Raw genomic sequence first — 144179 nt, 5'->3', positions numbered from 1 at the left:
GACTTGTTATAATGAACACCATTTTTTCACCTCTTCAGGCTCCACTGTTTGAACAGACAGCATCAAACCTCTCAATTGTCATTTGTCTGTTCCATTCTTCTCTGTTGCATGGTGGAAAGGGCTGGTGAGCACAGATGCCCCCAAAAGGCTGCACAGCCACTAATTAGCATATATATTGTTTGTCCTGGTACAAATTTATAGCAAACAGCAATATTTTACACTCCAGTAAAGTTAATAAATGAGGATTTAGGCTATAAAAATTTCATGTTCTTTTGTGCAAAGGTCAATTATAAATAGTTAAGCTTAGATTCATCCAAAAGCTCTGGGCTTCAGCAGGGGAAGAATAGAATGTTTTTTGGTCACCCAGGTTGCAGCTGGACAACACAGTGCCTGAGACACCTCTCTGCAACAGCCCACCCATTTGTGGAGTGATTTTGGCTCTGAGGTGATGGATGTCCCATTTCAGAGGAAGAAAATACTCTGAAGTGTTGGAAGCAGGATCTCCTCAGTAAAGGTCACCCCAAATGGGCAGAGCTGTGAGTTTTGCAAGAGGCTGGAGAACAAAAAGAGGCCAGGCTTGAGCTGGGCTGCTCAGGGGCTTTCAGAGCTGCCTCAGAAAGGGGAGGGATGCTGATGTCTGCACTTGGTCAGGAGACAGCAAGGAAGCCAATGCAGCTGTGGCTGTCATGTTGGCTTTGCTTCATTTACAGCACCTGTTAATTGCACAAGGGCTGTGTGGGGAGCAGCTGGTGAGGTGCCTCCCTCTGTCCTGCTTCTGCATGAGCTGCCTGCCTGTGTTCTCAGCATGTCAGAGCCAGGAGCTCCTTGTCCTTGTGTGTCCAGGCACCCCTCTCATTCTGGCTCTAGTTATGTAACCTCTCAATTTTAAATTAAACTCTGAAACAACTTTCTTTTTATCTCAGACCATAAAGGATGACAAAATAATGGAGAGGGGGAAAACATCTCTTCAGCATAGATGTTTTCAGGACCCTTGTGTTCTTCAGCCAGTTAATTTCTGATCCCTCTGCTCCAAACCTTCATCCTCCATATTGTCCATAAGTGAAGATGTTTACTCTTTACACTTTCAAAATTATTTAAGTCAGAATGGGAAAAGCTGCTGAAATTTAAGATACAGAACTTTTGTCACTTCCTCAAACCCAAGGGAGATCATATTTATTAGGCTGTGCTATATTTGTGACTGGAGAGTGCACTTTCAGAAGATGTTTACACAGAATATTTCAGATATAACTCGCTGGGTTTTTTGATATTTATATAAAGTTTGGTGAAGACTTTGAATACAGCCTGGATCTCATTGTATAAGAGCAAAGGTGCACAAGGAAAAAATGATAAATCTTGTGTCAGCACACACCTTCACAAGTTAGGAGAGGTTCTGCCAACCAGGAGTTCAAGCAAGGAGAGCAGAAATAGGACTGCAAAAGTCCAGAGAAAATTAATATGGTTGTATTCTGCATTAAGAAGAGACTTGGATTAGGGTGATTCACTTACTGAGAAGGGAGCAGCCACAGAAGGGTCTTTTCATGAGACAAAGCCTTCAGTGGTTCCCAGTTCCAAATTATCTAAATTATTTAAAATTTGCCCTGCCCTGATATTACAGAAATCATCTGTTTTCCAAAACAAGGGGTGCCCTGTGATCCACATCATCTCCTGAAGCTCCAGCTGGGCTGCTGTGGGTGGTTGATATACATAGCTTAGTTGTCCTTTCTCTCACCTGGACATATTAACTCCTCAAGAGTTCAAAAACTCATATAGATTCAGAAATTTGGAAGCTCAGGCTACTCTCATCAAAGCTTTCAATATTATTTTCTCTGTGAGTCAGAGGTGGATTCCAAACCCCCTCAGGAATTCACCTTTAATAAACACTTGTGGGGTGAGCTGCTGGAGAGCATCCAGCCAGGCCCCTGTTATTATATTTTCCCTTTGTTCAGTGCCTCTCTCACTCAAATATCTCTGAGCTGTAGGGGGTTGCTTGCGGTGATAGGGATCTTATTGCAATTAATTTCTCATCCAAATTAAAACCAGAGAGTTGTGTTCACCTTGCTGTGCTGGCTGTTCTTCATGGAGCAGAGTAAGGCCAGTGGTCCTTGGCAGTGACAAAGCTGGGAAGTGGAAATTCACTGTGGCACTATTTGAGAAGATAAAGGATCACTGAGTTGTGGCAAAATCAAAGCCCTAATTCCCCACTGAATCCATAATCAAGCCTGGAAGCAACAGGAATGCCTTCAGACCCCAGCCTGGTGAGGAGGTGACACAGCAAGTGCCATCTGCAGCTGCAGAGGGATCCAGCAAAGAAAACCCCAGAGCATGGCACTGCCATGGGCACAACTGTGCAGGAGCTGCAGCCAGGCTGGGCCATGGGATGATCAAATCCCTTTTCTCCTGTCAGAACCATCCTGGGGCACCTGGGGCTGCTGCAGGTGTCCCCCCAGGCTCTGCTGTGCCCCTCTGCAGTGTGCTGCAGGAAAGGCATTAACACACCCAGCTGTCTGCCACTGCCACAGCTCGTTTTTGGCAGGTGCCAGTGGCAGCCTGAGGCAGTTCCCTCACTGGAGCAGGATTTGGCATCTCCAGGGGATGTGGAGGGGAGCCAGGCTGAGGCAGCCCTCATCTGAGTCATGGAGTGACTTGCAGAATTGCTGTGACTCAGTAGCTGAAGGGCTTTGGGTTGCTGTTCCCAGGCTTATCCCCAAATCTTCTGCCACCACCAGCATCAGGAGCACAGCCTCAGCATCTCCAGCAAGGAGCCAGTGGTGGGGCTGCTCTGCATTGCTGCTCAGAAATCTAAATCACAAATGCTTCCCTTTGAAACTCCCACCTGCATGGCAGTGGAGGCATGGGCTCCAGGGTTTGTTTTATGTTTTGCTTTTATTCCCACATTTTCTTTCTTGGCTTCAAAAGGTGCTGCTCACAATGCAGAGGGAGGATCTATTTCTTAGTTTAAGAGGGAAAAATGTAAATGTGGAACAATACTTGACAAAATAAACCTGTAAGGGGGAATCTTCCAGCAGTGTTGCTTTATGTTGCGAGTTATTATGTACACCTCCTGCTCTGATATTATTTTATAATTAAAAATACCACCATGCAGTAATAAAATAATTAAATACAAATATATTATTCCATCTTTGCCTGTCTTAATGATGGACACCTTGGGCAGGGTAACTGCAAGGTAGAGGCAGCTGGTGGCCCTGTTGGCTCTTGTCCCCTGTTCTGCCTGCTCATTTCTCTCTGCTGCAGGGCCATTTCCTTGGCCAAGAGCCATGGGCCTCCCAGCTGAGAGAGAAATTCGAGCACAGGAAGCAATTTATTGTCAAATAAAGACAACCTCTGACATCAGTTTCATTTCTTGTTTTTATTGACCCATTTCACGCGTCTGAAGTCAATTTTCAGAGCCTGTCAGGGGCAGGTGTGCTCTTCTGTCCTGGTTAAGTGGCCTCACTGTGCAGGGCTCCCAGAGAGCACAGGCAGGCAGCATCACCTGGGTCCAGGCTCAAACTCCTGGTGCCAGCTGCTGCTGCCTTGTCCCTGGAGCCCAGGGGGGGACAGGGCAGAGCCAGGCTCAGAAAAGCTGTGAGAGGCAAGCAGGAGGGATGAGGACTGGAACTGGCTTAAGAATAAAGAATGAAAGCAAGAATACAGCTGGAGAATGGGATTTGCCTTGTCAGGCCAGGACAGAGAAAGGTGACACAGAAGAATAGGAGGATAAGATGGTGTTGATATAAAATTGTGCTGCAGGGGATGGTGCTGGGAGAAGAAATATTTATGGAAAGGCAAAAAGAGAGGAGGCAAAAAAAGAAGAAAAAAAATGAAGAATTAGCCTGAGGAAGACACAGAAGTGAGAAAAAGTAAAGCAAAAAGACTTGTACTTCTTCCTGCTGCAGCCTCTGGGTCCAGTTTGTGATTTAACATTTTGGGGCTGTGATTTAGAGGCTTTTCTTTTTCCCCTCCCACTATCCCAGGTTGCTCAAGCTCTGTCCAGTCTGACTTTGGACACTTCCAGGGACCCAGGGGCAGCCACAGCTTCTCTGGGCACCCTGTGCCAGGCATCACCAGCCCCACAGGGAAGAACTTCTCCTTTTAGCAAACTGGGTTCATGGTTACATCCATTCCTGGCCCTGAGAGCTGGAAGCCAGCCAGGGTTGATCAGAAACTCCAACTTTCTCCTGCTTCCTCACTTGAAATCACTACCTGCCACCTCAGGAGCTGCTGAAATATGTTCTCCACACCTCCTCTGAGCTCCCCACCCTCAAAGCCTCCTTGGATTTCTAATTTAACTCCTCCAGGGAGAGTGTGCCTGAAAGGAGGAAGCATAAGCTTGCTAAATGAATCTCTTAATCACTGTCATTTTAGTACTAAAAACCCAGCAAAAACAAGGGTATAATTTCTACAGATAAATGGAAGTCCAGCAGTGAAATTCCCCTTCTGATCACATCCCTCTGGAGAAATCTTTCTTGATGAGCTGATTTTTTTACAAATGTAAAGCACATTTCCTTTGGTATTTTCCACATTCAGCAAGGTGAAAATGCTGGTCAGAAATGGCTTATTTCTGTGCAGAGAGAAGAGCTATGTGTGTCCAAGCTTTGAAACCTTCTTGATTAAACATAACCACAGTGTTCTCAGGGGGAGCTGAGCCTTGCTATCTTGGTGGATCAGGCTTGAACCTGCTAAGACTGAGAGGACTTTTATGCTCCTGATGGTGTTAAAGTTGTCCCATGTTCTCAGCTGGTCAAAATGATGCTGCACCTAATATGAAATATTATAGTTAAATGAATCTAAATGAATGAAATGTGATTTATTCTGCATGGTAAAGGGTCATAACACACTCAGGAGCCATGAGGCATAAGGAGCCCAGCTTTCTCCTCAGCATTTAACCATGTTCAAGGTTGGCTTGGGGTCCTGTGCCCCCCTTGGTGAGTGAACTGCCTGTGGTGAATCTGGGATTTTGGATAAACTGGCATAGATATTGTCTCCTTGCAGCTAATTGTCCTGAGATAAATCTTCTGCCTATAAAAGAAATAAATGATTTGTGTAGGAAAGGATGCAGTGAAATAGCAGAGAGCTCAATAGTGCAGTGAGTTAGCTGCAAATAAAGGAGGAAATGCAGGAACTGAAAGCTGAGCCCCACCTTTCATCCATGTAGTGGGCTCCCCACACCAGGAGAATGTCCTCCCAGATTTGTGCAACAAAAGGAATGCAGAGAAGCCCCACCATCCTCTGCTTCCTCCCCCAGCTGGATTAAAACTGTGCATTCAGAAAGCGAGCTGGGATGGATTCCATGTAATAAATTCAGTTTGAAAGCTGGAAGGTTTGCAGCCAGCAGAGGAGGGAAGCTCTGGGACAGCCTTCAGCAAGAGGAGTGGGTGGCAGGCAGAAGCCTGATGGGTTTTGTGATGAAGCTTGATCAGCTTTTGAGTGGGTTTGAGTGGAACAGTTGCCCAAGATAGCAGGGACTGGATGCTCTGACCTTTGAGGGCTCTTTCCAACATGTGTTCCCTGAAATTCCAATGGAATCGGGGGGTATAACAGACATAATGCAATATTTATTTTTGTTTTGTGGAAGGTGCTTTAGTTTACACCAGCTGAGAATCACCCTAGTGTGGCCAAAGCCAAGGCTGACAACCTTTAATCCTTGACACGTGTGACAACACCTCAGCCCTCTCAGCCCTCACCTGACTTCCTGACAATACCAAGGATGGCTTTATTCTGCAGGGCCTTTTTCTATTGTAGAGATGCTAGCAATGGCCTATCTGGTGCCACATTCAAATAGATATTTCTCCCTTTGTCTGGCAATAAAAGATACCTTGAAAGAGCAAGGATGGTGGGGAGAATGTCAGGTGAGGTCACGAAGCACAGGCATTCCACAAAAGGGAACAAAATAACAGTGAGAAAATACCTCAAAATACTTTCCAGATATAGCAGCCTAATTAATACAGCTATTGTTTGCACAGTGGCTGAACCTCCTTTTCCTGTGCTTGGAAATGACTGCTGGGGAATTAGAAGGATCTTGACTTTGTTTCTCAGCTTCAGCCCTAACAACTTGCTTTGATGGAGAAATGTGTATGAAATCAGGTGGCTGATACTCAGCATGGGAACTCTGGGTTGTGTCAGAACCAACCAGCACAACATGAACATGGGATGCAGAGTACCAACAATGCAATGCCTATTTTATATATATCTATCTATATATATCTGTAGATATATCTCACAGAGGGACAGTGTGCCCCCAGTCAAAGTGCTGGATGGACTACAAGCAGAACAAAAAAGGCAACCTGCAGAACCTTAGAATTCAACCACACTATGGCATGGAAAAAAAATAATTCCACTGAAAAATGTTTGGCAAATAAATGCAAAGAATTATCTCCTTATAGGAGGTTAACTCACCAAAAGGCAAAAAAAGTCGAGTAGATTAGGAAGAATTTACAAAGCAAAATTATCCTGATAAACCTGTGGCTAAAAGTTAATCAGAGCAGTGTCCAGGTTCAGTGTCACTTCCCTCAGGGTGATGCTGAGCACAGACAGTGACTCTGTGGGGATGCATCAGTCTGGACAGAATTCTCCCCCAGCCCAAGCTCAGCAGAGCTCAGCTGGGTCCATGTGTGCCCACCCAGTTCTGCTGGGAGAACACCAGTGGCTTTGTAGAACCTGCTGTTAAGCTTTGTAAGACTTCCAGCTTTGCAGGGCTCTTTTCCCAGTTTCTGTGGTCAGCCAAAATGGCATCTGTTGTGCTGTTGTTCCTCTGGAGGCTGTCAGAGATCTGCTGTGCATGCACTGCTGCTTGAAACAGGCAGTGCTGGACTCATCCTGTGCATTTTGGGATATAAAAAGAAAGATTTAGTTCAATAAGATCATAAAGCAAATTTGTCCAAGCTGCACAGGAATACAAGCCCAGTTGCACATTTTTTGTGGATTAATTTATCCTACAGGCAACAGCTCCAGGGTAAAAACATTCATGGTTCTTCTTGCTACCACATAGCACTGAAGCACCTCTGTATCTGACATGGGATCAGAATTGAGATGTCCCTCCACCTTCCCCTGTGAATCCCAGAATGAGACAATGTTTTGGGTAAGAAGAAACTTTAGAGATCATCTCATTCCCATCTCCTGCCATGGTCAGGGACCCCTCCCACTGTCCCAGGTGCTCCAGCCCCAGTGTCCAGCCTGGCCTTGGGCACTGCCAGGGATCCAGGGGCAGCCACAGCTGCTCTGGGCACCCTGTGCCAGCCCTGACCACCCTGCCAGGGAACAATTCCTTCCTATTATCCAATCTAACTCTCTGAAGGGGCAGGTTAGGACAGGGAATGTGCCAGGTCAGGGCTCTGTGGTCCCTGATTTGGCCCTGGAGGAGGGAATGGTGTCCCTGGACAGATGTTCTGCTCCAGCCAGCACACACAGGAGCACATTTTCTGTGCATCCCTGCTGCTGCTGAGGAAAGACTTGAAACACTGTCTGAAACTGCACTTTTAAGAAACCTCAGCAGCTGCCCAAGGACAGGAGTTCAGTTAATTGCTGTATCAGTGCATTCAAAGCTCCTCACTATCTCCCCATCACCCCAACAGAACACGTATTATCCATTTGTCCTTGGAAGAAGCCGTCCCCCTGCTCAGAGATTACAGCACTCCTGTGCCACATGAACCATGCACAGATCTTCCTCTACTGCTCCCCCAAAGATATCATCCCCCTGCCTTCCCCCAGTCACCACAGAGCTGCTTCTGTTCAATTTACAACGTTGGCACTCATTTGTTTTCCATCAGACAGGCTTCAAGGCACTGCATCCAGTGACCTCTGGCAAAGGGATGGGAATAGCACACACTTTTATCCTGGCACCAGGCAGCAGCAGTGACAAATTGGTTTACTTTTCTGCCTGATGCTGGGGGTTCTGTGTAAGGAAAGGGGGTTTATTAGCCTGGACTTATGCATGTGAAATATGCTGTGTAAACTCTCTTCTCTGGTGTTATTTAAAATATGTGCTTGGCCTTGTCTCTTACTGCCTTGAAATGCAGCAAGTTTTGCCTAAATGGATGGAAGATTCTGGTTGAAAATAAACTTGCTATCATGATTTTTTTTTTTTTTTAATTTAACAGCTAAATATAAATGTTCCGTTGTGTATGGATGTATTCAGTTATGTTAGGGAAAAGAACAGCACATACATCCACACTTTCCAGCACAAAAATATCCAGCCATTTACCAGAGAAAAGAGATTAGGAGGTGTGCACAGCCACAAACATTTCTCCAAGCCTATGGGAACATTTTGGAAAGAAAGTACTGTTCCCACTTCTCTCCTTCTAGAGCGAGCAGAAATAACCCAGCAGATGGGGGGTTCTGGGTGGTTCTTGGCAGCACACAGGGACAGCAGCATTGAGTTTGGTTTCACTGCCAGCACTGCCCTGCCCTCCAGCTCAACCCCTCCATGGGCACATCCACCTTTGGGAGGGTGGCAGAGGAAATAAAGCAGTGGAGATAACTTGTGTGGAATTCATAATACTGACCCTCTGCCTACTGATAAAAGCACTAACAGGTGGCTCCTGTTGTCTTTGTTACGTTCATCATTGATTTAAATATCAAGGAAAGGTTATAACACTCGAGGTCCTTTCCTCAAGAACCTGCACAGCCATTTTCAAGAGGACACGTGTGTATGTGAATATTCATTTCTACCCTGGCTGGGCTTCTTGCTGTGGTTCTGAGGATGATCACAGTGCCCAGCCCACCCTGGAGCACTCTCACAGCACCATTTTCAGTCTTTCCATGTTGCTGCTATGTCCTGACCTCAAAGGGTCAGGCTCACTGCAGCCTCCCCAGAAAAATTCCATTTGTGTTCCCTCCTCCACTCTCTTTTTTTTTCTCGTGGCTGATGTTATCTCCTGTTATCTTAATTACATGCTTTAAGGGTGCCTGCTGCACAGATCATTGATGGAGTTTGATGTTTGTTAATATCACATTGCATTATGAGAATCTGGTACATTAAGAGCTTGGTGTCTTTCCAAATTATTCTGAAGATATAAAAAAACCTTAATAAGCAGCCCACTTTAACTAATACAGACTAATAAGTTGGGAAGGCAGAGAGTGAGTTTGGGAACGTGTTTATTTGAAGGGTTTTAAGAAAATTATTTAAAGAGCCCTTGTACAAGATTTGCTGTTCAAGGTCAAGGTTAGATGTCAGGATTTGGGTTGGTTTGCTGGGGACAGCAGACACCAATTTGTGGTCAGATCAAGTCTATCTTCCCACTTGTATTTAATTTTCCCAAAACAGCAATTTGTCTTTAAATATGAACACTTATCTAAATCAGATACAGATGGTTGTTTTTATCAAATGAATGCTGTTTTATCACTTTAAAAGCTTTTGTTCTTAGTCAAGTGAAGGCAGTGGGCAGCACTCCCTTGTTTTTGAAAGAAGAGCATATGCTTTTTAATTTGAAATGTAGCACTAATAGTATTATCCACAGGGGTATAGGCTGTGCTATTGTGGATTGTGGATAATGCATTTATACTCAAATATCCTTTATTCCCTCCTGAGTGAAAGAATTTAACAGCATATTGTATTATCATGCCATGGAGAATACAGTTTACTCCAAAAGTGATTTTTTTGACAGTATTAACTCTTCTCATAAGTCTGCACTGAAAAAAAAAAAAAAAAAAAAAAAAAAACAAAAAAACAAAAAAACAAACCCTCAACCTATCATGAACAGCAAAAAAACACTGTTGAGGGGAGATCAGGAGACAAGGCAGACAAGAGCCAGAGACAGTTTCAGAACTGTCAGGCACATCCTTCTCCTGCCTTTCCCAGTCCCTGCTCCCTTCCCACCAGGAGCTGGTGCTGGTGCTGCAGCACTGCCACACTGGGGGATGCAGAGAATGGGGAGAAACAGCCTTGGGCTGCACAAACTCAGCCCAGCTGGGACCTTCTGTGGCAAACTCCTTTTCCCTAGGGCTGGAAGACAAATGGTTTAATAACCCAGAATGCTGTGCTCTTTGCTTCTGCAAAGTTGACTCTGCATTCAGCCTCACTCAGGTATCTCCCACAACCTCCTGGGAAAATGCTGAACAAACAGAGATCACGGCTGGGACGCCCAGGGCTGGCCTTGCATTGTTTGCTTTTTATTATAAGGCTTATCTTGCTGTGTCATATGGTTAAAAACTGGAGCCTTGCCTCCAAGATAGCAGTGGGAAGGCAAGAAAAGCTTGTGTGCATTTGTCTTCAGGTCAGTTCTATAAATGAATATACTGATGCAGCCCTGAAAGAAAATGCATGGGAGAAACTATGAGCAAGAGAAAGTCCTAACTTTGTTCCCATCATGTGGTTTTCTGGAAATGAAAAGTTTGGACACTGCTCTCATGCTCTCACCAGAGGACTGGCTGTGCTCCAGTATTTGTGTGAAGTGCTGGACTGGATCCTTCCACTCAGAGACAAGGGAGTGTGACCACAGCCCAGCTGGAGGGACATTTGGAAAACAAAACCAGGTTTTGCACCCTGTTCCCACCTGCCCCAGGATCTTGGGATGTCTAAATTGGGGACATGAAGCCAAACCTGTTAGAGCCATCAACATGGAATGAGGTGACAAAGGATGAGAAGCTCAATGAAATGAAGGCAGGCAATGTCCAAGTGAGGCAGCAAAAGAGAGAAGAGGATTTTGGAGTCAGCTGGACACTGAGTGTGCACCCACTGCTTTGAGGGAGGAAGCACAGGAGGAATTCCTGATGTCTCCCAGGAGGATTTAGACTGAACCTGAGCTGTTTGGCATCAATTGCTCCAAACCTGGTTAGAACAGGACAGGAGGTCCATCCTGCAGCTCCACGTGCAGGGTCACAGAGCAGCAGGGCTCTGCTGTCCATCCCAGTGCGTGTTGTGAAGCACAGAAATAGCTGGGTGTCTTCAGCTAAAGGAGCATTAATTTTACCCAGTTTTAGTCCTGTATAAGTTTAAATCTCCAAGCAAGTCATCCAGCCCTCTTGTACAGGCTGTGAGGAGAAAGGGAGGAATCTCCAGAGCATGAGTCACCTTCTCTAAAGTACAGTGTCTGAAGTGGGTGGGATGAGTCATTCTCCAAAGGTAACAGTCTCTTTCTGGATTAAATGACTAGTTAAACTGAAAGCCTGACTTCGTGGTGGCAGAAGTTAGCCATCTTCAGTGCCACCAGCATTTGTCTCAAGTTATTTTCACAATTAGAGCGAGGTGAGGAGCTTCCTTCTCAGCTGGTGGCACTTCAGTGGGCCGTTTTGTCCTTTCTCCTGGAATCTGAACATCTTTGCCCTTCAAAAATGGTGCTGAAATGGTTTGCTCAAGTTTCATAGAGTCAGAGAAATTAAAGGCTGTTGGAAACAGAAAGTCACTTGACCCATCCCTAATCCACAGACAGAGAACTGCAGTTCAGTTTTGTTATTCTTAATGTTTCCTTTTTCCCAACAGTCAGTAAGAAAATTTCAGTTGTTTTCAATGGGCTTTGATCCAAGCCTGCAGAGAGAGCAATAGAGGAAATTCAGCTGCAGAGGCAAATCAACAGAGGGGAAAGGTAATGGCATGAGAGAGCTAAAAGACGTAATTGTGAGATGAGGGGAGAAAGGGGAACAAAGAGAGGTGCTTTAAAGGCTGAGCAGAGGAGGAGCAGAGAGGCAGAGCTCAGTGGAAAGGAGATGTGGGCACGGAGAGGGGCAAACTCCCACCCTGGAAACACGCCTCTCTCCACCACTGCAGCATCACTTCTGTTTGAAAATGCCTAACTGCTCTTCAGTTTAATCATTGCTGCACTTTTGGGTATAAGATGAATAATTAAGCCTGGGAGTAGAATACAGCAAGTGTTAATAGGGCAGAAGGTACTGCAAAGTCCTTATAAAAAGCTGTGCTTGCAGCACCAAGTGGCTGCTGTTCTCTGTGTCCCCAATCAGGAGTGAGGAGCAGCAAAGTGCTAAATTAAATGAAGTGCATCTCCATCCATTCTGCTGGACTCTTTCCCCCTGTGTTTGCTACTATTTCTTGCTAAATAATACCCTGTCTCTAGCAAAGGCTGAGCAGTGAAATTCTGAATTGTCCTCCCAAATCCAGCCAGGACTGACATCCTGCACATCCCTTCCTCCCATGCCTGCCCCTGAGGGCTCCCACAGGCACAGCCTTCTCCCTTTTGGCAATCAATGTCTAGAGAAACTCCTGATGCCTTAAAGAGATAACTCAGTCTGAAGTGACAGCGTTGTGGAATTCTTCTTTGAGGAGCTTCTTCCTATGAAGAAATCTGACTGTGGTCAAATCTGGTCAGAAGACCAACAGGGAGCAGTAAATGCCACTTTATGGCATGAGAGGCAACAATTAAATGAGGTCTGAGAGACCTCTGGGATGACCCTGCTTGAGCAGGGAGGTTGGGCCAGGTGACTCCACTGTGGTCCCTTCCATTCTCTGGAGAGCTGGGGCCATGCACACAGCAAGAGAAGGCAGAGCCAGGAAAACTGCACCTGGAATAAAGTCCAGCCATTCATCCATTAATCCAAAAGAAGAGATTGTGGTTTGCTGCTCTCACCCCTCTGCAGTGTCTCCCTTTGCCTTAGCACCCTCTCCCTCAGACCAACCCAAGCACAGCTCAAAGCACAGCAGTTCATATTGAATAACCCAAAATTCACTGAATTACCCAGGGACAGTGTGCAGGGAGTGTTGTTCACTCCTCTGGGAGGTCAGACCAGTGATGCAATGCTCCTCTTTCAGGTCTTCATTTTCCACACACACCAAATTAAACAGAGCTGTGTACATTAATCAAATTAGGTGGGGAGGAAGAAAGACAGATTGTTATTTTTAAATCCTTGGGAGATGTTTGGGAATGGGAGGTCATAAAAGTAAAGAGGGAGGTCAATAAATAGAAAGGAGGAAATTATTTTTAACCATTGCAGATAAGGTATTTTTAGAGCCATCACCTGAAAGCTCCCTGAACACAGAGTGATAAGCACAGCTCAAATCAGTGGCTGCAGCCTGGCTCAGACCCACCTTCCCTGGCTCCTTCAAAGTGAGTTTTCAGTGTAATGACTTCTTTATTTCCCCTTTTTCTCCCACCTCCAGTTCTTTCTGCTGTCACTGAGGTACCTCCAAAATCTGGTGCTTATATGGACATTTGAGGAGATACCCAGTTGGTGCTAAGAGGGTATTTTTCCTCCTCTTTGATTGGTTTTTCACATTTTTCTTTTGTTTTTGGCCTCCTCTCCTCTTCACAGGAGTTAGAAGGATGACAAGCTGAACTTCTCCAGGCCAACAAATTGTAAAAGAAACCAGAGGATGACTTTCCTGGGGCAGGAGGACACAGCTTTGGCTGGGACATCCTGGACAGGGTGTCACATGTGGGGCAGGAGCAGTGACTCCACCTGTGCCACCAACCTCCCCTCTGGGGCAGGAGACCAGGCAGAGCTGCCTCAGGGGCCTGGGGGTGTTTGCCAGCCTTGGGAAATGAGGACAGCACTGAATTTTTAATTTTCTTTTTGCAAACTCTGCCACACAGCTTCACCAATTATCCATGTCACACCTTGTCAGCAAGGAGATGGGATCAATACCATCATTCATCACAGTCTGGACAACAGTCCAGGCAAATTTAGATGTAGAGAAAGAGCTTTGGATCAGGATAAACTTAGGACAGGCCTCCCTAAAGCTGCAGACAAAAGACTGGGATGTACTAACTATACTGTGCAGAAAACTCTTTTTTTTTTTTGGCTCTCTACTCTTCTAGAAAGGGCCAGATCTTCAAAATAATTCAGCATAAACCACGCTGTGCCATAATGTGTAAGCTGTGAATGTAAAACAGATCTTTTCAAAGGTAAGGGAAGATGTCCCAGTGTCTTCCTCAACCTGAATTAGCATTTTTCCTGCCAGGATGCCAAGCTTTTAAATGTGTCAATATGTTGACATGTTGCCATAGTTTGGGGAAAACAATCATTTTGGAGCCATCTTCCCATCTGCTGTGTGAATTTGATTGTCTTCCTGCATCCTGCTGGCCACTTCACTGAGAGCCACAGTGCCTCTGCCTCTGGTTTTCCAGAGTGAGGGCAAGGAAAAGGAATTTTCTCTCTTTCAGGGATCAAAATAAAGCATAGAAGATGCCGAAAGATAAATATTTGACTTTGAAACATGAAGAAAAAAAAAAAAAAAAGAAGAGGAAGAGCAGCATCATGGGAATAAATCTCTTGGGGTGTCCTGTAGTCTGGCTGCACATTTGTATTGCAAAGCCAGGAGCTGGGGATGTGGTGTGTAAAGATGTGGGTTTTACAAGAAAATAGAATCAGTTAGGAGACCTCTGGGAAATCACAGAATGTGTGTACACTTTATGGTTTGTATAAAATTAAATGCTTTTTTTTTTCCTTCAAGATATTGATCCCTGTTCTTTTATTATTATTTATTATTACCATTTCTTTATTTTCACTCTCCTTTGATTATCCATGTCCTAGTCTTTCTGGTCTCTTGTTTGAATTTGGCCTCTTTAGGTGAAACAGGCCAATAACTCTCATCTCTTCTCTCTTATGCTCTGAATAATTATAGGTGTCCCAGGAAATCTGGCCTTCAGTAGAAATTTTGTGAAGGTTTTGAAAGATTTTATTAGAAAACACTTGGATCCTGCACAATTATCAGCTCTGAAAGGTGCTTTGCCCACCCCCTCCAGTGGAAGGGCTATTGATCATCTCACAAAGGCAAGGCAGGTACTCACAGAGAGGAGAGTTGAGGTTTGGTTGTCTTTTCAACATCAATGATAAAATTGCATCTAATGTTCACCTCATTCACCTTAACTCCAGTGGTCTGCACTAATTAAGGTGAAGCAAGCAGTGCTGGTTAATAAAGAACACTGTAATTCAGCCTGTGCTGGGCAGTGATTGCAACAAGAAGAAAACCTCAATAACTGATTTAAGAGATGGGCTTTGATTACCAGAAATATCTGGGGCTTTTCTCCTCTGATTGCAGAGCACACATTGCAAAACCCTGCCACCATCAGTGCTCCAATGCCACACTCAAAATGCCATCTCTACCTTCAACTGGGCTCCAACTTGTCATGCTTTAAAACACTGCAGATGATGCTCACAGTGCTGTCTTCTGTTTTGCAGAAACACTGTTCTGCTTGTGTGCCACCATCCTGCTCCCAGGCCCTGTACCCTGAGCCATCACATCCCACACAGTGGCCAGCTCCTCTTGGAGCAGCCACCTTGCTCCCTGCAAGCTGCACCCTGCTGCAGTTTACAGGAAATGTTGCTGCTAGGTCTATTTTGAATACCCATATGTCTGCCAGGTTTGGTTCTCTCTATCCAGGACAGACTGTGCTCCTTCCTTCCCACCACAACCAGCCTTCCCTGAGTCCTCTGTGCTGTGCCAGCAGGGCTGGGACACAACCTCCACTGAGGTGAAAAAACTCACACAAAATCATTTTCTAGAGCAGTGGAAGCCCAAGGGCAAGAGTCAATTTGGGTGAGGTGTGCTGTGTTGCCCTCATGGCTAATTCCCTCTCTGAAAATGTGTGATGGAGAGCAGCAGACTGCTTGATTATCAGGGTGGGAGCTGGCAATATAGAAAGCAACCCCGTGGGATTTTCTCCCCCTGTCCCAGTCTGGAGCAGCACTTTCCAGCTGTGGAGACAGGAGGCAGAGCAATCAAGGATCACTCCTTCCCCCAGAGCCTCTCAGGAGCACTAAGGAAGGTCTACATGTAATCAGCCAGGCCAAGTTTTCACACCCCATTAGCCCAGATGGGATGAACTTCACTTCTCAACTCACTCTCTGCTGACAGAGCTGACCAATTCATTTTTCCCCAGCTGAACAGTTTTCTCTTACAGAAATGCAAATTCAGCAAAATATCACTTTTGTTGACATTTGTAATGGGAAATTATTGAAACACTTCATTTCCAGCTTAGCATTTGGCTGGTTCTGTCTCATCTGGTGTGAAGTAATCAAAACCCAGCAGAGAAGCTCTTGCCTCTTAAATCATTCACCAAAGTTTCCCTTCAAGAAGCCTGTCCTGAAATTCCTGAGATGAAATAAGATGGAAGGTTGCCTTTTACCCAAAACTTTGAGAATGCTGATTTCCATTTAGAACTTTAGAACTTCCCTTCTTGGAATGAAACTATTGCTCCAGAAAGCTGCGTTTCTAGGGAGAAAATGTGTCTTGCAGCAGCTGAATCACAGAAAGGATGGTTTGACTCAAGGCTTTTAAAGAATTAACAGTTGCCACAACAAGACTCCCTCTTATGCAGCCAAGGCAGTGCAGAGAGGAGTTGGTACAGGGAGTCCTGCGTGGTTCAGGCTTTTTATAGTGACAGATTTCTTTGCATAATGTATTTTGGGTGAAGCTTCAGGTTTATTTTGTACTTATCTGATGACAGAAAAGTATATGTTAAGTCTTTTAAAGAAAAAAAAAAAAAAAAAAGGAAAAGAAAGGTTTCTTAATCAGCTTATTACAGCCTTCCATGTCTAATAAAGCACTTAGACAGCAGTAAACCTGGAATCCTACAGGAGGTTGCTGTAAAGTGACAGATTCAGGTCAGAGCTGTTCATGAGCAGCCAGATTGATTTGTGATGCATAACAATGGCAGAAATGGCATTATGGTTTTACAGGAGAGCACAGAAAGTTAGAACATGCCAGGGCCATTAGAACAGCTGGGTATCCTGGTCTGAGATACCTTGCCTCTGGCCAATGCCTGAGATTGCAGATAAATTGGAGCTTTTCCACAACTAGTCACACAGTAGATGTGCTTTTGGCTCCTTAGCTCCCTTCACCCTGGCAACAAAGCCTAAATTTCCCAGTTAACTGTTGTTCCTTTAGGTACAGACTTTTAAAACCACAAACATGGAATGGGTACAACCAGAGATGTCTGCAAGAGACCAATTTTTAGATTTTCTTTCCTTTCCCTCTGTCACTGCTTAACTCTGTGACCGTGGGCAACTCTTTCAACATCTACTTCTGCCCTCTTTCTTGTTTTAAATAAATCCTTTTTAGAGCATGAGTTTGTTCTATCTGTGTCATCTGGTTGGCTTTTATGTTATTTCTTGTTCTGAATTTGTTGGCCTTTATTTTTAATAACTGGATTCTGTAATAAATGTACAAGTAATGCTGACCTGAAGGAAATCCTGCTCACTCTATCAAGATATCAGAGAGGTATAAAGCCACTTTCTGAATAGAATTATACTGAAATGGCAAAAGCAGTGGCTCCTGTCCAACATTTCCAGGGCCAGGAAAAAAACACCCTAAAAAACAGATGAAGGACTGGTCCACCTTTATGGGACTGACCCTTGAAAACCTGCTGGGGACTTCAGATGGAGCCACATGCATCTTCCTCTTAATTATTGCTCTTCTGAGAGACTTTGTGACACCAGATCTCCTTTTTCTTCCATCTCAGTAAAATGCCAGCTCCTCTGGGATCTTGGTGTGTGATGGAGGTCCCTCAGTGCTACATCAGAGATATTAATTCTAATTAAGAAATGATGCAATCAGAGCTCATTTTGACACGTGCTGTGCCCCTGTGATGGTTCATCTGGGGCTGAAAGTCTCTGTGCACCTTCCATCACAGCTGCCCAGGCTCACCTCACCCAAGAGCTGCTGAGATGAACAAAGGAATTCAGGCTGTCCAGTTGGGTTTGTGATCTTGGGACTCGTGGGGTTTTACAACCCTGAGATCTGAGATGCTTCCTGCATGTTTCCAGTTATTGAGAACCCTAAATCCCAGCCAAAATGATATATGGGCATGATCTTAACTCTGAGTGGTTTGAACAGTCCCTTTGGCTCTCATGCATCTGCCACACACATTCAGACCCTCAGTGGTGCACCCCATCATGCTCAGCACCTTGCAGGACTGAGCCCTTCACTAATCCTCCTAAATCCAAGTCTATTGACTTTCAAAGCAACCTGCCAGGGTTCCTTATCTACATTTCCTGAACAAGCTGCTTGCTTAAGCTGAGCCCTTTTGCATTAGTCTTCAACCAGAGTTGATTTTGAGCAATGAACATGATTAGATTTTCATATCAAGAGGGAATGAAAATCTGGAGATAGTTCACAAGTATCCTGGAGTGAAGCAGGAGTGATCTACCTTAATTGAGTAGCTTGTAAAAACACAAAAGGTCAGAATTAGTGTCTAAATCCAACTCAGGCAATATCCAGGTTTTTCTTTCTCACCCTGGATTGAATCTTAATGGAACCTTGAGTCTAAATGTCTTAGGGAGGTCTGAAAGCCAAATCTCAGCCCTTAGATGCCTGACATTTGTAGAATAGGATCCTGTCACCACATGGCAGAATAAGATTCAGTCCTAAACTACAGCACAACCCCACAAAGAGGGAGATGCTGAATGAGGTCAAGGAGCCTGCTCCAGAAAATAGGCTGAAATAAGGATTGATTCACCTCCAGGAAATTTCTGTTACTGGGTTCACTTTAATCCAAAATCAGGTGATGACTGTCTTTCAGGCTGGACCTGAGCATTTGGGATGTCAGGAGTCTGAAACAAAACCCACATTATGGCAGCCCAGCATTGTACATCTTTGTCAAGGTCACTGGCACTGCCTGTGTGAGTGGGGCAGTCAGACACCAGAACTGGCTGTGGGAATAAAGCACACCTGGAATAACCATTCCCACTCTGACATTCTCCTCATCTTCATGCAAAGAAAGACTCCAGGCAGACTCTGCTCACAGTTCTGTGCAGACCTTGCCATGGCAAGCCACTCTGTCCATTTTGGACTTCTTTTTTCCCCCTGTAAAATCAGAGCAATCCTAAACTGACTGTGTCTGTGTAAGTGGTGACCTGGCATTAATTCAGTGTATGCCCAGGAATAAACATAATGAGACTTGGATTGTCACAGAGCCCTCAAAATGTAGATTAACAGATAAATTAATAGATGTCTGTTAATAAGCTGAAAGATCAATAATATACACATACCAAAATTTTACCAAAACCTGCATATAGAAACACAGAAGGTGTAATTGTGTTTCTGTGCTTCTGATGTCACAGACACCTCACTGGAATTCAGCAGCACCATAATCCAGGCATTCCTTCCTCTCTTCCTGGCAGCAGCTTTGAGAACTCCTGACCTTCAGCTCCCCTTGGCACTCCCTGCTTGAGGAGACGTGTGAGCATCTTGGAAAGTCACCCCAGCTGAACTTCTCTTTCCTGTTTAGACAAATCTCTGTTCTAGACAGCATGACTGACAGTATTAAAACACAGGGCTATCTCAGATTCTCAAAAAGTAATAACCCTCCCACATTTGTCAGTCAACAAATCTTGACTTTAATCTATTTTTTATACCTAAAATTTCAGCCAAAATTATTCAGTTGGACATCTTCTACTAGAAGCTCTTGTGTAGTTAAAAATTAAGGTATCTCACAGCAATTTGTCATTGGCTAAAACATTCCTAATAAACAAAATGAATTGGTGTGCTTTTCCCATTTCATTTTGCTTTTTTTTTTTTTGTTTTTTTTTTTTTTTTGTTCAGTTTGATTTATTTGACTTTTTCAGCATTAAAATATTATTTTAAGCTGTGTTTGCATGATATGAGTTATATAAAAATATATAATGGGCTGGCTGTGTTCATCACTGAGCCAAAACTGAAGTGAAGATGTGACAAGAGCCAGGATGGGCTGGAGGAGTGAAAGGAGTCCCCCCTGAGCACTGAGGTCACTATTCCAATTTCTTTTGTGCCTGCCTGTGTCTCTTCAGGGTCACCTCACCAGATCTCACTCCTCCACAGATTCTGCTGCCATGGTGATTTTTTCCAGCTATACCTTTTGTAGTTCTCCTGGGGAGGAATCCATGGCCTGTTTTGGGGTTTTTTTTTTGGTTTTTTTTTTTTTTTTAAGGGCTCTACACAAGGTCAGATTTCCTTCTTGGCTTGTAAGCAAGTGCTGGAGGTGGACAGGAGCCACCTGGAGATTGCACTGCTCAACAGATAAACACTCAGGATGGGGACACAAAGATGGGTAACAGTGCCTGGGGATGTTCCTGGAGATTTCTTTAATATCCAAGGGGCAGAGACTTGGATAATTTGCCTTTCTTTCTTGTTACACTGAAGGAAGGTTTGGTTGAACAATGTATTTCTACAAAGCACCCATCTTCTTCCAGTTAATTCAGGAGGAAGGTCTGAAGTGTCCAACAAGGCTTTTATATAGTATTTTAGTCCTCACTGATTTCTATATTTATTTAATTCACAGATGAATAATAATTCTGGTGGCATTAGAAGAAGATATAGATTAAGGCAAAGAAATTGTGAGGGTGAGATAATTGATATGTGCATTCTTGGACAAGAAATCTATAATTTGACTGACTCCAGCAAGGTTAATCTGTGATTTCAAATTTTCCAAGGTAGAAAGAACATGGAAGTGTCTCCCCCATGACCTTGTCAGCTGTGCCTCCCTTCAGCCTGTCCCCAAACCACACCACAGACCATCCTCCGTGCCTCTGCTCCCAGCCTGGCAGCAGCTCCTCCTTGTGCCATTTCCTCCTCCCAGGGAGGGTAAATTCCCCAAGGGAAGTGCTGGAGGAGGCAGAGCAGGGAGCTGGGGCTGGCACAGCGTGTCTCCTGCAGCACTGGGGCTGAGCAGCCAGCCTGGGGATCTTGCTACAGCCCTGAGCAGGAGGCACCATCTGCCAAACGTCCTCCTGAGCCATGCTTCAGCAAGTGGGTAAAGAGCTAAAATGAACATCCCTTCCATGGCAGCTGAAGTCCATCACAGCTTGCTTACAGGATTCTGGCTCTGAAGGGAGGCTGGGCAAGTGGCCAAGAAGCCTCTCTTGCTCGCCCATGTTTCTCTTTGGGGAAAGGGATTGGTGGCTTAGCATGGCCTGAGATGAGCACTGGAGCTCCCAGGTGCAGCCCACCCAAGGAGGTGCAAACTCCATTAATTGGATTTGCCAGGACCTTGGGGCTGCTCTGACTTGTTTGAGGTCACTGGTACAAACCTTGTCAGCTCAAAAAGCTCACAAGATCTTTGTGTTGTATGCAAGAGCAGCCAGGCTTGCTGGGAAAGGGAAGGGAAGGGAAGGGAAGGGAAGGGAAGGGAAGGGAAGGGAAGGGAAGGGAAGGGAAGGGAAGGGAAGGGAAGGGAAGGGAAGGGAAGGGAAGGGAAGGGAAGGGAAGGGAAGGGAAGGGAAGGGAAGGGAAGGGAAGGGAAGGGAAGGGAAGGGAAGGGAAGGGAAGGGAAGGGAAGGGAAGGGAAGGGAAGGGGGAAATTATCTCCATCCTTTATCTATTTCTCTGCTGTTGCCCCTCCCCTTTCTTGTCCACCTACTTCTCATCCCTTCAAGAGGACATTCCTGCTCCAGAATGTGCTTGTTCTTGGAGCTGTGCAGGGTCACTGGGCCTGGCTGGGGGGTCTCTGGGGCTGTGCCCTTTGCCTCTGAGGAGGCCAAAGCTGCTGAGGTCCAGATTCTTCCTGACAATTCCATGTGATAGCTAATTAATGGCCTTCCCACGTTTCCATGGCAACTTCATGCTGTGCTCTTAGCCCTGATCCAAATGGACGTTCTGCACACTCCTGAAGCCATAGCATCAGCATGTTAATAAGACTTGCTGACGTCTTTTGCTTTCTGCCACACCGGCTGGTGAGTCTAAATTTGAATAATTTAAAAAAGAGCAGATTTCTTAGGAAGCTCCCAATGAATTTCTGTCATGTGACTGGAGGAAAATGCTCTCAGAAGTCTTCTGCATCTGAAGGGAAGCAGGATTCTGCCCTGCCTGCTGGTTTTCCCATGCTTTGGCTTTGGGACATCTGTCATTGGCTTTTCTTTTTTTCTCCTCTGGGTTATTTAGAAGTTCCAGCTTTCATGTAGTCCCTAATTTAATGACAGCAAGGGACAAGGATCTGTCCTGAATTGGTGGGAGCATCTCTCTATTAGCTGAGCAGGACAATCTGATGGATTGCTTCCTACCTCCTTCTGCCAAGGAAGGATTTTGTTCTCCTAGAGTCAGAGAAAGGTTACTCTGACTTGAGAGTATGAACATCCCTTTGATCATTAAACTCTACAACAATACCCACTGATTATGCAGGCTAGTGGGTCAGGTTTTATGGTGAAGGGGTTCTCTGAGTCCCACCTAATCCTGCTCTGTTAATTACCCTCCATTCCAGTCATTCTCTCGTCAAACACATTTTTATGACCATCATTTCCTCAGGAGCCCATTAACCCCACTGTAGCACTGGTGTGGCCTCTCTGGGGGATCTGAACTGCTTTCTCTTGCTGAGACAGGTGCCAGATGGCTCCACATCTCCTACTGCCTGCAGAACAAATTCCCTAAACCCAGCCTGGGGGATGTTTCTGGGTCTGGCTGTCACAGACTGCCCTTACCTGGGGAAGGACTTTTGGGACTGAGCAGTGGAAGCAGAGCACGTGCCCTGTTTAATTTATTTCCTAGCATCAAAAGAAATCAACCACATCTGATTGGCCTTTTTGGGTTGTTTTCCATTTTCTCAATGAGCCCAGAATGGTGGCTGAGTTTCCAAAGAACTTCATCTTCCCTACCTTGAAGGACGTGGGAGTTTATTCTTGACATTTTTGCTGCATTCCTTTGCAAAATTTTGTGTAGCCACATTGGAACGTGGCTCCACTTTGTGGTGTTGATGTTGTTGATGTGCCATCATATCCAGATGAACCATCAGGTACTCCCAAGGTGAATTCCATCTGCTGACAGCATGTCTAAGGTTTATGGAGCTGCCCCCACTGCAGTAAATGCTGGGGGCTGCTCATCCCAATGCATCAATAAAGATACAAGAGGGCAATTGATTTGAGGGCAATTGATTTGATCCCTGCCAGTGCCACAAGCACCAGGCAGGATTTAGGTAATGTGCTGCTAGTTACCCATGAGATCTGAGATTTAATTGCAGCTTCTTTGGCTTCTACTCACTAGACCTGGATTCTTATCTCAAAGGAAAGAATTTATCGAATTAATTTCACTCTGTGCCACTATTCCCAGCCATGAGCAAATGCCATCATTGCATGCAGGCTGCAGCTCAGGCTGCTCAGAAGCAGCAGTCAGTATTTTTAGAGCTATAACCATAGTTCTTTCAAGTGTCAGCTCTTTGGGTCATACATGTAATTTAAACAGTACATTTCTATTCCCTGCTTAGATGGATGTAACTGTCAGGAACATTATTTCTACTGATAATTACAAATTTGACATTCATTTCCCATGAATACTCTCTACTATTTGCTTAAAACTCACCTCCATGCATATGATTGCTGCCAAATGTTCTCTTATCAAAAAGCTGAGGCAGAAATGTCACATCTATAAAGAACACTCTTGGAATGGTGGGGCCTAATATGATTTTCTGCTGCACAAAGCAAAGACCAAGCAAATGAAAAACAAACAGTGGGAAAAATGGGCAGCCTGAAGCCTCTTGTGTGGACTGACCAGGGGAGAGAGCAATCTTGATACAAGGTAGGGAAAAAGCTGCTGCTGAAGGAAATGTCCCTAAAAACATCCTTGCTGTTTAATTCACCCAGCTCTCCTTCTGATATCCATTCTTGGGTAGACAGACTTTTGGGACTAATCCCCCTTTTTGGGGGTTTTACTGATTACCCAAATTGCTTCTCTTATGCTCTCAATTGGTAGCTCAGCAGGAGAGTTCAGTGAATATATATTTTTCTTAAGGTATCTAGTTTCTTCTCAAGAAATTTGGATGAGAATAATCTAAATCATATGAATTAAACCTGAAACCAGCCTTAATTGCCCAGGTCCCTGGTGTCACATAACCAACACCACAATGCATTCAGGCCTTTCCAGAACTTATGTTGCTCTCAGAATCTCAGCCAAAGTCTTCAAATAAAGTCAAAATTCCTAGAAGACTATTTTGAAGTCAATTCAATCAACATGTTAAATCTTGAGCCAAACATGATTCTTGGTTTTTAGATCAGGACTGTGCCCCTTGCTCAGACCTGTTTTCCACAGGTTGCTCCTCTAGCTCTGAAGCCATCAGGATCAGAGATTTATTTTTCCCTTTCTGGAGGGCAGGAATTCCAGTCTCTCACTAGCACTTCTCAATCAACTTCAATTTAAAAAAAGCCAGTGAAATTAAGAGAAACACCTCACTACTCACCTCCCACAGTGTTTAGGCTTCATCACCCAGCTCAGCTGATCCTTCATTCACACACTCCATTCAACATCCTATTTTTTGTTTAAATCCAAACACATGTCCACACACATTCCAAAAAATTTTACCCATCTTTTGGTTATTTTAGTATTTTTTTTTTTTTATACTCAATTCTTTTTAATTTGGCTTTATCCTTGCAAACTCAGGATATGTTTGGTTGTTGTGCTCTTCCCTCCCACCCTTCCCTTTTACTAATTTTGCATATATTTTAATAAAATGTTCTCATATATTTGCTGTATTTTTTTTTTTTTTTTGTGGACAAAGTGTAAGTGAGACAAGGATATTATTCACAGCCACAGAAACATAAGAAAGTAAAAAGGATTTTTCCCTTTTCCAGTGAACAAAAATGACCTATGTACCCTTCAGTGTTTCCAGGTTTCCTTGGAAATGTATTTTCCCTTGCATTGTGCTTTAGTTTTTGTGGTGATGAGGGTCACCCAGTGCTACTGGAAAACCCAGCACCTGAGGCAAAAGGACAAACTCAGCTTTGCCTTTATGATTTTGGCTTTCTCTGCTTTAGGGACTATGTAGAAGGGCCTGAACGATGAGTGAGTGAAGATTTACAGGTGCTGCTCCTCCTCTGGCACTGCTGAAGGCAGCACAAACTGCAGGTCAAGCTAAACAACCCAACACATCCCATTTTCCAGCATCTGCTGAGCCTCTGCCTCTGGTGAAACATCTTCCAAGATGGAAATCCCAAAGGGAGGACACCTGGACCCTGCACCCACCCTCCACCTTTTCAGTGGAGGGATCAGTTTTACTCCCCAAGGGCTGCCATCCCCTCTTGTCCTCCAGCAAAGCTCAGCACAGGCTGCAGGAATAACTCAACATAAATCTGGCATAAATCTCAACAGAAGAAATATCTTTTATCTTTAACCATTTACTCCCAGTATAGGAATAATGGTAGCTCTTTTACATTTACATATAACTCTCGTTTGTTTGTTTGCTTTGAATTTTTTTTTTTTTTTTGTATGTCTCTTTGTCTTGGCACCTGCATAGCAGAAAACTTGACAGTTCAGTACAGAAGTTTGCCCCTCTCTCTGCTCCTCCCTTTATTTCCTCTGCTGCCCCTGAGGACTTGCAAGCAACACCCCCAAGGTCAAGAGAGAGTACGGTGTTACCCTTTTATGACGGATTATAGAAATAACAAACATGCCTGACAGTTTTATACAGCTGCTAGAACGGGTTTAGTTTTCAACAAATGAAGAATTTCCTTTTTTTTTTTTCCTCTTTTGTATATTAATTACATTTTACAAATCTTATTTTTCCCCTTTTATTTCCTTTCCCCCCACTCTTCCTTCTTCCTCTTTTACGTTTTTTTTCCTCTTTCTTTTTTTCTTTTTTTTTTTCCTTATTCCCTTTTTTTTATGTGTGTGTGTGTGTTTGTTTCATTTTTTATTGGTTTTTTTTTTTTTTTTTATACAGCAAAAGGATCAATCACCAAGGTGTCCATTGCTAAGTCCAGGGTTAGCAGAGTTTGGCTGTCATCTGGTCGGACTGTTTGAGGATCTCGGTGTTGTACAGGTCCAGGGCGTGGTTCACTCGGATGATCTCGCTGTTGGTGAGCTTCAGGCGGTGCTTGAGCATACAAGAGAACAGATCCAGCTGCGGCTTCCCCGGGGCCACCGGAGGCGCCAGGCGGTTGATTCGGTCCCGAATATCCAGCAGCAAGAGCATGACGGAGGAGGAGGAGTAGAACTGCCCGCCCTGCGTGTAGGACTGGTTGACCTGCTGCACGGCGCTGCGCAGGAGGTCGGCGTTGAAGCGCAGGCTGTAGCCGTAGACCTGCACGTCCGAGATCTTGATGTAGAACTGGCGCTTGGTGGGGTCGGAAAGGTCCACGGGCCCTTGGCCAGTCTCGTTGCGCAGGAGGGAGGGCAGCCGAGTCCGGCTGCGTAGGTAGATGTGCACGGTCTCAAAAAAGGTTTTCCACCGGTTGCCCAGCAGCAGGGTCCAGTTGTAGCACTGGCTGTTTTGGAGGCGCATTTTCTCCCAGCGCGGGTAGCCGTACTCCCCGAAGGGCATGTTCCAGCCCTCCGAGTGGCTCCCGCTGAACGGGTTGACGTAGACAAAGAACATGGGGTCCAGGCTGCTGTTGCGCATCTGGCAGATGCGCATGGACATCCCGATCACCATGTGGATGAAGTCCATCCGGTTCTTGTTGCTCTTCAAGGTGAGGGACATGCGCTTGCGCCACCGCGGGTCGAAGAAGGTGTCCAGGCGGATCTCGTTGCTGATGAAGGTGGTGTGCACGTACAGGCGGGAGTCCATCTTCTGCAGCAGGTACTTCAGCTCCAGGTCCTGGAAGTCCAAGTCCGTCTCAAAGCTGATGAACTGCTCGCTCCGCTCCGAGTCCACGTTCTGGGGCTCGCAGCGGCCGCGGTAAAGCTTGTAGCCCTTGTTGCACGAGCCGCAGAGGGAGATGTTGGCGAGGCTGCACATGGCACAGCTGTTGTTGCCCCCAATGATGCAGGGGATGGGGCGCTGGCACAGGCTGGTGCCACCGTGGCAAACGCAGCTCCGTTGGCTTTCCAGAAAGGTCCCCCAGAACCCGTTCTCGTTGCAGTACAGCAGGGACTGGACTCGGGTAAGCCACTCCTGTATCGTCCTGCAGGTGGGGAGAAGGAAGAATTAGCACTGTAGGGCCTCACTGGGACTCGGTGTTGGCATCTTGCTGGAGCTACAGTGTTTTCAGAGATATGTCTGAGGCAGAGCTCTCGGAACATCGATGCCCTGCTGTGGCATCTGGGAGCTATTCCAGTCTATTTCTAGACTGAATCTTTAATCTGCTGTTTACTCCTTTGGTGATGAGCAAAAGCCTTCTAAGAAATTGCTACCAGTTAGAAATGCTCATACGAGCTCTCTCTCTTCACTCTGCTCTAGGAGCCAAGACAGGCACTTTGTCCTGTGTCATGCCAAGGATCCCAGTAGTGCCACAGTGACATGGGAATGGAGCTGATCAGGCCATTCCAGAGGCTGTGAGGCTATCAGATATCAAAAGGGCAGCAGAACTCCCAGGCTAGCAGGAAAAAACTGCCCTTTGTTGGCAGTTGTCCCCACTGTCTAAAAACAGACCCATAACAGGACAGGCAAAGCAAGCAGCAACCTCTGCTTATGGTGCAGAGCTCAGAACAGTAGAAAGGAGGGTGGAAGCCAGGATGCACAGAGACAAAGCTGCTAAAACTATTCCTCCTTAAAAAAAGGACAAAAAGACTGCTGCTAATTAACCACCTCCTCTCCCTTAAAATCAGCCCCACTCACCCAGCCCTGGGCCCTACCACTCCCACAGCTGCTGTATCAGCACCTTCAACCCCACATCCTGCAGCCCTGGAAAATGACACCGCAACCCAAATTCAGTTTTGCACAACCCACTTGCCACGTTGCCTTGTTTCCCCCTTTTCCCATTCCCACTGCCCCAGGAAAGCTGGGCACAGCAGCTCCTTTCTCAGCAGCCCTCAGCAGAACCCTCTGTACAGCCGCTGCTCCCTCCCCTCCGCCTCCCCCCGGCTAATGAATACTTCATTGTCTCCTCTGGGCAAAAAGTTCTTGGTAGTGCTGCAGTGAGAGGACTGGCTAATGACAAATTAGGATTCAGCCCCTGTAGAACGAGAGGAGTGATTATGGACAGAGGCTCTCAGAGCTGGATTAGTGAAATTCATGGCACCTGCATCGCCTGACCTCCGAATAATCATTAAGCTGTAGGCTGTATCAAAGAAGGCATTAAATGATACAGCAGCAAAGAACAGCAAGATGATTAGGGGGAGGGAGCCAGTGGAGGGATGAGAGTGTAAAACAGAGGAAAGCACTAGAAGGAAAGAAATTATCAAGGAACCGAAGCAGAAGGTTGGGAAAAAAAGAGAGGAAAATGTGCAGGTAAAAGGAAAAATGAGAGAGAAACACAGTGGGCAGGAGTAATGGGTGGAGAAAGGGAAAAACTGCAACAGCAACAACTGAAAGAGACCAGGCAGGAATGAAAAGCAGCAGAAGAGGAGTAAAAAGAAGGGGGAAACAGGATGAGGAAAAAAGAAAGGTCATTAGAAGAAAAATTGGAGAGTTGGATGTGGGAACAGATAATTTTCACGTTCTTCCTTTGGTACAGGGTCTGTTTCCCCTATTCCCAGGCTAGAGGAGCTCTTCTGCTGGAGGAAAGGACAAGGTTGGCTGGGGAGTTTGGGAGCAAGCAGTGAACTCCATCTGCTGTAGAGGGAGACAGTGACAGCCCTGGTCCCTAAAAATGCACAGGGCTCCTCAATTCCTGGGAGAGTTCTGCCTAGGAGGGGAGGGGACAGCACAGCACAGTGTGACTGCAAAACACAGCCACAAGCTGACAGCAACAAGCATTTCCAAACCAGCCCAGGGGGCTGAGGATGCTTTCTGCTCATAGGTGAATTTCTGCTCACTTTTCAGCAATGCAAATATGTTTTCACCCATGTGAAGCCTTGTGCTTCTTGTTTGGAAAGCCAGTCAAATGCACCTGGATTTGTGCAGTGCTGGATTGATATTTTACACAGGTTTTAGGTGTTGATAATGCCCCTGAGTTCCTGGGCCAAGGACTGCCAGGCTATAGCAGGGGACACAGCATAAATTAAAGTAGGTGACCACATTCTGTCCATTCTGGGTGTTTTCAGTCTTAGGAAAAAATCACTGGATAGTTCTATCCTTTTTTGTACTAGCAAAAAAGTATATATATACAACAGCAGAACAAAATGGGAAAGAAACCTCAGCTGATGTCTTGCAATGGACACCAATAAATTTCCTGTTCCCCAGATGAACTTTGTGGAGGATGGGAGGTTGTCTTTTGTTTTGTGTGTATGTCTTAGCTTTCAGCAGAGACACAAGTAGGACTAAAAAAAAAACAAGAAGAAAATGAAACAGGAGACTACCCACCATCTGCTGATGGCAGCAATAAAGGATGCAATTAAATAAAAATGCAGAATTCAGGGCAGAGCTGGGCATTGACTACAGACATGACAATGGGAAGTGTGAGAAAGTGAGAGAGAAATAAAGTGGTATAGATCACTAAATCACCCTGTTTTTTCTTGCAACTGGGCCATGTTAAGAATATACACAGGATCAGCCAAAGCCCTTCAGCTGACAGGAAACAACTTCTTAAAACACCTCTCTGGTGGCTCAGGCTGATGGCATTGAACCTAAAAGGTGTCAGAGCAGGAGGATGCTGGAAAAATCCCCTGTTTAGCACCTGAAAACAGTACCAGAGCAGCCATTGATTTTCATTAAATACTCCCTAGGGAATGGAATATTTAAATATTTAAATATTTAAAGTATTCCCCAAGGGTGGGAATCCCCAGCCCTGGAGGTTTCCAAGGATCTCCTGGATGTTCACTCACTGCTCTGGTCGGGGTGACAAGATAAGGATCAAGCACAGGTTGGATTCACTGATCTTGGAGGTTTTTCCAACCTCAATGATTCCATGACTCTAAAGTGAAAATAAATATGACATGCAGACCAAGCTCTGAGTGAGAATTACTTTGCAGGGTTTTCTGACTGGTGCTCACTGAATATGTGGCTCCCTGGCAATTCTGGGGACAGGGAGCCAGACAGATTTTTGTCTTTTATTTTCAAGGGAAAAAGGCAGGGACTTAAAAAATTTCCTTTGCAAACTCACCTTTCACTTTCCAACAAGCACTAGCTGCTCTGGGCATACTTTTGGATTTTCTGTATGGAACAGTGAAGTAAAAAATACTGGGTTTTTTTTTCTCAGCAGCTGTGAGATGTATTTTGGCTGCAGGCCAGAACATGTATAACCCCTCTCTCCATTGGATGTTATTTCTATTTTACATCCAGTGCTTTAAAATAAAACTACAGGTGATCATTCGACCTTGAAGTTTTATTAACTGAGGAGTGGTCTCCTTTTTAAACCAACAGACTTGCCTCTGTTTTAAACCTGTAAACTTTCCTGGGTTTTGACAAAAGAAGTACAGATCAAATATCTATATATCAATATCTTTATCTATATTTCTATAGATAACATATACAGATATGGATATATAGATGTATATATGGTATCTAGATATATAGATGATATATAGACATATAGATATATAGGTGTATAGGTATATAGATATATAGATACATAGGTATATAGATATATAGATATATAGATATATAGATATATAGATATATAGATATATAGATATATAGATATATAGATATATAGATATATAGATATATAGATATAGATATTTCTGTCTCCTTAGCCATTGCAAAGGGTCATGGAGAATCAGCCTAATTGCCAGAATCCCTACTCTTCCTTTCTTATCTTCCTTTTGGAAGCACCACCTCTTCCTTTCCCTGAGGACAATCAACAGCAATCTCATTTCTTTTTTTTACATTGCCTTTGAATGTATAATGAAGGCTTGCAATTATGTGTATTAAAGAGAGAGAGGCTTGCTCCTAATAGAACCATGCCATCCTTTCAAAGCCACTGGCATGCTTGATAAGCCTCTGTCATTCTGTACAGCAACAATTAGAAAATGAGAGTATTTCCCAGCTCTGTGAGGAGAAAGATGGGTTGCACCTCTTCCACTACAGAGCTGCTACCACACTGCTCCCCTGCCTAGCTGCAGATACAGAATGACAAACAAGAAAAGAAATGATAATCTGCCTGCTGATGTTGACTTAAACAAATCAAGCACATCAGTCAGTTAAAAAACCCATCTGCCATCATCCATTCCACCCTCCTTCCCCCAGATTTCATTGTAGTATTGGAGGCTCCCTTTCTGCTTGGCTGGGTTTTTAAAATAGATGATAAATGCTGGAGACATTTGTCTGAATGTTTTGGAGCAACCTGGTTGGATGGAGATTTCCTTGCTGCTGCTTCATTTTGTTGTTGTTGTTGTTGTTGCTGTGACACAACTAAAAATTCCACGTTGGACATGTGGCTCCTCCAGCAGCCTGGTCAGAACAGCTCAGGCAGTTGGCAGGGATGGGCCAGGTTTAGGAAGCTCTCCAAAGACTTTATTTCATAATCTCTTACATTTAATAGATATTTCTCCTCATCCCTAGTAAGTCCATCAAATCTTTGTCTAGAAACATGAGATTTCTTGGTAATTAAAGAGGTGTTAAGCCCTGGAAGAGTTTTCTGAGCTGCACAGTGAGGAAATAAAAAGTCAGTGTATTCAGCAGCCAGGATGGGAGCAGTAGACAGCAGTCAATCTGTCAATTTACTCTTGAAACTGAATATTTAGGTAATGAAGGAAGAGGACAAACAGTTTCTCTCTAAATATTAACTTGGCCTCACCCTTCCAAGAGAAGCATGGAAGAAGAGGCACTCAGACTCTTTTTCCCTCAAGATTTTCTGAATTGCTTCAGTCCAGACAATGTAGAAAGACACAACAAGATATGTTTATTAAAATCCAGACATGCAAGTCTCCAAAAATGACTTAAAGCAAACTCAGCTACAGGTTAAGGCTGAAAGGAGCCTGCAGGAGGGATTAATATATATCAATAGTTGCTGTAGCAGTAATGGAAAATCTGCTCTCTCCACCTATAATAACCTTGCCAGGCTTCTGCTCAGTGAGGTTTTACAGGTTCATGCTGCATCTCACAGCAAAAATGTGATGTATTCCAAGTGAAACTAAAGCTTCTCCTTTCACTCTGGAGATACTGAGGAGCACAATCCAAAAATGGACCTTGTGCTCCACATGTCTCCTTTAACAGCAAGTGGAAGCTGAAAACTCAGCTGTGGATCTTGAGAGGAAAACCACAAGAAAGCAGCTTAATCTGCAGAACAGACTAAATGTATTCTTGCAGGACTTAAAGAATAAGTGATGCCCTTCCCCTGGGCAGGCAAAACCACACACAGAAGGGATGTGAGCATAGCCAGGAATGTGACAAAATTCCAGGAATTCAGCAGGAATTCCAACCCGCTCCCAGATTTCCCGTTTCCCCCCAAACACCTGCACCAACACAACCTGCTGGCATTATCCTACATCCCAAGCTGAGCTCCAGCAGCCCCCCACACAGCTCCCCAAGGCTGAGGAAGGATGGAATACCTTTCCCTAGGCAGCTGGTGGTTGGGGTTGTGCCGACACCGGACACTGAGGCCGAAGAGTTTGCGGGCAGTGCGCTGGATCTTCTGGCGCTGGGCTTCCAGCGAGCTCTGCAGCAGCTTGTAGCGGCTCTGCAGGTCCCAGTCGTTCCCCCAGTGCTGGTGGATGCTCCCAATGGTCAGGAAGTGGTTGCTAGGTAGCCTTTTCATGAAGGATTTAAACTCATCTGGAACACACACAAGAAATGCGTGATATGGACGTTACCGAGGGAGTTACGAAACTTTTTGCTAAGAGCAGTGATGGACTGAGCCAGCAGCTCTGCCAGGGGAAGGTGATGAGCATTAACTCACTGGTCTGTCACTCTGCCCCAGGAAGGCACTAATTCCATGGCTGTTGCTGCTCTCATATAGGGGAAAAATCCCTATAGCGAATAAACAACACACTTAAAGTGTACAGGGTGGAGAAAAAAAAAGAGAAATTCCTTGCAACATGAGGTTATAGTCTAAGGGTTATAAACAAAAAGCTGGGAGTTGTAATCATTGTCAGTTAAAGAGTTCTCATTTACATTGTTTTTCAGCTGCTCCTGAAATGCTGCTTGTTGTTGAAAGCAAAGCATTTTGCTGTGTAATTAAAAAAAAAAAGGGGGGGGAACAAAGCTTCAAAAATTCCCCAGAGGAAAGGTTTGGATGCTGTTGAAATGTCCTGCTTTCACATTTTTTAAAAGGTGCATTCTGATTCTTACCTCTCATTTAACTCCATTTGAAGTTAAATGAGTTGCATTTTGTAATGAGGAAAATAAAATAAAATAGTTTGCAGGGCTCGGGTGAGAACAAAAGGTGCCAATTTTAGCCAAAGGGAACAAATCCAATTGATCGAAAAATATATTGCTCAATGTTGCTGTTTGTTGTGTTTGTTGTTTTTTGATCATTTTATTTCCATTTTATTTTGTTTGATAATGAAAAAATCTCCCACTGTTATGAAGGGTTTGTTTGAGAGGCATTTTTTTATCACGATCAGAAATTCTTAATAGAATACTGTTATTCTTAATAGAATACTGTTTGTGCTTCTGATCAGCCTCTCCTTCCTACCTGAGAAGGGTGGTTTGCTCAGACTCTGATTACCAGGCTGGGACATCCTCAGATGGGAAAAAAAACAGATGGTTCCAACTTTCTCAGGGGAAAATAACTCAATTTTTTGATGCTAGAAAACCATATTTGACACAGTGAGACCTTGAGAAATGCAATGAGTGGGACAATGAGAACTCCATAAAATGTAATAACAACGAGAGCAATGTTTTGTGCCAGGAGAGAAAAAAGCCACTTTTCAGCACAGCCTTGGGCACAATCAGCTGAGGAAGGGCCTGGGGGCTGGGGTGGGTCAACATCCTGTTCTCACTGGGAAAAAAATTCATACTGGGCTGAGTCCAGCTGGTTGGGGAAGCACCTTTTCTTGACACTGCTACACCTGGGGCACCCACCTGAAAGAGCCTGGGAGGGCAGAGCTGAGGGACACAGAGAGCTCCAGGGCACAAATTCTGCAAAGTCAGGTGTGGGGAGCTGCATTGGCTTCATTTGGAGAAGAGGAGGCCAAGGGATATTTAATTATAGCAGCAGCTGCTCCAAAGGTACTCACAGATATGAACAAAACTCCTCTTTTGAGAGACACTTGCTATAACAAGGAGCAATACACAGTTTGCAGCTTGAGAAATTAAAATGATTTACTGAAAAACTTTGTCATTTGGAAGTAATGCAGTGCTGGAACATGATCAGAGATGTATAAAAATCTCTCATTTTAGACTCTGCTAGACAAAAACAAGGCTGACCTGACCCAGTGCTGGCTCTGGTCCTGCTTCTAGAGGGAGGCTGGAATAGGACCCTGCCATAAACTTCCCAAACAAGCCAACAAGATGTATAGCCATCTTTCCCTCTATATTATCTGCATTCTTTCTGATCCTTTCCCAATTTTTTCTTTTTTTAATTCCTTCATCCCATTTTCAGAAGGAAAAGGAGAGCTTGTAAAGGCTGAAACCTTTTCAAATAAAAAGAAATAATCCATAGAATTAGTGGAGAAAATCAGACCAGATAATTTACATCCTATAGTGCAAAGTTAAAGATATTGACATAACAGATTTCCAATTATTCATCAACTTGCAGTTCATGCTTAACTGCCTAACAAAGGATATCTGTGCATTAGTCAGTCCCATCCTGACAGGGATGGTAAATGGATGTTCACATCCTACTCATCACATGGTGGAACCCAGCTCCTCAAAAATAACCATCACTGCACTTCCAACATCCGTGGGACATCTGCTTGTCTCCTTTCTCCCCCAAAGATAACCAAGAGGGTTTTTTTTAGTCATCTCTCAGGTTTTCACTTTGTTTTTAATGCTGCTTCCAATGCCCTTCTCCTCCCCAGACCCAACTCTGTGCTTTTCCAGGGCCTCTGAAACCACCATCACGTGTAATTGCTTCTCTTGACCACGCTGATTACTCCGGGTACCTTTCAGCAGTAAAAGCCTTGCATTTGCTTCCCACCCCTTATAAATCAATTTCCTCAAAAGCCTTTTTGTGCAGGAGCCCGGGCTCTTTTCCCTCTGATGATGAATGTGCTACATTTTTCATCGAGACGGGCAAGGCAGGAATTTCGGTGCAGTGTGCACATTTTGCTACTGCAGTGCAACGTTGGGGGAAAAACAAATGAGCAGCAAATCTGGCAAAATAAAAGCTGGATGGGGTTGTTTAGAATTAGGGTGATGAAGAAAAAAAACCAAAAAAAAAAAAAAAAGTATATAGTTTCTTCATTATTTATATTTATTTATAACTCTGCCTGGAAACCTGTGGTATGGATGGGGACATTCCCTGATTCTGGGAATAGCTCATTTTAAACCCTGAGAATTTCCAATTAATTAACAAGCCTGTTTGCATCTGTTGTTATGCATTCCTCTGCACAGCAGACTTTGCTGATGGCTGGAACTACAGCTCCCGAGATGCAGCTTGGTCCCTCTTTCTGCCTTAGGGCAGTCCCAGGCAGTGACTCAGCATCACAAGTGGCACCACAGGGAATTGGCAGGTCAGACATCTCTTTCATGAAATTTTCCTTTTGCCAGTGTTAAAAAGAAAAAAAAATCCCATTTACATCAGAAAGCAATAGTCTTGAATAAGCCAACATATTAACAAATAAAACTCTACCAAATGGCTTAATTAAAAGTTGAGTTTTTTAAATCCACAATCACAGAATTTTTTGACCAGCCATTCTAAAATGCCAAGAATAAGGCAGCGTTATTTTTCTCAATATACCCACAAGCAGTGAAGCACAGGGCTAAAAAACCTCCTGAGCTGATTCAAAGCAGCTTCGGTTCACTGCAGCCTCCTTGACTTTGAAGATACTGTTCCAAATCACAGCAACTCTTGATTCACCCTGCACGATTTTTTCAAATTAACAGAGGATCCAACACAGACCAGAAGCAGAATACAAATGTTTTGGGCTTTCAGTAGCTTCCTGTTCAAAATGGTATTTGCTTTCAGAGCACTCCTGTGCCTTTCAGTCCACTTTATTGGAAAAGCCTTCAGATGTCATCAGAGATTTCTCCTCTGCTGTTCATAATGAAGAAAATCCTCTAGTTATTGGGAATATTTATTAAAACAAAGAAGCAAAACACTAATACTGCAGCCTTTTGTGATAGCAACTTCCATCTCAAAGGATAAGTTCACGCATGATGCATCAAAGTGATGAATCAGATGCAGCAGCTTTAGACATAAAGATAATCACTCCATCTAGCCCTGAAAAGCCTCCAGTCCTGGGTGGAATATGGCAGAAATTGCACTGCAATATGTCACTTTAACATGGCAAATGAAAAACACCTTCCCCCATTCAACTCTCAGGGGGAAGGAGCCTGAATACAATTATCTACCCCAGCCTGTGCCTGGATTGAGTGCAGCAAGGACAGAAGGTGGGACTGGAACTCTCCTCTCCACAGGGCTCCCACCTTCTCAGTGCCTGGGTTAGATCCCTTGGGAAGGGGTTTGATGGGACCAACCTGTGGCTCTGGAGCATCTCATATGAAGATCCTGTGCCAGATCTAACAACTGCTAGCACTTTACCAGGGGCAGAGCTGTGCTGGAAGGCACTGCCAGTAACCCTTGTGAGCTTGTGCAGCACTGAGCTGGCAAAAGCTCCTGAAATCCACATTTCTGGTTTGCCTGGTTTTACCCACCCCACCCCTGAGCCCATAGGAACTCACAGAAAACATCTGACCTTGTTGGCTGGTGACCTGCTCCTGGAACTGCCCAGGGCACACGGGGGAATGTGGTCAGGATGGGAATTAACCTTGGGTCATTAACTCCACCCTGGCTGCTCAGCATGGGTGGGACATGGGGAGCTGTGCAGGGGCACAAACACCAGCAGGGGCCACATGTTGAAGCATGAAGCAAATCCTCAACAGCCCTTCAAGGAAACAGCACAGGCTACTGCATTTCAGCCTTTAAAGGGATCAAGGTGACCTTCAACATGAAGAAAGAGAGAAAACTTATGAAGAACTCTTCTTGAATTGAGCTTGATGGTCCTTTTCTCACAGTGTTCCTTCCTGACATGAGATCTGGGCAGTTGTGACAATAAACATTGAAGAAAATGTGTTGGAAAGTGGCTGCTTAAGACTGAAAGATGAGAGTCAGCACAAGGACAGGCTCCTGATGGAGTTCTGCTTGGTGCCTGTGTGGTTTTAGGACAGGCAGGCCAGTTGCTAAAGGATAGAATTCACTGAAAATGTTCATTCCTACCTCAAGCCCTCAGGAGTGTGTATCCTGTGAGTACAGCACACCTACTAGGGGTAAACTCTGCTGACACCCCAGCCTCACCTGGGGAGACAGTGGAAAAGAGAAATGTTCCCAGCAGCAGGCAGTGCCCTGCAGGACAGAGGAGTCATTTTCCCTTCTCCTCCCTGTCCCAAAGGAGGTGTCATCTGGCCTGTGTGCTCTTCTCCCTCTGAATTGCTCTCACCAAAGGAGAATAAAGCATTCAATGCAAATCTGAAAAGCAATTTCTGCATCATTCATATTGTGGAAGTTTCTCAGTAGAACTATTAAAAGAGAGGTTTGGAGATGGTTTGAGATGAAAAATCAGATTTTTAACCAAACGTATCCCTGTACACATAATTCCATGTGTGGTGTGTGTTCTTTTTTGTGTGTTTAATAGAGGATAAAGGGTAATAGAGGGAAAAATTCCCTCAAGACTAAGATCCTGGGTTTGACTAAGATACTCTATTTTTCAGTCAAATTAGAGCATTATACTGACAGAATAAAAGATTTTTACCTGATAGGACCTGCCACAAATTGAAAAAGTGAGTTTTGCTCAGTTACCTGAATTCTCCAGATCTTTATAGGCTTCTGTCCAGGTCTTGGCCATGTTTGCCAGGGTGTACTCCATGATCTGGATGTCAGTGATGGGGCAGTTGCACTGGGGGAACTCCTCAGAGCACTGGCAGCCACACTGGCTGTCCCGGCAGATGTACTCGCCCTCCCCATTGCACATGATGTAACTCAAGGCAGACTGGACAAACTTCTCTTGTAAATACTGAGGGAAAATGATCTGGAGACCTGGAGAGAGAGCAACAGGGTTATGGGAGGAGAAACAAGTAAATTAAAAAGTCATTTCGGGTATTTGTTACTCTTTTCAAAACCTGATCATTAACAGTTTGGGAAAGTTATGGTGAAGAATTAAAAGCTGTTGTGAATAAGGAAGATACAAATTGCATCCCTCCAGGGCAAGTAGTGATTTAGCTGAGAACAGAGCCCACCTCCTCTGTGGGAAAAGGGTGAGAAGAAACTTCCCCTTCCCCAACACCCTTTCATCCATTCCCAGATCCCAGCAAAGACCTGAAAGCAAAGACTCCCTAATTCCCAGGTGTGGCAGTTTTTGTCTCATGAAACCAAGTGCTAGTTCAGGAGCAATGAGCATGATGCTGCTCTGGCCTGTTTTGAGACACTAAATGGATTTAGTACCACAGAGAAAAGGAAAATACACAGTGAAAGGGAAAATAAGAAGGAACGGAAAACAGAAGAAAGGAAAATAACATGGGAGGGGATTTATAAAAGACCCTTGCAGAGTTAAGTGCCCAGTTCCCACAGAATAAATACAGGAGTTGGGTACCTGAGCCTTTGCAGCTCGCTCCCTGCTAGGAAGGCTACTTGCCAAACCCTATAAAAGTGCAAATGGATTTAGTGCTGATGATTTCAGTGTTGCTTGGCTTACATTAGCAGGGAGATCTATCCCTTGTCCCTTTCTCCATGTCAAGTGTTTGTGCATCCATCCATCTGTGCAGGCATCAGTGTGAGTGCACCCTTGCTCAGGTACTGTGACAACAGTTTAGGTGTTTTCCTGTGCAGTGGAGGTGGTTCCCATCCTGTCCTCCCCCAGACTCCCTGCAGCTCTCCCTGAGGTCCCACAGCTGTTTGCTTCCACCTGGCCATCCTGGCTGTCAGCCCCTGTCAGTGTCTGTGGTGCAGGAGGACAGCAGCCCTGAGCAGGGACCCCAGCTGGACAGGGCCAGGGACTGGGGAGGAGTGAGAGGAGTTTATGGCCTGAGCAGCAGCTCTGGACTCGGCTCTAATGAAGGCAGGCGGGTCAATTACCCATCTGTTTGTGTTTCTGCTGTGCTGAATTAACAGATCCCTGCCTGACAGCTCGCTGGAGGGGAATGGAAATCAGACAATAATTCAGAGGATGAGAGTGTGCAGGAATGGCAAAAAGGGTTGTGACCCCTTTCAGGAGTGCAGGCCCATCTCTGATGGGTTGTGTTCACCTCAGACCAGAGAAAAACAGCAGGTGGTGACCCTGGGACCCCTATTACCCTTTTGCTTTTGGATCCAGAGAAGCACCTCAGCCCTAATGAGGTCCCTCTGGCAGAGCAGGTTTGGGGGCTCAGCAGGCTGTGGAAGGCACAGGAGCCCTGTGTCCTCTCCCTGGTCTGGGGGAGCACTGTGCCTGGTGGCAGCACACTGCCCCTCTGCCTGACCCCACTGGCAGGATGGGCTTCCCCAGCTGGGAGTGTGTTTGTGACACTGGCACACAGAAGGATTTCCAGCCTGGCATTCAGAGCCTGTTTCTGCAGAGATCCTGCTGCCCTTTCTGCATTGCTATTGGGGGCTGGAAGGAACACACAAAGAGCTGACCAGGACAACATCCCTGCAAACACCTCCAAACTGGCCTGCAGAGGATCAGCATTTTGAGCTCCCTTTGGTCTTTTCTGAGATGTGTCTCAACAAGAAGTTCAACAGATTATTGTTTCAGATACTCAACAGAATCTCAACAAGATTTCTTCCTGCTGTCTTCAGGAAGTTCTGATGCTCAGCCTCTTCCAGGGATTGTAACAATAGGACAAGGGGAATGATTTTAAACTGAAAGAAAGTAGGTTTAGATTTGACATTAGGAAGAAATTCTTCCCTGTGAGGGTGGTAAGGCCCCAGAGCAGGGTGCCCAGAGAAGCTGTGGCTGCCCCTGCATCCCTGGCAGTGTCCAAGGCAAGGCTGGATGGGGCTTGGAGCAACCTGGGACAGTGGAAGGTGTCCCTGCTCATGGCAGGGTGTGGAATGGGATGAGCTTTAAGGTCCCTTCCAATCTGAGATTCTATGATTTATCTGAAAGAACCACTACAGAGGGATGGTCCTTTGTCAAACCCTCACACTGATATTAGTGATGATCCCACCTGCCAGGATCCCAAACTCTCCTTCAGGATGGAATGAAAGCTCAGTGTTATTTGAGAACTGATGCACAAAGGGGACTGGAGAGCCTGAAGGCAGCTGTACTCACTGAGCTCTCAAGCTCACATGAGAGCAGAGCTGGACTTCTTGATGTGCAATGACTCTTCATTCATGGTCCAAGTCCCATAATACATTTTCCACTCTGCTTCATGGAGGAGCAACCTGCTCTGGCTCTTTGAATATGATCAAATTTCCTCAGGCTCTTGAGTTCTCCATAATTTCTCTTTGAATTTTAACTTATAATGCATAACAAGCTGTTTGGTCCCACCTACAAATGATTCTGGCTTTGGAGATTTCCTATTTTATTTTTTTCCAGGAGGTAATAGAGGTGAAAAAAGCACCTGAAGTTTCAGAGACTTCCCAATGCAAGGTACATCCACTGTGCATTCCAGCAGATGCAGAAACATGAATACCCTGTAATCTCCAAAACAAAACATGTTTTAGCACTGCAGTGCTTTACATGGATACTTGCTTTTTTGCCCATAAAACTTGTGGTTTCTGAAAAAAAATAAAAATTTCCAGGAAAACATCCTCTTGTAAGAAATGATATCATGTTTAAGGGGCAATCAGACCTCTGTACACTTAGCACCAACTCAACAAAGCACTTATACAAATACTTAACTTCATCAGGAAAGCAGTTTTGCTGGAACCCATCAGCTGCCTGGAGCATTTACAAGAAGCACACACTCATTTACAAGAAGCTGTGTTTGTGACAAGTGAAACCCAAATCCAGCCACTCATGGGAGCACCAGTGTGCACACTCCAAACACAGCCCCTGACTTTCCAACAGGCTGTTGGGATTACAAGTGACTCACATCTCCCAGCCAGGAATTTCCTTGTGGAAGAAATCAGTGTTACTGAAATATAGCTCTGCCTGTTTCCACAGAAGTACTTTTATATATATATACACATAAATATTCACAGATTCCTCTCCATCCTCAGACAAGGGCAGATTGATAACATTTTGTTTTGCTTTAGTCTTGAGCATGTCTGTGATCAGATCTCAGCAAGAGATTTTACAAGCCCTGTGCCAGCAGCAGCACCTCACCCAGTCCTGGCATCTCTTTCATGTGTAGCTCTATCCCATGCCCAAGGAATAAAATATTGTTGGAATTCAGGGGGTTTTGGTTGTCAGTAAAGCATCAATCTTTTGACACCACTGCTGTGGGTGCTTCAGTTGCTACCTGTAAAGCAGGAAAGCTGTAATCTCAAAAAATAGAACAGCCCCACTGAGCAGCCTGTGCTAGCTGGGAAAGCCCTGCTGCCAGACACAACCCTAATAAAATATCCCAAATTCTGCCTTGTTCTCTAAGAAATTTACTTGAGTACTGCAAACATTTTTAAAAATACACACATATATATACACAGATTCAATCTTTCACTGATGTCTACTGGTGAAACAACCTCATGTCAGCAGCCAAGAAGAGGGAAAAGCTGATCTTAAAAACTGGGATTTTGGACCATTTCCATGGGGAGAATCTCTCAATCCAATCCAGGGGCACAAGGAATGGGCTCATCCCCCACAGCAGCCTCAGGAGCTGGTAACAGATGCACAAGGTAATTTTGTTGTTGACTTGAATATCCTAGTTTTGAAGGTAACTTATGGATCAGAGGAGAAATTCTGCCACTTTGTAAAGCATGAAGTTCCTCTTTAAAAATGAAGAGCAGCCCAAATTTGGTATAGGCTTATCTTAGACAACTACAAGCAGAATATGAAATATCTGACAAGGAAACATGTCCTTAATTCACCTAGAAAAACTATTAGAGAGAGATGTTTGGCTTTAGACTGCATATAAAAGGCTTCCTGCATTAAAAGAGGTAAATTTCCCCAGCTCTAAATTAGAGCTATTTGGAACATTTTCCACAGAAGAGTTCTCTGTTGAAAATGCAGTTCCATTGAAGCATTTTGTGAGAGCATGTTGACTCCAAAAGCACTTTTGACTTTCTAAATGTATTTTTTCATACTCCCTCATTTCACTGCACTGAAAAGCTGAAATGTTTTGTGTTGCCATTACTGTTCTGCCCATCTTGGAAAAAGCTTTAATAGTAATTTTAATGTAAATTGTAATGTTATACTATCATATATACTATTTAGGTATATAGTATATATCTCTATGTAGTTATATAGGTATAATATATAAGGGTATTTACACATACATAAAAATATAATATTAAATATTAAATATAATATATTTAATGAAGTATTGTATATAACATGCATTATGTACAGTATTGTAATAAATTACCATATTTTATGTAGCAAATTACCTGATATGCAAAATGTCCTGTTTATTCTTGCACAGTTCAGAACAGCACAGAAAGATTGTACCTCACTGGAACAGTGCTATGCTCCAATATTGACATATACTGTCAATAACAATATTGATACAACAGGATATGCCTCTGAAATTTGAATTTCCTGAAATTTTTCAAAGTGTTGCTTTTTTTTTCAGTCCAATTTTCCAATTTCTACCCAGGACACTTATCCAGGGAACACAAATTCCCCTTTCCCAACAGGTTGCTGTAGAGCTTCTGGCATTCTTGCATCACCACAGGGATCCTGCTCCAGGGAGTGCTGGGAAAAAGGGAGACCTTCTGTGCTAAATATTGTGAATATATATATATCTACACACCTCAGTGCATATCTATATATGCACCCTTGTGCATCCCATAAGGATAGTGGTTTATAAATTAGTCATTCTTTTTTGTCCCAGTAACCACAAGTGCATCACCAGACTCTTTACACCTCCCCACCAAAATCAACCTGCCCAAACCCTACCTGGGTTCATGGAATCATTTAGGTTGGAAAAGACCACTGAGATCATGAGTCCAACCTTCCACTGATCACCTCCTTGTCAATCAGTGCCACATCCCACCCACTGTCTCTCCTGAAAGGCACAGCTCTGAAACCCCCAACTCCCAGGGCTGGGCAGCAGCAAGTTCAGGCAGAGAAATTCTCCCTGTCACGAAGAAGCTGCTCTTTTATTGAGCCAGGAGTGACACAAAGGCAGGAACATGGATTTCTGTCAGCAGCTCATGCTCGGCTGCTAATCAGATCAGAGGAGACTTGGTCACAATCCATTACCTGCTGCAGCCCTGTGACTAATTCCTAATGAGGCCTCTCAGAGCAGAGGAAGGATCCTGGGTAATTACCCCAAGAACCACACTCCAGATTAGGTGGAAAACTCAGGTGGAGCTTTAAAGGTCACTGTGTTCTATTAGGAAGAGCTCCTGCCTTCCTCCCTTCCCTCCTGTCTCCTTTGGCTTGGCTCCAGCCTCTCCTGCACTGGGTTCAGCCATGGAGCTCCATGAAACCCACCTCTGGTGCTCTGTCTGCTCCCACCAGAGATCACAGCTTCACCCCCTCTCTCCTTATTTTTCCCTCTTCCTCCACCTCCTTCCCCCTCCCTTGGTTTATCTCCTCTCATGTAGGATCAGATAACCAATAGAGGTCTATTGATTTACCCACTTGTCTGCCTATAACCCGAGCTGCCTGCTGATTTAGCTGCTTCCTCACTTATCTCATGTGTCATCCTTGGGTTTTCATTACCAGCAGCTATCATCAAAGTGTAAAAAAACCCCTCAAACTGCTTATTGTTAATTAGGTAAGAACCAGAACTCAGTGATTTGGATAATCACTGGCATAGTGAAAACAACCTGCCTATTATTTTTAAAGGCAAATAATAACAACAATAATATTATATCCACAACATTACTTGGTAAATGAAACCCAGTTTCAGTGAAATCAAAGATTAAAACAGCACTTGCCAAATTATACTCAAAGCAGAAGATGTAATGTAGCCCGTTCATCTGAAAAATTAAAATTTGTGCAAGTACAAGGATTCGAGAATTAAACCATCTGGGCAAATGAGCAATTAAATCTCACATTTCCTTATTTTGTCAAAAACTTGGGAATAACCTTCATAAATTACATGCCCAGTGAATTTCCGCCTTCTACTGAAGTTGACTTCTTGCTAACCAGCATGTATTTATTTATTAATTCAGCCATGACCTCTATCTGTTGACTTCTGGACTAGCTCCCCAGCTGGGACTGAAGCCATGGCTTCTAGCATCCAAATAAAACCTCTGTGACTTTTCCCAAAGATTATGGTCATTAGAGAGTCCCGAAAGCTGATCTGCAAACCTCTTACACAAATCAGCAGTTCGGGAGGGATGGAGAGATGTGGGCAGAATTCTCCTTCAATACTGACAGAAAAGGTCACATTTTTTTTTAATGCAGGTGTGTGTATCACACACAGAAGTCCATCAAAATTCAATGGCAGAGGGCACTCAGACATTTCAGTGGGGTCAGTCCTGGCTGTGCTCAGCTGAGCCTCATGTGAAGCCACCAGAAGGTTCAGGGAACTTCCAGCAGAATCACAGCAAAGAGAGGAGGGGGAAAGGCTCAGAAAAAGGGCACCCCTCTCCCATTTCCACCCCCTCCCTGGTTCCTGGGCCCTACCTTGCAGGTGGAGCTTGCTCTCAGTGCTTTGCAGAAGGACAGAACTCACAGAGTCCAGATTGTCGTAGCTGTTACAGCCCAGGGGGCCAGTCCGAGTTTCTGTTACCTACAGAGGATTTAGAAAAGAGAGAATGTTCCCTTTGACTGCAGCCCCAGGCTTTTTAAACCTTTTAATTCAAGGACTCCTTATCACCAGCTGATAAAACCCAAAACATCTTCCCTAGTTGTGAAAAAATGCCCCACCCTGCATAGACACTGCTAAGGTTTGGTGCAGTCTCAAGCTGAAAAATCAGAATGAATTGTGGCTGCTTTCTATAGGGTACCTCAGGTAGTTCTGCACTTGGCAATGGGATCCTGCAGATTGATGTTTCTCACAGAGGATCTCTGTTGGAGAACATCAGAAGCCTGCAGAGGAATTATTCCCTGGCTTCTCTTATTGGAAAGCAAGAAGCAGAGATGGATTGCCAGCCCCCAGCGGTGCCTGGTGCTCCCACAGCAGATGTGAGCACCAGTGCTGTGCTGAGGATGGAGGGAGGCACAGGTGACCTGCAGTGCTGCTGTTTCCAACCACGGAGGAGAGCTGTCCTTCTGGAATTCACCACGGGTGATTATCTGCTGTCACTGTTTCAATATCTCAATACAATTTCCCATCCAGAAGGGAACAGCCTCAGCCATGAGACAGCACAGAACAATAACGAGAGCTGAAACCTTTCAGAAATGGCTAACAATGACGACTCCATCCACATCACCTTCCCTGGAGTGAGCTCAGCAACAATAAAATCCCTGCCCAGTGCAGGATGATTGCTTTCAGAGAAGGAAGCCTTTGCAGAGCCATTTTCCCTATTTTGTATTCTCTGAGCAGCTTCCCTTCCTTCCTGCTGCAGCCCCCAAGCTGTCTCTCATTCGAGATGCCTCAGTAATGCCACACTGAGTTTTTCACCATTTCTTGTATTAAATTCAGCTGAGAGATGTTTTGCCTTACACCTCCTGGAGACAAATCCTCCTGGGTGGCACAGGGCTGTTCATTTCACAGACCTGCCTTTCCCTTCCAACCTCCATCACTGCTCTGGGTCCTCTGCTCCCTCTCTCCCTTCCAGAAATCACTGTCACACTTAGTCAAACTCTCCTATCCTACACAACCACCACACTGAATGCCCACCTCTTTCCAGACATTAGTGGCCCTGGGGAAATCAATTCTTCAACTCAGTAAGAGAACAGCTAACCCTGGGAACGAAACAACTTGTGATTGAAGAAGACATCAGGCTGGCAAAGCCCTGCCCCAAATCCCTAGAGAATCCATGCAATGCAGACAACCTTCTAGCCCTTCCTAAGGCAATGCTGGTACCTTGATTGCTCCGGTAGAGATCTGGATCTCATGGAGTCTCCTCATGGTGCCATCACGATCCACAAAGTAGGAGGAGGCGAGCTGGTGCAAAGCTTCCACGCTCTGGGTGGCGTTGCCCGACTTTCTGTCGAGGCGACTTTTGTCCATGTACATGGTCAAGGCCTCCTCTCCTGCAGCAGAAAGAAAAGGAGATTTCACCTGCCAGGCAGGGCCATCTGAACAGGAGCAAACAGTGTCATCGACTGCACCTAAAGAAAGAAAAGTCTGACACCTAAAGCGCTCTTGGAGGGATCCACCCTTCCTCAGCAGGACCCCAGGGGGACACACAGAAACCTCCTCCTCCACTCAGACAGCAAAGACAAATCCACCAGGCAATTAAAGCAGCTCTGATGAATTGAGTAGACAACATTCTGGACATTTTTGAGGCAGCAGAGCTTTGCCACAACTTCTGGAGAGAATTTAGCCCCTCTGTCCCACTGGAGGAACATTCTCTCTGTAGGCAGTGCCCCTAGAATGATGCACAATGACAGGAGAAAATCCCACTTTATGCAAACCTCTGTCTGACCTGACTTCCAGAAGGAATAGATGATGATTGCAAACAGAACACAGTGTGTGGCTAGATACAGTGGACAAACAAATGTTAGCTGGGCCTCTTCAGCTTCCAGTGGCCTTGCAAAAGGGAGGGGAAAGGGAATGAGTAAAGGGAATTAATCAGAGGAAAAAACAAATAAGAAAGTTAATTTGAACTAAACACCTTGCTGCCTTCTTTCCTGTCCCAGAGCCTCATTAGGGAATAAAAGTAGAGTGAAAATACTGTTCAAGATAAGGGACAAAAGCAGGTGATTTTGAAATGCTAACCACAGACAATCTGGGAGTGAAGCAGTTAAGAACTGATAAACATCAGCAGAGACCTGAATGCAACTAAACATGTCTGAAAATGACATGAAGCTGAGAAGGAATATTTGCCTAATAGCTCAGTTTGTGCTGGGTGAGGCACAAATTAAAATCCATCCTTAACATAAGGCTGGCACTGTCAGAGGTCTCAAAAGGTGGAATGCCATCCTGCATCCTTAGCACGTGAAACTTGGATTTTAATAAATGAAGAGAAGCCACAACAAGAGGAGGAATGTGCCATTTCCACATAACTCTCTTAATGAGAAGAATGGTGCTTGTTCTGATTTGATAGATGAACCACTGATGAATACACTGCCTCTGGCAGTGATAGCATGGCCCAAAAAATATGTACCACTGCTTTCCAGGCCAAAAACTATTTCACTCTTCATCATCTTTGCATAATTTTTTTTAAGAGAACAAGGACTTGCTTTTCTTTAAAATTCTTATGAGCTGAAATAATTTGATTCATCCAAATTAATTTCTTTTATTGCATATTTGAAAAAAATAACCCAAAATCTCAGTAAGCCCTCCCCCTCACTATCCCTGGCAATTTTCCAGCTTTTATCTGAAAGCCAAATGCCTGAAAACAAACCAAAAATATTCTGGCTGAAAATCAAAATATTTTTATTAGATTTTAGTTTTTCAAGCAATAGTTGTGTTGAGTATTCAGCCTTTGGCTTTGAGATGAAAAATGAACTTTTTTGTGGAAAGAATGTACTTTCATCAAAAGAATTGATCAGCTGAAATCTTTTAATTAGCTTTGCAGGACCTAAGTGGAGAAGTTGAGCATGTAAAACTTTGTCTTTAATATTTTGTTAAAAATAACAGACTAGCCTTCCACCAGGATCAAAGCTGTGGTAGCCACAATATCATCATTGTTACCTCTCATAAAAACATTTTCCCTGGAAAATGACACCAGCTTTGATTTCCTTGATCACCATTACCATTTTTATGTGTTGGGCATGTGAGGACACCTTGGCAGGGATCAAGGTTCTGCCACACAAAGTCAATCCATCTTCCAGAGGATTTAAAACCTTGTATCTGATGGGAACACAACAGGTGAATACAACACACAGCCAGCAAGGCACAGGTAATAAAATACCTGTGATTAGTGTGAGGAACTGCACTGAGCACTCCCAACGCATTTTTAAGTTTCATCTCTTTGTGTTTTTCAGGGGGATTTGAAGGAATTTTGTCAGTTTTCATGAGTCAACTCATTTGCCACTGAAGAGGCTGGATCAGTGAGAAAGTGGAATTTGAGCCAGAAGTTCTGGATCTCCTATGTAACAGAAGAATCTAACTGCAAGGAGATGCAGCAGAGAGAAATGAGAAATTATCTTCCACCATCATTTTGTGAGGCTGTGGCAGGAGAGGAAAGATTTGGGATAACTCTCCCTTTAGCTGTGATTCACAGCCATCACCTCTTCATCAATTGCACCAATAATTGGGAAAAAAAACCCAACAAACCTTTTCCTGGAAAAATATTCCCTACACAACACAAACTAGGCACTAAGAAACACAGCAGAGAGGAGAAATCTGTGCTCTGGGGCAGTGGGGATCGGTGGTTTCCCCACAAAAACTGTCATTTTTTCCTCCACAGGAAGAAAACAGGGAAGTCCATGAGTGGTGATGCTTTTTCCTGAAGGACCAGTGCTGTGCCTGGGATTGAGGGGGGCTCAGCAGGGACACAGCTGCTGGAAACCTGGTTTGTGTATTTGTGTGCAGAACTGGAAAAGCACAGCATCCCCATGGAGAGGTCACATGGGAAAGGCAACTCATGGATCAAGAGAGGTTAACAGAATTTTGCTGCATTATTAAGTCTTAATTTCTCCTTTATTAAGTGAATCATATGTTGAAAGTTGTTTTTCCTTGAGGGATTTTCCTGAAAATTGGCTCTCAGCTCAGTGTGCTCCATCCCAGAGCAGGGATGCCCTCAAAGTGACCCTTCAGCAATGCCTTTGTCAGAACCAGGCTGGGGCAGAGCTTTTCCCTGGGCTCTGGGGGGACCTGGCTGCTCTGTTGGCTGAAAGGCACCAGAGCTGTTGCTCCTGTGGCCAGGTGTGATGTGCTCAGGTGCTGCTGCACCTCCCACCCTCCTGGGTTGGTGCAGCAGCTGCTGTTTCAAAGCCAGACAATTTCCTGTGTGCTTGTCACTGTCTGCCACCTCCTCAGACACCAGGCTGAGCTGCAAACAGCCAGAACCCAGGGCAGAGCTGTTTTAGCTCTGCTGAGGAGACACCAGGTCCTGGGAGAGCCACAGTGCCAGGACACAATGCTTTTATGTCCCAGAGCTCTTGTTTAGCCCTCAGACTGTGATTAGAGCGTGTCCTCTGTGCATAATGCATGCCCAGCTCCAGCTACATTTTCCCTGGGACTGCCATTGCCAAGATAAATCCTCTTTTCCTCCCTGCCATTGCTCACCATGCTCGGGGCTGGTGGGGTGTTCAGCCCTCCCCTCCAACACCAGTTCTCATTACAAGTCTCTGCATATTTAAAGTTGTTGTGTTGTAAAATCAGGAGAAGAAACAAGCCCCTGTGAATAATTTACAACCTCACCCAGGCAAAATTAAAAATATATTTTACCATCAAAGGTCTTTCGTATTTTGAATTTTCATGGATGTGAGTGTCAAGAATAAGAGGAATGTCAGTGGGAAAAAAAAAACCAAGTAAACCCGCAAAAAAAAACCCCAAAAAATCTCATTTTACTTGGCTGTCTTGGGCTCTGTAAAACAGTCCTCAAAAGTGAATTCCTCAATAAAAAGCAGTATATCTTTACCCAGACTTCATTAAGGCCTGAAGAAAGCAGTCACTTGTGCTCTTCAATGCTTGGAAATCTCCTTTCTCTCACATTTCTTGCTGGTGGAATGGACTTGTTTGGGTGCCTGGACTGGAAGAGCAGCCCAAGGATCTTTGAAGGACTTCACCACACCAGAGGCCATTTGACTTCAGGGGAGCTGTGCCAATTTACCTACACCTCATTTGTGCATGAATCATATGCACACATCTAATCTCATCCCAGTGTCTGCAGAATGCTCTGGGAACAGACAGATGGCCAGAAATTCCTCAAAGTTCTCTTCAAACAATGGCAATGTGGCAAGGCTGGAGGTGAGGTGCATTAGAAGGAGCAAAAACAACAAATTCTGAAGTAAAATTGAGCCTTTAGCACCACAGAATCCTTCTCACAGATAATTGTTCTTGGAAGAAAAGTATTTAAATGAAAGAAATGTACACCCCAAAAGGGGAAAAGGACCATGAAAATAATGGGAGAGAGAGGGGACAAAAAACCAGGAGTAAATATCAATAGGCGCTGCTGATTTTCACCCCAGTGTTCAACAGCAACCACTCAAAATGTTCTTGCAGCACCACCAGCAGTGCCTGCCCAAGAGTTCATGGCCCTACAGGGCTCTCTCTGATGTCATCCCTGACACATTCTGTGCACACCAGACCTCTCTGCAGCCCTTGCATACACATTTTGAATTTCACTGAACTGCTGTTTCTCCACAAGTCTGCTCCATGTTAATGCATTCAGCCTTCTGGCCATCTCTGCTCACATTCCCTGCCCAACTCCTTGAACTCCCTTTTCCTGGAGCTCTTTAAAATTCCTCCAGTTCCAGCAAGAAAGGATGTTTTTCCCCCTGCATTTGTTTTCATTCTGTAAAACAGAGGGATGAGCAGGTTCTGCTGAGGGCAGTGGTGCAGGGCTGGCAGGACAGTCCCCAGCTCTTTGTCCTGACACACACACAGGGCTCAGAGCAGCACAGGGGCACAGCTCCCACCCCACACTGAACTCACTGCAGAGGCTCTCTGGGGACACAGCTGGGCTTTGGGAGGGGGAGCTGCAGCCTGGCTGTGCCCCCTCTGGGTTCAGAGTCACAGGGTGGTTCAGATGGGGAGGGACCACAGCAGAGTGTTTGGTCCAGCCTCTGCTCTAGCATCACCCCTGAGCAGCTGGCACAGGAGTGCATCCATTAGCTGTGGAATATTTTCTGTGAGGGACACTCCACACCCTCTCTGGGCAATCTCTTCCAGTGCTCCCAATAAATTCTTCCTCACATTCATGTGGAACATCAGTTTCTGCCTGTTCCTCTTCCCTTGTGGCTGCCACCAACAAGATGAGCCTGGTCCATGCTCTAGGCACAACCCTTTAGATAATTGTGGATGGTTCAGACAGCCTTTTAGGTCCCCCTTGGAAACTTATCCCCTTAGATAAGAAATCCTTCCTTAGGAAGACTCATGCTAGAGAAATGTTCACCCCCTGTAGACCCCTGTGTTATCTTTTAGGGTTTTTATTGGTCTTTATCTCTTCTAGGTAATTGATCAATTCTTTACCTAAAACTTTAAAGCAATTGGATAGCTCTCATCTTATAACTCTATTGGTCACTCTTCTATCCATCTCAACACTATAAAACCCCTTTGATATTCTATTTATTTGGATTTGCTGTTGGACCCCCTTTGCAGAAATAGTCACCTACAGAATTTCTGTTCAGTGGTCCTAGATGTCTACTTCTCTTGCTGGCTAAGAGAGAGCTGCAAACAGAATGAAATCACAAAGAGCTGATGGCCAGAGCCCAGGCCTTGCTTGCACTTCAGCACTCTGTAGCTGATTTCTGCCTTGAAGCAGCAGGAGTTCTGTTCTATTCAGAACATTTATCCAGGCTGGCTGTGGCAGCCTGGGGCTGAACCCCAGCCCTGGCAGCTACAGATAATTACACTCATTAATGAGCTCTCCTCTCAGTCATCTCATCTCAAGATTGAGAAGATCTTTCCCCCATGAGAGATTCCCCACTCCCCTCACACTGCAGGAGCTCCACGCCAAACCCCACACACTCCCAGCCCTGCCCAGTGCCCCCACATCCCCCTCCCAGCCCGGGTGCCACCTACCTCCCAGGGTGGCAGAGATGAGGAGGTGGGTGCCGTACTTTTTGATGATGGTGTCGATGAACTGCTGCGTGGTGGGTCTCCTGCCCAGCAGGCGGATGCTCCTCTGGAACTCGGGCATCAGGGGCAGCGGGTTGTGCAGCAGGTCCCTGCGCTCGATGGCCGTGTTCCTCACCTTCCAACGGGCAAACTCCCTGGGCCACAACACACAGCACAGCAGGGTCAGGGAGGGAGCGTGGGCAAGGGGCCAGTCCTCTTGGACACCCCAAGGTGGATAATGCACCAGGGTGGACAGAGGGGAAGGGAGGAGGAGAGGAAAAACGAGACATTGCTGCGCAGTAAGCACACTCTGCAAGGAGTGAGGTGAGGAGGTGCTCTTGGAGTCACCAGAGGTGTCTGTCAGAGAGCTGGACTTCCCTAAAACAAAAGCAGGATGGTCCTTTCACCCTCCCTCACTTTGGGGTCTTGCATTCCCCCATAAAGCAGCAAGTTCTCTGTCAGCAAGATCACAGATCTAGCCCATACCCATCATTGTCACATCCCTGCTGCCCACAAGCCTTCCTAGCACACTTTTGCAAAGCACAGCTGAAGAAAATACATTTTCTCCAAAGATCTTCATCTTTCAGCATCATGAGCGTGGCAAAAGATCATTTTGGGAAATAATTTTTGAGATAAACCATGTAAAAGGACAGATTCAGTTATAAGCAGAGTCCAGGATAAAAGCAGAGGTTTTGTTCATGTTTTAGAGAAAAAAAAGAAAAAAACAAAATCAAAGCAATTCTCAAATCCATGCTTTTAAACTGAGAGCAACTGGGAAAAAAAATAGAGTTAATGTTTGCAAAAGCAGTTCTTTATTGCAGGAATCCATTTTGAAATGACACAGAGGGAAATGCCTAGAGAAAAGCTTGCACACCTGCAATCTAAAAATCAGGCCTCTGAAACATCACCAGCTGAGCACCTGAAAAATGAGAAACCTATTAATGTCTTTCAAAAAATATTGAGCAAAGTCTTCCTTAAAGGAGAGAATGTTATTTATACCCATTCTCCTACAGTGCACCTGCTCTATCCTAAGCTATCTCCCAGACCATCGGCTCACAGGCTTCTCTGTCACTTTTCATTCACCTTTTCCTGTAACTTGGGTTTAGGACAAATATTTTATTTAGATTATGGGTATTGTGGTTTAATCCCAGCTGCCAACTCAGCCCCATGCAGTCACTCACTACTCCTAGAGAGGAAGAGAGTCAGAAGGGTGAAAGTGAGAGAAATCAGGAGTTGAGATAAATAGTTTAACAGATAAAACAAACGATGCTTGGGCAAGCAAAGCAAAAGAAGGAATTAATTCCCCACTTCCCATCACAGTCTGGAGTTCAGCCATCTCCAGGACTCCATCAGAGTGACTGGGGAAGACAAATTTCCTCACACTGCACATCTCCTTTCCTCCTCCTTCCCCAGCTGCACAAGCTGAGCATGATGTGCTGTGGGATATCCCTGGGGTCAGCTGGGGCCAGCTGGGGCCAACTTTGTCCCCCTGCAGTTCCTTGTGCATCCCAACCTCATCTCTGCTGGGGTGGGATGAGAGGCAGAAAAGCCCTGACCTGTGTAAACCTTGCTCAGCAACACCTGTGTTATCAGCACTGTTCCCAGCAAAATCCAAAACTCAGCCCCATACCAGCCTTTATGGGAAAAAAAAAACCAATAAAAACACCTTTATTCCTGAATAAATTTAATATGGTGTTCTCTGGGAATACCTTTGTTCAGCATTACTGTGCCTCAGCAGCAGCAGCTAAAGCAGAGGGAGCCCTCGTGCAAGAGCTGACCAAGAGTAAACTTCTCTGAGAACATTAATGCTGCCAACAAAGAAAGAGCTGAATTCAGCAGAAACAAGTGGAATGAAGATAAGGACCAAGGAGACTCTTCCAAGAGAATGAATTTCAAAAGAAGGCAGACCAGTGACTGGTAAAAAGAGTAAGAAGTTAAGGGACCACTGATCAGAATGAAGGATTTGGGGTTGGATCTGAGGATTGGGTGATTAGATGGCAGAATTAGATCATTCTGAGGCATGAACTGGGACAGGGATCCTCTCTGCAGGCACCCAGTTCAATCTGTAAGCCAGGAAAAACTAATTGGAAATCTTCAGTTATGGAATAATCCATAACACCCAGTCCAAACCAGGAATGACAACACCTGGCCAAGGCAGCACTTCCCATCACAGTGTCCACCCAGCACAACCCCCCTGAGAGACAGACCCTGACCCAGGCAGATTCAGGGGACACAGATGCAAAGCCAGGATCACAAACCAGATTTTTTCTGCCCAGCTTGGCTCTGTACTCTGTCCACTCTGTGGGTGTTAGGTTGTTTGGTTTAATGTAATTATTCAGGTATTTATTTTGATTGTGCCCCTTCACAACACTCCATGCTGCCTGACAGCAGTTACTTTCATCAAAATAGCAAAGTGCCAGCTATTTACCTCAAAATATCTCCTTACACCTGAGCTAATGCCCCCTCTGTAGTTCCTTGCTTTCACAAGCCAAGTGGAAATGCCAAAACAAAACACACCTCTTATTATGTTACAAGAGTCATTAATGTCAAACCTTGCAACATGAAGAACCATCCATCTTTCCTAGAAAAACCTCAGTCAAAAGTCAAAAATACCTCATACAACAGGTTCTTAACATGAGGAGGGACAGAAACAGATCATTGGCTCCCAGGTTGTCTGCAGATAACAAATATACCACCAATGTATTCCTTTTATGGAGCAGAGGGTTTTCTCTGCTGTCCCACAATTGTATAAAAGTTGATTTTAATGATAGATAAAACTTTAAAAGTAAAGACAAATAGCTTCTCTCTGACACTACAGAGAGGTTTCTCTAATCATTTCAGATGAGAGTTTCAATCCCAGACCTTGCTACACAAGGAAATCCCCTTTGAGGAAGGAGCAGTCCCTTCAGCAGTTGCACTGCATGGCAAGAGGCAGAGCTGGATGCTCAAAGACAGGCAAGGTTTTAGAATAAATAGTCATGCCCATGTTCCCATCAGAAAGATCATAACTAGCAAGCATAGGAAGAATGCCATCTGTGCTTCCTCTCCAAAGAGATGATTATTGCTTCCCCTAAAACTCAAGCACACATTCAGATTCCTGCTTCCTGCAGTACCCATAAAGTCAGGAGGGACCAGAGCACTCCAGAGCCAGAATGTTTTCAGAAAGGGCTGAGGGAATGTTTCATGTCTCCAAAAAAGTTTGGTTTTGCTGCTTTGCAATAGATAATTTAGCAGCAAAGACCATAGAGTTGAAATGTGCCATTGGTCAGGTATTGATTTCTGTTCTCCTTCAGAGAAGTTGTGGCTGCTCCTGGATCCCTGGAAATGCCCAAGGCCAGGCTGGACAGGATTTGGAGCACCCTGGGATAGTGGGAGGTGTCCCTGCCTATGGCAGGGAATGGGACAAAATCATCTTTAAAGTCCCTTCTGACTCAAAGCACTGCAGGACTCCATGGTGTGTGAACAGGCAGAGCTTGGGGGTGTCTCCAGTCAGGGTGTGGAGATGGACAGGGCAAACTGGGAAGTGATGAAGGCAGGAGAAGGCAGGAAAGGACAATGACATTTTGATAAACAACGTGCCCAAAGGGAAAGTGGGTTCATTTTGCACATCAGGTCCAACATCACCTTTTGACACCACTGGCAGGAGGCAAAAGCAGGAGTTGAAGGGAAACCACTGTCATACCTTCAGCCTTCCCTGCTGATGGGACAGTCCCAGCCCCACCCATGCAGCACATGAGCCCTGAGCAGAATCCACCTCTAAAGCCTGACAGTGAAGGAGACTTTTCCCACCCAATTTTTATGGATTCCATCCCTCCCTCCCCAGGGTTTCCTGCTCCCAGGGCAGGTGAAAGCCCAGCTCTGCTCTCCCTATGCTTGGATGTGTGGCTTTCCCAGCTGATGAGAAAAGCTGAGCAAATATGTTATGATGAATAATTTATGCAACTAACTTAGATGTTTATCTTCTGCTCATAGAATATCCATGAACCATTGCAATTCCCTCTAAGTTATGCATTATTTGGATTTATTTAGTGACATTTTTCAAGCTTTTTTATAGGTTTTACATAGCATTTGTCTGTTTTATTTCTTTATGTGCTGTTGATTCATTGGGATTGGAATCAAAGGAGGGTGAAGTTTGGAAGGGAACACCTGTGGGGTCATCTACTCCAACATCAGTGGTCAAGCAAATGGTATGGCCTTGTTAAACTTCCTTTTTAATACCCAAAAAATATATTTTAAACTTGGCTCACTGAATTCCAATATTTTACATGGAAAGCAAACCTATAATTCCAGCAATCATCCATGCAACCTACAGAACTCTCCTGCAAGATGCACCTGAGGCCAAGATTATGGTACAGTTTTGGAAAATAGACTTAACATTAATAGATATGGCTACTGAAATAATTTAGGATTATTGAGGTCATAAAAAAAAATTATATTTGCAGGGAACAGCATAGATCCAGCCTTAGGGAATGTTCCAGTCTGAAACTCCTGAAGCCTCTAAAGAAACACCTCCAAGAACAGGTTTTCTATTAGCTTTCAACTCTAGATTTAATTGCATTTTCTGCAGAAGCAGAAAATCAGCCAAAATGAATTCAGGGTGCTGGGTTAGGTAAACAAAACTCTTGTCTGTTTGTCACCACTGAATTCTTTCACCTGAGAATCTTGGGAGGATTTATCAAGGCCTTGGATTCCTGGATAATGGGTGCAAAGGGAACTGGAAGCTTTTCCCCACAAAACCACCCTGGGCTGTCTCTCACTCTTTGCTTCTCTGAGCCACCAGCTGGGACACAGAGGTGAGGCCTCTACAGGCACTGAGGCATTATAAATAGAGAAATACTGCCCTGTGCATCACTTCTTTTCCAGGTGAAGAACTTGCAAAGACTCCACCAGGATGAGGGGACACAGCTGGGATTTGTACAGAGTCTTCTGACCCCAGGGGAAATCCCAAGCAAGGACTTGAACTGCTAGCAGGGAAGCTTGGAATGGATTTGGAAAGATGAAAAACCTCTTAGCAAGGAGGAGGAAGGGCAGGATCCCTGAGGCAGAGTGGGATATGGAGAAACTCTGACCCAAGGTCTGAGTAGTGGGAGAGGCAGTGGCTGGTGCTCTGTCTCAGCAGGGCTGAGAGCCCAGGGGAATTTGGGCTGTGCCAGGAAAATAGAGGAGCTACACAGAAAATAGAGGAGCTTCTTTAAGGGCTGAAAGGGGTAGGAGGTGCTGAAGGAGGAAGGGAGGTGAGAGGGATGAGGGTGCAGTTCTGCCTCAGGGAGGCACAGACACATATTGAAGGCTTTCCTCCCTCTAACAGCAAGGGAACACACACTCTTTATGTGAATACAGCTGAGGATGAGAAAACACTGCCCCTTCAAGCCTGCATTAATGAGCTTCCATCAAGGCCAGCATGTCAGGGGCAGAAGGAGCCACTAGGAATGTCTCAATGCTCATTAGCACTATGACCCCTCCAGGGAAACAGAAAAACAGGGAAAAAAACTACTGAAGAGGGAGGAAAAGTCAAGAGACTGTAATAGGTACATCAGACTCCATTCTGCATCAGAAAGGACAGCAGGATCCTGGCAGGAGCATCTCTACCCAGGGAGGGAAATTTGAGGGAGAGGGGCCAGCAGGACAAATTAAATTCCCCACCTCCAAATGGCCAAAAAAAACCAAAGCATGTAAGGGAAGAAACAAGTTCAGCACAGGCCGGTGCTTGAAACAAAAGAGAAATTAAATGTATTAAATAATGATCAGGACAGACACAGTTTTAAAAAGGAAAAAAAAAAAATAGCAGAGAAAGGAGGAAGGCACCAAACAAAGCCTGAGCAGAAGAGCCCAGCCCCTCCTGGTGGATGTGCATCTCCCTGTGCAGTTCTTGCAGGGCAGCCAGAGCATCCCAGCAAGAGCACACTGCAACAGGAGCAGCCCCAGCCCTCCCTGGAACCTGGGCAAGGACAAGGCACCAGCTCCTTCCTGCTCAGTGGCTCTTTGCTTTTTTAATTAAATTTATCCTGAAAGTCATCAGCTGCTCCCAAAGGTGATGCCCCCCTCTGAAGGCAGCACTGTCTCCAGTGACAGCAGGACACAAACATTATTTCATACCCTCTCCTTGGCATACTGCCCACATAATTCACAGTGATGTCACCAGGGCTCCCTGGTGTCAGAGAGATGTTCCCTGGGATTTTGGTGTCTCTGGCCCCATTTTCCTTCAAGCACTTCACCATGATTAAGACAGAATTTTTGGACATGTCTGTGTGTGCTGCAGACAAACATTAGTGGCTGTCAGAATGAGTGTGAACCAAACCAGACAGATTTTAGGCCTTGTCTGGGTAAGAAACAAGTTCTGTGTTAGCTCTAAATCTTCCAGAATCCTTCCAGATGCTCCTACAAGAGCTGCTGATTTGGGAGTTTTGTTTTGCTTTGCCTTTCCTTTTTTTTTTTTTCAGCCCAATTGTCCCAGCCACTGGCTGCACAAAGTCCTGGTTATCTCCAGTGCTCAGGATGATGGCTCTTCCAGGTTCCTGTGAGCCTTGGATCCTGCAAACAATGCCAAGGGACAAGGCCTGAGCATGACAAGAGCACTATAATGCTTATCTTGTTCTGCCAGATCAGCCTTTATCCCAGCCTGTGTGGGTATCAGTGATTGTGGTGGGGTCAGTGATGTTTCATTTCTAGCCTGTGCCCTCCAAATGCCAGACAGCCCCAGGCTGAGCAGTGCAATATTCCTTCAGCACTTCCCTCTGCAGCTTGGCCTCCTCCCTATCTAGGCCAGCATGAAGAAGTCACTCTTCAAAGCTGAGCTTTTCAAAGGACCTGCAAGAATTAGTTTCCTGTGAGGGTTTGGCACTCGTCCTCCCTAATCTATTTAAAAAACCTCCAGTCTGTAGATTTAAACTAGTTCCAAATTAGACAGAGGCTGAAACTCTGCCATGAAAAAGAGGGGAAAAAAAAGAAAGAAAGAAAAAACAATGTAAAAATTTAATTCCAGAAAAGTATGAAAAAAAATCACTTAAGCTGAAAGTCTAACATTATTTTGCAAAACAACCAGGCAAGCTGACAGAATCATTTATGACAGCTGGCAGGTGAATGAGATAAATAAATTGACTATTGATCTATTGATAAATGCTGTGCTGTGCAGCAGCTTTATTGCTCTAAGGGCATTTACCTGGATAAGACTGAACCAAGGGGAGGACAAGCAGAATTTGAATCATTTAGCAGAGTCCTGTGGCAGAAACTGCACAATGCTGTTGGACATTTCCCCCTCCACCTGGCTCTTTTCCCCTTTCTCTGTCCTTTGGCCATGTGTTGGTGTTGGCTGAGGGGGTCTCACACCTCAAACACTTCCCCTTTTTGTGCAAGCAGCTCAACATGCTCCAGAGTTTTGTTTTTATCTTTCTATTCATTTTCTTAAAAATATTAAATTGTTAAATCTCTAAGGTTGCTTTTTTGGTTTTTTTGGTTTTTTGTTTTTTTTTTTAATTTTTGGTTTTTTGGGTTTTTTTGGAGGGGGAGTGGGAAGGAGAAGATAAAACAGAACAACATGACAATTGCCAGAATCAAAATGAAATAAAATTACTTCAAAGTCAGAGGAATTTCATGTGACCTTGAAAGCCCCTTGGTAAACAAGTTGTTCCAGCATTGAACTAAAATCCAGTCAGACAAACATGATTCCAAGAACTGCATTTGGGTCTCTTAGGGAGCAACATGGAATTGTTGGGTACCCAAAAGATCAATTTGTTTAGGAAAAAAAACTGAAATAAATTCATTATTAGGGACTCAAAAGCAGATTCAGCATAGGTAAAAACAAGTTATAAGATGGGTCATCAAATTTGATCGTTGTTTATTATTAAATTTGATTGTGGTGAGGATGTGGCTGTAATTCTTCACACTGACACCAAACACATGAAAACATGGCAGAGTGTGTTTCTACCTTCACCTGCTTGGGATCACCTCCAGGTCATGGATTTCTCTATCCCCAGTAACACTGAGCAACTTGTGAATTTCCTCAGCACAGCAGCCTTATTCAGTCCTCCCTGGGTCTGTTCCCATCTCCCAGCACAACCAGCTGCTGCAATGCCCTTCCATCTCACCCATCTGACCCAGGGCAAGCAGCTGATGCACATTTATCCCCCAGCTGTGCCCATGATGTTATTTGTGCAGATTTCATCCCGAGATCCCCACCTTGAGCCCTGCAGAGACCCTTCCCCACCCCAGCCTCCACCAGCCTGGCCTTGCAGGTGTGCTGGTGAGGGGCTCCCATGACTGCTGACACTCTGCAGGCTGGGCTGACAGCCCTGCTGGGGCACCACAGTGTCCATGGGGCTGTGGAGTGCTGGAAACAGCACTGACTCCTCTCCAAGAGCTCCCAGGCTGTTCTCACCACTGCAGCTTAACAAACATTATTAATAACATCAAACATTCTGCTCTCCCTGAAAGCTCACCCAGGGCTGACAGGGTTTATTGAGCTGCTGGGGAAGTGCTGCAGCTGCAGGGTGCTGTGCTCCCAGCACTGGGATGGACAGCACTGACACCCAGCCCCTCACTGTGAATTAGCATAAAAATCACAGGACAGGCAGCTGGAACAGTCCTCCCACTAAAACACCTGACACAGCCTGGAGAAACCCATCTGTGACTCAGGCATTCTGAGCTCTCTGGTTACCAATACAGTGACACAGATATTATTTTTCATAGCAGGGTCTCCTGGATTTTTGTTTCTAGAAGTTTGACCCAGAATTCACAACCAAGCTGATCCTGGAATGTCAAGGAGCTGTCAATAAGAAGATTTCAAAGACCAGCACTTTTGAAGCAATGGATGGGAACATCTGAGTCATTCAAGGAATTTTAGGTATTGCTGAGGAAAGATGGGATAGCTGTCATGATTGTCTTCTCCACACTTCTGTCAGTTCCCTTCTTGGACTCTCCTTTGCACACAATCCTAATTCAGGGGTGAAAACAGACATCAACCAGCAACAGGTTGGAAGGGAAGCCAAAACACAGGATGAGACAAATTATAGGAATGTGTGGCACAGACAGAGAAAAAGCCCCAAACTGTGCAGTCTTGTGCTGTAGCAATTGGTTTGGGGAAACAAAAAAAAACTACAAATAACACCAACAAAACAAAGAAAAAAACAAACAAAATAAACCAACCAACCCAACACAACAAACACAACACACAAAAACAACCCAACAAAAAACCTCAAACCCCAAAACAAACAATAAATCCACAAAAAGCCACCCTACAAACTAGACCTTTTCACATTGATGTGTTTATTAGGACTCTAAGATTAGAGGATTACACCCTTTATGAAGTCCCTCCTCTTGTGGCTAATAATACATGAGAATATTTAAATCTTTTGTAACCAAGTTTGCAATGGAAGACAAGCAGGGAGAGTTTCATTTATAGAGTAGATAAATCCCCCAGGGGTGACTGGGTCCTGCTGAGCCTTTGTTACCCCATGGACCCTGTCAGCAGGAGGTGCCTACCCTGCCCCAAAATTCTCCAGGTGGACTCAGAGCCTGCAGTGCTCCCAGGAGCACAATGGCACCAATCAAAGGCTGTAACAAGAGCACAGTTTGGAGCAAATCATTTCATTACACTGCACTTGCTGCATTTCCTGAAGATGGAGGTGTGTGTGGACCACAGGCTTTTTTTCCTAATTTTAGCTGTAGCAAGCTGATAACCTCAGCCTGTGACACCACAGCCCCAAACTTTGCTCTGCACTTATCGTGATTCACAGTTTGCTCAGATGAAAAAACTGAGAAATGTCTCCTTGAACCTTAATTCCTCACATTGCAGGCAAGGGTACCTGGCAGCTTAAGCACAGCATTTGTCAATACTGGGAAAGTAATATCAGAAATTTAGCCTTGATTGCCCTTTTTCTCAAAAAAAAAAAACCAAAAAAAAAAAAACAAACATATTTTCTCTAACACAGCATGCAACCATGTTTCAAAACTTAAACTGTTGTTAGAAAATGGAGCCATCACCCCTCCTCTGGTCAGTTGTGCTCCTCACTTGGCAAAGGCTCAAATCCACTGGTTTAAGAGAAGGGAAAAAGTAATAATAATAATAATAAAAAAGAACAGAAAACAATGTTTAAATACAAAGCTGCTCCTGCCTCCTGTAGCCAGCTGAGCCCTCCAGGCAGTCCTGGCAGAGCCACCTGGGCTCAGCTGCCAGGCTCGTGGGCAGAGCAGGCAGTGATGGGAAACTGTGCCCTGCCCTCAGCCCTGAGTCATCCTCAGCTGATGGAGACACCACTGAGCACTCAAGGAGGAGCTGGGGGTGGCTGGGATGCCACAAGGCCACCAGTTGGCAAAGCCACCTGTCCCCAGCAGGACCCCTCACTGCAGGGCAGCTGGGGTGGGGTTTGCCTGGATGAAGTGAAGTGAGGAGGGTCCAGCCCCTTCCCTGCCATCCTTCAGCTGGAAGGGTGTGTGCTCCAGGCTGCACAAAGAGGATCTGCAGGGAACACAGCTTGCAGGACAGGCAGAATAAGCACTGATTGCTCACAAAGGCACACCCAGGTCCAACAGGCTCAGAATGGCACAGGGGATGGGATAAGGACTCATCCTCCATCACCTCATGTTGCTGTAAGGATAGAAACAACAAAGAATACAGCAACACAACTCCTTCCAGGCAGCAAGAAGGAGTGATTTATTGAAAAAGCCATGGTATTTATATAAGGGAGATTGTGAAAAACAAAGTAGAAAAGAATCATTGGTCAAAGAAGGCAACACTTCTTTAAAAACATGTTTTCTGTAAAATATCACAAGACACTTGTATGGCTTGGTGGTCAACACCAGGTGTCTATCTGTGTTTTATTTCTTCCTTTCCTTGTTTTGTCTCTGAGAAAGATCCCCAGCCTGGGAAAGATCCTGGCTGGAGCTGAGAAAAATCAACAGCCTGGGAAAAAAAAACAGATTAGGTTTCTCCACGAGCCTTCAGCAGTGTCCACAATCTCAGCCATTGCAAAGGGTCTTGCAAGAAGCTTCTGGGAGTATGGCAGAGGTAGGAGAAAGCAAGTGAGCAAAAATTGTGTTAAAATAGTAAAACAAAGCTGCATTTCCCTCCCACTTTGACTCTTGCCACTGAATTTCCATGGTGCTGGGATATTATTCCCTCTGAGCTGGGGTTCCACATCCCTTTGGTTTCCCAGCTGTGCTGTTCCACTCAGGCCACTGGCCCAGGGCTGCTTTTCAAGCAGTGGCACCCAGCAAGCAGGAATATCCACAGTGGCTGTGTGCAGAGGGTGTCCCCTCTCAGTATAGGATTCACATGTGACTGGGTCTGAAATTACCAGCAAATAGCATAAGATAAGAGGTTAAGGGCTAAAAAAATGTAGGCTGCAGAGTATAGCTATAGCAAAATTTGAGTCATACATAATCAGAGACATTTGTGCTTTGCTCAAGATTAAAAAAGAAAAAAAAAGGTCCCCAAAAGCCTATGACATTTCAGGATTACAGTGAAACTGAAGAAATTTTCTCTAGGAAAAAGGTGACCCATTTCCTCAGACTTCATCCCTCTTTAGCAAAAAAACTGAACACAAGCTGTGAGAAAGCCTTGAATATTCCCTGGTTGCTCCAAAATCTCATTTCTACAAAAATCAGTTTTGATGTATTTAATTTTCATTCCTAGTCATGCCATTTCAAACTCAGGCATGTTTTGATGGAGGAAATAAAAAGACTGCAATAAAATAAAAATTCACAAAGTCATGAAGGAAGGCAATCTCTTTGCATGCTGCAAAGTGGCCTGCAATGAAAAGATAACCATGCTTTTTATGCAACACTTCATAAAGAAAAAGCTTTATTTTTGTCCTGTCCTAGCCAGTGAACAGGGACTTGTGAATGCAAATGCTTTTGTTTCCTGGGATCTGTTTGTGAAGCTCTGAGACACTTGGTTATTCAGGCACATGCTTGGCAATTTCCCCATCATGAGTCATGTTTTCTTTAGCTGATATTTGTGACTTTGATATGTGGATCTCAAAGCACCTTTAAACAAATGTGTCACTGTAGATGGAGAAGCTAAAGCAGCAGGAGATGAAAAACTTTTCCAAGGAAGAGATCCAGAATATAGCACAATACAGACATAGAGACAGGACAAAGTATTTCATCAGCAAGGACTCAAGTAGGTGGTGGGGTCATGGCTGAAGTTCTGCCCTGTTTTTCCTGCCCTGGGCTGAGTTTATCTCTACCTCCACAGCTTACTCAGGGTGCTGATGATGAGCAAACACAACCCCACATCAGCTACAGAGAACAGAAGCAATCACTAAATCCTTAAATTTGGTAAAGACCTCCAGGATCATCCAATCCAACACTCAAGCAGCAATGTGGTGGTACCACATTTACAATTAAACCATGTCTTTAAGTGCTATATCTGCACAATTTTGAACCCTTCCAGGGAGGGTAACTCCACCACTTTCCTGGGCAGCCCCTCTAATTCCTGCTGTTCCATAATTCCTAATACCTAAAACATCCCCTGGTGCAACTTAGGCCATTTCCTCACATCCTGTCAGAAATATGGCTATTATGGTGATTTTTAAGGGCTCTTCCAACTCAAACATTCTGGCATTCCATGAAAAACCTCCCCTCATGGATATTTCAGGAGGGGAGGATTGGGCTGAGTTAAATTATCAGCTCCTATTCTAATTCAAGATACACACACACCTGAGTTAGGGATTATGTGCTATTGCACATCTGAGCCTCTGCTCCCAAAGAACAAACTGAACCCCAGAATTTAGAAGCACATGCATATGTATATATTTATCTACTGAGCAAAACAACAATATCTGCAATGCTTTTTATTTGCCTTCTGTGTTTTGAGATTTAAAGACTTGCATTTTCTGGCTTTCCTCCGCAATCCTAAAAGAGGACTTATTCTTATTTTTTAAATGGAAGTTGTGAGTTATACAATTATATGACTCAAGCCTGGAGTGCTTAAAGAAGACAGGAAAAAAGCTAATGTGAATCCCCCAACTCTTACAGATACCAGAGGAACAGAAAATGAAAAGCAATATCTTGGCAGTCTGGTAGAGAGAGGGTCCTGATCTTTTCTGCTACTGACTGGAAACCTCCCAACCCCCAGTGCCTGAGCAAGTGTTGGGAAAAGGGGGACAGGGGAACAACTGCTTCCTTGCCCTGGGCTGGGTCATTATCCTTGGGATACAGCCCTGCACTCTCTGGACTAGGATAAATCCCCAGAGCAGCTGAGTGATGCTCCAGCCAGTGGGATGGGTTCCAGTACTTCCCTCGACACAGAGACATCCAGCTTTCTCCTTTCTCCTTCTTTTTGGTGGAGTTCCTTCCCCTCCTCAGCCTTCCTTTCCATTTTTCCCTCCCCCAGCTCCTGCAGTGTGCAGAGCAGGACAGACATAGGGCCCTACACACCATATTCTTTGGCAGCACATAGAACCTGACATAGCCTTATCCCAACCTGAAAACCTAATGGAGGGCAGGAGGCTCCTCAAACTGTGGGAGGAATGAATAATCCGGCTCTGTGCAAGAGCAGCACCCAGAGGCCTCCACAACAAGTGCATGTTTATCTCACTACGATCTGTCCCTGCCCCAGCCCTGCCTGTCCCTGCTCCTTGCACTGGCACTGCCCCAGCCCAGCTGCTGCCAAATCCCATCTCCACACCCCAGGACAGGGACCCCGTACTGAGGGGTCTTTGTGCAGCTCTGATACTGCTCCTGGTTTAACTTATTCCCTACAGGAGATGCACTGGGGATTCTCACTGCTCTGCCTGCCTCTCCTTACCCCACTTTTCCCTGTCTCTGGACCCCACTCTGCAGGTGGTGCCTGCACTGAAATCCTCAATCTTCCTGGGCACTGGACCGTGCCCAGCGGCGCACTCATCACCAGGGCTGAGTTTCACTGACTGATTGTTTTCTGATTCTGTTTGGCATTTTATCCTGGCTGCATAGAAAACTTATTATAAAATCATATTTGTGTTCCATAGATTATATCTGTGGCTCACTGCAGCGGGAGTGCAGAGCCTGACAGGCAGAGTCAGAGCCCAAGGTGACAGGGACAGAGCTGCAGTGCAGGGGTGATGCTCACAGGGGACAGAACAGGAGCCCCTTGGTCTGCCATGGGTTATCCTGGGGGTGGGAGGGGTGGGATAACTCTTAATGATTAGCTGTTGTCATTCTCCTGGCCAGGTCCATGCCATATGCCACAAATAAATGCTCTAAACACAGAATAGTTTCACGTTAAATGACTGCAACAGTCCCCACTGCTATTAAAAATCTGTTGGTCTTTCTTCTAGACAGTCCCAGCTTAGAGCTGTTGATCATTTGCACCTCTATAGAGTCCAACAGCCTGTGATAGAACCAGAGAAAATTATTCTTTAGGATTTTGGTTGTTCCTTGGGTTCTGGGAGCAGTCAAGACTGGAGAGATGCAGGCTGCAAAGAGAGCACCCCCAGTGTCCCAGAAGTTTAGGATTTCATGGTGTCCTGCAAGTTCAGCCAGAAGACACCCTTAGCACAGAAATGGAGGCTACCATCCCTTCTAGCCCTGGTTTTGTTCTTCCCAGCTCCATTCCCTGCTCACCTCCCAGTCATGCACAGAGGGTGGCTGGTGCCTTTCTACCTTCCTCCCCTCAGCCTCTCTCCTGGGAACAGCCAAACATGCAGACTCACATTCTGCCAACTGCTTGGCAAAAACCTTCCCTAAGCAGGGAAGGTGTCCACAGAGAAAGATCGAGGAGAAAAAGGAAGTTTTACCTCTGGAGAAACAACTAGACATGGTGTAATGGGCTTCATGGAGAGGTGGAAAAATGACCCAGCCTCCTTCTCTCCAAAGCTGTTTCTGCTCTCTAGAATATGCATTCAGGAGGGAGTTCCTCTATTTCCTGAGCACAGGCAGGTCTGCTGGATTTTCCTGCCCACTTCAGCTAAAAACCAGAGGTACCCCCTTGTTCACAAGTTCATCACAAGATGCTGGTGGTGCCAGAGGCTCTATGTCAGTGGAGTTGGCCATCTGGAACAATCCCCATGTATCTCTCCATCTCATTGACTCTTTGTTCCATTTCAGTCTCAGATGAAATTGAATCTTTTATCTCTCCTCCCTTGTCTGTGACTCTTATTTTCCCCCTCATACTGTATCTGCTGCTATTTATGATTTGTTCTCTGTCACTGTCCTATTTAATGCTGCAAAACGGTTGGGATGATGGTTTCTGTGGATGGTGGAAGACAGCAGAGGGATCCTGTCCTTTGCCCATCACAGAACAATGACTGGACATGTCCCAGCACTGTGGGAGATGGGAATCCCACAGCAGCACCCTGAATTCCTTACTGCCCAGTACTGTGAAATGCCACAGTGCCTTGGAGTCACCAAGGGACAGGGTTTTCAGGAATCCAGTGAGCTTGGGGCACCAGCTGGCCCCAGAAGGACTGAGAGCCCTTCCTGAGCCAGCAGCTGGGATGTCACCCTGGCAGCCTGGAATCCCACAGCTCCTCAGGCTCAGGAGGATGGGATGGGCAGGACTCAGAGCAGCAGGACACAAGGAGTGTCTCTGGGAGGCTTCTTCCTACACTGGGGTTTTATCACACGAACGCCACGCTGCAGCTGGCTCTGGGAAGTCTTCTGCCCACACACTAAATAAATTCTGGTGTGGTTCTCTGCTTCTCTATGGAAACTGTACCCTGCATTTCTCTCCATAGGATTTTTCTCATTTCAGGCTCCATAATAAATTAACGAGAAGATGTTTTCTTTACACCAACCATAGGAGAGACACTTTTCTGTACTCGATTAATCTTTAGTGATCTATATTAAATATTTATCTGAAGAAACGAGGCCTGTATTGCAGCAACATTTTCTATTATGAGACTTTATCATATCAAAAGATATTTTCCTGGTGCTGACTCCTTCGTCTGTACCCAGCCAGCATTTCCAATGGAAGGGAACTTTTTTTTTTCCCCTTTCTCTCCCAGTGACCTTTTCCCTCCATAACAAGCTGCTGATATGTTAGAATTTACTGGGTTATAAACATTTTTTATCGAGTAGGAGGGAGCTGGGTGATTTGGCACCAGCTTCCCTAATAAAACCCAGGGGAGAGGCTGTGATGTTTGACTCCAATAAAGGCCTGGAAGGAGCTGCAACCTTCAGGGATGCTGGTCACGAATGCCAAGGGGAGTTGGGGAGTGTCAGTCACGTAGCTTCGCTCTGCTGAGGCACTTCTGGAAGGAGTCCAGCTCACTGGCACAGGAGAGGGAGCTGGGAAGGACCTGGTAAAAGACTGCTCTGTTCTCCCCCAATGTTTCTGAAATTGTGTGATTTATCACATGGAGGAGTGAGCTGGGAGCCCTAAATCCTCTTGTGCCACAGCTGTGAGGTGGGGAGACACTGAACTGTTCAAATAACTCAGGAGGGATGAGGGCTTTGGTGTTGGGGTCAGACACTGGCCCTGCAAGAAGGCAGAGAGCTCAGATGAGTTTGATTCCGAATAAATAGATAGATTTTCCCACCTGAGGTAGACCCAGCATTGGCTAGAGATAATCAGAATTAAGGCTGATCTACTGAGGCAGTTTCAAAAGGAAACCCAGATGCAGTATTCTGCTTTTTTCAGAACAAAATCACAGCAAAAAGAGATGGTCCAAGTTCACCAAGAGCTCCCAACCTTCCACATCTCTGCCCCCAAGGGAATGGAGCATTAAGTGGTCAATAACTAAAACACCATTAGCCTGAATAAATCATCTCAGGACTAGATATACACACATTATAAATGTTTAGTTCTGATGATATATGACTGAGCTGTTATTTTGACAAATAGCTAGTGAATAATATATCTGATGAACTGCATAATATTTTACTAATGATTAATTTATTCATTCCAAACAAACAAACAAAGCCCAGACTTTTCCTCCACTATCCTAAAGAACTCTAATGGCTGCAAAGAGCTTTGAGATCCCTGGATGAGCCATGTTTGTTATTCCTCTTTTTATCATTGTGTATTTGTAGTGATTTATTACCAGGGAGAATAAATTCACAGCTTATGTTATGGATGGCCTCATTTCAGATTGAAGCAGATCCTGTTTAAAAATTCCCGATTTTGTAATGCCCCCTAAAATCTACAGGAATTTGGTACCTGTGTAGTAATTTACCCACACAATGTGCTTAAATACCTTTTTAAAGGCCAAGCTTACCTGAAACATTCTGACTGGAGAAATGTTGTTTGGGATACTGTCCCTAGGGTTAGTTACTATTTACCACAGGATATTTACTACAGGACGGAGGTCTGTGAGATTTAGTTGAGGATTGCCCTGGCTGTTCTTTTCCCTCTCCCTCCCTCTCAATCCCATTCAGAAATACAATTTCTGTGAGTTCTCAGAGAAGATAAAGGACCAAAGAGCAAGAGCTGCTCCTCGGAGCTTTCCTGTGAGGGCGGGCTGATTGATTACGGATCAGAGGCTGCTCCAGCTTCCCTTCCTACATGAAAAATTGAGAGCCCTTAAAAATTGAATAAAATATGCTGTTCTGAGAAGGATTTCCACTGGCACGAGCACAATAGGAGGTAGTGGTGGGCTGCTCAATATTTCTGTGTGCTCTGGCTAATCCTTTACTCGTCAGTCCCTGTGCACTCTCCCCGTGGCACCTGAGGATAACTCATCTGTAATTGGTAAGGAATCCAGTTCTGTGTCTCCAGACAAAGCTGAAATCGCTCACGTTTGGGAGAGCTCCAGCTTCAGCTGTGGCTGGAGCAGCTGCCCAGGAGAGGATTCCTTTGAGCTACTTTCAGGCCTGCAGAGTCTGGCTTTGCTCCATGTTGGAAGAATCTGGAACAGCTTGTAATGTTTTCACTAGACAAAATTTGGTCAAAATAGCTCATTTCTTAGATCTCCTGCTCTCAGTCACTGGTGACCAGAGAGGCTAGGATATCAAAAATATGTTGAACCAAATTCATCAGCCTGAAACACTCTACTGCTATCAAAATAAAGCATTTTGACAAAACCTTACTGTGGAGAAAATGCTTTCCTACCTCACCAAGACAATTTTACTGCACCTAAAACAAAAAGACTTTTCCATTCTGTTGTTTTCCTCCACCCAAGTAGAATTTCATCAGTTCTGCTCCTCTTTCAGTGCACAATCCCTACCATGAGTGAAAATCCTACTTCAGTGTTACAAACACTTGTGAGACCTTGACAGGGAGCTGAGATAGCTCTGTGCCAGCTCACAGACTGCCACTGTGCAGAAAAGCTTTTCCTTTGGATTCTCACTCACAATCGTGCAGGAGATGGTCACCAACAGAGCTGATATGTTCAAGGGGGAGATAAAGCACTGTCTTTGTTAAAGACCTGATCCAAATATCTCAGTTCCCCCGAGTGAAAACAATAAACTTATTTTTTATGACTCTTCTGCATGAGAAAATTAAGTCCAAGTACAGTTGGCAATTATCCTGTAAGCTTATTATATGGTAGCATTCAGTCTCTTGCACACTCTTGCTTCCTCTTTTTTTTTTTTTAATGTGCTGGAAGAGCTGGTAATTTCTGTCCCTTTTTACATAGTCATTTCACAGGGAAGCATTCTCAGATTTCATGTAATCCACTGTAGGCTGTGCAAGATGCTGCAGACACCCCAAGAGCTGTGTGCTCCTCAAGCATCAGTGGTTCTGTGGGGACAGAGTGGTTTCTGAGAGACCAGCAGAGCCCTGCTTGCTGTCACTTCCCCACCCTTTAGTGTGTGTGGCTCCCAAAGAAAATGACCCAGCCTGGGGAAGGCAGTGGTGATCCTTCCTCATCTTATCACACCAGCACCCCTGTTTTTGTGTCTGCAAAGATTCCAGGAGCATTGCTGTGGATGCCACATGCTGGCAGTGCCCAAGGACAGCCTGGATGGGGCTTGGAGCAGCCTGGTCTGGTGGAAAGTGTCCCTGCCCATGGCAAGGGGATGGAAATGGGGATTTTAAAGATCCCTTCCAACCCAAAGCATTATGTGATTCTGTGATGAATAAAGAGTGATGCAGGTACCCATAGAAATATTGGAACTATTCGTTTCAACATTCAAAGGCTTTTTTCTCCTTTCAGATCAATGCAGTTCATCTGAAATCATCAAACAATTAGCAAAACTTCATTTGTGGCATTGCTAACTTAGCCACAAGTGTCTGTTCCCTATGCAATCCTGTGATAGGATGGAACATTCTGGAAGATATTTCTCTCTGGGTTTGCAGTGCTATTGCTCTGTGGCCTGCTCTCCCTGCTTATACATGCTGAGGAGATTTGCTATTATGAATCACACCACAAAACTACCTTCAAACTCAAATTTAATAACCTAAGTATTATGAAGATCAATATTATGACTATCCTCATTCATATGATTAACATTAATATAATTTGGGGAAATATTTATGCTGCAGTAGTGACTGGAGACCTGGATTGAGAGGAGATCCTCAGCAACTCCACAGAAGGAAAGACACTGTTGTCTCCAGATGAGCACTGAAATGCAATACTCCATCTCTGAGTCTCCATGGGCTTGGATATTTTATGTAAGTTACCTAATAAGATAACAAACCAGCCTTACAATCCCTACAGCCACACTGGTGACAGTTTGAATATCATGAGTCAAGCTCAAAAAAAGAATTAAGAGATTGCTTTTAAAATTCATGAGACTTTTAAAATCTGATAAACTTCAGGGGTTTTTTTTCTTCTTTCTTTTTTTTTTTTTTTTTTGCCTTCTGCTTTCTGAGTATGTAGGAGTCGTATTATCAAGTTTTCCTCTGCAATTATGAGGGCCGTAAACTTACTTTAAAAATTGAGTTGAGACATTTACATAATCACAGGACTCTGAAAGTGTGGGCTTTGAAGAGACATTAAATAGTCTTGAGATACAGTTCATCATGTGACTTGGCAACACTCACTGCTGAACAGTACAGCACAGACTCCAAATATCAAATACTCCCAAGGAACAGAGAGGAGTCTTTTATGGGTGGGAGGGGGGAATCTGACACTTTCACAGTCTGCACATGAATGGGGGAGAAGGGGAGGAAAACAGGGGAAGGAAAACAAGGAGAACAAGGAGTGTGGGACTATTCATTCCTCTTTAATCAGAGATGAAGCTAAAAAACTTCTTGTCTTATTCCTATGTTTCCTGCTTGCTCTTAACCATGCAGCACACGCTTTTCCCTGTGTACCAAGCCCTCTGATTAGCCTAACCCTGGCTGTGCACCTGCACTCCCCAGGGACAGCCCCAGACATTTGGAGGGGAGTTAAAAGTAATGTTCTTTCTGGGGTTTTAACTCGAGAGCTGGAAGCTACACTGAAATATTTAATGCTGAACACTCGTTGGGCAGGTTTGCCTTTGCTGAAAAGGAAATAACCAGTATGAGAGAAAAAGGGGAGGGAAAGCAAAGTGAGGTTGGGCAGGGGTGCATGGACAATGAAAACACCTTTCAGGAATGCATGGATAATGAAAACAGTTTTGCAGGGATGCATAGGCAATAAAATGCATTTGCTCTCCTGACAGAACACAGCTTCTTCCACCTGCAGGTTGCCATGGGGTGGAAATGTCCCTCACTGCTCAGTGCATCCTCATCCAACCTGAATGCCCCGAGTGCTCTGTGATGTCCAGATCTCAAATCAGGACTCAAACCCAGCCCATGCTCCAGCAGAGCTGCCAGTCACTGCCAGCCCATGAAACCTGTGTTTGTAGCTTGCAGAGGCACTTTCATTGCAGGAATGACAAGCTCCAAGTGCCAGGATGCTCCAGTGAGTCAGTCCAGAGACTGGTCCCAGCTGTAAGTAACAGGGGAGCTCTTCCAGTGGCTTTTCCATGGCACTCACTCAGGGGAATGAGAGGTTGTTGCATTATCAGGCATTTTGGAGCCTCCAGACCCTGGTGAGAGCATAGCTGTAAAATGGGGCTCTCCCTCAACAAGCCTGGTGTATCCCTGGGAGATGGAGAGTATCCAGAAGCTTTTCCTTAACTGGCCTCTAAAATGCCTGGCTGTTCCCTGCCCTTGCTGAAATTGATGTCAGGAGAAAGCACAGTGTGGGGTACTGGGCCAGCAAGTCTTGATTCAAGGGTACATCAAAGGTGTCCCTCCAATTTGGGCTCAGGAACTCCAGGAGGCAAAACACCTCCAGAGTAGAGAATTCCCATGCTGTTGCATTAAAAAGTGCTGTGCACCACTGGCAGGTTCAGTTAGGCATCTCTCACATCTCCAGACTTTTTCCTGAGCAGGGGCTGTGTCAGTGTGAAACCTGGCCCTGAAAAGCTGCAGGACAGCCCTGAACAACTTGACCCATGGCAGGGTGTCTGGACAAGTTGTCTTTAAGGTCCCTTCCAACCCAAGCCTTTCTAGGCTCCTACAATTCTATTTAATTCTGTCATAGCACAGCTTTTCTGGAATCTCTCTCCCAAAAATCTCTTTCATTGCAAGCAGAAGCACAAGCTGGCTTGACCTGATTGAGAATTTGATGGAATGGTTTCCTCTCCCTGCTGCTCACCCCTCTGCTGGGAGCCATCTGCACATTAAAGCAGATGTTGGTTGCACTCAGGTCATGTTTCCAAGCTTTCTTTTGTAGCCATAAGGACTAGAGACTCTTCCCTCCCTGCCTGCACTCATTTCTTAATTAAAGCTTAAATTCTGATGTCATCACATGACTGTAGGAGCAGATCCCCAGGCAGACATTTAGTGCTCTGTGTTGTCAGGGGAACTTTGATTTAGAAGCATCACAGATCCTTTAGAGGATCCCATCCCTCTGGAAGCCCCAGCCTGGCCTTGCTGCTGCTGCCAGACCTCAAGGCTCCCTCTCAGGCAGGTGCTGGAGCAGGTCAGAGGCTTTCCCACACCACAGAGTGTGGGGATGGGGAGCATCTCTGTCTGCTTGGAACAGTGGCTTCAGAGCCAGGCAGCTGTGGGGATTCTGGCAGGGAGGAGGAGGAGGAGGAGGAGGAGGGGGAGGCAGTGGCTGCCAGCAGCCTGCACTGCAGTGAGTCAACCCAGAGAGCTGGGTGGGTGTAAACACCATCCCTGCCCACCTCCTCTCCTCCCTATCTCCATGTTTTTCACTTGATAGGATGTATTTGACCAGGAAAAAAAATAAATCCATGGAGAAAGAAACCTATTGGCAGCTTCCTGTAAATACTTCATGGTCACCATACCAGTGCTGGAAGGGCTGCAGGTTGAAATGGGTTTGGTCACAAGAGCTCCCAGCCTTGGCCACCAGCAAACAGAGCCCTGGTGCACACCCCTGGCAGCCAAATGCTGCCTCCATCAGCCCCATGCCTTGCAGCAGGGCAGCTCTCACCTGCCCAGGCTGGGCTGTGCCAGGACACCTGGGTGCTGAGTCAGCTCCTTCCCGGGCACACGTGGGCAGTGGCACAAAGGAAGTGCTGGCTCTGCACAGGAATATTTGATATCACACTGCCTGAGAGGAGATCCTGGCACAAAGGGCTGACCCAAACCCTGCTGCAGGCAAAGCTGATCCCAGGGTTTCTTTGTGTCCTTGGGGTCTGTACCTGCCCCAGGCAGCTCAGCCCAGAAAAGCTGCCTGGATGGCTCTGGCTGCCCTGGTGGGGCACATCTTGTTCCATTTATAGACCCTGGTGGGTAGCAATCAGCAAAAAAAAAAAAAGGAAAAAATATACTTTCTGGAACCCAAGGGAAACATTGGAGGGATCCAGAAATAATAATAAAAAAAACCTATAATGTTTTCTCCCAGCACTACTTGTGGCAGAACAAAATTATTCTATCTGTCTAACAGGATGACTTTTTTATTTTAATGTAGCAGCTTCTTAGATGAAATAAGCATCTCCTGGTTTGAAAACAGAATTAATAAGATTATTAAAAAATAATTGTGTAAAACCAGCTAAAAATATATATTTTAAGGAGAGTAAAAGCTTCTCTTTGCCTTGCTAGCCTTTAAAATATGTTCCCAAGCCACTGGACCATAGTGTGAATGTGCAGAGTCATTGCTGTCACAGCATGCTGGGAGCAGCCCTGCTGGGCACAGCCTCCACTTGACATGTGGAGGGGAACATTCCCCCACCAGGCAGGAGGTCTCTGTGGGACAGGATGTGGACATCCTTGTCCAAGCCCAGCAGGATGCAGATCTCTTTGGAAAGGTTCAGTGACTAAAATATCTCTGTGCTGCTTCTGGGATTCTCTGGGAGGAGGATCAAAACATTTCATTATGGATGGAGAAGGGGAATTTTCCTGCTGGAAGATGCAACTCCAGAGATCTGTGCTAGTGCTTGGCCAGTCCAGCTATGAGCTTGCCTGGATTAGCAGGCATGAGGAAATGAAAAAACCTTATAAATACGAGTGCTTAGCAAAGGATTTTGAAACCAAAAATGAAATAGAAATGATAGTAATTTCCCACTGTGCGTCTGAGAGCAACCATGTGAAGGTTTAAAGCATCTTTGTTTAGGTAATGCCAAATGCCACAAATACCAGAGAGCCAGCAGACATCCTGTTCCAAGTATGGCAGGAAAGGTTTAGAGATAAGGTTTATAGATAAGCAAGCCATAAAACATGGTAATATAATGATTCCTATAGGTTGCATGCAAATATTAGGAAATTAGTATTTTGTAGTAGATTGGTTAGTGGAAATTAGAATATTCAACATAGAAGAAGACATTGTATTGTAAATGGGAAATCCCTCTCTTATTCTCTTCACTCTCTATGCTCTATTCTCTCTTATTCTCTCTATTCCTCTCTCTCTTATTCTCTTACTCTCTCTCTCCCTCTCATACTTCTCTCTCTGTCCTGCCCTGAGTTGTGACTGGCAGCCCTTAGCAGGACCCTATACCCACACCCTAACAATAAACTACAAACTTCAAAACCAGAATATGCAAACCTCTGTTTGCAGGAATATCAAGAGAAGGAGAGGTGTGTCCTTCTGTCAAGCCCTGCAGCTGCCAGGGATGCTCCCAAGCCATCAGCATCAATCCAAAGGCAGCCAGAGCAGCTGCTCCTGCAGCCTGAGCAGGGCCAAGCTCTGTGCCTGCTCACACACCCCAGCACAAAGCTCTGCACAGCTCAGCCCCAGCCATTCCCTGCCAGCCCCTTCTCCTGCCTTCATTCTGCTTGTGCAAACCCCTGGAAAGCTGCAGATAGGCAGGGAGTTGCATTATGCAGGGGATGTAACACAGCAGTCCCTGCACTGCATGATGAATGAAGGCTGGGGCTGAAGGAGATGCTGTGTGATGGAATTGTCTGGTTTATGCCCATCACTGAATGGCTCCTGTTTGCCAACTGCTTTTAGGGATGCTGAGACAGGAATGTAAATTGTGGCTTTTGTAAAGTTGCATAAACGTGTAGTAATGTCATTTTTAGATGAGCATTTACATTGAAGACAACACCAGGAGGCTTCGTTGTTTACATGCACTATGGAAATGGATTTCAGGTTTTGGTTTACACACATTTATTTACACAGCATTTTCTGATTACAAACCAATGTACATCACTTGTTTACAGGCATAATATAAACTAGGGAGATTCTGTATTTTTGCCTCTATGGATTTCCACTGCTCATCCCACACAGAGAGAAGAACCTCCTTTCATCTCAGCTCCTTCTGTCCTTCAATTGCCATGCTGTCTCTCCTAAAAAAGCCTTGCCTCTGACTGGAAAACAAAACAAAGTTGATGTCCTCTTTAAACACATAGCATAAAACCCTAATAAGAAAACCTTGTCAGCAGAACTTCAGCATGACTAAAAAAGCCCAAGCAAAGATTAAAAGGCCTAACAGTGCCCATCAATTCATACCTGAGCTAAGCATCACCTTAATGCTGTTTGAGGAGAACGTTCACGGTGCTTTCAGTGCTTTCTTGGATGCTTCAGACATCCAGTCAAGTGGAACAGGACTGCAAACCTGCCAGGGTGTGTGAGAGAGGATCTGAGTGCAGCATGGAGAGCAGTTTGTCACTGTCACAGCACCCAGTCCCAGCAGCCAGCCTGCCTGGGAAGCACCACAGCTGCATTCCTGCTGCTCCTCTTGGCTCTCACTCCTATGCCCAGCCCTGCTGGGGAAATTATTATTGTGTTTTTTTCTTTATCCTAAGATGCTGAACCCAGGGAAAATCAAAGCTGGACCCTAGGGAATTTCAAGATTTCAAAGTCACAGACTGAACAAGGACAGGCAGTCTTTTTTTTTTCTGTCCTTCCCTAACTCAAGGTTATAAAAAGTCCTTGCAAATTCAAACTGAAGAACAAACAGCTAAACACAATACACTCAAAATCAAAATGTTCCTCTTTTCACATTTTGGAAGTGGCACTACTTGAGTTCATGTCTTGAGATGAACTTCAGTGCCTTAAAAATAGCAAAACCCCCCCCACCAAAAAACAAAATAAAAAACTCCCATACTGGATTAATAAAGTAAAAATAAACAGCAAGGCTTCAAACTTTCACTGAGCCTGAAATGAAATGTTTTAATTTTTTCATTTACTGATAAGTTGAACAAACATCCATTTCATATCTACCCTTTTTTAATGTTATTTTTGTTCTGTACAACCAGTGAACCACAAAATCAATTCTTCGTCCTGCTCTAGTGACCAGTGGATTAAATTCAATGCAATAAAGAGACAGCAAAAGCAGTCAATGAGGAATGGAGGGAAGAACAGCCTGAAGAGATGATGGAAGCAGCTCTAATAGATTCTGTCTCTGCTAGAACTTAGCACAACCAAAGCAACTTCACAACCACTTTAAAAGAACTTTAATGCACATTGCTGCTGAAAGAGCAGCATCACCAGTCCCCTTTGTCACCCTCCTGCCTCCATCCACACAACCCTGTCCCTCTGCTGTCCCCTGACCACAGAATGAATGAGACCACAAAGTGATCTAGGTAAAAATTAACAGGTTTTTTTCCTTTTCTTTTCTTTTATTTATCTGTCAGACTGTTTTTCTGCAGGTCAGTTCCTCAGCTCTGGAAATCACAGGTTTGCATGAATTCTGCCTGGAAGTTCCAAATTTCTGCAGGTTGGAGTAAACTCTAGCCTGGAGAAAAGGAGGCTCAGGGAGAACCTTCTTGCTCTCTACAGCTCCCTGACAGGAGTGACAAGTGACAAGAGGAAATTACCTCAAGCTGGTTGGACATCAGGAATATTTTTTTTATGGGAGGGGTGTTCAGGCACTGGAAGGGCTGCCCAGGGAGGTTTGAGTGCCCATCCCTGCAGGTGTCCAAGGAAGGGCTGGAGGTGGCACTCTGCTCTGGGCTGGGACAAGGTGGGCACTGGGCACAGCTGGACTCAATCTTGGAAGTCTTTTCCAGCCAGAACAATTCTGTGATCTGTGTTTCTGATATAAAATCAGCCATAAAACCCTCACAATCACTGACCAGCTTGGCCAAGCCCAGTGCCTGATGTAAGAGTCACATTTTGCTTTTGTTCAGGAATAATAAAAGCTTGTTGCCCTCCCAGCCAGGGCAGGCACTGTGCAAACCCTGCTGCTGTGTGTGCAGGCTGGGCACTGGGCAGTGCTGCCTGTGCTGGAACACATTCTCCAGCCAATAAATTGGTGAATTTACCTTGAAGTCAACAGTTTCACCTATTTATGTCACAGAGAATCTGGCTCATTGTTTTTAATTTGTGGGGCCATAAAACTTTGAAAGTTTTGTGAGACAGTTTTGCGAGACCAATCTTTTTTCCTCCTTTCCTTATTTTTTTTTCCCCTCTAAGGGAAAATTCAAGCAGCAGAGCCACATATGCATTTCTAAGTCAGTTGTAGCCTGTGTTATGTGCACAGCACAGATCCTGGCTTCAGGATCCTTCTCTTCACTGAGGGAGTGACACATTTAGGAGCACGTAGCTCTCAGATTTGTGGGTTTTCTAGAACTAAATAAAAATCTCTAGTGTGGCTGAATGCATTCACCAGTGCAAATCCCTTTATGAGCATAGAGTTTAGTGTCCACTCTGAGTTGGAGAAACAGGGAAATAACAGAAATGTTGGCTAGATGGGACCCTGGGGGTCCCTAATCCAACCTCCCACTTGAAGCAGGACCAGCTCTTGAGCACATCAGCTGAGGCTTTGTCCAGCCAAGCCCTGGAAGCCACCAAGGATGGAGACACCTCTCACCTCTCCACTGACTTGTCCTAGACCTGCACACTTCTCCTGAGAATACATTTTGCAAGGGGAAAAAAAAAAAATCAGCTTTTTTCCCCAGGCAGCATCCCAACCAATTTCTATCCATTTTTTGCTGCCACTTACTTCCAAACATTTCCTGTCTCAGAATCTCCTTTTCTTTTTTATCTTTCTGGGACCTTGTTGTACCAAGTGGATGTGAGCAATTGGCTCTGTCCTGTCACTCTACGGAGGGAGGGATGGGCAGGACTGGCTGCTTTGGTGCCACCTCCCCCACTAAGTTTTCATTCTGCTGGTGTATTTTAAGCAGACCTAACAGAGGTCTCAGAAGGATTCTCTATTTGCAGGTTTCATGAAATTAAGAAGCCTCTAACTGGTCCCACTGCAGGGGAAGTTACAAGGCAAGCAGATCTCCTTTTTATACCCCAGGGTTTCCCTGCTCCCTCACAGAGAGCCAGATTTCCCTGTCCCCACTGTCATCTCAGAAAATGGAATTAAACTCCCACGCATGGAAAACAGGCATTTCTTCTTGCACATGCACATTCCACTTGCAGCCCCGTGTGATCATCCATTTTATATTGCTGTTGTCCCTTATGTCCAAACATCTTGCAGCTTTTAATTAAGTCTGCCCAGCAATGCAGAGCTGGAGAGTGCTGTCATCTCCTCATCTCCCCTTCTCAGGGGTGGGGAGGGAATTGAGGCAAGCAGAGATGAGCTCACCCACAGCCACAACTCGAGCCTGGGGCAAAAATCCAGATCCTGCCTGTGTCACCTCTCTGCCACTCTTCTTGTAGGCTCCACTTTTCAAGGCACTGTGTCCTGTCCCTGCTTTCCACAGAAGAGGCAGTGGCAGCTCTCTGCTCAGCTGGATGAGCCCACCTCACCTTGCCCCTATTTTCCTCCCACCTCTGACACTGAACAACAAAGCCTCTTTTTATTTTCTTTTAGGAAAATATATTTTCTGTAGTTGTTTTTTGTTTGTTTGTTGGTTGGTTGGTTGGTTGGTTGGTTGGTTGGTTGGTTGGTTGGTTGGTTGGTTTGGGGGGTTTGTTTGTTTTTTCTAGAACTTGCATCAACTGAGCAGCATCACCAGGGAAATTCCTCTGTCAGTGTCTCTGCCTGGCAATTTGCATTGACTATTCCAGTGCTCAGCCCACTTTTTGCTTTGCCTTATAGCTAAATAACTTCTGAGAGAAGGGAAAAAAATGAAAAGACAATATGACAACACACTTCAAAGCAGTGGGCTGAAGTTGTTAACTGTTGAGTGGTAACAGGGATGTTTTCTGGTCTGGGCAGGACCCCAGTCCCAAAGCCAAGCTGAGCTTCATCTGTTTTCCAACCTTCCTGCAGTACCTCGTACCCAAGGCTCTCATGACTAGGAATAACAACAAGGATGGTGATAATGAATATTCAGACATCCTACAAACCACTCTCAGCATCTGCCATCCTATCTGCATTAGCACCAGTGTGCAGAGATAATGATCAAAGCAGCATTTTCCTGCCAGAGGCCCCCCTAAACCATCCTTATTAGTATGAATCAATGCTGACTAATGTGCTTCCCTAATGCAATTGTATCCACTCCTACTGTTCATGATTTAATATAAAACATCTCCCCCTTTGCTTGTCTTCCTCCTGCCACGTGCAAGGTGTGAGCCTTGACTGAGGGGACCAGGAAAATCAGTGATCCAAGTTTTACAAGAAAGAGACCTAAAATCCACAGAAATGAAGTGCATGGAAGGAGGGAACAAGACTTTGGAGGTTGTAAAGTGAACTGTGTTTCCATGCTAGGATGCTAGACCTGGATCCAGGCTTCATATGAAAGATATCATCAGCTCTGAGGTTCTACAGCAATCCTTTTTATGCAGAATATAAAATAGCCCTGCTCACTGCAGCAGGCTCTGTGATTGCTGCTGACAAGCTCTGGACTTCAGCAGTGATGGAAGCAGGACTCCTCCTTGATTTTATGTTGCTTCCTTTTTAGCATCACCCACAAAAATGAGAAAATTCTGCATTTTGCCTTATGCTGCTCTTAGCATAACCACCAGTGTCTTTGCCTTGGTGGTTTTTCCAGTGTAAATGACACAGTCCTAATGTGATGTGTCCACGTTCCCACACAGCAGGACACCAGGGAAATCACCACCAAATAGCCAACAGTGTTTCAATCAGTCCTCTGGCCTGATTTCACATCCCCTCCAAACCCTTGGTCACTGTGGCTGGTTTATGATCTGCTGCCACCAGCCTTGGGAGAAGAGCAGGGGTCAGGCCAAACCTCACTCAGCAGAATCACAAGTGCCCCAAAGAACTGCCTGACAGAGCAACAAACTAAAAACCAGCCAACCTAAAAAAATATGGGAGGAAAGGGGCATTGAAGGAGAAGATTGCACAGAAAATTCCCATACTCCATATCAGCTGCTTTTCTAAGGAAAGGATTGATATCCTTAATGCAGGAAATGTACCTCCCTTGGGCTAGTCTAGTGCAAAGAGCAATTGAGAGACATCTTTTGGTAGGAAAGAGGCTTCTGTGTTGGAATTAAACAGTTGACAAAATCCCAACAGCTTTACAGATTCTCGAAGTCAATTTAAGGAGCCCACAAAATGAGATTTTACCCCTGTGGCTTTCAGTAAAAGGGAATGTTCTGGGGGAGTGTGTGCACAGTCTAGCTCTTAACTGTGAGAATTGGCTGTGGCTCCACTAATTCTCCATAGCCAGACTGAGCCTGATATCCCTTCAAAAATTCATGGGCTCAGCTTTTAAGTGACCAGTTCTGCCAACAGGGCCAGATATTCCAGACAAACAGCCCTCCAGCATCCAGCCAGACTCCCACCTGATCATTCCATCTGCTCTGCTGAAGCATGTGAGGCTTTCCCCCTCCTCAGCTGAGCCTGGTGGGAGCAGGTTTGTCCCACACTTGTATTTCCAAAGTGCCCAGCTCCCAGCAGCTCCAGCACCACACACAGGACTGGGGCTTCCCAAGCACTCAGCTCCCTCCTCCAGCTCAGCCTGTGCTGTTTGCCCAGTCCTCTCTAAACTCTCCCCTAACTCCTTCCACTGGATTTTGTCTTATCTCCAGTTTCTTTTGGGAATGGTGACTTCAGCACAGTCATTATCTGCAAGACCCCTCTCAGACACCTCCTGTGCACACAGAATGCTGATGCCTGTTTTCTGCCATGCTGGAAGGAGGGTGTTGTGCTCTCCAACTGCTCCACAAATCTTTCATAAATGGTTTAGCAATATTTAGTATAAACAGAGAAAACAAATCCCTTTCCACTTCCCATACACAAAGCTCATCTTGAACCAAGACTCCAAATTCATATTAGCTACATACAAAGCAAAAGAGAATTTTTTCCTTACCCCCTGACAGATAAAACAACAAATCACAGGCTTCACATGCAAACCAGATTTTGGCTCCTTTATAGAACTGGAGGAGACAAAGCCACAGCACAGGCTGCCTGCTCAGGGTGTGAATCCTGCATCACGAGAGACCTTCCAGGCTCCCCACAAACCTCTGTCAGAGGTGGCACAGGTATGTCTGAGCCTGCCCTGGGGAAGAGGCACAGATTAAATGACCTCTCAAGGTCCTTCCAGACCCGTTTCCCTGTGATGCTCAGAGACAGGATCCCAGCTTGATGGATCTGTGGCCTGAGCCACAGTGACAGCTCGGTGCTATGTCTGAACACATCCATCGTGTGCTCTCTGCCCCTGCAGACTCTGCTGGCATCCCTGGCTGCACAGCTCTTTAGCAAAGGGCAGAGCCCGTGCCAGAGGCAGGAGCAGGGCAGGGATCTGCAGGCTGGGTCACTGTGTGTGTTGGCAGGCAGGGCAGCAGGGGAGCTGGGCACAGCACAGCCAGGCAAAAAGGCTTCTGTGGAAAGGCATTTTCTCTGCTGCTCTGTGCACAGACAGTGAGATCTCACCACTGGAAGCAAGGCAGCACAGGTTTCAGTTTTGGGGCTGTCTTCCCCCTGAGCTGTTTTGGAGAGGACAAGCCAGGGCAATACTTTTAACCTGCCCTTGCTGCTGCAAGGGGAGGGGGTGCTGCACTCCCTGGAGGCTGCAGGACAAGAACAACTCATTTTTCTTCCCCACACAGAGCTGATGCCTCACACACCTCTGCTACTCTGCCTCTGGCTCCGTGCCCACAGGACAGCACTCTGCACAGAGGTGATTCCCTGTGATTCCCTGTGATTCCCTGTGATTCCCTGCTCCCCATCCCCATGTCCATGTCTCCATGTGCACTGTGCCATGGGCTGCTCACCAGCGTTTCCCTGCCCACCACTTTGCATGACTGTGTTTGCAAGTGGCTTTCTGAAGCACAACATGACCATATAATTATGTAAATGCACACATGGCTGGGAGAGTTTTTCAGTCTCTTTGGGTTTCAGCACAAATCTCCTGACACTTGCTGGCTTATTCCCCTTCATTCCAAAGTGCTTGCTGCTTTAATTGTGAGCACCCCAGCTTTTCAGATTAAAATGAAGAGGAAAAAGTGTGGTTCTAGATAGCACAGCTGGCAAGAATAGCTTGAAACAAGCAACCTCTAAGGCTTAAAAACCTAGAAGGCAAAATAAAAGCCAAATTCTGGCTATTCTGTGTAGTTTTTTTAATTCTCTGTAATTTTTTAAACCAAGATCACAGTCCTTGTGGCCAAGTCCAACTTACACATGGAGATAAATCCTCAAAGATGTGTGGTAGGCAGCACACAGCCAAGGCTCCTACACAGCAGTGTGAGAACTGTCACACTGACGTGCATGGTGACATCTTTATGTGATCCTGCAGCTATTGGCAGTTCACACGTACGAGTTTGGTACAGAGGCTTGGGCTGTCCAGAGCTCCATTGATTTGAAAAAGCTGCTTGGGAACCTGCCTGTGAGCTGTCTGTCACCACAAATGAAGAACACCCACCCCCTCAGCTCCTTTTCATCTCGCTCTGCGCTGTGCACATTGCCACTGCAGTGCCTTCATCTCGCTCTCAGAGCACTCCACCCCAGCCTTTGAAGCAATCTGCACTGCCAGCTGAGAGCCACGGGGAGCCAAAGCAGCATTTCCAGGTGGAATGGGGACAATGGTCCATCTGCCATTGCCTCCCAGCCCATGGCAGAGCTGCCAGCACCTGAGCACCCCCGCGAGCCGCAGGACCCCCCGTACCTGTATATTTTATATCGGGTTGTAAATCCTTGACGATGTCTTTCCACAAAGGATAAGTAGCTCCGTGAGTGGTGGAAAGGCCCCCTGTCTGAAATAAGCCAATCAAACTCCTTGGAGACATGTTGGTTGGTAGCAGCTGGGTCCTGGTGGGAGGGCTGTATGAGTATATGGTCCCATATAAACAGGAGGTAGAGGAACTCAACAAGCCTCCAGTTCATGCTTTTCTGTCTGCCTTTTTCCTCTCATTCTTGCTCCATTCTGTGGAGTCCTGTTGGAAGAGAGAGGGGACAGGAGGAAGGAGAGAGAGAAAGAGAAATGGAGGGGAGGAGAAGGAGAAGGGAGAGAAAGAGAAAGATTAAAAATGCTCTGATCCTTTGACAACCTTCTCTCAGGGTGAAAACAGACGTGAAAAATCAAGTTTTAGAAGACTCTTCAGTTTGCCTGTATTACGGCTTAAACTATTTGACAGTGTTTTATTCATGTATTTAAGTGGTGCCTTTAACCTCCTGAGCATATATCACCTTTGAAATAACCAGGTCCTGACCTGAGACATCCTCACCCCAGCTTCTCCATCATTTCCCTCATGAAGTTCTCCACAGTGCTGCAAAGGCAAGTGAAGGCCGGGTGCAGGAGGTGGCTGCACCCTAGGCTACAATTACCCCTTTATTGTCCCTTTAATGCTGTGCCAGAGAAACGTGTCTTCTGCTTTCATGTCTCTCTGATGATCTGTAATCCATACTCTGTGCAACCTGAGCAATCTATAAAGACCCAGCTCTTACTTTCAAGTGCTGCCAAAAAAAGAAATAAAACAAAATAATTACCCAGCTTTGGCGACGAGCACACACGGACACACAGGCACACACACACACTCTGACACACACAGCTATGACACCCTGCCAAACTCTGACAGAGAAAAATGTCCTCACCCTGCTGTCCTCCTGGGGGAGAGTGTGTGGAGCAGGGGATGGGGTCTGTTGCTATTTCAGTTATGGTGGGACCTCGAGGCTCTTCCCAGGATCAAGGCTTGGCAGGGTGACATGCTGAACATGCATATTCAGTGAGGGAGATCCTTCCCAGCACCTGGAGCAGGGCAAGCTCTCCCTGCCATGGTAGGAGAGCAGCAAAGCCAGGCTGGGGACAGCCCTGTGCTGAGCCAGCTCCTCTCCCAGCATGTGACAAGACATCTGATGAGTGGGAAGGGAATGGGGGTTAAGGTGCTTTGCCAAAGGTTACACAGCAAGCCATGGGTACAGCTGGAAGAGAGCCCTGCTCTCCTGACTGCCATTCCAGAGTCTCAGCTCATTCTCCTCCACAGCCAGGCTGCTGGCACTGTCCCTCTCAGGCAAAGCCATGTGCTCCCACGGGGGCAGTGAGGGGCTTTACCCACGATGGTCCCCTCCTCTCCCAGCACAAGGTGCTGCTGCAGCAGCTCAGCCTGCTGGGTTGAGCTCCTCTCTCCTGGGAGCTGCTTGGAAAAGTCTTCACACACAGCTGGTTCCTCCTCCTGCCTTTGGGGTTTTGTGGAGGGTATCTAGCACTGTGGGCTGGCAGTGATCTGATCCTAAGGCTGCTCCCCTGATTCTGGGAGCACAACTCTCCTCAGGACAGGTGCTACCCACCTGTTTCTGTAAAATACAGTGCAGAGAGACTGCAGGTACTTTTTAAAGCAGAGAAATGAGGCTGCTCAGAGCTTTGCCACAGTGAGATGTCACATCAGGCTTCATTGTACATCTCTGGTTTTGAACCTGAGTCCTCTCTAAGCTCTCTAAAAGTTTGTAACTGCCAGAAAGAACATATTTTGCTAAGAGTGTAGAGAGGTGTGCTCGAGTGCATTCACAGCCCTGTGTGAGCCTTGGCAGAGCACAGGGCAGAGCCCATGGGTGCTGGTGCTCAGCACAGCCATCCCCCCTGCCCAGGAGCTGTCCCTGGAGCATGGCAGGGCTGCACCCCTGGCAGGGAGCTGGGAGGCTGCTGTGCAGGTGGGCTGGAGCCCTGCAAGTGCTGGGGAGCTCAGGAGCCCTCTCTGTGTGCCAGGGTGTGTGGGAGCCTGCACGTGTGCTCAGCATGTGTTCCAGGAGCTGCAGCAAGCTCAGCAGCACTCCACAGAACCGAGTTGTGTAAGTCTGGTTAAAGATGACACTCAGCTGTTGCATTGCAGGAAGAAATGGGGGGGAAAAAAATCAAGTATGGGAAAGTTAGCCAATGTTTCATTTGTCTGTTGGTCCCATATAAACTTCTTTCTAATCTGGTAAATCTGGTGGTACCTGCAGCTCCCTGAGGACTGAGGAGGTTGTCCCTTTTCTGGAGACATGTTTTTGACACCAGCCTTCACCACTGACTCCTATTTTCCCCCTAAACAGGGCAGTTCTCAGCAGTTCTCAGCCCCTCACATCACACAAGGACTGGCTCTACTTTACCTTACCCAACAGGGGAGTTTCTAGCCCTGCTCTGGGGGCACCAGAGCACATCCCAAATGAGTCACAGAACATCCCTGCTTCCACTCACTCATGAGCACAAGGTGATTACTGGGGAATGCTCCCAGATACATCCCACCCTCAGCATCTCCAAATTCCAGTACAAAGTGCATTTCTGCTGCTTTTCCACCCAGGCTCCTTCCCTGCTTGGTTGCTCTTGTCCCATCAGGGTGAGCAGCTGCAAACTCAGCATATTCACCATGAGCTGGGTGTGCAGATAGCAATCAGCTGCTCTGTACATGTTGTCCCAGCTTCCTTGGTTCCTGTTCATTAAACTCACCCATAGTTGTTCCCCTCATCTGCCAGCCTGGATCAGTTTTCCCTTAAATATTTCACTGTCTATTGGATTTCTATTGCAGAGAGAGGAAGGGAGCTCTTATGTACCCAAGTGGGGGACAGCCCCCTCCAGTTTCCAGCACAGTGCAAGTGAGAACTGAAATATGAGAAGAGCCAAATAAATGGGCCTCAGAGAACTCCCAGTGTGTTCTCCCATATGTGAATATCTGTTATGGGTTGATATCATACATATCATACATTGGGGAAATATCAGCCTGTGAAAGGCAGGAGCTATCCCTAATTGCCCACACACAACCCTTCATCCTCTCTTCCTTTCCTTTGGGGCAAGCTGGAGTCAGGATGATTTGGGATGTGATGTTCTTATCCAGGAGGTAAGATATGGGGAGGACATGCCTTGAGACCACTGAGGAAATGATCACATCTCCAGCCTGGAAGCTGCCTGGATCAGTTCTGAGAGCAGGGAATGGTGCCTGAGGCAATGGAGGATGGTGGAGCACAACTGGGTCCAGACTACTATCACATCATCAACTTTAATTTTTTAGTAGTATCTTTTTCCCCCCTGTAGCTGCTGTAGAGATGTTGTTTCACATTAAAGATTAATCCACTCCACAGGGCTGGTCCCCATGGAAGCTATAAAGCTCACTAAAGTGGGATTATCTTGTGTCTAAGACAATATTGTGAGGTACATTCAATCTACCTCCTAACAAGCTTGAATATGAAATTAATTTTTCAGGTGTCTTTATGGGGCTCCACTGATGTGAAATATGTTCTGTGGATTTGGCAAAAGGAACCAGGGAAGAAGCAAGGAGGGGATGCCTCCAAGTCTAGAGCCCTTGGTGGGAGACCCAAGGCTAGCTAACAGCTAAATGTGGCACAGAAGCAATCTGTGGACTAAAGGGCAGGCTTGGGGGAGCCAGACTCTGAGTTTTGATCCAAGAATCCAGTGTTTGCTCAACTCTGCCCCAAGCTCCCCCTGTGATGTTGGGCAGTGCCCTTACCTGTGGGGTATTTGCCTCACTTTCCAATTATCAGCTTGGAGTCACAATGGTATTTGTGTGACTGTTTAGGCCATGAACTTGTTGGAGAGGCCAGAATTGGGCTGTAGCACCTCCCAAAACACAAACCTGCTGGCTCCCAAGGTATTCCTGTCCTACAAGCAGTGCATGACAACCATTTCAGCCAGCTTTACAGTGCAGCAGTTCACAAATGCACCTCTAAAGGCCATTCCCAGTGAGCAGCAGAGCAGAGCACTGAGTGAGCTGGGTCCTTCTGGCTCCTGTCAACAAACACAGTCATGCAATCACCACATCTGTGAACAAACATGGTCCGTGGGTGAGCCAGGACATGGCTCCAGCTCACAGCAAACAAGAAGTGGGAGAAGAAAATGTTGGATGTGCTGACTCTGAGTCATGGTACAGTCATTTTCCAGCCCCATCCAGCATGGGGGCTCATCCCCCATGCACATGGAGGTCTCTCTTAAACCCTGGCAGTTTGTTAGGTGGCTTGAGGTGCCCTTTTTCTAATACCAATTCAGCCTGGAACATCAAATGCTCCTTATCTTATGAGTCTTCAGGATTCTTGGAGGAAAAATAGGCAAGTATTTTCTGTAAAGTGCAAGTTGTATTTGAATGTACATTTAATTTCTTTGTGATTGATATCTGTGTGTTAATTATATTCTATTTTCAGCAATACCTTTGCTGTCACAAGGCAGTGCCTTTTATCCAAGGAGTTCAAATTGAATTAGAGACATTAATTAAAGCTCTCAGCACTCTAGTAAGGCAGGCAAGTGCTGTTACTCCCATTGTTTCTTGAAATAAGAAGAAAAGAATAGAGCTGGATGTCTACTTAGCCACTTAAAAGGTAATTTTTATACAGTGGGAGAGCTCAGAGTGATAGATTTTGCACAAAATTACATTGCAGGGTCTGTTTCATCCAAGGGGGGCTGTGCAGCCCCAGATCCCTGCTACAAACAGGATGCAGGTGCTCTGACTCTCCATCACTTGCTGTGAACACTCCTCTGCCTCCTGGGATTTTCTACCTTTCCCCTAACCCCTGTACCTTTCATTTATCCCTTTTATTAGATCCAAATTGATCTCACACACATCCCTTCTGTTTTCCCATGCTCGTTGTTGTGAACTATTTCCATCAGAAATGCAGACTCAGGAAAGAGAAATTACTGAAGACATTATTTGCAGTACAGGAATAAGTCCCCTATCTCTTTAAGCTTCATGCACCAATAATTCTTCCTTGTGTCCCACATTTGGTTCTTGGCAGGTTGAGAGAGGTTTCTGCCTGCTGCCATTTACCAGAGGGAAGAGGCTAACAATTGCTATTTGTATCTGAAACACTTCTGCTCTTCAGCAACTCCACACACAGCTTTAGGATGCTGATAAATTAGTGAGAGACTGAAGTGTCAGGGGAGAGATGAAACAGCTTATGTTAGTTTAGAGCTCAGCCCTGGAAAATGACAAATGTCTGACCTCATTTCAGCAAACACATTAAGTGTACCCTTAATTTTAAGTATGGGATAGGCTACTCTGGATTTTATTCAGTTGTGTCTGCTTCAAGTTTGTGCACTCAGATTCCTGGACAGCTGATTGCTGCCCCACACCTTTAGGATTTAACTTGTGGAGCAGTAATATTTCTGTCCTGTTCTTAACTGAAAAATACCCCATGAAAATATTGGAAAGACAACACCCAGGAGCAGCTCTGCTTGTCCTTTGGAAACCCAGCCCAGCAACACAACCAAGCTGGGGACACCTTTCCTCTGTCAGGGCCAGAGGAATACAGGCAATGTGGATGGAAAGGGAAGCCAATCTGTCAGAGCTGAAGTCATATGAACTGCAGTGGATAAACCTGAGCTCTGGGAAAACAGAATTTGGGCACTTCTGACCTAGATGTCTTTATAGCTCAGACTGCAGACACTGATATCTGACTGAGTCAGGGCTGGAGCTGCAACTCAGCAGTGGCTCTGACTCTCTGGGTGACTGTGGCATACAGCATCATAAAATCTCAAATGGTTGTAAAGCTATTTCTTTAGGGAAGTGGGATTTCAGTGTTTCAGGCAGTCATTGGCTAATTCCACCCCAAATGTCAGTAATTCTGCTCTGATCAGTGTCTAAATTTGCATTATTCTTTAACTACTCCAGTTTTAAATATGCATGAGTGGTCAGACCTGCAGGATATTCATCAGCCAAAATATCTTTTGGGTGAAGAAAGAGAAAGAGAGAAGATGAGAAATACCTCTCCAAAAATACCAACAGATTTAACAAATTCACTTCACTTTGGCCAAATTGCTCATGCTGAAAAAAATAATGATTGGGAGATGTCAGTGTTTGGGTTGTGAGAGCTCCAAGGGGAAAGGTTTCCAAATCTCTATTTGAAACTATTGGAGCTTTTTCTCCTTTTGATTTGTCTTTCCACCCCTTTATGATGGAGTAGTGATAAAAATATCACTTTTGACCAAAATGACTTGTAGGAGAAAATATTTTTTTTTCTTTCAGCTTATCAACACTTTGCTTACAACTTGTCAGAATATTCAGAGAACCAAAACCATCCCACAAACCCTCTTTTATTAATGCAGTTCAACCAGCAGCCTAAAGGGAGCAGTTTTTGTGCAGAGACTCCAATTGCTCCCTGCCTGTAAGGAGGTGAGAATCACAGTGGTAACAGCTCTGTACCTGCTCTCAGCTCATTTGTCCCCACACTTCAGCTAATTATAAACTCCTGGTGTGATGATGAGGAGGATGGGAGGCAGCTTCAAACCAAGCAAGAGTAGCAGGTGACTCCACCATGTCAAAAAATCAGGTGGTGCTGGACAGAGGGAGTCAAACCCCAAAAGTCCTGATAATAAATCTACTGGCCAAGGTGCCAAAGTCCCTGCTCTGAATTCCAGGAGAGAGATCCTTCCCACAATGCTCCATAGGTTGGGAAATTAATTACAAGGAACTTCTGCTTGTGCACGAACACACATGCACAGATTTATGGTGAGGAGTCACAGGGCAATGAGAAACCACTGCTGAGGTTTGTTCAGACTGGATAAGAGGGGCCTCAGGAGAAGTTGTGGTATTCAGGTTCCTCACAAGGGCAGGTGGAAGGGGAGGCACTGATCTCTCTGTGACCAGTGATGGGATCAGAGGGAATGGCTGGAGCTGGGCCAGGGCAGGCTCAGGCTGGAGCTCAGGGAAAGGTTCTTCCCCCAGAGGGTGCTGGCACTGCCCAGGCTCCCCAGGGAATGGGCACAGCCCCAGGGCTCCAGGAGCATTGGACACCACTCCCAGGATGCCCAGGCTGGGATTGTTGGGATGTCTGGGCAGGAGCTGGACTCTGGTCCTTGTGGGTCCCTTCCCACTCACGACATTCCCCAAATCCACCATTCTGAAGCCAATCCTACCAAATCCAAGACTGGAACAAGACACAACCAGCGAGGCAGTCCATGCCCCAAAAAGCTCCAAATCTCTTTAGGAGAGCAAGGACAGCAGATGGCCAGGGACAGATGGGGAAGGCGAGGGAACAGTGAGCTAATCCCGCTCAGCGGGCGCCGAGCAGCGGTGTCAGCACACCAGCAGCACAACTCTTGGCAAGAGTTTGATAGCTATTGTCACAAATGAGAGTTAAAAATAGGGAGACTGGATAATGAGCTCGCTTTTGTCGATGTTTGTGAGGAACTCCTCTCATTTGTGAAGTGGCAGAGATAGAATGGATATAGATGATAATAATAATAATGATAAATTGCACTTTTCTGAGCTGCTTATTAAAAAAAAAAAAATATGGAGGGTGTTGAGCAGTGATTTCTATTAAGCACTGCCCTGAACTTGAAATTATTCCTACTATTATTAAAGTGTTGTCCTAGCTAGTCCACTTCCCCATAATTTCTTTACACAAAAATGCAGTTCTATCTTCTGTCTTCCTCAGTATTTATACACCTCATATCAAAGTCCAGTAATTTTACAAGTGTTAATAGATTTTTATCCTTGCAGTAGCTTTAGGAGAATGGGGAAACACTGCTTTTTTTCCATTCAGCAGGATGAGAATTGAGACACGGGGTAGATTAATGGCTTGTCCCAGATCATTTTATAACTGCTTCAGGAATTCAACCCAAATCTCTTACGTCTCCTTCCTACGCACCTTCATGCTACTATTCCAGAATTAGCTGGGACTTGCCACAGAGCTGCTTAGAATTATTTTGGATTGCTCATTTCATGTCAGGAAAATGCCAATTCATCAGAGGCAAAACACTTTGTAGAAATTTGTTGATTTAAGGGGGGAAAAAAAAGGCGTTTTGATAAAGTCAGCTTTTCTTTGGAACAGAATGTGTTGAGTGTTCCGTTTGGAAGGGATCGGTTCAAGATTGTGTTTTGGTTTTCATTACATGTTGAGTAACATACATTCAAAATCAAAATCAAGTGTTTTCTTAAGCTGTGTTTTGACTGAGCTGAAAGAGATTTTGTAATTTATGCACAAGAGGAAATACCCAAATTCATTTAATACTTTTCTTACGGTTTGGAAAAAGAAACACCTGCAAAGCAGACACAATAAACTGAACAAAAATCATACTATCCCCTGGAATTTTTACTGGAAATTTAGGAAAGAGTAATCTGAATGCCCAGTTTAATGAGGCCTGTGCCAGAGTCCAGAATTCCTGGTTTTTGCTTTCATGACTGCTCCATCCTGGTGCCAGTCTTACCTTTTTAATATATTCCATTGCAAAATTGGGACCTGTAATCTAAGAGGCTGAAGAAAAAAAAAGTGATGCCAAACCCCCTCTGGAGAGGAATAATGTAATATTCAATCCAAGAAAATCAACTCATATCCCACACCTGACAATCTGTACAATATTTCTGTTCTGAAGTTCATTCCTGGGAAGAGACTGTGTCACCTAAGCCCCACATGGAGTGATCCCACTCCACAGGGCTTGGGAAATGCAAACTACCACTGTTTCTTTCAGTAAAAGAGGCTGAGATTATCTATTCCTTGCAAATGGTTTCTCTTCCCATTTGTCTTGTCCCTCTAAAAGGAGCTTAGCCTTTGTCTGGGTCATTGTGCTCCTCCACACCTACAGGAGGAGAAGAAGGGGTTAAAATCCACTAGCCATTCCTGCTCCTGCTGTTTGGGTAATGCCATCCTGGCTGCCAGGATGAAAAGCACCTGGAGCTTCCCCTGGGCACCACATTTCACCACCAAGAGCCAAGAGAAGCAGGGGCAGCTCAAGAGGGGAGAGAAAAGGAACTTTGAGCTGTCAGTTGCCAATTCCCACTTCCTTATCCCACTGAGTGGATCAGGAATTTGCAGTGGCCATAAAACTCTGTGCATTTATTCCTTCTGGTTCCTGCAGCCACTGTCTCAGACCAGGGCACTCTGGAAGCAGTGGGGCCTCTCAGGGATGGCATGGCTCAGGCTCCTGTGGGGGACCAGAGCTGCAGGGAGGGCCAGGGGGAGCCCAGCTGGTCTCTGATGTGAGCCCCATATCCCTGCAACACCCTGGGGATGATTTGGAGGTGAGTTACACTAATCACTGCTTTAGGAACACAGGACACTGCTCTGAGGCTGAGAACACCCAGGGCCAGCCCCTTCTGCAGCCCCCACAGAGAAGTTAGGTGCACTGCACTTCAATTCAGGCTAGAAATGTGACCTAGAATGAGTATTAGCCCCAAATAATAGCATTTCATGGGCAGCTTCTGCAGCAGAAATCAGAAATCAGGAGTGCAGGCTCTGCCATTGCAGGTTCTCCTGGAAAGTCTATTGAAGTCAATGAGCCTTGGGTTGGATCTCATTGCAAAAAGATAATCAAATACCATATTAACTCTTAATTTGGAGCAGCGTATTAAATTAGAAACTCACATTAACCTGGAACTGCATTTATATAATGAGAAGATTTAAAATCTGTGTATCATGAAGGTGGGAGAGCTCCTACCCAAAGCTGCTCTCAGCAGCCCTGAATTCCAGAGCCAATCTACCTGCAGCACTGCATTTCCACCTATTCCCTGAGCCCTAAGCCTGGGATTTCCACTGGGACAGGAGGATGTGTGGAAAATAAAGCCATCTGATCCTTACCAGCATTAATCTGTCAAGCACAGAAGGCTGGTACCAGCTAGACTCCAACCAAAGCCAAGAACTAGAAAATCCCAGAGGATACTGAGGATCTGCTCTGGCATCACAAACACCCTCTCCCATCAGTGCACCAGTTCTGCAACGCAGATATGCTAAAAAAAAAAAATTAAAAACTGGAGGAATTCAGTTCTCTCTGGGATTTGAATTGAGCACCACTCAGGTCTGAGCATCTCAAACATTGCATCCCTTTGTTACCCACGTTTGAGGCCACCTCTAGCTGTGAGCTTTATTTATTTCCTTCTCTGAGACTGTTCTGCTCTGTGCTTAATCCATCTCCTGACCACCTGGAGCGTTTGAGAGTCTTGGCTGTGATACTTGTCTGTTTAGATAGACTGTAAGTAGAGCTGGTCAAAAAATTTTGACAGAACAGTTTTTTGCAGGAAAACGCAGTTCCTTCAAAATTGAAACGTTGCATGGGAACATGTCAGTTTTGACAAACTTTTTTCACGTTTAAAGTGTCAAAACAAATCATTTGGATTTTCTCTCTTCATTTCAGTCATATTGAAATGTTTAATTTTGAGGAAATAAACACATTATTTTTGTATTGTTTCAATTAATTTGTTTTGACATTTTTACATACTGTGTATTGTATTGATATATGTTTAGAATGCCTGATATATTGCATAAATATTTGGTGCTGTTTATTTTATGTATTATCATACAATGCTAAATATTTCCCATAGCATCTTATTGCTTCAGCACCACAGGAAGAGAAGATATCAATGATTTCAAATTATTATTGCTTTTAAATTTTTAAGTCATAAGAGCCTTGTGGGATCATGGTTCTCCTTCACACTGAAGTTTAAAAAAAAAAAAACAACAACCACTTATCAAAAGGCAGGAATTTCCCAAGGAAATTCTCCATTTCCAAGTAGCTCTGTCAGCTCAATGACAGCAAAGTACAGCTCCTCTGCTCTCTGCACACCAGAAAATCAACTTCTCTACTTGTTTAAAAAAACTAATAATAAAAGGAGAAAATGCAGATTTTTCCTAGAGTGGAATTTGTATGCAATGTTTTCATGAGCATCAGGGATTTAAAAGTCTGAATACCATTGACCTCCTGGGACCTCTGTCCTCCAAACCACTTACATACTTTGAAAAGATATATTTCACCTCCTTCTTGGAAGTCTACCTGATTTCTTTTTTCTTTTTTTTTTTTTTTTTAACTTGTTTAAATCACATTTCTGCACACAGCAGAGGGGAATTGCTCCCTGTGAATTTCTGCTGCCATGTCTGGGGAGGTGGTGGGAAAAGTGTGCTGAAAGGAAGGGCAAAGCAAACAGCAAAATGGAGAGAGAACAGCAGCACAGAGCTGAGCCTGCAACGAGGCAACTCCATGGATCCCTCATTTCAGGGAGGAAAACATCCCTGAGCTCCCCTGTGCAGCCACAGGCTCAGTGAGAGATGGTGCTGGGTGGTTGGATCTCAGAGCCCATTTTGAATGTGGAGAGAGGCAGGAGCTCAGAGAGGCTGGAGTGATGGACACAGAGCAGAGCACAGCTGTACAGGACCATTCTCCTTCCCTCTCCTCCCTTTCCAACATGCTGGTCCTTCCTAAGGAAGGCTCAGCACCCTTGGAGAGAGGGATCAGTCCTCAGCACCTCTCCCAGTTAATCTTCTTTTTTCCTCTGCCTTCAGTCAGAGTCAGGATTTGAAGCACGAGAGATGAAGTTTTGTATTTGGACTCAGTTGTTCATTAATTCTTTTCTATAGTAGAGTGAGTGCTACAGCACTTCTAACAAACAAGCTAAAAGTGACAAAATGGAGCTGGATCACACTTGTTACAAGGTATTTTAAGGCCCAACTATCCAATTAAAAACTAACATCTATATTATTTATACTTTTGACCCAATGACCAAACACCCGTGACCCTCAGTACAGCACCCTCTATCCAACCAAAAACTATTACTTAAAAGAAGAAGAAGGAAGAAAAACACAATGCCCCAGAACATCTATGTTGTCCCATACCTACTAATATATTCCAAAACCCCAAATTCCACCATGTGATATTACACACCTCCATTCAAAATACACACCAGTGACTCCAACTCCACCACCCAAATCTGGAAGCCTCTCCAAGCCCTCAAGTCAAAAGCAGTGTTCCCCTGGGGGGTCAGTGCCAGAAAGAACAGAAAGTTTAAAATTCCAAGGCTTCAGGGTTCTAACACCCAGGGAGAGCTGTGTTTGTGCAGTGGGAATAAGAAGAAGCATCCCCAACTTTTGGAGATTTATTTACAGTGGAAAAGGGGCTTTTCTCTCAAGGGACATGCCTGGTGTACCAGGCTCCATGGTTGGAAATCTGAATTTCCCCACGCAGCTGCTGGATGCACCTCTGCATGCAGATCTGCCTGCAAGTGTCCTCGTGCTCCAGCTGGCCTGTCACTATGGATTACAGCTCTTGGCTAGCAGTGAGCACTGCTGGAGTCTGAGACTTCCATTAAAAGCTGGTGTTCCACCTCCCCACCCCACAAATGGCTCTATCCCATCCCAGCTGACATTTTCTGTGTGTACAGCCTCATCTCTGGGGTGGGGAAGGAGCAAAGTGCCTCAATTTGTCTCTGTGTTAGGCAACAATGGAACAAGTCGAAGGCAGGAAAGGAGGTTTGAGGATGATCAATTTTGAAAACTGTGGGTAATTTACTTGAAAGTTGACCTTACCCCTTGTCAGCAGAGCATCTGTAGCATTGGAGCCCCATCCCTCTGACAGCAAGAGTACAACTGAGCATGGAATTACCCCTGGAAGAGTCCTTGAGGGAAATGCTTCACTACTCCACACTGTGGAGTGTCTTTGGAAAGGAGGAATTCTCCTGCAGGCAGATATTGCCCATCATGCCAGACACTGCAATCATCAGCCCTTCATTGCCAGAGGGTCTGAGGGCTGCTGACAGATCCAAAAGAACTGGCATGGACACTTGACCTTTCCTCAGTGCCAGGAGGAAATCACTGACCAGGAAGAACAACACATGTTCAGCCAGGCTCTACAAAGGGAGGCAAGAAGGTCTGGGAGAATTGAGAGCTATTTGTAAAACAAACACTGCAGTTTCAGCACAACCTGTGCAGTTGGCCAGTGCTGCCATCACTCGTGGGCAGGCTGAGGGGTGACTTCCAGTTTGGCAAGTGCCAGGTGCCATCACAGGAGATGATCACAGCTCCTCCTGCTCCAAGGGAGACATTCAGAGTGAATGCCTACAAGGCTTGCACAGGAATGCTGAGAGATTCACACCTCTGTGGGCTGGGGGAAGGACAGGACATGCTGAGTGGGACTTTAAACTTTCCCCTGGCATGGTGTCCTGCCAAAGGGAGAGAGCAGTGCCCTCCACCAGCCTGCACACATTCTGCTGCTAGAACTCCTCACCCTGGAGGGATCCTGCACACCTCTGCAGCTTCCCAAAGTGACTTTGAAAGCAATCCAGAGCAAGCATCACAACTGACTCCCTGAAAGATCCTGTGTGATCAGCTGGCCAAATCCAAATCTGAAAAACACCTCCATGGCTGGTCACGATTAATTAATTCTGCCTTGACATTCCCCAGGGCACCAAGCAGATAGTCAGAGCTGCCAGAGAAAGAGACACTGCTGTGGGAAAGGATAAATAGTCTTTCCTCAACTGCAGACATCGAATTAGATAATAAATAGCTGGCTAGATACATAATTTTGTATGTGTTAAATTAAATGCAGAACAGAAATACAGCTGGCTTATCCCTGTGAAATCAAAGGTGTTGGGAAAGAGTTTCCAAAGAAAGAAGAATGTTTAGTCTGCTGTGCTCATGAAGACATAGCCTGAAGTTATCTATCATGGCTTATGTGACTGTTTACAATGACAGACAGCTATTCTTGGACATTTTATTCCTGGTAAAATATTCTCAGACCAGAGCAGCTCAAGGAAACTTCCCTCTAATTTACACCTCTGTTTTGTCCCTCCTCCTGCAGACTAAGCACCTTTGCTCCCATAGGACCAACACAGCATGTCCCCACCAGCTGTTGTGGGTTTGGCCTGTGCTCCTCAGGGAGCTGCAGCTGCCAGCCCAAAACAAGGGCTCTCCCATGTCCCCCTTAAACACTTCAGTCCCAAAACCCACAGGTCCTGCCCAGATTTTCCCAGTGAGCACACAGCAGGGCTGCAGGGACAAGCAGGGGATGCTGCAGGATGAGGAAGGTGGCAGGAGGTGTGGTGACATCCCGGGCTCAGGGGATGGCAGAGGGCTGTGAAACCCTGGCAGCACAGCCAGCACAGGGAGCAGGGTCCCCCTGTCTCACTGGGTCTGCACATCCACAGCTGATGCTGCTGCAGCCCCACAGGTCCCTGTGCACAAAGCCAGGCACACAAGTCAGTGCAGGATGCTTTGTCTGAGCTCCTGTCTCAGCACAGGTTGCCCTCACACATCTGCCAGGCTGGAACCCTTTGCTTCAGCCCCTGTACCCCTGAGGAGACAAGTCCCACCTTGCAGGTGTGTTTATATTCTCCTCCTGAGACATTCAGTTCAGACTCTGCTCCCCCTGCAATGAGGTTTCTGAGTGTGCAGGGGGTTCTCTGCCTCCCTGCACCTTCCTCCAGAGTCTGAAATCAGTTCAGACCATCCCCTTCCTCCTTCTTTGCAGCTTTCCTTCACCCACCTTGCTCCTCCTTTCTCCATCACAGCAGGCACAGCCAAGACATGTTATTAACACTTGCCACTTCGTTAGCAATCTTCTCCAGGAGGAGCAGAGGAGAAAAGAGGAAAGTGTGTAAAAAATTGGAGAGTCAGGAAAGCTGGATTAAAGGAAGAGTAGCAAAGACTTGAAGGTGTGAATGAGAAAGTGCAGGAGTAGAAGGAGTATGAGAAAAATCTAATGGGTGAGAAAGAGATTTATAATTAATTCCCAGGCTGGTGAGAAAACAGGGAAAGAAGTCAAGACCATACTCATCTCTATATGGCTCTGCTCCTGATTTACTCTGACTTCAGACAGATCTTTTTACTTCCTCCTTTTATCTCCCATCACTCTGGACCCTTTGAGTATCTGTTATTTGAGGTAGGAATTGTCTTTAACTGTGTGCAGCATAAAGGAAACTGCAACCATAGGCACTAAAGGATGTGAGACATTGTTTTTAACACATCCTAAAATTAGGCTCAGGAAAGTGCTTGGGGATTGTCTGTCAATGTTTATTAATTCAGATTGAATTCATTAGATACTTGCTGTCAAAAAGTGGGATGGGAAAAAATTAAAATAATCAAAGTACATGGCTGCATTATTTCATAATGTAGATGCTTCATGATGAGATGTTTATAAAGTGGATCTAGAAGGAAATGCTAAAAAAAAACCAAAATCAACCAAAAGTGAAATAATATGGTTATGAAAAAATATTTATTTATTCATTTATGCAAAATTTAAGTTTTGAAGTGATTTTCTACTCTCTTTTCCTTTTAGTCTCAAATATAAAATCGTTTCATTCTTCCCCCGCCGCACTAATTATATTTAAATATCTAAAAGTAATTTTTTCCCTTCATTTTTCTTCCAGAACTAAACTGATGGAAAAAAAAAAAAAAAAAAAAAGAAAGAAAAGAAAAGAGAAATCATTATTCACCTATTCCTACCAGGAATTCCAATAACTGTCTGTCAGATCTTCATAACAACATGAGGGATCTCAGCAAGGCTGAGTTTCTGTGAGCTCCTTAAGCTGACGACTTTCAGAGTCCTTTGCTGTCTTCTAGTCTAAACCTGCATTCAACAGAGAACTTAAAATGAAATAATTAGATTTACAGCAAAATAGATGAGCAAAGCCCTGCATCAAAAATGAGTGAAAAGTTCCCAGGAAATAATCTGAGAGCGAATTTACTTTTTCCATTAGAAATTGCCATATGCTGCTGGTTTATTTTAAGGCAGTGACACCATCCTTTTCACCCCCTATTTCTCTGAATTCTTCCTTTTCACTTCTCCTGGCTCTCTTTATTTTTATTTTTTTTTAATCACCACAGAACCAAACAGGCACAAAGTCCTTACAGAAAACTGGAACGTGTGATGTCCAAGGGAAAAGGAAAAAAAAAAAAAGAAATAAAAAAGGAAAAAAAATAGGGAAAAAATGAATTAAGGAAAGGGAAAAAAAAAGGAAAAACAAGGGAAAAAAAAAGCAGAGCTGTTTCCATCAGCCATCCCTGACTCAAAGCCCTGAAGAGCACTCAGAATGAGACACAGGGATGGGGACAGTCCCAGGGATCCTGCTCCTCAGGCAGGGTCTGCACTCATTTTTGTGTCTGGTGTCTCCAGAACAGGACCCTGCTCACAGCAGGCTGCTCCTGGAGGTATTTAGGGAAGCAGCACCTGCTCTGCTTCCTGCAGCCACAGAATTCAAAGAAAATTAGGTATGTGTGTAGAAACTGAGCCTCTAAATATCTCTGGAGGTTTCCACATTGCCAAACATCTCACTCCCTGTATTAGTTTGTTCTTGGAGTTCCTCCAGGAGGAAACAAGCTTCCCCTCAGAAGTAACCCAATTCTGGGGATATTTTGCTTTATTAACATCAGTGTTGGGCCATATGAGCAAGCACAAATCCTCCAATGGTTTATTGTCATCTTCCACAGTCCTGCAGCACTGCCCCAGCAGATGCTGCATGCTTGAACACTCTGCATGTGGGGCATGGAAAATGCATCCTGAGTCTCAGAACACAAAAATACTGCTTTATTGAGCTGGGAATCGATCCTCATATCCCTCCAAGTGCCTGGAATTTTAAACTCACACCTACAAATAAAATGCAGAGTGTGTCTCAGGCCTCCTGTTGGTTTCCTTTCCCCCAGTGCAGGTGTCAGTGATGAGTCTGGAGAGCAGAGCAGGGCTGTGCAAGGGCAGCAGGGTGTGCTTGTGCCCACTTTCCACCCAGCACTGCCCCAGCACCTGGGGGAGGTGATGGCCCAGCATCAGGGGAGTGTCCCTGGGATGTGGCACACAAGGGGTTTGGGGGCTGCACCTCACTGGTGTCAAGGTTTTACAGAAGAGCTGCCTCAGAGGAGCAGCAGTGAGGAAAAAAGAAAGTGTAGCCACAGATAAAATGTCTGTCTTCAAACTTAAAGTAATGGGAAGCACTGCAGGAGGATGCACTGTAGGAAGGACCTAACTGCCTCTTTTCCTCTTGTATTTAATGCAAGCAGCTTTATCATTAATTGATATTTACTGCAAATGCTGAAGCTGGAAAAAAAGATTAATATGAAACAGCAGCCTTGATTCAGTGTTCTTAAAGCACAATGTGTGTGTGTGTGTGTGTGTGTGTGTGCACTTGCAAACTGCATTTTATATTTTGTATATGTAAAATACTCATTTCTGTGTGCAAGGGAAGCAAATAGATACAATTAGCATGTTGTTCCCTTATCCATTCCAGTCAAAGGCCAGCTCTGCAGTGATCTTAGGCAATGAGGAGAGAAATTAATTCAGGCCAGATTTCTGAAGAAGGAGCCATTTTACTGGGGTGGAGGGGAGAGAAAGGCAAAGCAGCATTGCTTTTGCCCAGCACTAGAAATGTAAAGAGTCAGCACAGCTGAACACCAGTCTTTGGGGGTTTATATTTCCTGAGGACAGGGACTGCTGAATTCTTTTAAAAACCCAGATTTTCCCTCATGCCAAACTTGGATCCAAGTTCCCTGGGTAGTTCCCAGCTGCTGTGTGAGTGGAGGCTCAGAGCTGCAGCACTGAAGGGACTCAGCTCGTGTGCATGGAAACTTGCATTTAAACAGCTCTTCTGCAAAGCTGCCAGCCTAAGTGACCTGCTCAAGGTCGTATATAACATGTCAGTGACAGCACCATGATTGAACTATCTTGCTACAGCTCTGCTTTATTCACTCAGTGCTGCTGCATCCCAAAACAGCTGCTGCTGCCTTCCTCTCCTTATCTCATCCTCCTTAGAGACACATCTGTCCTGTGCTCTGTAAACCATAATATACCTGTAGTCTTTTATTCACTATCTGTCACTGGGCAGTTTTATTACAGATCTCTGAATTATCCAGCCTAGACTACAATCTACTTATTCCTGTCAGCCATTCTCACTTTCGACCCTCACCTCACCTTTCAGCCCTGCCAGTGTTTTAAGGCTTTCAGGTACTTGAAATGCAGGGACAATTCTGATTCCCGGGGGAAATCCAGCAGAATTTCACCAAGGCCAGCCTGCTGGTCTCCCTCTCTTTTCTAAATGCAGATGGTTGGAAATCAGAGGCTTGCACTGGTCTCTGCAGTTCCATTTGAACCAACCCTTCAAGAATACTAACAACTGCCATTTTAGACCTCTGATCCCCATTCTTGCCATCCATAAAATTTTATTCCCTGCCTTTCTCTGCTCCTTTCATCAGAAATCAATCTTCCAATAATGCAGGTAAATTGCAGTCCTACCTCATAGCTTTTTTTTTTTTTTTTTTTTTTTTTTTTAATGCATCTTGCTGTTGAATTTTGCAGAACACAAACTCCCTCATCCATCCTTCCCAGGCCAGGCCATGAGCACAGCAATCATCACACCTCCCCAGCACCTCACTGGCAGATTTGCACCTGCCACTCACATCCCTCTCTTTGTGCCATCCAGGAAGCAAAGGAATGGTTTGTGGTAATTTGTCTGAGCATTCACACCTGCCCCACCAGCAAACTTTGTGTTCCCAGCAGCCAGCTCCCCCTCCCTCCTTCCAGTCACAACCTGTCAGAACCTTATCCCATCTATTGATGTGTTTTCCTCACAGCTGCCCATCCTTCCCACCTTTCTGAAGGAAGCACAGCTTTATTACCTGACCCTGGGAGTGCAGTTTCTTCTCTGCTCACCTAGAGATGCCCATGGCCACTGCAGAACTGGCCCTCAGCAAGTGGCACCTGAATTTCCCTGTACTCAACAGCCTTGTTTTCTCTGTCTTCAGCAACAGGAGCAGAAAGGCTGATGGGAGAGGAAAGTTTTGGAGAAAGGCACATTCCTCCTCCCTCCCAGCAGAATGGTTTTGGGGATGACCCTGGGCAGGAGGCAGGACTGTGCCCAACACAAGGCAGACAGGGAGAGTCACTCTGGGACCTTCAGGGGGATGGGGCTGTGGGGAAAATACAGGGAGAGGACACAGCTCCATAGCTGATCTCTGCTCACCATCACTCCTACCAAGCTGCTTTGGTTAAGTCTCAGGATTTCATGCACCCACTTATCCCCGTGACAGCCTACCCACATCAGCTTGGGCAGATTTTTTAAGGTGACATCTTATAAACACCTTGGAGGATGATTTTCCAAATGTTCCCTATATCCCATGGTGGTATTCAAGGTCCTGTTTTCTATAATGTTCTGCTACCTTGCCACCAACTACTTTCAAAATCTGTCAAGGCAAAATTGCAAACTGAAATGCTTCTACTGACAGGATTTGAATGGCTCTCTGAGCCTTGTGCTGCATTTCCTCTGGCGCTGCACAGAGGTGACAGCATCCCCTGTTTCTTTTCCTCCTCCTCAGCAGGCCCCTGGGGACAGGGAGCTTGTATCCTTGCAGAACCTGGTGCTGGGAGGCTCCAGGCTGATCCCAGCTCTGCACCATCCCACAGATGCTGTGCTGATAGAGGAAACTGAGCTGAGCAGCTCAGGGTCACTGCTGCCGCCCATAACCACCCGTTTCATGTCCTCCTTCAATATCTACTCTAATCACTGAAATCACTTGTGTGGGAGTTGACACAGAAGAAGAGATTGCTGGATTGATATTCTGTCTGGCATTGATGAAAACCTTTTTATAATGCCTTAATCCAGCACCCACAGAAGCAATTTGCTAATCTCTTGCTGACTTAGCTTCCAGCAGGATCGACCATAGGCAGTCACATTACCTGGTCAACCATATTATATTCTTTTTATGCAGAGAGAGAATGTCCTTCCTGACCCCAGAAGATGGTCATCCTTAGCTTTGAAGCCTGAGACCTGATTACCATTGTCCCAGATCGCAGGGCTGCAAATGCTATTAATTGCTACAAAGTTATGTAGCCTTTTACACTTCAAATCCATCCCGACTTTCATCTCAGCGACATCCTGCAGCAGGGAATTGTGTGCCTTCACTATACACTGAAGAAAGGCCTATTTCCTTTTAATTTGCTTTAAAAGTTGTGCCCTTTAATTTTGATGTGCCCCCCTTGTTCTTCTATCATCAAAGTGTTAAAATACTTCTGATCACATTTCATTTTAACCTTCATATACCTTTGTGCTGAAACCCGAATGTCCCTCCTCATTCCCAGCTTTCCCAGACTAGATGAACTATTATTTCCAGGCTTCCCTTATTTAACTTGTTAATATTTGTAAAGCAATTTAAAATGTATTAATATGGTTCAATTATAACATCACTTCTATTTTCCATCCTTCCTTTTAATGTCTCAAGTGTCCATCTAATTTGCCATCAATCTCCATTGATTCTCCCTCTGATGATATGTTAGTCTTTATAATATCCTGGGGAATATTTCTTCTGCCTTCCTGACCAGCATTTTGGAACAAAGAAGCTGAACACTGATGGACCATAAACATGATTCACTCTGCACTCAGTTTGTGTATGGATTTGCTGTTGCTTAGGCTTTGGTCTTGGCAATCAGTTTCATTATGTCCATGGGACTGTAATTAAAAATTTGTCTGTGTGATTCCAATTGCAGGATCAGACTCTTTGTGGTTCTGATTGCTCTGGGTTGGTGACAATTGAGCCCAGGTGTGAAAAAAAGTCTGTGTTTGGTAAACTTTGAGCAATATCTGAGCACTCAGTGACATATCCTGCAGCAGCAGGGCCTTGGAGACAAGAGGAGTGATTTTGAGATCTATCCAGTCACAAAGAAGGGAGAGAATTGAGATATGGTTATTGACCCCTTCTCTTTCCCACAGAAAGCTGGGAGACACCCAAAGAAAATATGTGGTACTAGACCTAAACCCCACCCCCCCAAAAAAATACTTCCATAGATGACTTGAAAATTACTCCATTACTGCAGAATGTTATGAAAACACAAAGCAGGAAAGGAATCAGTGGAGAAATGGTCACTCAGGATATTCCATCTGACAGTCCTCAGACAGCCACTGACTCTGCTGAAAGGTTGTCCCAGGAGTGACAGCCCTCACCCGTGTCTTTCTAATCCCTTTAGTGTCCTACTGTTGTTAGAACACATCTCAGTTTTTTCCAGTCTTAACAAGGCCCAATCCAGCTTCATCAGCAAAATATATCCCTCCTTCATCCCTCATCCTCCAGCAAATTCCCTGAGCAACACTTCCAGCTCCAATCAGTCTTTTCACCTTACCTCTTTCCCCTCAAGAAGCAAATAAAAGGATTGATGCACATGTATCTCTAATTGCACAGAAAGGGTTTTATATAAATATTTCTAGAACTCAAATTTCCGCTCTTTGATTACTTTAGGTAAATATTGTGGGAAAATCCTAATTGGTCTCTTTTCCCTGGTAGACCAGATTTATCTATTCACTGGCCTATAACTCAGTCCATCATTTTCAAATACTTTACTCTTCTCTTTTAGGAGAGTGGAAATGGCAGATAAACACATTATCAGCATTCTCCAGCATAAAACAGCAAAGCCTGGAGTTGTTTTGCAGAAGCAACTCTGAATTTGGACGACATGACAAGAAGCAATTCTAGAAATAGCTGCTCGTCTTAAGGCTACGTTATAGGGATCCTTGTTGCTGCTTTCTTCTCTCTGTTCACAATTTTAGCACAAACACTGTGCTCTTTGTTAGCTCTTCCCTTTGACTCTCTCTGTATTTCTTAGGCATTCTTCATTCTCAGCTTGCACCTCCTAAGCTCTCCCTCAAAACACACCTTTGATTTTGACTGCAAACCTCACTCAGCACACAGCAGTGTGGGAAATGGCTGGAACAACATTGCTGTTGCAGGCAGGGAGGTGGCCTGAGCCAGGAGGGACCCAGAGCCACATATGTAGCCCAGCATATGTCTGAGGGCTCAGCTCACCCGCTCACCATCCGCACCTGCCTGCAGAGCAGCCAGGCTGCTCCAGCCCTGCCTCCTGCTTCTGCTCCACTCATCCCACAGGTCCAGCTAAGGGCTCACACCTGCTCAGCCTGGTCCTCCAGCCTCCTCCCTGGGGTCACAGCTTCTTTCTGTTCATTCTTCTGGTTAGTTCTAGTTGCTGTGTCATTTTCCACAAACTCCTTTTATTTATTTTTCTGGTCCTGCAGCCTCACTTGCAATGTGCTGCCTGCACGAGGTGATGGTTTTAAAGCTCTCCCTCCCTGTCTTCCACCCTGCTTAGCAAGTCAGCATCCACAGCTGCAAGGATAAATTACCACAGAGGTCTCCAGTGTTAGCAATGTGTCTGACAGCCACACACACAGCTAGGGCAGGGTAAAGAAATGGCTAAATGGGATCAGTTGTGCAGACTCAGGACTTCTGGCCAAAACTGCATCCAAAACCATGATGGACACAGCGGAGTCCAGAGCACAGGCCAGGTTCTAAATCACACTCTAAATCAAAGCCTAAGAAAGAGATCCTCACTCACCACAGAGCCAGTTAACAGCCCTGGATTCGACAGGCTGTGATGATTTACAGCAAGAGGCTGTGAGCTTTTCACAGGAACTCGCTGTACAACATATTCCAGCTGTAACATGCAAAGATAGAAAAGTCCAGGCTGAAGACCTGTTGTAAGGCTTCAGGATGGATCTTCTCTAAATGCCAGGGTAAAGGACTTCCTATCAGGATAGCAATGAGACAGGTCTCAGGCATGAAGATTATAGGATCCAGAGCTACTCTACTGGAAATTGGGAGTGTGGAGGATGGATAGGAGTGAGAGCTCCCTCTATTCCTATATTCGCTTTTGATGTCCAACCAAAAGTCCTGGAGCAAATCTTTGGGGTTTTGTTGGTTTTCTGGAGCTTCTCTTATGTGTGAGAACCTCTCATAGCTCAGTGTGCAATCTTGGAGCTCTGAACTGACTTTGCTCATGACTCTCTGGGAGGGAAGATGTCTCTGTGATGGAAATACTCCACAGAATGGTGCCCACTGCTGACACACACACACACACAGAATTGTTCTAGGGCTGCAAAGCTGTACTGGTGCTTCTGGCTCTGCCCAGCATTTCCATCAGTGAACAGCAGCATGTGCCTGGCAAAGGCAATTCACTCCATCCTCCTCTGCAGGTGACCCTCTCTAGATTATTCACTCCTCTATGACTTACGGTAACTCCTATCGCCACTGGAAGAGGTGATCCATCAGCAGTGCAGCTGGTTGTTTTTCTGGAACAGGAGCCAGGAATCACATGTGTGAGAGTTCAAGCATTGGGGAATGCTATGTCAACACCCAGAAATCTGCCACCACCACTGGTGCCACTCAGCCAGCACTGCAGAGGACACAGCAGCAGCTCTGTGCAGAGCTCAGCTCTGCCAGCTGCACCGTGCAGGCAACAGTAAAATGGATGTAGAACACATGACTTCAGAAGAACAAATAGCAAAAATAAATAAACATCTTTCTCCTGTGAAGCTGCTTGCAGGTCCTGACTCAAGGCTGCAGGAAAACAGCTCCCTGAGCAGGGGGCTGTAAATGTTGTGTTAAACTCCCCAGCCTAGGCTCAGGGGAATCCTGGGCCTGACTCCTGTTTTCCTTCCAAAATGACATGTTCATATGCCCAGTTTATGCCACCTCCACTTGGGATGTGATCCAGCATTCCTGAAATAAACTTAAGTCCTTCCATAGCCTTCAGCCGAGTCTAAATCAGCTGCTCCTCTGATTTCTGCTCTTTGTCCCATTCCTCTCTCCCACTAGTCAGGACTTTTCCTTCCCTGGCACTGGATAGCTTAGCTCATCAAGCCAGCAACAGCTGTCCTGTGCCTACTCCAAACCCTGGGAATGTCACCTCATTTGTGTGGTCCCTCTTTGCCCATCCTCTCTCCAGACAGAAGTACCTTGTTTATCCACTTTGCTTCCCCACTTTGCTTCCCCAGGTCTCTCTCCTTGATAACATTTCAGCGACGAGCCCACTGCAGCCCTGCCCAGATGTGCTCCAGGCCCAGCACATCAGCTGGACGTGGCCATGCAGAGGCACAGCAAGCAGGGAAAAACCTTCCTTGGCATCCAAGAGCACTCTGGAGTATTACATATTCCTGGGAGGAAATGTTTGCCCCGACTCAGCTCAGCACCATTCCCCAACTTGGCATCCTGCTCTGGCTGCCATCTTCCAGGGAAGAGGGAGAATCACAGGACCAGACCCCAGTCCATGGATCTGTTTAGAGGCCAGATCTGTGTGTGTGTGGTGTGTGGATATTTTCCCTTTCTGAAAAGCTGCTCAGTGTGGCCTGGAAGGAAATGGGCCAAGGTCCTTACGGTTGTTAAAAATCTCATGATACTTTTGCAAGCAGGATGGTGTAAATCAAACAACTGGGCACAAGCTCCCTCGGTCTGGGTAATTTATATTCTGCCTCACTAAGTTCATCTCTGCACTTCCAATGCATGAAGTGATTTTTCACTTCCCCTGTAGTATTTGCTGGCACGGAAAAGCTGCTGGGCTCTGTCCCAGAAGTAGCTGCATTTCATCACGGGGTGAACGATCCCTGCACGCCCCGGGCCGGCTCCCGCAGGCTCTGCTTGCCCCGCGGCTCCGGAGCGGGAGGAGGCGGCCGGCACCGGTCCAGCCGCACCTGGGCTCCGGGAGCAGAGCCCGCCGGCAGCGAGCGCACAGCCCGGCCCCTCCGCCTGATCCCGGCTGGGGACGGGGCGGGATGAGGGCAGGGATGAGGGCAGGGATGAGGGCAGGAGATGAGGGAAGAGATGCCAGCAGGGGATGAGGGGAGGGATGAGGGCAGGGATGGGGCAGAGATTGAGGGAAGAAATGCGGGCAGGGGATGAGGGAATAGATGAAGACAGGGATGCGGGCAGGGATAAGGGCAGGGGATGCTGGTGGGGAATACGGGCAGGGATGGTGCGGGCAGGGATGATACAGGCAGGGATGGTGCGGGCAGGGATGGTGAGGGCAGGGATGGTGCGGGCAGGGATGGTGCGGGCAGGGATGGTGCGGGCAGGGATGATACGGGCAGGGATGGTGCGGGCAAGGATGATACGGGCAGGAATGGTGCGGGCAGGGATAGTTCGGGCAGGGATGATACGGACAGGGATGGTGCGGGCAGGGATGGTGCGGGCAGGGATAGTTCGGGCAGGGATGATACGGGCAGGGATGGTGCGGGCAGGGATGGTGCGGGCAGGGATGGTGCGGGCAGGGATGATACGGGCAGGGATGATACAGACAGGGATGATACGGGCAGGGATAGTTCGGGCAGGGATGATACGGGCAGGGATGGTGCGGGCAGGGTTGCGGGCGAGCCCCGCTCCGCTCCGCGCCCGGAGCTGCGTGGAGCCACAGCGCCCCCTCCTGGGGCCCGGCGGCACCGCCCGCCCGCTACGCTGGCGCTGCGGAGCTGAGCGGGGCTTAACGGGGCTGAGCGGGGCTTAACAGGGCTGAGCGGGGCTGAGCAGGGCTGAGCAGGGCTACGCGGGGCCGAGCGGGACTGCCCGGGGCTGCGCGGGGCTTAACGGGGCTGAGAGGGCTTAACGGAGCTGCGCGGGACTGAGCGGGGCTCAGTGGGGTTAAGCAGGGCTTAAATGGGGCTGAGCGGGACTGAGCGGGACTGAGCAGGCCTGAGTAGGGCACGGACTGTGTTTCCTTCCTGGGTTGTCCCTCCCTGATTTCTCACCTCCGAACCCCGTGTCTCGTGGTGCTCGGGGAGTTCTTCACCCTCATTTATGGTATTCAGCTATTTTTCCTGCCTCCCCCCAAACCCAAATAATTTTTTTTCCTGCTTTTTCAATATCTCTGCATCAGCTGTAAATACCAAGTCCTGGATAAAGTCTGGAAATCCACATCCATTCCTGGAGGTGGGCAGGGAAGTGGGTGCAGATCTCTGGTTCTGGAGTCAGTTCCTGCCGTGCTTTCCAGAGCAATGCACCTGGAGAAGGTGGTGGGGCTCCTGCCTGAGCAAGGATGAGAGAATTTGGCTTTGAACTATTTCTGTCACACAGACAACAATGACTATTGTCTGCTGGCAGACCCATTCCCACGTAGTGTTTAGCATCCACCTTACACACACTTCCAATGTAGTAAACAGTGGTGGTTAGGAGGGAACGGAGACACATTCGGTGCCTTTTCTTTCGGGACACATTTTACCTAAAACCAGCCAATTCACCATATGTTTCTCCCCTCCAAAGTTTTAACACAGACTTTAGTCAGCCTTGTTATATTCCTGCTCTTGGGGCTTGTCTCCTCACTAGGCCCGATGCAGAGGGGAAGAGAAGGAAGGTCGGAGGGGGATGTTAAACACCTCTAGCACCAGTGACATCATCTCCCCTGTGCCCACTGTCATTTCTGATCAAAGGGGCATGCAAAGGGAGTATCTGCTCCCTGAGGATGAGAGGGTTTTTCTCTGAACCAGGGTAAGACTGAAGTGGAACCTTGCATTGTGTGTTTTAGCCATAGATGTGTGTGTGATTCTGCTCACACTAACTCACACACATTAAAATGCTATGGAACTCCAGCAGAGCTCTCCCCATACTCTCAGACTCCAGCTCCTGATCAGAGAAGGCATGATGAGTATGGAATTGCCACCGCTCCCCCAGCCATTTCCCTGCTTCCCTGTCTGCTGCTCGTCTGCCTTTCCAGTACTGAAATCATACCCGAGCCCTGGGAATCTGCAAAGAGCCATAAAAGAAACCTAGACACACCAAATGCAGAGGGTTTTCTGCTGAGTTGCAGAGGGTTTTGGAGTCAGACAAACCCCAAATCAATGCCTGGAGCCAACTGCCAGAGAGAAAGCTACACTGGAGGCACAAACCACCTACGGCGAGCCCCGCTAGGAAGACAGCACGCGTGTGCTCATGTGAACTTCTGAAGGTTTGATTTACATAATAAGAATATCAATGCAGCTATTTCTGCACGCTCCAGTGTGTGTGGAGCCCACCTGTGTGGCTGGGTGTGCAGGAGCTGTGGGGCTGCAGAGCTCAGAGAGGTGTTTGCATGCACAGCAGAGCAAGCCCGAGCTGCTGTGTGCGAGCCTGGGGTGGGCTGTGAGTTCCACGGCGTGTGCTGCCTGTGCTTGGTGTGTGCATGCTCCAGGGAGACCACGGTGGCTTGTCTGGGGTGTGTGGGAGGGAGAGAGTCCAGGGCTGGCTGGCTGCTACTCACAAGCAGAGCTGATCGATATTTTTCCTTTATAAGGAATCTTTTTTTTCAAAACCTTTCATGTTTCTTACACCAAAGCCACATCTCATCTTTACTCGCTCCCACCTCCTCTCACTGTCTCCCAAATACTTCTCTACAACTCCTGGGAAAGCAGATTTATTGCCATTAACAAATTTTTATTATGCAGTCAGATGAGCAGCCAGAGTAAAGCATGAAGGACCCTTCTTGTCCTGTCTAGTGCAGATGTCAATCACACGGCTAAATTCAAACACCAGTTCTGCCAGCATTTCATCTGCTGCTGGGCTCCCTCCATGAAGCTGAGACTGCATCCAAGAAGTGACACCTCCTTCCCTTCCCCACTCTCAGGTTCCAGCACGGGGGAACTCTCCAAAGCCAAAACACACACCTATAACCCCCCTCCTCTCTCCAGATGGTCTCTGGGGCTTTAGACCCAGGCTGTGCTGGACCTCGGGGATGATGCAATGGCACGGAGATGCCCTCCGTCCCGCCATTCCCCAAGGACTGGGAAAAGGCAAAGTTATGCTCCACATCAGCCTGGCAAGCAGCACCGAATGGGGAAATGAATGCGGGGAAAACCCATCTCCAGCACCGTGGGGTGCAGCTCCCCGCCATCCCTGCCCTCCCCCGGCTCTGCCGCGGTCTCCCATCCCCGCTGCAAGTAGAGGCAATCAGCCCAGTGTGGGATTCGAGGCGACAGACTTTCCTTCTCCTCCGCGATTTGCTTGTCACTTGCGAAAGCGGAGCGGTGGATTAAGTGGAGATGACACCATCTCCTTGGGGACGGTCCCCCCCTGCTCCGGGATGCACCGGCACTCCGGAATACTGATGGATCCTGGCTGCCTGCCCCCCCACCGCCAGCCCCGCCGAGCCGGCGCTGAACCCCAATTGCCGAGCATCCTCCGGGGGGGCTGCCCCAGCTGAAAGCAGCGCTCCCCGCCTTCCCAGTGCGCGAATCTCGGCCCCTCGCCCGGCACCACGTACACAGAAGGGGCAAGGGAGCTGCGGGACTTGGCCATCCATCCATCCATCCACCCGGCGCTGGCCAGGGCGGGGGTGCAGGCGGGCAGGGGGGGCGGAGGGGCCGCGTTACACAACCGCGGCAGGACGGGGAGCCGGCCCCGGGCAGGGCAGCGCCGCAGAGCAGCGCAGCGCTCGCCTTACCTGATGCTAATGTCCCTCTGTGGCGGAGATCGGCTCGCCCGTGCGTTTTATTCGGCTCGGTAGGAACTTGTGGGAGAGCTTCTCTGTCCAGCTCGCATACTGGGTGCGGGGCTGATACTGCAGGCGTGAAAATCCTGGGGCTCTAGCAGTCCTTTTCATGCTCAGACAGAAAATCCCCTTCCTTGATCCAGATCGCGGGCATTAAGGGCAGAGGCAAGGAAAAAAAAAATCCGCTTCTCCCCTTCTTCCTTTTCCTTTTTCTTGCTTGTTTTTCCCCCTTCCTGTGTCCCCCCCCCCTCTCTTCTGCTGCTCAGTTCGTGGCCATCGGGGGAAAGAGCAGAGGCAGCAGGGAGAATGGAGAGGGGGTTAGAAATAAAAATGAAAAGAGCTCCAGGAGGGAAGCGAGAGGCTGGGCTTGCCACCGGGGGAGGGGCTTGGAGCGGGCTGGAGAGGATGAATGGGGAAGAGGAAAGCAGGGCGGAGCCCCAGCTCGGCTGTTTTATTCTAAGAAGTGTTTTGTACATAATTAGAGAAGGGGCGGGGCCGGGAGCAGAAAGGAGGGACTAAAGCTCCGGGCAGACGGAGCCTGGGTCGTGGGAAGGGAGGGTGAGAGCGGGAAGGGCCGCGGGATGGACTGCGGGAGGGGCCGAAACTTGTCTGCAGAGGGGGATCCGAGGGGATTTGGGGAGGAGGCGGCAGCGGGGCCGGTTGCCATTCCAGGAAGACCCCATCTATTTAATTTTCTTTTTTTTTTCCTTTTTTTTTTTTTTTTTTATTTCCCTACACCCCCACGCCTTCAGTTTTCTCCACCCGGACGGCTCCCGGCTGGCTGGGCCGCGGCGATGGGAGTGAAGGATGCTCCCCGCCGGATCCCAGCGCTGGGGAGCCCGCAGCGCCCTGGGGAGAGAGGCCGGGCCGAGAGCGGATCAGCACCGCGGACAGCGCCGGGCGGAGAGCGGAGCCGGGCTGGGCCGGGCTGGGCTGGGCTGGGCTGGGCTGGGCTGGGAATGGGCTGGGCTGAACCCGGCTGGGAATGGGCTGGGCTGGGCCGGGCTGGGCTGGGCTGGGCTGGGCTGGGCTGGGCTGGGAATGGGCTGGGCTGAACCGGGCTGGGCTGGGATGGGATGGGAATGGGCTGGGAATGGGCTGGGCTGAGCTGAGCTGAGCTGGGCTGGGCTGGGCTGGGCTGGGCTGGGAATGGGCTGGGCTGGGCCGGGCTGGGCTGGGCTGGGCCGGGCTGGGAATGGGCTGGGCTGGGAATGGGCTGGGCTGGGCTGGGAATGGGCTGGGCTGGGCTGGGCTGGGCTGGGCTGAGCTGGGCTGGGCTGGGCTGGGATGGGATGGGCTGGGCTGGGCTGGGCTGGGCTGAACCGGGCTGAGCTGAACCGGGCTGAGCTGAGCCGGGCTGGGCTGGGCTGGGCTGGGAATGGGCTGGGCTGAACCCGGCTGGGAATGGGCTGGGCTGGGCCGGGCTGGGCTGGGCTGGGCTGGGCTGGGCTGGGAATGGGCTGGGCTGAACCGGGCTGGGCTGGGATGGGATGGGATGGGAATGGGCTGGGAATGGGCTGGGCTGAGCTGAGCTGAGCTGGGCTGGGCTGGGCTGGGCTGGGCTGGGCTGGGCTGGGAATGGGCTGGGCTGGGCCGGGCTGGGCTGGGCTGGGCCGGGCTGGGAATGGGCTGGGCTGGGAATGGGCTGGGCTGGGCTGGGAATGGGCTGGGCTGGGCTGGGCTGGGCTGGGCTGGGCTGGGCTGGGCTGGGCTGAGCTGGGCTGGGCTGGGCTGGGATGGGATGGGCTGGGCTGGGCTGGGCTGGGCTGAACCGGGCTGAGCTGAACCGGGCTGAGCTGAGCCGGGCTGGGCTGAACCGGGCTGGGCTGAACCGGGCTGGGCTGGGCTGGGCTGGGCTGGGCTGGGCTGGGCTGAGCTGGGCTGGGCTGAGCTGGGCTGGGCTGAGCTGGGCTGGGCTGAACCGGGCTGGGCTGGGCTGGGCTGGGCTGAACCGGGCTGAACCGGGCTGAGCCAGGCTGAGCTGAACCTGGATGAGCTGAGCTGAACTGGGCCGAGCTGAGCCGGGCCAGGCTGAGCTGAGATGAGCTGAGCAGAACCGAGCTGAGCTTACTTTGGAACAGCCAGCTGCACTCCCAGACTGGCTGTGTCCCTGGTGAAAGTCCAGCTGCTGAGATGAGGAATGGAGATGGGGCTGATTCAAGGGCATGATCCACCCAGATAAACCCCAGCAGATCAGCAAAGGCAGCCCAGTGTAGGGGCAGAGCTTAACAAAATGCTATGATGTGGGTTTTCAGAAACCTCTAGGTTTCCAGACACTATCCCTGAGCAATGGCTGGGCTGGGCTGGGCTGACAGAGGGGAAAAAATCAGCCACCTCATGCAGGTTATGTGTGGCAAGGAGTGCAATAGCAGACAACCTTTTTCCTGCAAGGACAAGCCCTTCTCTGGCCTGGAAAGACACTCTGTCATTCTCTCACACCCATCCCATGTGGCTAGAGAACATTATCTTAAGCTAAATCTTCAGCAAATCTTTCATAAGCAGAATTAGAAGCTGTTTGGTTAAACTCCAAGCTGCTCCAACAGGGCTGAAGCTTAGCTTAGCTTATGTCAGTTACAGGGTGCCCAAATCTCCCGAGTTTTGCCTTTTCCCAAGTGACTGTCCAACCACAAGACACATTTCTTGGTGAGCCACCTTGGATTCAGTCACACTGGCTCAAATAAAAGACTGAAATTATTCTCATAGATACCCCTGGTGCAAGGCCACAGAGGAAACTCTACAGCAGGGAAAACTCAGGAATCAGGTCTTACACAAAACATATAAACAAGGTCAAAGCCCTTGTTTAAACAAATAAATGGCACTTGGGGTTATCATCAGTATGTTCTTTTGTTGATGCTCTGGCATTTACCAGAAATAGAAGGGGAACCCTTGTGTCCTACATGAGGCTGTGTGAAATTAAAGCAAAGGCTCTGTGGACCTGCAGTGCAGCCTGATGGGATCTGCCAACTCAACCAATGCAGCAGTTCTGGGTGTCCTTCCTCACTACACCTAAGAAGGCTTCTGTGATTTGGTCTGGCAGAATTTGGCACCACTCAGAATGGTATTTCTTATTCCTGTGAAGAAGGAGAGAGAGGAAACAAGTGACAAGATACTCTTCAGGCACCCAAAGGTCTGACAGTCCCAGGGAACATTTCATCACCCCAGGGCTGGAGCTGAGGTTGGAGCTCAGGGAAAGGTTCTGTCCAGGCTCCCCAGGGAATGGACACAGCCCCAAGGCTGCCAGAGCTCCAGGAGTGCTGGACAACACTCACAAGGACAGGCTGGGATTGTTGGGGTGCCTGTGCAGGGCCAGGAGCTGCACTGGATCATCCTGGTGGGTCCCTTCCAACCCTGGGTATTTCATGGTTCTGTAAATCTGTCCTAAAGCCTCTCAACAAAGTAACACCTCCATCCAGAAAGTCAAAATCAACCAACTCCTGGGGCAGGTGTCCTGCCTGGAAATAAGATTTTCTATCAATATAGTAAAAAATATAATTAGAGGAAAACATAAAACAATGCAAAAAGAGTAGTTTTGCTTACAATTTCCCTATCCAGAATGTTTTCCCTGTCTCCCCCCCAAATCCCACACACTGTTGCTTCCTCGTTTCCCAGAGCTGTGCCTGTCTCTGTATCAAAAGCAGATTATTTGGTGCATTGAGTATTCAACATGTTCTCTTACAGTATTGTTGTGTTCAATGAGCTTTGCTCATCTGAATGGACACTCACTGCATAGTCCACTGGTTTAATTTGCTGCTTTGGAAACCTAAGCAGGTTGCAGCATATTTAGCTATGTGTCTGTTCTTATGTGTCAAAGATAAGGCTTCTGGATGCCATTTTTAAAAACAAAATTATTTCACTTCAGCAGTTTTCTCTTTTCAGTGGTCTCTTCTTTTTAGTCTTGAGTATTTCAACTCACCTTCTCCCTACAATGAACAAAGCCTCTATCTTCACCCCAAATCAGCAAAGCTCCATTGAACAAGAATTTCTATTTCTTCTTCCACTAAGGATTTTTTTGGAGCTTTCAACAATTTTAGCATCCAATCCTCACTTTTTTTACCCTTCTTTCCCCAGATATTTTAAAAGCGATGTTTGGACTTATTCAAACTATTATATTGTTCCCATGATGAAAATAGAAACTAGTCTATCAGGGGAGGATAGGAAGGAGAACAGAAATTCAGAACACATAGGGTGAAAAGAGAGAGTCTCCAATTTGCATGCGTTGGGCAAACAAAAAATTATGGCAATGATGAGGATGGGGAAAGAGTAATTTGGACTCTTTATTAGAAGTTTACAAAGAAAGCACATGGAACTGAGAGACTTAGAAAGCAGAGAAGTGTCCATGTTGGTCACTTAACAGCTGCCACAGTGATGGACAAAGAGGTTCCCATGGTGTGTTCCAGGTGTGCTGTGGGTGTGAGTTAACCCCAGTGCTCAGCTCAACACAGCACAGTCCTCCTCACTGCCATCCAGCCCTCACTGCAGGGCCCTGGGGAAGGAGGAAAGGGCAAATAAAAGCAAGAAAATTTAGTGGTCAGGAGAAAAAAAAATCAAAACTGAAGAGTAGAAGATGACTAAAAGAAAGCAAAAGAAGTGAGACAAAAACAACCACTCACCACTACCACAGGTTGACCAAAACCCAGCTAGACCTTAAAAAAAGATGACTAATCTAACTAAAATCCCCTTTCCCCCCTTTCCATTGCTGAGCAAGATGTTCACTATTGAAATCATCAGTGTTGCCAACAAATGCTTTGGTCACAGATATAAGGGAAATTCACTCTGCCCCAAAACAGACCAGCACAAAGTGCCATGACTATCTCTTGCAGAAGGAGCTGTATGTGCCAGCTGCACACAGTGAATTCTTCATCTCTGTTTGTGATTCTACAGCAAAACTCACTCCAGAGTCCCATGAGCTGGTGAAGATATTCAGACTCCACTCTGTGTTCTTCTCATGCTACTGGCAAACTTTTCTTTCCCACATATCCTGTTGTGTTGTCCTCCTTGAGGATGCACAATGTATTCTTGTCAAGGTTTCACAGACTTCATTGTTTATTACAGGCTAAAAATGGATTAAACTTGCTTTGTGAGCATGGTATTGATATTCTGGTGCTCTCCCATTCTCTTGTGAAATATATTTCCTCTTTCTCCTCTGCAAATAATATCACAGCAAGCAGTGATCTTACTCAGACTGTGCTTTGTGCTGGTTGCAGAGATATCCCATAACCAGATTCACCTGCTGCTGATATCCCTGAACACCTGGGTGAGTGTCTCAGTGTTCCCCAGGCAGGATGGGTGACACTAAGGGCTCTGTCACCAAACAACTACCAGGCTGTTCCAATGGATGGTGGCAAGAAGGTTGTGAATGGGCTCAAGGGTCAGGCCAAGAGGCAAAAAGCAAGTAGAGCCTGTTTCCACCAACCCCAAATGCAGAATTAAAGGTTCAAGGTGAGTCTTCAGCAGTGGGGAAAGGCAGCCAAGACAAAATGCTGGCAGGTCCCAAGAGAGGAGGAAGAAGCAGTTGAGAAATCTTTGTTGTTTTCTTTCTTTTCCTAGTAGAAGTTTTTAGTTCCCCTGCATTAAACAGAATAATCATCCTCGGTGCAGTTCCTAGATACCTTAAAAATTCTGAACTCACTTATCTTTCCAAATAGGTAATTCCCCATCTTTGCATAGTTCCTAGATTAATATATCCCAAATTTATCCATTTAGATAATTCCCTTTCCAGCTTCAAACAAACAAAGACAGAAATGCCATAATTTCAGAATTGAGCTCCAGCTGTCCTGGGCACCCACCTTTCAGGACACTTGTTCTGAGTACCATGAGCTTCTGGGCTTGCAGAATGAGATTTTCAATTTCCTGAGATCCAACTTTTCTAATTAGCTTTTTTTATTTATTTATTTTTTTTTCCTGCTGGTCATCTTCTTAGCAGATGTCTTGTTAGAAAGAAGTAATAGTGATTTGTGTTTCATTGAAGTTTAAAATGAGGCAGCAAACCACTCTGAGGTCAAATCTAGGAAAATATAGTGGGCAGAAAGAGCAGTGGGAATTGATTGTTTCCCAGCTCCAAAGGCTGTTTCCTGCCTGTCATTGATATGACAGTTCCTGGCCAAGCCTAGATGATACAAATTAATGATTTGATCCATTGGATTCGTGGGGAATTAGAACAGGCCAGACATTTGGTTTCAGGTATTCATCTAAACATTCTCTGCAGTTAACAGAAAGTGGTAATTTTAACTCTACAGGTGTAATCTTCCTGTTATCTTAGACACTGTCTTTGACATGGCTTGAATTTCCTTCTGAAATTGTCTCTCTCTGTGTTGACTCTAAAGGGAACCAAATCAGTGCTGAGATGAATTGCTAAATCTTAGAAGGATGAAGCCAGAGTATTTGAATACTTTCCTATAGAGCTTGCTGTGGTGCATGGAAGAGCAAGCAAATGAACCTATATCTGCTGATTTTCCCATTTAGGCACAAATCCATATTCTTTATTAGCAGTCTTTCATATTCACTATTGTTGCTATTGTGTGGGACCAAGCACAAGTCATCAGTATTGATCACCTGCAGTTTAGTTTCCTTCTAAACTTGGGCTAAGACTTTCAAAAGGGAACTGCTTGCAACTCCCAGCCCATCATGAGCTGCACAGAAGGCTTCAACCCTCACTCTGTCTCTATCTGCAATCACTCAGCACTTCAGACCACTCAAAAAAAAAAAAAAAAATTCTTGGCAGATGAAATCCATGTGCAGTCAAATGCACAAAAAATGCACTAGAATGTTCAATGGACTTTTTTCTTATTCCTCACTCCAACACATCTATGTTCTTGTAACTGTTTCGTATCTCACAGAGCCCCCATAAAATTCACTGCAAAGGAGATGGCAAAGCAAGAGGTGTGGAAATTATGAAGCAGGCATGAGAAAAAGAGGGTTTAACTTGATTAAGATTTGCAGAAGAGCCACTGTCATCTAGAGTCCACACCAATTCTGATGGGAGTGAGAGGGTCAGTGCTTCTGTTCTGATTTCCCCATCCAGCAGGGAAGGTCCTACATTGGATGTTAACACAGAATAATGACAGCCCCCCCCAGCAGAAATCCAAGTCATGCCACAAACACACATCCCTCTGTGTGACTGTTCAATTCATCTGATCCATTGTAACTGCCTGTGATGTAGTTTCCAGCCTCTGGAAGGGATGGCTTTGTCTTTTTCTCCCTGGATTATAAATAATGGCCAAGTCACCTGGCTCTCTGCCACACAACACAGCAGGGAAACTCTTCTCTGGAGCTTAAGGGTCCAAATCTCCAGGACAGGGAGTCCAGCGTGTTCCAACAGATACATGGAACCTAAACACACCTTTTTCAACAGCAGAAGTCCAGGTCAGAATGGACCATCACCATTATCTTTGGACCAATATACCTGGCAAGTACACACATTGGGAGGAATAAAAAGTAACTTTTATTTTTTCACCACTGGGTATTATTTTTATTTATCTGGGAGGAAATCTGAACCAGTGAGGAATGCCATGTCTTAGAGCATGCTGCTGCTCTGAGATAACTGCATTTTGCCTCAGGTATGCAGTGAGTCACCAGGTTGATGGCTGGAGCATTCCAGCACCCTGAGAAGTGGAGCTGTTGTTACCTCACAGTAACCACATGCCTTGAGCAATATTATTTCTCACCTACATCGGGGACTTTTTATCTGGTTAAGACAAAGTGATGCCATCGATTTTCAGGAACTATGCTGAAAGTGTTTCACAAAAAACTCTGCATAAACACAGCCCCTCAGGCTATTCTGGTTAGTGGCCAGAACAGGAAAGGACAAATCAAAATCTTCAGGAATCTATTTACAGACACATGGGCAGGTAAGGCAAGAAGGAGCCGTGGTGTGTGTACCCCGTGCAGATGTCTAGGACCAAGATCTTTGTGTGAAACACAGCTGTTTAGATGCAGCTTTTATGGCACTGTTCCCCAAGCAGCATGTTAAAGAGTGAGTATAAAAACTCCAGTTCGTTTATTTTATTTGGACGCTTCCCAAAGCAAAGACTGCTACATGCTCCGTGTGCACACCTCTCCCTGAGCAGTCCTGAGCTCAGCTGCTGCCTTTCCATGGAAATAGGGATATTCCTAACCAGGAACTTTGTCTCAGTCCTTCTCAGTCCTTCCAGACATGCCCTGGTGCCAGCAGGTTTCAGATTTCCATACCAATCACTTCATTCTCTGTGGGTTAAACACTAGGCAGAAATTCAGTCTGGGGAACCCTAGAGGTTCTTATTTCCTCTATTTTCCCCTCTGGGTGTCCATTTGCCCATGGCAGCTCTGAACCAGCCCAGATGTCCCCTGGAGAGCACTGTCACCTCCAATGTCCCAGTGCTGTTACAGCAGATTCATACCCTGAGCTCAGTCTCTGCAGCTGACACTATTTTTTAGATACCAGCAATGAATTCTGCACACAGAAACTCAAGGCAACTGAAAGGGCTGTGGCTGTCAAGTGTTTCTCTTTGTCGTGCCCAATTCTTGTTTTCAAGCTCTTCTTATGGTTGTGACACCTTCTCCAGGAATAAACATTTCTTTCCCTGTTAGTTATAGACCAGCTCCCTCCCAGCCAGTCAGCATTTAATATTTCCTGAGGAAAATCACCCAGCTCACCTCTGGAGGGAGTGATCTATTGTCTAAGATGTTCAGGACCTACTTGGACACCTGGGATCTATTTTTAGCTGTGCTGCTGCTGATAGACACATATTCTCAAGGGAATCACTGTACTCCTCCTCACTTCTCCTTGCATCTGTGCAATACAAGTGACAAAATACAGATCTAATACTCCTGTCAGGATTATTTGTGTTTGTGTAACTTCCACCTGGAACCCAGACTGAGCCAACTGCAGTTGCCCACCCAGTTTTTATCCTCCACAACACAAAGGCATGGGTGCAGCCATGTATTGAGGTATTTATGGGCAATGGTACAACTGAGAGCACCATGGTTTGTAGTTACCCACACAGGGCTCAACCACCATCTGACACCCTCCACCAAAGCCTCTTTGGGCTCTGTAGATCATCCTGAGGGGAGTTTTAAGGTTTGCCTCACAAATCTACTCCACAGGTGGAGTCAAAAGGAAGCAGTACTGGACCCTGTTGTTCATGAGAGGGATGTAGAAAGAACCTGTTGGACACAAAACAAGAAGGAGAACTTGGAAAAACACAGTGCCAGACCTCAGTTAAATGCCTTTAATCTCCAAATCATCCATCTCTACACGTGTTGACAAAAACCACTCTATAGGGGCAAAGTAATTATTTTTATTCTCTTTCTTTCCTTGCTGCTTCACCAATACTCGATCAATATTGTCATTAAAGCTCTGAGAATAGGTTCTGTTGGTTAATCTGTGCCTTGAGTACAACAGGGAGAGAAAGGAAAACAAAAACCTCTCAATCATGTCCTTCTAGAGCCACCACCAGTCTCTTTGTTGGGGAAAAGGGGCACATCCATGGATGTCTCTTTCACAAACAACAAGGCACATGCTCCTGGTTTTTCAATAGGCATTTGGAGCCCAGGAGAGCTCTCTCACCAGGGGCAATTTGCAGGTAGGTCAGGTTTAGAGGAAGAACTGACTGAGGTGTCCTATAAATAGCTGGCTTATTGTATATTTAGTGTGTGCCTTTACCAGGCTTATGCTGCCATTAAGTCTTCTGTGAGAGAAGGGAGCCATTGTGCCACTGCAACACCGACCTAATTAGCTGTGCTGAGGATTTCTTTAACAGGTTTATTCTAACAAGTTTATTCTTTAAACATCTGATAACTGATTTGTTGTAAGTCCTTTAAATGAGTCTCTGTCTTCCTCTGTTGGGTTTAATTCGTGTTGCTGCTGCTCAGTAAGGTTTTGCATCTACACAGAAGGCTGATTGTGATGTGCTCAGGCTTTGATAATCTTTATTCTTGCAGCAGATTCCTTTCAGTGTGCTGAAGGAGGTGGAGGCATGTATATTCCTGTAAATAGGAATGTGTGGAAGAAGGAACTTTTTTTGAATTGTATTTCAGAGCTGTGCCTTTCATCCAGAGAGGCCCGAGCAGTCTCACAAACTCTGCACTCAAATTCTGCTTGCTGGAAGGAGAGACTCCCATTGATTTCAAGTGGGTTTCTAATCACAGACAAAATTCCTGATTGGTCCATTCACCAGCAAAGTGATAAAGGGTTAATTGTGCAAAAGAGAGCTCCAAACATGGTCTGAGCCTGCTGATATCTCCACAGCACCCCGAGGGTCCCTTGGGTGACAGGGTGAGGTGTTCCCTGCCTTGTACAAGAGCAGCATGTAGGACAAGGGGTTGTTCTGACCCTGATGCTGAAGGTGAGGTGGTTTCAAATCCTCTGACTGGGCAGAATATCCTATTACAGCCTCTTCTAGGCTCTCAGAATGTGCAGAGATGCACACTTTTCTTTGTGCACCTCCAAACACCTCTGTTCTGGAGGCAATTAAACATAAATTTAGCTGCACTCTTATGAGACGTTGTTTCTGTATTACTTCAGCAGATATGGAAACTCAAGCAAGACCTGTCAGAGCATTAATCAGAATTGCCCCACGGATCACTGGAATAGATTTTAGTTTTCCCAGACCAGTTCTGCAATCTCAGGCTTTGTCTTCTCCATGTAGAAATAAATATCAGCTTGTTCTAGGATAAAAGAAGAAAGCACCTTTTTATAGCCCAAAATATATTATTGTTCTTCAGATTCAAATAATAATTATAATCGATAATTAATAGTACACAGATAATGCTCAAATTTTAATCAAATTGTGTATTAAATAAAATATATTACTATTATATATAACCATAATTAATAAATACAGTCAAAGGATGTGTGACCCACATTATTACACTGTGCACCACTTGATCCAGACAACATGGACCCACAAACTCCTCTTTTTTTACAGTCAGATTCACCCAGGCAATGCCTCAGCCAGAGAGAGCGCCATGAACTTCATGTCTGCTGCAGAATTTTGTGTCATCTTTAGAACATTATTTTGCACAGCAAAGGAAAAAGGGGGTTCAGGGAAAAGCCAACACTTTTGCAATCAGGGAATCTGCTGCAAGAATGAAGCAATGTCTCTGTGGAAAGGGAGGAGGAACTGCAGATAGATATATGTGCTCACACAGACAGAAAGCCTCAATCTTCTAGATTTACTTCCCAACACATTTAGGATAAGGTGGAAATATTCTTATCATTTTTATAGATGAGAATCTGACAGACTGAGGGCACTTATCTGTAAAGTAACATAGACAAGATGTGTCCAGACAGCAAATTTAACTGTTGCTTTCAAAATATCACCCCTGTTTCCTAACCCTTGGATCAACCTTCTAATGGAAGCTTTCAGTCCATAGTACCTCAAAACCCCTGGTTTCATAGCACCAGAAAGAAGGGAAGAATTAATTATCATGGCTTTCTGTATAATAGGAGTCTGGAAGAGGCTCTGGAGATAACTGCTTGTTCAATTTGCTTCACCTCAGCTCTGCCAGTGGGTTTTTTTTTAGGGTCTGCTAGCAAAACTTTTATATTGTAAGGGAAAAAGAAGAATTAAAAATTGTTTTCTACCAGAATTTTACTAAAGAGTTGTCAATGTGGCAGGAAGTATTTCCAGCATGTGATGTTCCTTCTCAGCAGGACTTCTAAACACAGAGACTAATATCTACAGGACAGAAATGGATGTGTACTCCATGATGGAATGGGATTTTAAAATAAAATATCAGTATTTAACCCCATACTTTACATAGAAAAGCCTTTTGTTTCAGTGACACTTCTCAATCACAGGATTTACTTACATTGGAAACAAAGACAAAGAAATTTCAGTATGGCCCCTTGAGATGTGCAGGAGGTCAGAGGCTGGGACTCCAGTTAGGGTCGTTGTGGGGTTTTTGATGCAGGGAGTGGGACTGCAGTGTGATTCTGTCCCAGGCCTCTCCACAAACCCCCAGAGGGGCTGGCATCAAGGAATGTGCATGTTTTACCCCTGGAGCACACCCAGTCACAGCCCCTGCCCCTGCACACAACCTCTTACAGAGGGAACTTGAGCCAGGGCAAGGAGAGGCTCTGAGGACAACAACTGTCCCACTCATCCTGACAGCTCACAGGGTGCTCTGCAGTTCTGGGACTCAGCTGTGATGATAAAAAGCCACCTCAGCTTTAGCCAAAGCCTGACCTTAGCTACTAACAGCACAGGTTGTGCAGAGACTGCTGATGGAGGATTTCTTTTAGCATTTCTGAGCAAGAGTGAAACCTCATCTCTAGGACTCCCCAGTTTTTCTTGCAGCCTATTAGTACAAATCTCTACCCTTAAAAAAAAAAAGCCCCCACCATGGCTCCCCAAAAATCCCCATTTATCCCCATCCCTGCAGCTTTATGTGAGCACAGGACAGTGCCTTTGAGTGTGAATGATGAGTGTCTGAGCTGACCTCCACAGCTCAGACCTTCTCCATCCCTGCCAGCAAGGCCAGCTCCTCCCAAGCAGCTTCTGTGTGCAGGGATAATAAAACAAGATATACCTCCCCTCCCCACCTGTTTAACACAGTTGTTTAATACAGTAATTCTGGGAGAATGTGCATGTTGGGAATGACTTACTGTTATTGTGTGCATTTAGGGCAGCCTGAAGATTCAAAAACAGAGATAAAAGTTCTATTATCCACAGGGCCCCTATGCCCACAGCTATGTTTATGAAAATCATTTTGTTCCCTTGCAGTTTGACTTTGTTTTATTAAACAGTAAAGCATTTCAAAAGGTGCATGGAAAGGAAATACATGTGCTTGCTGGAGCCACCTCAACTGGATCAGGGATAAACTCTCCCATCTCTCTGCTGCCTTCTGATAGATCCATGGTCCTGGAAATGAAGAGGTGGGATTTAAACAATACAGCTGTTCTCTTGCTTCCTTTATTTGGAGGGGGGGAAAAAGAGAGAAATAGTCCATTCATTGCTCCTTACACCAGCAGAAAAAAATCTATGTCTTATTTAGCAAAAGAGAGCACAGCACACTCCACTGCTCCAAATTCCTTTGTTATTGACTGTAAAATCTTGTTCTCTTCAGTCACTATTGTTACTTTTAAGAACAGACTCTTCATTTTAGGACATTCTAGATTCCAAAAGTTCTTCTTGCCTTTCAGACATGAAGCTCCTCAGACCAAATATGTCTTTACTTATGTGGCTGAATATCTCTGGTACAACAGAGCCCTGATCTTTGCAAGAATTCTGAATTTCTCTTCTGTTGCAGTTAATGGTAATTTTTCCTGATGTTTCAATGGAGTAATTCCATTAGTTGCTACATAAACATGAAGAATGCTCCTAAGGTTTAATGGATATTCTTTCTGCCTTCTGAAGGTTATTCAGAGCAGGAAGAAAATATCAATATCTCCCCACCTGGAGTACTGGGTGCTGTCAAGCTCCCCAGCTTTGGAGGGCTGAGGCATGCAGGAATGTTTTACAGAACTGTAGAAATAACACCCTTGCCATTATTCTTTTAATTAATGGTTGGGCAGTGCTGATCCCAACTTCTGACTGCTGCACTTTCAGTGGTAGAGCAAAGAAGGTGAAAGGAAAATTCTGTGCATTTATATTAAAAAATGGTATGGCTAGAAAATACTGTATCCTGCTAAACAGAGGATAGTGACATAGCAGGTCAGTCCAGACCCGAGAAGGGAAAGCTCCAGGAAAAAAAACCATGAATTTATACCACATGTGTTGCCCAGTTCTGCTAAGTTAAAACACTAAAAAACTGCAGCTTTTTTCTCTAGATTCTGTGCAAGGTACTTTGTGTAAAATACAAAATTAACTTTAAAAAGGATATTTTGACTTCTATTTTCTGATCCTTTGGAATGGCCACGAATGATATTTTCTATTTTTTCTCCTGCCATGAGAACTTGATTCTTAAAGTAGGTAGCTGGAAGATGAACAATCCAAATTATAATATAGGTCTTTTCTGAAATATGGGTCTTTTTCTGAGCAGTTGATATTATCAGATTTATAATAACTCGCTTAAAATTATATCAGTGCACATCACTGAGGAAATCCTTCTTTCAATATTTTGTAAGGATGACTTGTGATAAACCTTACACTTTTCATCCTTTTTCAAGTAATACAAATTCTTAAATTTTCCCTTGCTGATGTTCCATTTTCCTCTTTGACTCTTGTCAAGCTCCAGCAAACACTGTTTTCTCGAGGATAGGAATTACCAATATCCAGTGATCTTTAATTCAAAATGTTGCCAGACACTTCTTTTGTGATATGCAAACCTTTCAGTCAGAGCCAAACCCCAGTGAGTGTCTTCATCACGTGAATATGGTCACAGTTTTATGTCATTTCAGTAGTGAGTGGGCAAAAAAAGCCACCACAGAGGGTCAGGGTGAGCTGTAAACAAGGCAGGTGATAACAAAGGTTGTGCACCAACCCCATCCTCTCCTGGAGAGCCCTTCCCACAGAAGCAGAGGAAGGAGAACAATCCAGCCCAACTGGCTCCTCCACCCCCCGTATTTCCCAAGCCTTGATTAGATTCTGCAATCACAGATCAATTGATAATTTCATAAACCCAAGTGAGTGGCTGTCAGCACTGCAATCAGCCCGGGATGATGTGCATGCATTGACCTTCAATCCCCTGCCCAGCACTGTGTGGCAGAGATAAAATGCCTGTGTGGAATGCCTCTCCCTCCCACTCTCCCCAGGCTGTTGCTCTTTATGGACTGAGTAAGCTTTTGTTTAATTGGTTACAGCAATGGGAGAAATAAATAATATCAATACTGAGCCTGCCTCCAGTGGCTCCTGGGTGGCTGCAGAAGGGGGCTTTGCCTGACAGGTGGCCCTCAGGAAGTTTTTAAGGCAAAAAAAGAAAAAAAACACAGAAATCACACACAGGTTTTTAGCTCTGCAACAGAGGAGGTTGTTTTTGCTGTGCCTTAATAATGGGAGTGAAACAAGAATCATGGAAAATAATTTTTCCATAACTTTTCAACCCCTGCTCTGGAGTTGGCTGTCCTCCCTTCCCCAGTGGATCAGTGTGCACCATGACAGGGCATAGACACAAAGCTACTTCCCTTTTCTGTCCTTGCTATTTTCCCACCCATCCCAATGGACATCCATCCTTGAATTGAGTATCCACATCAGCCAAGACATGGGCAGTGAGGCACAGAAGTAAATTGCCAACAGCCACTCAGAAAAACCATATTGAAACCTTTTGAAAGCACCAGTGTATTTCTTATCTGCTTCTTATGTTCACCATTTCATCTCAAATAAATGCAGTGATTCCTCTTCACTCATGTTCCTATGTGAGCATCCCCAATCCTTTTTCCTGCAAGCACTCAGTTATTCTCAGAGCTTGGTGAAGAATTTATAAGCCATATATAAACTCTTTTTGCTGCTGCCAGAGTATTCCATGAATAGATTTTAATTTTCTGAAGCATCTTTGCTGTGCAAATCCATCAGGATCACAATCCAGACTCCCATCCTAACAGATGCTCAGGAATCTTCATGAGCTGATCAATACCAGGCAGAATTGGTCACTTAAGCCATAAGGTCCTGCTGAACCTGTTTCTGTATTAGATGATGGCTCACAAACACTTGCAATTAGGGGCTCATAAAAAAGGAATGCATGTTTTCATGTAACATTGCATTCAGCAAAACAGGACCATCCAGCCTCACACAGCCTGGAAGGGAGCACAAGGAGAGCTGGCTCCTTAGAAATTCCACCTGAAGTTCCCAGGATCCTTGTGTTGAACAAGTGTTCCACAGTTGTGTCTCTGATCATGAACACAAAATATAAATATAAGCTATAAACCCTTTTGACTTTGGGATAAACGTGGCATGAAGTGTGAAATCAGCCCATGTTGTACATCATTTGGAATGACCAGTCACATGCAGAGTCTAAATAATTAGCAAAATAATTAATAACCTGCCAAATAATTAGCACACATAATTAGGTATGGACAGAAATGAGAGCCTAAGTACATGTGCTCTTGAGTTTGGGTCATAGTGAGCAAGTTTGGAATGCTAACAAAGTTTTCAGCCATCATTGCAAAACCTGGCTGGGTGACTTTGGGAAAACTACAGGAATGATGCAAGGTGGCTCTTGATATAATAAAAATAAAACTACATCTCCCTCACTTCTACCCTCCTCTGTTGATTAATAGTGAGGCAACTCCCCTAACTTCTTTTTATGGCATCTCTGGCCCCAGGAACTTCTGTGGAAGAAGCAGGATTGACTTTCTTTAAACCCAGCTCCAGTAACCAATGGTGGGCAGCCAGGACCACATGGCAGAGGATGTTCCCCATAATTTTCACTATAATATTCCCCCTCACACCTCCAGAGTCACACCTCAGGCCTGAGAGATGTGATTTCCCTCACTGAGCTGCTTTTCTCTGGATCCCTCATCATTCAGACACACTTCACACTGTGCAGCTCCTGTGGGACAAGACAGAGGGAGATTTTGCAAGAAGGAACACACCCCCTGAAGAAATTTCTCAAACCTAGAATCACAGAATGGTTTGGGTTGGAAGGGACCCTGAAGCTCATCTCATTCCACTGCTGCCATGGGCAGGGACACCTTCCACTACCCCAGGAGACTCCAAGCCACATCCAGCCTGACTTTGGATATTTCCAGGGATAGAAGTGTTCAGTTTTTGACTTCCCTCCACTTCTGAGAGAGCTGCACAAGGAAACACTGATTCACCAAAGCCAGAGGAAGCTACTCATCCCCATGGCCAAGCAGCATTCCTTAGACAGCCTCATCCATAGGAATCCAGAGATCTTCTCCAAAAATCAGTGCACAGCCACCTGGCAGAAGGACATTTGGTACAAATGCCTGAGCTCAGCCATCACACTGGACAAGCAGGAGCCCTTGGAGCACCCCAAGGAGCCATCCATCCCTGGAGGCAGGCAGCACACAGCCCAGCCAAGTGGCACAACCAGCAAATCCCATCTCTGGGGAGAGGAGCATTCCCTGCAGCTCCCAGCACACAGCCAGGGCTCCATCTGTGCTTGTGCTGAGCCAGAGCTCCCAGGCAGTGGGGAGGGAGCTTTGGCTGCATTCTCCCCCCTGGGGCTGATGTGATATATGAGGTGCAGGTGACACTTGGGTCAAGTGAGCACCTGTTCTGCCGAGGCCTCGGGGGAGTCTTACTAACATGGGAAGAATTCATTTTAACTGCGAGAAACTGGGGGAGATTAGCACAGCACATTCTCTCCCTGGGAGCTGTAAACTGCTGGAATTCACTTCTCCCCTTTGGGATGATGCAAAGAAGAGAGGAAGGGTCTCTGCAGGGGCAGGAGGGAGGGTTTTATGGTTGAAAGCTGGTGTCTCTGTTAGCTTGAAATTTGGATTGCAACAGCCAAGAGTTATCCTTGGTCTGCAGACAATGACAGCCCCATCTCTGCAGCAGGGGGGCTGGAAGGCTGAGCCCATTTGTACCTGGCCCAGAGGATTTGGAATGTTTGTTAAGACAAGGGATGGCTCCCATACAAACACCATTTGGAAAGCAGGAACTAAAACCATGGTTGTACACATTCAAGATCTCATCTAAGTACCTTTGCCTGCTGCAAGGTAAAAATAAAGGATTATTATTCTTGTCAGGTAATTGGAAAGAAGAAACCCCTCTTCCTATTTCATCTGAGCCTACACAGTGAAAATGTACACCATTCTCTACCCAGTCAATCAAAAAAACCAACCCCATATTTCATGGTGAAGGCTGGGAAAGGATCCTACAGATCATCAGTCTGGGTTCTGAGGGAGGCTGTGGCCTGTGTTTGTCACCAGCTGATGGTGTTTTCATAGTTCATGTAAAATTAATTGCTTGTCTTGGTTCAGTTTCCCCTGACTGGGTAGAAATGATACAAACCCAGCCTGGGGTCAGCATCCCTATGAAAATGGCCATGTCTAGGCTTTAATCCTGGAGATAGGAGAAGGGTGTTGGACACCAGTCCCAGGGAACAGGGTAAATGAAGTATCTGGTCACGTCAGAACACTGCAAAGAATTTCTGATCTCATTGTAGAAACAGTGGAAAAGGGAAGCAAGAAGTTAAAAAATAAAAATTAACAAAATCCATTTTTCCGTACTTGTCTTTAAAATGTTGATTTTAGCTGTTGTTTGAAAATTACTCTCTTTTGACGTTTCCTTTAATGTTGTTGTCTTGCTCAAAATAGTTCCAATGGTAAAAAAAATAAGTGCAGTACTTTCCCTGACCCTAAATAGAAGTCATTTTGTTGTTCTGGTTGCATTTTTTTTTTTTTTTTTTACTTTTCAATTTGCTAAGAAAGCTGTTATTCACCAGCCCTGCTGGAATCGCTTCTCTTCCCTCACTCCCAGTGCTGGTACAACTGGCATCAATTCAGCAGACGAACAGAGGATTTCAGTCTTCTAAAGATGCCAATCCCACACCTTTCAGAAATGCCAACTGCACTTTCTGTGACAGCAGGGAGTGAGTGTGAGGGTGCAGGCAGAGCCTGGAGCCCACGGCAGAATCCAGCCTGGAGCCTGGGCTGCTCCTTGGAAATCAGTCATGGACAGCTGAACTCACCCTTGAACTTGATCCTCAGATACAAGCACACAAATCAACTCTTCCTCCTCCACAACAGGAATCAGGATTTGGGCAAAGGACTTGGCTAAACAGGAGAGGGGCTCATCCAGAGATTGATGGTGGTTTGTAGCAGCACCTCTATACTCAGGGACAGGGAGGGTGAAATGCTTCTCCAGTGTGACCTCTGTCAGCTGCCTGCCTGGCCAAGAGTGTCTTGAACAAAGGAGCAGCACCCTCACTCACCTCACCTGTGGCTGCTATTCCCCTCTCTTGGGAATGGCTGGCTCCCTCCATGGAAAATAAATCACTGCCAGTGACACTGGCACACTGGCAGTGACACTGCTCTTCCTCTAGGAAGAGCCACTGTGGACAGAGGAAAGATGACTTTCTGTCTCTGGGATTCCCTCAGCACTAGTCCTCCTGTGGTCCTGACAGGAGAAAATCCCACAGAATCCCCCCACACCCCCATTCACAGCCCTTGCCATGAGGCAGGGCAGGGCTGGCCATGGTAATTAAAAGGTAGCAAAGCTCCTGCCTGTGTGAATAGGGGACAAGTCAATACAGTTCAATCTGCAGCTGAATTGACTGCAATCAATTCCTCTCTCTGCCCGTCCAAGGCTGCAGATGTAAAGTGCACACAATCTGATCAATGGTGACCTTGAGAGCAATGAAGAGACAAAGCCACGCTGCAAACAGGGGGAGTGCTGGAGAGGAGCCTCGGGAGCAGGCAGGAATGGAAAGGAAAGCTGAGCTTAACCTTCCAGAGCCAGGCAAAGGTGCAGCCTGCAGAGCTGGGCACAGCCTGTGCCACACGTGGGCTTGTGCCCTCAACCATCAGCAGCAATTGCTCATCCCCTGATCAGCTGCATCACAGGCAGGAGGGGGTTAACCAAGGAGTGGGATGGTTCTTACTCAAAAGATTTTTGGAGTGATACTGATGAGATATCCCTATTCCTTATTAACCTCCTGCACCCTGCAGGGAGGTCAGGATGAGGAAATCAGAGGATCATAGAATGGACTGGGTTGAAAGGGATCTAAAGATCACCTAACTGCAACCCACTAGACCAGGTTGTTAGTGAAAGGTTTCTCCCTGACCATGTCAGGGGGTTAGAGCTGGATGATCTTTTCAGTCTTCAAAACCAGCTGGTACCAGCATCCAATGCACCCCAGCATCTCTATTTGGCCTTAGGACATCTGTCCAGCACAGGTAACTCCTGTAAACTTGTCTGAAAACATAAACTAAGATTGTGTCTTAGCATTTTCCCCTTCTGAGCAGCTTCAACCCAATCACCAGTAATGAATTAATAATTAATCAATCATTCCCTGATCTCATTTTCAGCCTGCAAAATGAAAAAAAAAAAAAAAAAAGAAATTAAAAAAAAAGAAATGGGATCTTAAAATAATGCTCTGCAATGGGTTGTGTCTGTCTCTGGCAAATGCAATTTAACTGCCTTAATGAAATGCTAATTGGTAGAAAATATATATAAAAACCATCCTGAATACTCCTCTAATTGAATTCCCTTTTTCCAGAGCTACAAAGCAAAATGCTCAGTGCAGAAAGAACAGTAAACAGACTCAAAGGCTGTCCTTTCTGAGATGGGGTAAAATCACAAAGAGACACACAAGGGTTCATTTGGAATAGCACCATTGTTGTTCCTAATTGTGTGTGTGTGCATGTGGCAGAGCTAAAGGAAAAATGGTGTTTGCAAAGAGCTGCTCCTTTGCCTGATGGACTGGAGGTGCTGATCTGACAATTAAAAGCATCATCTCAGTAATAGCCATAAATAAACAGCAGCATTAGAACAGCCTGGCAATAAAGATGGTATTAAAAGGAGAACAAAATGAGAGGCAGCACCAAAAGGGAAGGGGTGAAGTGGAAGTCACATTGATCTGCTCTGTCTCACTGGGGAGGAGGAAAAAATGAGATCAAGGAGCATTGGGGACCCTCAGTGCTCCCCAAAGTCGCTACAAATGAAGAGCAAAACAGGCTTCTAGCAAGGAGTCACTTTTAGTCAGAAAGAGTGAAAAAGAGAATTGAGTGGATGCAATCAGGGCTGTTTAGAAAATTTGCATGGAGGGTTGTATAGGAAAGCACTGGTTTGTCAAAATTCCAGCTTCTTATAGTCTGGGCTCAGCTCTGACCCTTCTACAATTCACAAGTTTTGAAATGTCAGAAGTATGACACTATCAAAGTGCCAAGTTCCCAATTTCAAGTTGTAATGACTTTTCATATAGAAATTGTAAATCACTGCACTGTGAGAGTTTAAGGGGAAAAAAACCCCAACCCAAATCACTCAATTTCAAACACAAAATGCCAACTGACCTGACAAAGATACCAGCCACTCCCCACAAATTACTGCCCTCACACTTCTGAAGTTACAAGTTTTTGTCCTCTTTTGAGAGGAAAAAAAGGTGCTGACTGTGAAAACTCCCTCCCCTGACCTGGGTCTGCCGTGCCCTCTCTAGAATGGACATCCTTGACTTTGCCACTGGCAAAGCATCACCTGGCTCCTCAATGCAGCCTCGGGTTTCTCAAGCAGGACTCCAGCAGTGCTGGCAGCCCCAGTCCAGTGGTCCACACAAACAGTAGATTTCCTGTGCTCTAGCTGTACTACTGCCTCTAAACCCTCCTAGAGACTTTAAATGCCTCTGCAAATAGCCCATCCAGCTGAGTATAATTACCTTAATTAAAACCCCACCTCATCCTTCTGACTGGAAAGGTTCATGTGTTTGCCTTAATGCTCTCCTTAGCAGCAGGCTCAGAAAGTCCTTGGGCTGCTCTGGCAGGGAGCTGGGACCTGGATGCTTAAGGTGGGGGATGCTTAAGTGGAAGAAGTGCCTCTGCTCCTGGGCAGGGGTGAGTTTTGGGGCTGAGGTTTCCAGGGAATGGATGGCTGACAGAAGTCTCTGTTCTCCTCTAAGCACTGATAATTTCTGGCTGCTTCTTTTCCCCATGAGATGGGAACCTTCCAAACCTCCAAAGTCTGGACTTAGCCGTGTCCTGATGCCATGCCAAGGAAAGGGTGCCGTGGTTATCTGTGCCTGGCTGAGGACAGATTGGAGGATAGAAATGGCCATAAGGCAGCAGGAAATGCCTTTGCTACTGGTCTAGAGCAGCCAGGGGTGTTTTTTCACCTCTGGTCTATAAACAGCAATTCAGTTTTGTCTCTGCTTCCCAAGGAGCCCTTATGGCTCACAGAAAGCACTGAACAACCACTTTTGATATGCATCCTACTTACCTTCTGTCCTCTTCCCAGGGCTATGTCTATGTAAAGTTAACCCCTCTCTTCCTGTTAGGGTTTAGGATTCTTTCTCTCCTTTCTCTTGAAGAGTTTTCTCCCAATTGTGTGGCTAGGAGATAATGACTGGCTGCTTAGGAGAGACAAAAGAAGTGGCCAAGCTCAGAGGAGGGCACTTGGCTGCACTCCTCTCATCTGGAGGTTTCTCTCAGAGGGGCAGAGACACCAGGCTGGGCTGGGATAAAAGGGGATGGGGCAGCTGCTGCTTCTTGCTCTCACAGAATTCCCAGAGGAAGGAGGCTGCAGTGGGGAGAATTCACCAGCACTGCAGGGCTCTGTCTTCTGCTGCCTTCTACCATGGGCTGAACACTGCACTGGGATTTTGTCAACACCCTCCCTCCCTAAACAAAGCACTTTCACCAGGGAAACCCCAGGATTCCTGAGAGAGGAAGGTATGCTCTCTCCAGCCTCATGAAGTCCAGAAAATAACACTTGCTCTGTGTTAGCTGATGGCCTCCTGGGCAGCAGATTGCTCTAAAAAGGCCATTCCTGCTCATCACTCCCTAATCCTTGTTCTGCTGGTGGAGAAAATGTATTTGTCAAGCAGGAAGGGTTCCTCAGTTTTTGGCTGTTAGAATGAGGCAGCAGCCAAGTCTGTCTTGAGTGGATCTGGGAGATGAAGCCCTGGCTGCCTCTTCCTCTTCACTGGGTGTGCAGACACCAGCACACTATTTCCTTGCTGCCATGAAAATTGCCTTATTGAATTTTTAAATAAACTCTGCTGGTTGGAATATCTAAAGAGCCTTCGCACAGACCCTGATGGGACTCCTTTTTTTAAATTGAAAAACTTGGCCTCAGGCAAAATGGAAATGTCTTCAGATTTGCAATCAGTGCTCATGTAACATATCTGAAATGCAGTTTATGAGCTGGTGATTTGATGGGATTTGTTTGGGGGGAGGGGCTGGAATGGATGGATTTTTGGAACCCTGGAGCCCAGGATGCCATGACACAAATTGCTACCAATGACCATACCAAGGCACAATGGGAGAATGGGAAAGAGCAAGGAAAGAACAATCTAGTTGTAATTGCTAAGTTGCACATGTGAATCACATTGTCCTCTCCTGCCAACCTCCTCCTCATCTTGGTGTTTAACCCACAGAGGTGTCCAGTTTGCTCCCAAATGGAAATGAGCCCCAAGATCATCCATCTCTGATACAGATGGGAAATTAATAATAAATATCTGCTAAATGCTGTATAGGAGCTGTCACAAAGAGCCTGTTGAGAAGAGAAAGGCTTGAACTTTGTCTTGAGGCTGCTTTCACCAGTCACTGATCTGGATCATTTAATTAGCTGGGGTCAAAGGAAAATCTTTCTGGAGGGAGGCCTGGGGAAAGGGGAAAAGCAGTGAGAGCAATACCTTCCTCTCCCAAGGATACAACTGCAATGGCCTTAGCTAGGAATTAAATAGATGAGCAAGTCCCTAATTATGCCTTGGTTAGATAGTAAAGAACACCAGAGAGAAAAAGGGAAGACAGGAATGTTTATTGCAAAGGAGAGGGGCAGAGCTGCAGAGGAGGCAGAGCTGTGTGTAGGAGAATGACTGGGGTGATTTGCCCAGGCCTCATCCAGAACATGCAAAGACAAGTGGTGCAGAGATTCATCAGCATTGCTCATTCCAGGCTTACACAATCTGGGAAAGCCACAGCTCATCATGCAGGGCTGGAATCAGCTGCTCTGGGGACATCTGCTCTGCATGGAGCCCCTTGGCTGCAGCTCTTCCTCCTCTGCACCTCCACACCAGGCTCGTGTGTCCCCTTATCGTGGGATATCTCTCCTGGAACAAGCATAAAGGAACATTCACCACACACACAGAGCCCAGACCCTGCAGCCCTTGGGGATCACACCATGCTGTCACCACTGTGCTGTCCTCACAGCGTGGAATTCACACCCTGAGGTGTCCTACAGCCAATTACCTCATTATGGCTGATAATTATATCATCACCCAGGGGTAGCACTGATCTCTCCCAGCCCACAGGAGTTCAGTGCCAACCTTCCTTCTACATGCCACCATGTTATGGTGATTTTAGTCATCACTTTATGACAGCATCCAGCAGGATTTGTGCCAGGAACCATGCAGAGAAATGGACCCCATCTCAAAACAGTAAAAGTGTGTGGGGTTTGGCTGAGATGGAGCTCATTTTCCCCACAGCAGCCCTCACAGTGCTGGGCTGTGGGTTGGTAACTGGGAAGGTGCTGGTAACACACTGGTGTGTTGGTTCTGCTGAGCACCAAGGCAGTCTCTCCAATTTCCCCTCAGCAGCAGGCTGGGGATGGGCAAGATTTTGGGAGGAATCCCAGCCAGGACAGCTGACCCAAAGTGACCAAATGGATAGTCTGTATTATATGATGTCTGCTCAGCAATAGAAGCTTAGAGAAAGCATTTGCTATATTATTTGTCTTCCAGAGCATCCTCTACATTTATTGAACCCCTATTTCCTGCTGATGGATAGTAAAGAATAATTCTGTTCTTTTTCTTTGCTGCTGCTTGGGGCATATGCTTTTGTTTAATCAAACTGCCTTTACCCTGACAAGACTTTTTCCACCTTATTTTTCCCCTTCTCCACCCTGCTGAGAAGAGAAGTGGTAGAGAGACTTGGTGGGCACCTGTTGTCCAGCCAAGGTCAGCTCCCCTTAGAGAGGCAGAAGCAAACCAAGCAGGTTTATGTGTCTTTTGGAGGTTGCAGAGCCTACATGTCTGTCTCCAAAGCTTTGCAGCCTCGAGGCAAAATCATTTCTTCACAGCTGAGTTTTGCCTAAGGCTGATGCTTCATCCCTGAGCTGAAGCAGAAGGAGGAACAGGCTCGTGGGCTGATTGTGCAATGCTGAGAAGGTTAAAAGGATAGGAGTGCTGGGATGGGAGGGTTGAGCTGAGGGGCAGGGACAGGAATGTGCTGAAGGGCTGAGAAGCTGCTCCCTGCTCTGGGAAAGGGGGCAGGTCGGAGCAGAGCCAGAATCCACAGTTTGGGACAGCCCTGGGAAGCATGGATGTTTTTCTCTGTCTCTCCCCCAAAATGGTAAATGATGCTTATCCATCATTCTTGTGTCACTTGGCATGGGGATGGCCCAAAGGCTCTGCAGAGGTCAGCAGGCTGATGATAAAAAGGCACCCAAAGATGAGCTCATTTCTTCACATGAAAAGGGAGTGGGTGAAATCTTTAAATCTCTGGAGTCAGAAACAATTTGGAGTCTTGATAACTTGAAACTCCAGTTTTCAGTATCCATCATTCTTGCAAATGAAACTGACTCCATCTCTCACTGCCAAGTGCTATTTCAGAGCTGTTCATTCCTCCCTAGGACATGTCCTTAAGGACATATACTGTTTCTTGGTTGAATCCAGAAACAGGTTGTGTCTGAACAGCAGCCCAGTGGCCAAATCCCTTGTGGCTCATTTAAAGATACCATAAGTGGGTAAATCCCTTTATTAGTACAGAAATTAGTACATAAATTACCTTAGAATATCCATGACACTCACACCTGGACAAGATCCTATGACCTGTGGTTACAGGACCATCCTGAAGGCCAATCCCATGGATGCTGAGTGTGAGACTCATCTCTGACTTCCTTGAGAAGTGAGGGCACCCAGCACCAGCCTGGATAGGAGTTCAGGAGGGAGGAAGAGAGCAAAGGCAAATAGGTGTAAGAGAGAGAGGGACAGAGGGAATGAAAGGGAAAGCAACTATTGGAGAGCTTCATCATCTCCCTGTCTAGAAGATATTTCTCCATTGACTCTATTTAAAGTCAGCCTCAGGCTTGTGGGCTTGGAGAGCTTTTAGCAGATGAAAGAACTCACTCATCAGGCAGAGGTTTTTTGATAATTTTTTTCTTCTCTCCCCAGCTCTCCTGGGTCTGTTTTAAAGCCATTTCAGCAATTGTTGAAAACTGTCAGATGCCTTTGACAGATCAGTACTTTACCGTGGAATCTGCATGGCCTGTTAGCCAATCAAAATGCAAATTTGGGATACATTTAAAACACAAGCCCCCAATTTGTCTTCCAAATGCTGCTGGAAAGTCATGAAAGCAATTTAGCTGTCCCTGGGACTGCACCTTGTCCTCAGTTGGGCTCTGGCAGTGCTGTGGGTTGGGAGGGGATGTGTGTGTGTCTCAGTGTGAGTTGTGGGCAGCATTCCCAGGCTGGAGCATCCATAGGGAGATTTATGGCTCAGCCAGGGGCTCCCTCACATCAGGACAGGCTCAGGGGTGAGATTTGGGGAGAGGGATGGACACCCAGCCTGCCCTGCTTTCCTCCCTTTCCCTTTTTCCAGCAGCTCACCCTGGGCAATAATGAGAGCCATTGAATGGAGGCTGAGTCAACAGGAACATGCTTCCCTTTCAATAAACAAACAAACAAACACTGTTATTCCCCCTCCTTGCTCTTCCCACTAGGAGCTTTCTGCTGAGGGAAATGATGCCTTAAGAGTTCAGCTTTTGTATTTTTCACATATTTGTAACCCTGCAGTTCTTCAGTGTAGAACTCTAAACTCCACACACAGTGTGAGCTGCTGCTCTCCCAGTTTGGGCAGACACAACAATTCCTCTGCAGGCTGGGAATCAAGGACACCTCACTGCCTCGGGCCCTGAGAGATGTAAAAAAAAAGTGAGTTTTGAGAGGAGTAAACTTGGGGTAAATTACTTCATTACCTGACACTGGTAATTGTAAGATTAACCCCCAGTGTGCAAACTGACCAAACTTATAAAAGTGTGAAAACCTGTGACCCATTGTCCATTTTGGGTGTAGCCCCTGAGGGGCTTTGTCTGCCCAAAATGTACCTGAAGGCCCTTCAATAACAGAAATGCTTTTTATTCCCTAATTTTGTCTGGCCTCTGTTTTTAGGTAGTCCCAAAAAGGCATCAGGAGTGGGTAGATCAGCATCACAGCACAGGAAAATCTTTGATTCTCCTCCTGATTAGGTACAATTGGCATCCTGGTGACTCCAGCTCTTCCTGTCCCTCAGTCCTGACCCTGATCCCTGCTCCCAGTCAGAGCATTATCCACCACTCCAGTCTGAGAGCTCAGTCTGAGCCAGCTGAACGAGTTTCCTTTATTTTTCTACCAGAAAACTTTTGTCCTGCTCTTTTAAAATTATCTGAAAGTAAAAGTCTACTTTGTCTGAAAATAATCTATTTCCCCTGAAAATTGCCCTTCCCCCTATAATAATCCTCCAGTTCTGATTTAAACCACCGTGCAAAGGTGAGGGGTTTTGTTTTTAATGAGAACTGGAACTGCTGTACACAAGACAAAAAGCCTGTCCAGCTCATTCTTTAGCTGGAAATGTCATTGTTTCATGCAGACTCATGCACAAAAATTAACCCACACACTTTTCAAATGGGTCTGGGGGAAAAGGCTCAGTTGCCTGTTATCTGCCTGTGGAGTTTTCTATTCATATCAGCTGAACTGAGCCCACTGCCATTCCATTATGAAGCATTTCTTACCCCCAGAGCCCAGACCTGGGAATCTCAGACTCTGCACATTCTCTGGCATTACTCAAAGCTGGAAACAATCTTCCAGTGAACTGAGTTCAAGCCAAAGAAAATGCTTTCCCTCTTATCAGATTTGCTTAATAAAATGGGTAAACCTTTACTGCAAGATTATTTGGAGTGATTTTTAACTGCAAATGGCTGTGTTTGTGTTCCCCTCGTTCCATTAAGGTCTGGGTTCTCCCTTTGCCTGCAGTCTGCCTCTTGTCTGGCTCCCTGAAGCAGCCAGATGGTGTCATTTGCAGGTACCTCCTTGTCTGACATGCCTGAACTGATTGAAACATGCACAGAAACCTTTGAAACCTCATTGGAGTGGTGTGGATGGAGCCCTGGAATGTGATAGATCTGGGAGGCAGAGCAGGTACATTCACTCCTGGAGTCTGCACAGCTCCAGGGGAAGGAGTTTGTGCCTGCACAGGTGGGCAGGGGGTGAGACTCAGGCTCTGTGGGCACTGTGGATCTTTACAGGACCACTTGGCATTAAATAATTATGGTCTGGTTGTTCATGTAGTGTCTCTCCCTGCATTTATATGCAGATGTGTGTGTAGGTGTGAGTACTAGTGAGTACATGATTCTATAATTCTGTGACTCTATATATTACTCCCCCTACTTGTGTGTCTGCGTGCTCTGTGTGTGAGGTTGATATTCAGATATTTCATCAAATTGTATAATCATGGAATGGTTTGGGTTGGGAGGGACCTTAAAGACCATCCCATCCCACCTTTACCATGAGCAGGGACACCTTCTACTGTCCCCATTTCCAAGCCCTGTCCAACCTGGCTTTGGACACTTCCAGAAATCCAGGGGCAACCACAGCTGCTCTGGGCACCCTGTGCCAGGGCTACCCACCCTCCCAGGGAAGAATATTTTAAAAAATATTTCTTGGGCTTTTCTTGCTTCTTTCTTTAGGAGTGTGTTGTCAAATGCCAGACAGCTCTGCTAAAGGGGTCAGTGAGCTGGGACCAGGGGCTGATGAGACTCCTGCAGCAGAATCTGGGAGTGGAACTTGCTGGAGACAGTTATGAAGAGCAAGGGATAGAGAACTGGTCAAAAATGCCTCCTAACCCAAGCACAGTTTGCCCTCAATTTCTGTTCAGAGGAACACATCTGCTGCCATTGAATAAAACCTCCCCTGGAAATATGTCCATGAACAACAATATCTTTGCAGTCAGGGATTTGAGAAAATAAACAAACACCTGCCAGGAAGAGAATTGAATCAGCACTGATTTAAATATGACAAGAAAAAAAAAACAAAAAACAAAGAACAAAGGCATTTTATTGATGGATTAAAAGAAAAGATAGAACACAAAGCCTTCTTTGCTTCAGCTGGGGGCAGGAGGAGATGAGGAAGGGGACAAGAGGTGGGGAAAGAGAAGAAGTTGGCTCATGCACGGAGCTCTGTTGTTGTACAGGCAACACCCTGTCAGCACTTTGCAAGAAGGAGCTCCATCTTTCTTTCTTACATGGCCTGACAGCTTTTCACAGGAGATTTATATAGGGACAGATTGGAGTATCTGTCATAGCAAACCACCGTGGTCAAGAGAAATGAGGCACTGTGAGCTGGGACCTCCCACTTCTCAGGGCAGGAGATGCTGTCCAGGGCAGGGGACAGGGGTGGGTGCTGCTCCACACCCCACAGTGGAGGGTCCCTGGGCTAGACCAGCACCAGGAATGTGCCCTGGGATTTACCTGGCTCTGTGCAGGTATGTGGAGCTGCCAGGTCTGTGTCCCTGCAGGCTGGAGAGCCTCCCCTTGTGATCAAAGCACAGAACCTGTCACTGCCAGGGTTCAATTCATCTCTTGCTGAAGCAGATGTCTGAAACAAGTCAGATGAATTGTGCTGAGGAATTGGTTGTTTCTCTTCCCCAGCTCCAGTGGGAGTTTGGGCAGCTGGCTGGGCTGAGGAGAGCTGTGCTCGAGCTGCTGAAAGCAAGAAGAGACAAATCACAGAACCACAGAATCACACAATGCCTTGGGTTGGAAGGGACCTTAAAGATCATCTCATTCCAACCCAGGGCAGGGACACTTTCCACTGGCCCAGATTGCTCAAATCCCATCCTCAGCATGCAGACACCGTCCCACAATGTCTGTTCTCATCCCCATGAGCCCATTCCTGGCTCCATCCCCAGAGAACCCCCCAGGCAGGGCAGGAGTGCCCTGGGAGCAGCAGGGCACATGAGCAGCAGGGCACACAGGAGCAGCAGGGCACACATCTCCTGGGATGGAGGTGCTGGACAGGTCTGCAAGGAGCAGGGATGCAGCCAAGTATGAAGAGTTTTAGACAGGCCCAGAGCAGCCAAGCTTAGATTTGTTTTCCAGAAGGTTAGAAAGGAAAACCCAGGGAAGAGGTGGCTGTTTGCACTGGGCAGTGACTCTGCTTGGCTCTGCAGTGACAAAGCCACAGGAGCATTTCACCAGGACAAAAGTTCCTGGCTGCTGAACAGCAGAGCACTGACATGGCACTGACAGCAATCCCTGCCAGAGCAGGGGCCCATGCAAACCCTTCCAAGGCCATTAGCACAGCATGGAACAGCCTCAGATGGGGGATTTGCAGCCCCTGGGTGAGTGGCTGGCAGGTCACAGTGCTGCTGGTTCTGCTGGAGCACATCCACTGGAACTGGGAGGAAAAAAAGAGGGAAGGAAAAGCAGACTGCAGTTCGGAGCCCTGCTCTGTCAGTGCAGCTCCTCCAGACCCCAGCTGTGGTGTAAATTGAGATTCCACATGGATGCTGCTGCCTGCTTTCACTGCTCATTGGGTGCAATTTACTTGTCTCATCCGATTTACGCCATGCACTCAGGTCTGGAGCATAAATATCCCAGCTCATAGAACATGAGAACATCTCCTGTCTCACCTCTCTCACACTGGCTCAGAGTCATCAGATTCAGAGGAAGTGATTTTAATTTCAGTGATCTTTGCTTTCTCACCCAAAGCCCCACTGATTTCTCTGCTGATGTCTCCAAATCACACAAGTGGAGTGTTCCATTGGATTTCATATTATCTTCTGATCTGAAGGGCTTAAGTGTGAATTAAGTGATACCTTGGCTTTGAGCACAGCCCCCCTTCCTTGGGGTGAGTTTCAGCCTAAATGAGCAGTGCATTAGGAATGCACTCCCCAAACATGAACAAATGTTCTCAGAGAGATCCTTAACAACATACAATCTTCTAAGCAACAGGTTGCTTTACTAGGATTAACAACCTAGTAGAAAAGGATTAATATAATTGCTACTCCTAACCAGATCTGTGGAAAATAAGCACAATGAAGTTAAATAAAATGTTTGAAAACTGTTAGGGATTTGGGGTGGGGTTTTTTTTTTGGCTTGCTTTTAATCTTTTAAATGTATTTATTTTGTAAATCTCACAGGAAGTTCCCTGACGTCAAGCAGGATGTGCAACCATTCATCTTCTCCTCCCTCTTTTCCAAAAAGGTTCTTAAATCAAACAGGATAATTTTAGGGACTAACACCCCAACTGGCCTTCCTCCAGCTCTGTTTCATGTTTCATTTCATAAGAATAAAAGAAGTTTGGTCAGAAGAAAGAAAAAGTCCACCTAATCCAGAATTAGAAGTTCAATAATGGCCAAAAATTGCCACTAGGAAAGGCTGTGCAAGCAGGGTGAGCACGTGGCACTATTTCTCTGCCACTCTTTCTCAGCCTCCCAGTGTTCAGCAGCTCAGGGGCTGCCAGAGTCAGAGGTGTTATCTTCCAGTTTAATGCCCTTGATGGATTTTTTTTTTCTTCCATGAAGTATCTAACAGCCTTCACAAAATGCATGGTTAAGCTGTAAAACTCTACTTTTTTTGTGAATGCCAGAAGTTTACATGGGTTCAAAAAGCAAAGTGTGAAACCACATTACATTTCTACCTTCAGGATGTGCTATCAAGCAAACACACCTTGACAGGGAAATCTCTTCCCAGGAGACATCATGACTTTGATACGTTCTTCTTTTTTTAATTTTTTTTCCTTCCCTTTTAAAATCCATTTCTGGAATAAATGTGTTCCACAACAAGTCTTGCAAGGGAAGTATTTTCCTGCAGTCAGCAGCCCTGCTTGCAGCACTCCCCCAGCCCATCTGCAAGGGGCTCTACCTGATCAGATCAGAGGCATAAAAGGTGTTTGTTCTGCTGCCCAGGACTGGAACATCAGGAGCCACTGGGCTGTGACCAGCTGAATAATTCTGAACAAATACATGGAAATAAACAAAACCATCCTTATTGCATTAATCACAGTCTCACAGGAAAATGTCACCCGGATTTCAGTGAGTTCAGAGCCTGTTTTCTTCATTATCTCTGATTCCCTGGTGATCCTGGGCAGCTGGAGCAGAATTCACCCTCCTGTAAGAGCCAGTGCAAAGTCAGAGCATCCCCTATATGCCCCTGGCATGAATCTGCAGCCTGTTCTCTTTGCATTAATCCTCTGCAAAGCCAGGTGCTGATGAGGTCCTGCAGGATCTGAGCAGCCAGACCAACCCAGGCCAAGCAAAATCCCCAAATCTCTGTTTCTTCAGCCTTTTCCACCCTACAGGTGTTTTTCTCCCCTGCCAAGACCCTGAGCATGCTCCATAGCACTGAAGAATAACCCCTTCAGTTATGCAGGGAGGATTTAGCTCCCACCAAACCTTTCCACTCTGAGGAACTTGTTTTAACTTTGCTTTTCCCAGTACAGAAACAACCCTGGGAAGTCAAACTCACTGCCCCTAAGAAGAAAAGTGCCCACTTATGCAGGGAGCAGCACCATGGGCTCTTTTCAAAGCCTTCCCAGTGCCAGGCTGAGTCTCTCTCTTTCCTTCCTCACTTTTGTGCTTGTTTTCCAGGAATCTGAGCTGCTTTTGAAGCTGAATGTGTTCCAAGTGTCTCTGGATCAGATCCCCATCTGCCTCTGTGGCTGTTTGGAGCTGGCAGTGGGCACTGTCCCTCCAGCCATGCTGCTGTGCTTCCCTCCCAGCCCCACCACATATTTCAGATATCTTCAGACCCCATAAAAAGCCCTTCTGCAGAAGGAGCTGGAGCCATTTCAGCCTGGGCTGTGCTGAGAGGAGACAGAGATGC

The 144179-nt window shown here is 45.9% G+C and overlaps 1 protein-coding gene across 2 annotated transcripts; it reads right to left on the bottom strand.

The window, feature by feature from the left end:
• Window positions 1-24913: 24913 nt before the first annotated feature.
• On the bottom strand, window positions 24914-112224 carry BRINP1 (BMP/retinoic acid inducible neural specific 1). Of its 2 annotated transcripts, XM_079324325.1 has the most exons (8): window positions 111793-112224; window positions 83617-83884; window positions 51426-51616; window positions 45651-45820; window positions 44306-44411; window positions 37444-37680; window positions 32093-32315; window positions 24914-26685 (listed from the first exon to the last, which is right to left on the bottom strand). In XM_079324325.1, exons 2-8 carry the CDS (start codon window positions 83832-83834, stop codon window positions 25545-25547), a joined length of 2286 nt encoding a protein of 761 aa, XP_079180451.1. In that variant the 5' UTR covers window positions 83835-83884; window positions 111793-112224; the 3' UTR covers window positions 24914-25544. The 2 variants fall into 2 exon arrangements, with proteins under 2 accessions (XP_079180451.1, XP_079180452.1); XM_079324326.1 differs by lacking the exon at window positions 83617-83884 and having other exon boundaries at window positions 25456-26685; window positions 111793-112184.
• Between the last annotated feature and the right edge of the window lie 31955 nt (window positions 112225-144179).

Source organism: Erithacus rubecula (assembly GCF_903797595.1).
Source record: "Erithacus rubecula genome assembly, chromosome: 21".
NCBI classification, from domain to species: Eukaryota; Metazoa; Chordata; class Aves; order Passeriformes; family Muscicapidae; genus Erithacus; species Erithacus rubecula.
The sequence above is the reverse complement of the archived record's forward strand: the minus strand, read 5'-3'. Positions and strand labels throughout refer to the sequence as shown.

What these genes read in the sequence shown, in the direction of transcription:
- BRINP1 (XM_079324325.1), bottom strand. Translation starts at nt 83,834, where the DNA reads ATGAACTGGAGGCTTGTTGAGTTCCTCTACCTCCTGTTTATATGGGAC. An exon ending in TAAAGATCTGGAGAATTCAG is followed by an intron (nt 32,316 to 37,443) that starts GTAACTGAGCAA and finishes TGTGTGTTCCAG; the next exon opens with ATGAGTTTAAATCCTTCATG. An exon ending in CACCAGCTGCCTAGGGAAAG is followed by an intron (nt 26,686 to 32,092) that starts GTATTCCATCCT and finishes CCCCACCTGCAG; the next exon opens with GACGATACAGGAGTGGCTTA.